Source organism: Pogona vitticeps, chromosome 2, assembly GCF_051106095.1.
Source record: "Pogona vitticeps strain Pit_001003342236 chromosome 2, PviZW2.1, whole genome shotgun sequence".
NCBI classification, from domain to species: Eukaryota; Metazoa; Chordata; class Lepidosauria; order Squamata; family Agamidae; genus Pogona; species Pogona vitticeps.
Genome location: NC_135784.1, coordinates 264,506,938 through 264,615,953, shown reverse-complemented (window position 1 = coordinate 264,615,953; position 109,016 = coordinate 264,506,938). Strand labels below are relative to the sequence as shown.

The window sequence follows — 109,016 nt, the reverse complement described above, 5'->3', positions numbered from 1 at the left end:
GTCGGAAGTGATCTGACGCCATCTGTAACAGAGGAGCGAACCAGGGTTGTCGTGGCCACCAAGGAGCGATGAAAATCACGTTGGCCCGATCCTGATGGATTTTGATTACTGTTTTCTGTATCAGGGGGATTGGAGGGAACGCGTATACGAGACCAGTCGTCCATGACACCATGAACGCATCTCCTTCCGAGTGGGATCCCATCCCCACACGGGAACAGTACCTGTCGCACTTGGCATTGACAGCAGACACAAACAGGTCCAGACATGGGATACCCCATCTCTGGCAGATGGAAGAGAAGACCGCTTGGTCTAACGCCCATTCCTGAGACGTTTCTGGAGAACTGCTGAGTCTATCTGCTAACACATTGTCGACCGATGCTACATGTACTGCTACCAGGAAAATGTGGTGCGCACAGCACCAGTCCCAAATTTGAACAGTGAGATGAAGCAGTTGACGAGAGTGGGTCCCACCCTGTTTGTTGAGGTAGTATACGACAGTGGTGTTGTCCGAAGTCACTTGTACCACCTTGTTCGAGAGTAGGCGCTCGGATGCTCGGAGTGCTTTGAAAACTGCTAGAAGTTCCAGGGCATTGATGTGCAATGCAGCTTCTGGCAGAGTCCAGTGGCCATTGGCTGTGAGGTTCAGGCAGTGCGCCCCCCAGCCCGAGAGACTCGCATCCATGGTGAGTTGGATGGAGGGCTGTAGGGGTCCGAAGGGACAACCTACTAGCAGATTGGAACGGAGTGACCACCAAGCTAGTTGCTCCACCAGCTCCTGCGTCACCAACAGCAGCTTTGAAGGTGGATCGACGAGTGGATCGAATGAGTCCTGGTACCAAGATTGGAGAGGTCTCATCCTCAGCCTGGCATGTTGAACGACCGCGGTGGTGGAGGCCATAAGTCCTAGAAGTCGCTGGACAAGCAAGGCTTGGACTTCTGCACCAGGGGTGAAGTACGGTAATAAGTGATGAATCTTTAGGATGCGGTTATCTGGAACAAAGGCGCGGCCTACGACTGCATCCAACACGCCTCCTATATAGGTGACTATTTGAGTAGGTACCAAGGTGGACTTCTCGTAATTTACCTGCAAACCAAGGTTGGAGAGAAGAGATAAAGTAAAGTCAACTTGTCGAGACAGAGTTTCAGCAGATGACGCTACCAGCAACCAGTCATCTATATAGGGAAAAACTATGATGCCTTGTAAACGTAAGTAAGCAGCCACTGGAGCCACACACTTTGTAAATACTCTAGGCGACGTAGGCAGCCCAAATGGGAGTGCCTTAAATTCAAAGGTCACTCTGTCTAGCGAAAAACGGAGGAACCGACGGAACTCAGGGCGGATACTAATATGAAAATAAGCATCTTTTAGATCAGTGGTTCTTAACCTTTGTTACTCGGATGTTTTTGAACTGCAACTCCCAGAAACCCCATCCAGCACAGTTGGTGGTGAAGGCTTCTGGGAGTTGCAGTCCAAAACTCCTGAGTAACCCAAGGTTAAGAACCAGTGTTTTAGATCAATGAGAGCAAACCAGTCACCTTGTGTGAGCATATGTATGGTGGAATCTAAGGAGACCATTTGGAATTTCTTGGCCGTAATGTAAAAGTTCAATGGCCTCAAATCAAGGATGGGACGAAGCCCACCATCTTTTTTAGGCACAGTAAAGTACCGAGAGAAAAAGCTAACAAGGATGTCCGGGTTTTCCACTAACAATGGCATCCTTGGAAAGTTGCTTCTGCACTTCCTCACACAAAACAGGAGAAGAGGCTGTGTCTCTCAAAAGTCCTGTGCAAGGCATAGAATGAAATTCAGTGGCATAACCAGTGGCAATGATAGTGAGAACTCAAGAATCGGAGGTGATAGCCCTTCAGGCATCAAAAAATTGTGCTAAACGAGCACTAGACAATGAGGGTGCTGGTAGCTTAAATAGACTAAACTTGCTGATTAGGCTTGGGATCCTGCCAACGGGCTTGCTGGCGTTGCCTCAGTCGGCTGGATTGTTGGCGTGGTCGGCTCCGATAAGAACTTTGCTGGAACCTAGGTCTGTCATAGGGTCAAGCAGAATAAGACCTACGTGATGAGCTCTTCAAAGTAAAGGTAGGAGCGATGACTTTGGCCGTTTTATGGTGGTCAATAAAATTTTTCAGGTTGTCATTGGTGGAAGGATCGAATAGCCCTTTACCATCAAAGGGCATGTCTTCGATTTTCGCTTTGACATCCTCCGCGAGGTTGGCGGATCTAAGCCAGGCATGCCTCCTCAGTGCTACAGCAGTGACCAACTGCTTAGCAGAAATATCAGCCAGGTGACACACAGCCTCTCTTTCTTGACAAGCAAGGGCAACCGCATCTTGGTAACTTGCCAAAGCTGATGTCTTCAGATCTTCCGGGGTGGCATTGATCGCTGGAAGAGCCAAGCTCCACAGGTGGCGATGATAAGCCCCCATGGCTGCCAAATAATTGGCAACACGAAGAGAAAGGTGGCAAAGGAGTATTGCCTCCGTCCTAGCGCATCTAGCTTTTTGCCTTCCTTGTCGGATGGAGCCTGGTTAGCTCTGGTTCGAGCGGCAGGTTGCGAGGTGTCAATTACCCAAGAGTTTGGGGGTGGGATGTAGCTGAAGAAAATCTGTATCATCCCCATGAACTTTGTAGAGGTTTTCTGCACATCTTGGGACCAGCAGGGAAGCTGAAGGTCTAGCCCAGTGGTTCTTAACGTGGGCGATAATGCCCCCCAGGGGGCGATTTCATTTTTCAGGGGGGCGGTAGAACGAAAAGGGGCGGCGTGGGGGTGCTGGAGCAGAAGGGGGGCGGTAGGGGGGCGCTGGAGCAAGCCAAACCTGTGAAGATGGCTGCAGCCTTTTTACAGTATGCATGAATATATATTTTCCTCCAATTTTAATTTAGTTTCAGACTTTTTGTCTTGAAATTTTTAGTTCCTGCATTTGTTTTTATGCCCTTTTTATATTTCTCTTTGCGTCTTAAAATTCACTTGCAACTAAATCATTAAATGTTACTTTTGGGGGGGCATTTCATTTTCTTGGAATTTAATTTTGTTTTCAGGGGTCATTGGATTTAAGTGTCTTAAATAAATAAATAAATAAATAAATAAATAAATAAATAAATAAATAAATAAATAAATAAATAAATAAATAAATAAATAAATAAATAAATAAATAAATAAGATATCATCACCGCGGGGAGGGGGGGCGATTATAACTTCCTCAATGGCTCAAGGGGGCGTTTGTTTCAAAAAGGTTAAGAACCATTGGTCTAGCCCATGTCTCTTTTGCCAAGGTGAGGAGGGAAGGTATGAACGCCAGCTTGATGGGTGCCAGCTGATCTTTAACCATATCCTCAAAGACCTTGTCCGATTTAGGCAAAGTAGGTTGCACTACAGACATGTCCAGTACCTCTGCCATACGCCTAACTAACTGAGTGTAGGCAGTATAGTTCTCTGATGGCGATGGAGGATGACTGCCAACTGTGGGTACTTTAGCAGGGGTATCCGGCGGGGGCAGTCCAGCCTGGTCATCCTCATCAGACTCTGAAGCCGAAGGTGGGAATGGGCTGTGGTTAGGAGACGAGCCAGGCGAACCTTCCTCATCCTCAGAGCCAAAATCCAGAAAGTCATCTCGGTCGACACAAGGATCTATCTGGGATGTAGCTGGGGGTTTTTGAACAGGAGGAACCGAAGGCATGGTGGAAGCAGTCACAGGTGGGGCCAAAAACTGAGGAACAGCAGTCGGACCTTGGCAGGTAGTTGCAGCATAAGGTGAAAGTTGCTGGAACTGTTTGCAAAAACCCTGCCACTGCTGGAAAGCCATGAACGAGGCTACATCAAACGGAGACAGAGTAGGTCCGCTGAGCCCGAATGGTATTGAGCTCGAGGGCTGTTGGGCTGGAGCTAGTGGAGGCGCAGGTGCCTCGGGCTCGAGGTGCTTAGTTTTCCTCTTCTTCTTACGGGCTGGTTCTGTGGGCTCAGGAACCTGAATCACTGAATGAGCTCGAGGAGAAGCCCTGGCTGGTCGAGCTGGAAGGCTTTCAGCTGGAGAAGCTGGAGCGATTGGGCTCGAGGGTGGTATGAGCTCAGCTGGAAGTGGCATGAGCTTGACTGCAGGAAGGACTGGAGAAACAGCCACTGAAGCTGGACGTTTCCTCTTAGCCTTAGTTGGGCTCGAGGGAGGTCTCGATGTGGCAGCGGCCAAGACTGTCAACCTCGAACCAGAGGAGATCCTCTTTCATCTCACGGGAGAGTGCGGTAATGATGCCTCAGACGGCGGCACTCTTAGGGGGTCCATGGCAGGCGGGCCTAAGGACTTTGACCAAAGGAAGGCTGTGAGCCTATCCTGCCTGCGTTTGAGAGCTGGCTCCGTAAAGGCTTTACAATAGGCACAAGAAGCCAGTTTGTGCCCCCCCCAAACAAAAGAGGCAGCTGGAATGGCCGTCTTTCGTTGAAAACTTCGTGTTGCAATCAACACAGCGTTTGAAAGGAGGCTCCTTTTCCATTAACAGTACCTTGTATCAGAGAGTAGTCAGTACAAGCCAAAATATCAAAACCGGGAGGTCAGTCCAAGGAAAACTTTTTTGCTTTCCTTTTCAGGAACAGAGGGAGAAGCTCCAACCGTGCTGCACACAGCGGCGGCAGGAAACGGAACTGGTGTGCTCTGTGCCCGGGTAGTGATGTAATCTCCGTGGGAGGTCGCTCGGCACAGAGCTCTTAAAGCTATAGAAGCCTCCGACTTTTCCTGCTCAGCCGCAGAATACCCATGAGTGTGATTCACAGAGGACATGAAGGAGAAACAGGTAATACAAATACACTGGGTTTAAGTTAGCATCCAATGACTAGCTGATTTTTCTCTGCCTCTTAAACAATGTAGCAATTAACAAATACAGCTATTGAAATATCACTGAAGTGGTTGACTCAAAATGGTAATAACCAATGTCACTGGATCGAGTACTGTTCTACTGTGGAGTAGAAAGGGGTACAATTCCCTTCCCCTGCAGAATCCCACATTCAGCAGCTGACACACACTTCCTTTGGCTGTTCAGCCAGTCTCCAGCAGGAGCATGGGCTTCCCCAGTCTCCTTGGCTGATCACTCACCCAGAAAAGAAGCAAGATAGGCAAACCCATGCTCCTGCCAGAGACTGGCTGAAGAGGCATGTGAGTGGACTGGTGAGTGGGTCATTGATCAGGCAGGCAGAGGTAAGGAATGAACCAGCATGAACCTGAGGTTCATGCTCATCTGTACTGCAGAGCAGTGGAACCTGAGGCCTTCCAAGTGTTACTGATTCCACTCCCATCATCCTCAGCTAGCCTGGGCAATGGTGAAGCTTTAGGATGGTAGCAGTTTATCAGCATCTAGAAGATCAGAGATAAATCTTGCTGTAGAAATTCATCATTATAGTGATTGCACACAATTTTTAATACTTAATTACAATAAAGGTATTGTGTGTGTCTGGATTTTGCATTTTGTTCTTGTACCAATATAGCCACCCATATTTTTGTATTTACTGTATCAGTAAAACAGATGCTACTGTTTGAGGAACAAGTCTCAGACATTATATTTGAATTTAGAAAATGTGATAATATACAGTATGTAAAGCCAAGGTCCTCTGTTACAAGATGTGATTTTCAAGGACTGGATATCATCTCTCTCTCTCCCAGGCAATAGCTGCTTACAGTACCTTTAAGTCACATATAGGTTCGAATTCATATATTTTATTATTGGTGAAAGGAAGTTGACACTACTACATGTATTCCCATCTTTAAATCTATACTCATAGACTATATAATCCTTTATTCCCTGGAAGTGTGTGCAACAACCCACAGTCTGGAGAGGCTCCCCACATCCAGAGGGAGTTTTGAGCTCATAAGCTTCCCTGCTTCAGGTCAATCCCTGTTGCTCTGAAATCAGGAGTGCTTGAGGTAGAGTAGTGGTAACTTGGAAGTGGCTGGTACTCAAGTCACCTATAAAAAAGGAGGACAAAACAAACATACCAGCCCTTTTGAGAACATGGGGATTTAGATCCACTGGCCAGGATCCTGTTCAAGGCATAATGTAATATTATACTGTCATAAATGTGCTGGACATTCCATCCTGGAAATAAGAACTACGCAAGGCAATTGCAGTGTGGATAACACTTCCACCTTGGTGCAATTGTAGCTACCATGTGTGTAATATTCAGTTATATCTGCAGTTACACAGAAAGATTTCAGCCACTCATTCCAAAATTACCACCATTCGGCCTTGGAAAAAGCCTCATTTGCTACTTCATGTCTCTCCTACCACCAGCAGTGGTGTAACAAATGAGTAACAAATGAGACTCATAGGGCTTTGGATTTGTTCCTCTGGCATAGATTCTCCTCCTTCATCTTCACTTAATTGCTCTTCTAGTATATCTTTATGCAATAAAAACAGTATATTTCAAAAAAACTCATCATGACTGAATCAGTGCAGGATTTCAAGCTATACAGTAATTTGTTCTTTAAAACCCCAACGAATCATTTAATCAAGCACATTTCATTATAAGAAACAATGGCCTAAGTGTTATTTTATCCCATGTTTATATTTTGAACAACGGTTCCATCAGGCATTTTATTTAAAAAATAATGCTTATTTTGCAATTGATCAACACAAGGCTAACTTAGAAAGGAAAAGTCTGAGAGGGGAAAGCTCATTTAATTAATTTACAATAATTTACAGCCATTTTGTAAAAAGGCATTGCAATTTATCAAACTGGAGAATGCCTGGCTACTATACAATTATAGTTACAGAATTTAAATATTCAAGCTTGTGATGAAAAAACGGCAAGGTGGTCGCAGTGTACAATGTAAACAAATAGTTTTGGAACGTGAACAACGTCCTTGACTCCTTGTTTTATTTTTTATTCTTTAAAAAAATCTTCTTGATTCTTTCCTGAAATATGATCACAGGTTAACATGTGAATGCTCATCTACAAACATAATTTAAATTGTGTTCAGGATAAAACCACTTTGATGAGGAGTTCAGATTAAGATCCAGTCTGAATGGGGCAGTGTTGAGGTCCCTGTAAAAAGTAAACATCTTTTTCTTAAAAAAAATGTGCTACAACATTTGCAGCACAGTGCAGCATTAAAACTTTAAATACAAAAATATCTCTTCTTCTGTTGGGATAATAGACATAGCATATTGGAAAAGTAGTAACAATACTGCTACTCATAGCGTATCCGGTCCATATTTTTCAAGTCATGTAAGGCAATTGCTGTGTTAGTTTATTGTGTATGGCTAAAAAAAAAGTTCAGGAAATGTTAGTTTTTGCTATGTCTTCCGACTACTCCACATATGTTCTGGTGTACTTTTGTGATCTGTTGAATGTTCAAATGGAGATCTGTGTCCTAATGGAGATCGTGAGTCATATGGTGATCTCTGATCTAATGGTGACCGAGGACCACTACTGGAAGCTCTGTGGTCCATTTGCCAGTCGGAGTGGTATCTATAATCCCTTGAAGATTTATGATGGCTGTAGTCTGAACTAGATCGATGATCCAAAGTTATTTGATGATCTGTGTGTGATCGACTGTCTTTTAAGCTTCCTTCGAGACTTGACCTGTGGTCTCTACTTCTGTGGTCATCTAGCTTTCTATGTTTATTGTCACCATAGTATCTGAAAAATAAATAAACAATATTAGTGAAAGCCAACTTAAAACAGTACACCTTTTAAGACCTTCATCACAAATTATTATTATTTTTAAATGCCTTCAGTTTCCTAAAAGCAAAACTATACTTTTGGAAGGATGGTGAAGACATCTGTCGTGGGGTGGGGGAAGTAGCCTAGATGTTCTGCAAATAATGAGGTAAGGTTGAAACAAGAAAAGATTCTTAAAAGAATAGATGCAGAAAGCATGATTCAATTGTACTGTTGTCCTATGTGAGCAGGATAGTACAGCTACTAATTACAGTACAGGTGTATATCCCTGTTTCCCTCAATTATAGGGAGTATGAGTAAATAGTTTTATTTTTTAATATGAATACAGTGGTGCCTCGCTTAACGAGCACCCCGTTTAACAACGAAACCACTTAGCGACGAAGAATTTGCGATCGAAAAAGCAATCGCATTGCGATGTTTTAAATAGGAAAAAATCACTTTGCGATGATTGGTAAGCTGTTTCGCTTACCAATTATCGCATAGCGATCTTTTTCCTGCAGCTGATCGGTGGTTCCAAAATGGCAGCCGGAAAAAAACATGGCCGCCCGCTGTGTTTTGGGATGGATTCCTCACATACCGGGCAGTGAAAATGGCCACCGTATGGAGAATTTTCGCTTAAAGGTGAGTTTTTTGCCCATAGGAACACATTGAAGGGGTTTCAATGCATTCCTATGGGCTTTTAAAAATTGCTTAGCGATGTTTTCGGTTAGCGGCGATTTTTGCTGCACCGATTAACATCGCTAAGCGAGGAATCACTGTACTGTATCAGCCTAGACCTATGTGGGATATACAAATGATCACAGAAGGGGTTTTTCTTAGGATGGTAGAAAGGAGGGAAAGAGTTAATTTCTCTCCTCCATACCCAATCCTGTCAACAATCTGTTTTCCCTACCACTCTATCCAGTGCAATGCCTATTTATCAAAACCAGCACGCGATGCACAACAATTATTTAATATTTGAGCCCGTGAATATAAAGAATCTTAGCAGGGTGATATGGGGCTTAGTGACAACTAAAATGAGACGTGCTGGCTAAAAGGCCGAAGAGCATAAAGTTCAAGTCCTACAGAAAGAAAAGCCTTTTCTCATGTTTCTAACAGGCATCTTCTGTCAAATTTTTGAACACCAATGGCAGTAAGTAATTTCAGCTCAACTTATTGTAATAAATGAAAGGAGAAGAATTTCTTTTCCATTCAAAACTGTTACCAGCATTACAGTTTGCTTGTGTGTAACAAAACAGCAGTGAGAATGGGGACAGAGGAGGAGTGGCAGTACCTCTCAGAAAGAGAGAAGCAAGTCAGTCCGAACAAGTTGGATGCTAAAGTATAAGTGACGTATTTCACAAGGTGATCTGTGTAGGCATACTCATGGGATTTTGTGCCTGCACAGACATCGAAGACAAACTTCTGCTAAGAAGAAATACCTTACCTACCCCCACTGGTACTAACCCTGGGAGAGACTATGAACTTGTCAATATCCCTCAGGTTTTACTTGAAGTGGGTCATTTAGTTGTTTGGCAGGACCACCCTGTGGAGTGAAAGGATTAATTCTCCTACCCACTATTTTGATGCAGCTTCTCCCCATTACACAGCTGCTATTATTTCAAGAAGAGAAACTGGACGTATTAAAAGATTTTAACATGACACCTGTTTTTGACACTTATAATGGTCAGCATTTTCAGAATTCAAAAGACCTGTTACTTTCATTGGTAAGAAATAACAGGGCAGAATAATAGAATAGCAGTGAAAGGCAGGGCTCAGTAACTGGCCATCATTTAACTCACCTGTTATCCTGTTTATAGTGATCCCAATCTCTATGGTCCTTTCCATTGCTAAAGGAAGAATACGGCCTTTTTCTGCAATCACTTTTTTTGTAGTTGTCTCCATGAAGTCTGTCTTTATGATGATCATGATACTGTGCTAAGTGCCTGTCTGATGAATAACTGTCTCTGCTACTATCATCATGATTTGTGTTCTCTTTTAGTCGTTCCACATCTGCTTAAACAAAGTACACAGATTTGTTGTTGTTAATGCATCAGTAATTGAAATTACTATCTGAACAATAAAAGGGCCAAGACTACAAGTTTAGTTTGTAAAGAAATACTGGCTATCTTTGGTGGGCACAGAATAATTAAAAAGCTTCACTACAAAAAAACCACACACACTTATGAGCAACAGTAGCTGAAATGTTTTTTTAAATTATTTTTCCTATTGCTAGTACTTACTGCCTACTATATGCCAATCGTAAAACTTGCAGCTCCAAAAACATTTAAAACGTTTTTTAAAAACAAAATAAATAAAAATAAAACGTTTATTGGAGTAACAGCACAGTGTCACATACTGGTATCATGCTGGCTTTGCTCACAAATACTTTAATACAGAGATTTGGAACTGGAATACTGCAATAAAATTTATATGAAATGATATAAATTGGTAATTTATAGTGATATAGTGATTAGCATTCAAAGTCAAGCTTCTTACCTGGATTTCTATTCAAATGGGTATTCATACTACTGCTAAGGTTCTGTTCATTATGCTGCTAAAAGAAATTTTAAAAAATACATAATTCAGGTTTAATCTGGTAATAATGGAGCTTGAACTATAGCTCAATTCATGAAGGCGCAATAATAAATAAAAGCTTATTTGCCAAGGACAATGCTGCAGTCTGTAAATACAGACTGTAAATCATTTTTTTTTAAAAAAGGTATACCTGAGTTTCTTGGCGTTTCTTTATTGCATGTTTGTACAATTTATGAAGTTTTCTGGCATCAAATTCCGTAAATTTGGAAACAAAAATCCACAAGTTCCTACAGTTGGGGAGAAAAAGAAAATAATTTAGATTTCCAGTCTTATGAAAATCCATTAACAAGTCATGATCCTGATTATATATTACAGTATTCCTTCTGTCTTACTAGAGAACAAATTTCTGTTTTAAATATTAAATTAAAATTAAAACTGCACAATTAAATTTGGAATAAGCAGACAAACGTAATTCACAATAGAAAAAATACGTCAAATTGAGTTACTTGCTTTCACTAGTGCTGAATCACACTAGTGACTTAGCAGAGTGGAGTCTCCACCCAGTGGCCGTAGAGTGTATTTCATATGTTACTTGGTTATCACTTTGTGACTTGCACCATGAAAAGCACAACAGATTTTCTGTGGTCTAGTTTTATGGCCTTTTTATCAAAAGGCCCTAAAAAGTTGGTTACCCCCCCCCCACAAAAAAGACTATTAAAAAAGTTGACCAGGCAGTTAGCCCTAATGCCCTTCTAACCACAGGTATTATAGACAGATACAGCAGCATAATGATGAACATGAATCTACCCAGAAGAAAGGTTTTGGGTACTTTGCTCTGATTACTGCCAAGACACAAATGTATCACTGACTATGCAATCTTTTCAGTAAGTTTTATTACTATGCCAACACAAACTTGGCCAAAGTGCTGCTACTCTTTTCCTCTGATTTTCTCCTTCAAAATTAAGTATTACCAAAGCTGTTCGTCTCACAGGTAAAAGAGAAGGGGACAGAGTGACCTGTGAGCAAATGAACAGGTATACTGGGCCACTCTTCAAACTGCCTTTTAGAAGACAAGCTACCCCATCCACATTTCTGGTGAAACAGACTGCTATTCTAACTCTGGCAATGCTGACAGTGCTGAGAGAGCTTTGGTCTCCCCTGCCCTTAGGAGCCCTACAACAGGACAACTGGGAGGGAGGGAGGGAGGGAGGGAGGGAGGGAGGGAGGGAGATTTGAGCCCTCCCTGCCTCTATGCTTACATAGGCATGAGTATGCAGCCAATACTAACTCACAACCTACCCTTTCATGTGGTTGCCAGTACCAAAAGGTTGCCCACGCCTGAGAGTTATGGGCTAGCCATGGAGTAGTCAGTCTGTCCCATAACTACTACCAAAAGTAGTTTGGGGACAGACTAATTTTTTTCTGAACAAAAGTATAACACTTTTTGTGGTTACTTACTTTCTCCACTGTTTGATTTGTTCTGGATTTGTATATTCTTTTAAACACTCTGTTATATGATCTCCAATTTTGATAAGACATTGTCTAGTATGTTCCAGTTGTTCCCTTTCTGAAAGACCTTTCTCTGGTCTATCCAGTTGTTTTAGTGCTGCTTTGACAGGCCTCATTCTTTCTTTGCACTGTAAAGATAACAAAATGTGCAGAAAAGGCTTATCATTCAATTAGGCAACCTTAGCAGTGATGTCTAGTCGCGCTGGCCACGTGACGATGGAAAATGTCTACGGACAAACGCTGGCTCTACGGCTTGGAGATGGGGATGAGCACCACACCCTAGAATTGGACACAACTGGACTAAATGCCAAGGGGAACTTTTATCTAGCAGTGATGTACCTGAACACCTGTAACATGAACATTTTTCCTACTGTTTTTCTTTTACTGTATATTTTCTATGACAAAGGATAAAGCATTTTTACATTTTCAAAATTAGCAATGAAAAAAAAATCTTACTATACTGAATGTCTTCTGATCCAGCTCCTCAGATTCTTCAGATATAGGAACTGGCTCACTGCTTGCTGTTATATGAACAGGTGTATCTGCTGAAGGGGCTTTTTTTGTTTTGTCCTTGTTGTCAGGTTTGAATTCATTTGTCTACAAATAGAGAATAACCAAGATTTCTAAAGTGATTATAAAGAATGAAAGCACAGCACCGTTTCCCATGTAATATTATGAAGAAAGCAATTTTACCAACAGAGTGAAATGTAGAACAAGGCACAAAAGACTCCTCCTCTCCTGGACACTTTACAGTCTCAAACAAAGTGAAGCATGCACATAGTAGAGGAACAAAATGCACAGACCACTTATAAAGAGGGAAAGAGGCAGAATGCCATTTTAACTTCATCACCTTGTCTTCTTTCACTTCCTTTTCTTTTTGTATGTATTCTTTTGCCTTGTTTTCTCTCCTATCTTTCATCTCTTTTTCCCTCATCTCTTTCTTGTCCTCTTTTTCCTTTTTGTCCCTTTTCGGATCCCTTTTGTTTTCCTTGGTCTCTCTTTTGTCATCCACCTCCTTTTTCATGGTAGTATCTGCATCAAGACTTTCTTCAATTTCTTTTTCTGTTTTCATCTTTTTATTTGGATGTTTCACAGAAGACATTTCATCCTGGCAAACAGATGAATGTATATTACAATGAAGTCTACAAGGTTCAGATATTATTTTTAAACTATCTACCTACAGGAAAGGATACAAGAAACTATATTATAATTTGCCATTCTTTTCTGAAGGGTTCTTCGACTTTGTCCTATTTTTAAACTATTGGCAAAAGTCACTTGTTCAACTATACATTTCAGTGGAACATGACATGGAGATGGAGCTAAAGGGGATTAAATCACTCCTTTTTAAATTCCATTTCACTTCATGTTGATTCTATGTACAATTAGCGATAAACATGCTCTATGTCAGAATGGGCCAAGTGTTCAAAGTTCACATTCAATCTTCACAGGCTCCCCAGAGTCCCCCCCCCCCAAGTTAAAAAAAAGATATATAGTCTGTTTTGCTCTCACACCAGGACTGAAAAGTAATGGTATCCTGCTTCTGGCCTTGTGGGGAAGTAGTGCCTCAAAACCACCCCACCCACCCAAAAGGAAACTGTATTTGCCCAGGAACATGCTTGTTTTTTGTTCAAAAATGGCAATTTTCAGCATTTCTATGCCCACTGCAGCCTGTGTGGTGTGGTGGTGGGATAGAACTGGCCCATCTGCCCTCAGACCTTGCCTACCCCTGCTCTACATGAAATTGTCCTTGAATAATGCTTGGAAACTGCAGCAGGTGCAAAATGCAGAAGCCAGGGTACATTCAGGTGTGCACTTTAAGACCAGAGGCACTGAACTTACACGAACCTGCCCTAGCTTCCAGTTTCGTTCTGGACCCAATTCAGGGTGCTACAGAGTCCTAAATGTAATGGGCTAGAGGAAAGTGTAATTTGCCTAATCCATTTATTTCTGTTGACTTTTCACGCTTGCTTCAGATTGGAGATCTAGTTTATCATAATGACTAACATCCCAAGCAGCACACAAGAAGCCAACTTTGAAACCTTGCCCGATTTGTCAGCTTCCTCTGGCCTTAGGTTAAGCCATTGTTTTCCCAACCTCAGCTCTATTTTAAGCTATATGGGATGAAATGCTACTGAGTTCAAAATGATTTGTATTCAATATATTCACCTTGCTATCCTCCTCTTCCTCTTCCTCAGACTTATCTGAAGGGGTTGGTGATGTGTCACTCTTTATCTCCTCCTTCATCTTTGCTGCTTTTATGGTCTTGCTCTTCTTAATTCTCATTTTTCTTCTCTTTGAGCCACCCTGAATATCAGATAGGCATATTAGCAACTCAAAGTTTTAAAGGAATGTGTTTTATTAGTACTACATACTCCTCAATTCCTTGGAGTCATACGTATTTAAATAACAGTGATTACAAAAAAGAACAGAACTAGTATAAGTAAAGAAAATTAGGTTTAAAGAAAGCTTATATTAGATATTCACAGGAGCACAATTTTATATTTCATTTCAAAATGGAGAAAGCCAAATACAGATATACTGGGATCTTGCTAAGTGTGCACTGCAATGTTATCTCCTGTGAGCAACAAAATAACTTACTGCTCCAGATAGTCTTTGGGCTTCCTTCCTTGCAAGGTCCTTATTGAGTAATTTTATGAGGTAGTCTGCACGAGTCTGCAACTGCTTGGCTTGGGGCTTCTTATCTGGATCATCTGGTAAAATCTGAAAAGGGCAATTTGGAATATTTCACACATGAATGTGGGAGGGGGGAGCGGAATGGTGTATTTAAAAAAACATATGCACATTTGTCAGCTGAATTCCAGGTGAGATGCAGATGTTTTAAGGACTTTTAAAAATAAGACTCCATTGTGTGTGTCCTTCAACAGAAGTGCTCACAACATAGTTTCAAATGACAAAAACTAAAAATTCCTATTTGCACAGGCCATCTTGGCATTCATTTGGGTCATGTTGAAGTGTGACACACATCCCTCTCATGTGTACATACATGCACATCACATTTTGCATAATCAAGAAATGTAGTTCTGGATAGATTATACTAATAAGTCAGACTTGGTTCTTACAGTGTGGGACAACTTTGCTATGGAAACAAAATCTACATTCAGTCTCATGGAGATATGCACTTCATCAGTTCCAGCTGTCCCTGTAGAATAGAGATCCTCCTTCCACATACCTCACCACAATGATACTAGTTCTTAAATTATTATACAGTGCAGCAAGTCTCTAGCTGTGGCTGATGAGAGTTTTCCATGTTATCTCCCTCACTGAAATGAATACTGGAATTTTAAAAAAGACTTTCAACCCTTGCATGTTTATTCAGAACATGAACATAATTAGGCACCTTTTTATACCATAATTTCTACCTCAGGTAGACACAAGATACTAGTTCCTTTTTAAATTCCTAAGGAGTGCCAAAATACATATTTAAAAAATTCAAAACAAAACTCTCTGTGTACCTAAGACTCAACCAATTAAGGACACTGAGGCCTCATTTCTTCAAATGGGACTGTGCTGTAAATATGCTGTTTATAGAAGTGACACAACTAAAGCCTGTAATTCATCTTTGCTCTTCTATATCATCAGATAGTGGAGTTATGCCTTAGTGTTTATTTGGGGTAAAGAAAAGATACAAAAAGTGGGGGCGTGTTTTGAAAGGACTTTATTGATGGTGTGAATTTCTTCATTTTGGGTGTTGTAGTTTTTTTAAAATTTATTTATTTATTTTTGCTTTAAACCAAATGAACTGCTCCTGGACAGCATAATACCTTACTCAACACCCATAACAAACAAACACATCCTTAAGGTGAATAAGATGGTCAGTCAAGAGGACAAAAGGTCCCTCGCAGAAAGAAGGTCCAACAGTTTTCGAGGGATATAAAGGGAACGTTGAAAATAAATGTGAGAGGGGAAAGAATATACAGTGTGGAGAATAAATCAATAAAGCATGTTTGATATGTACAACTCTCTCACTCCGATGTTTCCATATGTATAGCTACCCTACTTTTTACTCAAGCAGCAGTTTTTGATCTCTTGAACAAAAGCATGTTCCACAGATGGAAAACAGGACTTACCTTGTGTGTTAAATTGAGATCTGGGTCCATTTTTATCATTTCCCAACTACCATATCCGTATTCATAAATGCCTATTAGAAGATTAGAGTCATCCTCCTTGCCCCAATCCATATCAAAATGAGCTGCCTTAGTGTGACAAGGAATGGTATACCTATATGGAAAACAACAGATTCATTCAGAAGCTATTTCTAAGTTATCTTCCTTAATAAAAAAATACATATAATTTGAAATTTGACAAAAATGAAATATGAACTGATGAATTGTTTGTTGATTACCGTTTTGTTCCAAACTTACCTGAAAAACACATCGTTCCTCCCTCAATTTATTTTTGTAAAAATTTCTGTGAGGTAGACTGATATATGATAGGACAAACTGACCCAAGGTCATCCAGAGCACCTTGGATGAGTGCTGATCTGTACCCACGTTTCCTCAGTTCTTGTCATATTCCAACTGCTATACTACACTGGCTCTCTTCTTGAACAATCTCACTCTTCTTCACATTTGCACTAAGACTGGCTCTACCAAGAAGGTATCAGATGCATAATTAAGCTGTGGCAAAAGCTAAGTGGTGCTGTGAATGGGTGAGCAGAGATGGTTAGGCAGAGTCTACCTCTATAACTCACTGGCCCTTCCAGGGTCCCTGCCAGGGCTAAGTGAAGGACATGGACTGGATCCCTTCTTTTGTACATTAACCAGGAGTGAATGTTTCTGTAGAGTCAGGAGGCTGAGAAATCCAAGAGGGCAGCACGAGGATAGAGGCGGGAGACAGCCTATCAAGGAAGGGAATATAAGAAAGCTGGTGGAAGAGCGGGGGGGGGGAGTAAGCAGACAAGGAGAGGAGAGTCAGGTTCTGAGGCATATGTCAGGTCTGTGGCTTCCAGGTGCAACCCTCCTTTGGCAGATTATATTCCAGACTAGCTGAAGGAACTCAGACTGGAAGAGCCCATGGAGACCCCAAAGACTGAATTTAAGCAGCAGGATGCCCAATGGGAATTAAAGCCAGGACAAGTCAGCTGGGAGGACTTGATTCCAGATCAATGCCACTGTCTGTGCCGAGACAGACAGTTCCCGCAGTTGTTTCAATTGGCATGGGACAGAAGAGAAGGGTGCTAAGAGCAGACGGGCTTTAGCCCTGTTGAAGAAGTGTTGTAAATTGTTCCTAATAGATGTTGTGTTTATTCTTTGGATACCAACTAGTTTTCTGAAAAGGGATAGATGACACCAGGGACCTTTGTGATCCCCATTTCCACAGAAGCAGCATGCCCCTTCAGAGATGCTATGAGTAGAATCATGTATACTTTCTACACATGGTATGATAAGGACCCCCTAGTATAAATATATTAGAAAAGCAGTAACAAACAAACCTCTTCCTTTCCTCTGGATCTGAAGGAATGGATTTGTGCAAAGGCTCTAGTTCTTCCTCATGTGCAATTACTAGTTTAGCATTGACTTGTACTCCTGATATTCTGAATGTTGGGCCTTTAACTTTGCCAAGTCTGCCTCCTTAAAATAAGAATACAAAACAAATAAATGTTAGATCAATTTTATGTCGCAGTTCCATGGTGTAAACTTGCAAATAAATGGGACCTCTTCCCTTACAGATATACAGCAAACCATGAATGTAAATCTTACTACAACATTACTGAACTCAAAAACTGGCAATATCATCTAAGGCAGTGGTTCTTAACGTGGGCGATAATGCCCCCCAGGGGGCGATTTCATTTTTCAGGGGGGCAGTAGAACGAAAAGGGGCGGTGTGAGGGCGCTGGAGCAGAAGGGGGCGGTAGGGGGGCGCTGGAGCAAGCCAAACCTGTGAAGATGGCTACAGCCTTTTTACAGTGTGCATGAATATATATTTTCCTCCAATCCTAATTTAGTTTCAGAGTTTTTGTCTTGAAAGTTTTAATTCCTGCATTGCAGTTTGTTTTTATGCCCTTTTTAATATTTCTTTTTGCATCTTAAAATTCGCTTGCAACTAAATCATTAAATGTTACTTTTTGGGGGCATTTCATTTTCTTGGAATTGAATTTTGTTTTCAGGGGTCATTGGATTTAAGTGTCATCAATCAATCAATCAATCAATCAATCAATAAAAAGATATCATCACTGTGGGGAGGGGGGCGATGATAACTTCCTCAATGGCTCAAGGGGGCGTTTCTTTCAAAAAGGTTAAGAACCACTGATCTAAGGCAGTGGTCCCCAACCTTTTTCGGTCCGTGGACCGGCTGGGGAAGGTGGGACACCCCTTGCGCTTGTGTGCACGCACAAACAAGTGCTCACTCTCTCACACACGGGCGCCCCTGTACATGCGCAAATGGCAGCGCAGTGCTTATCTGGGCATGCGCGTGCTCGTGTGCATGCGCAAACAGTGGCATGGCGCTCACATGAGTGTGCTGGAGCGCGCGCGCAGCCGCAAACAGGCTGTGTGGGGGGGGAGGTCTGTCTTGGTGGTCTGTCCGGCTCAGGCTGGGTTGTGGACCTCTGATCTAAGGTACCATATGGAATCTGATGTGCGTGCAGGCTACTTTTATTTTTGAATTTGGCCCGTGCTGTATTGTTTACCTATATGCTGTTTTTCTGAAGCACCAGGTATTATTATTTGTAATGTGAAATTGGCCAGATAGCTTGGTGAGTTCGTTATCTGGCTAGTGAGTCAGAAATTGGGAGTTTGATTCCCACTGTGCCTCTTGCGTAGTTTTCGGCAAACTGCACAGTCCCAGGGCACACCAGGAAAATGGGGATGATAAAGCATTTCTGAGTATTCTATATACTTGGAAACCCTGGAAAGCGTGCAATAAATCAGAATTAACTTGATGGTGTGTAATTATTATAATGTGATATTATTACAACAAATAGAACATGCTTCAACTTCTGATATAGCAAAGCAGGAGCTACTAAGGAAGTTGGTTACTCTACCTGCTTTTCACAATTCACAATTTTATATTTGGCATAGGTTATACCCAGGAATTCATTAGTATAGAAATATAAATGGGGAAGTTACAGATGTCACTTGCAGCAATGGCTACAAAAAATATTGGAAACATAATAGGAACAACTGCCAGCCATATCAGTAATAATAGCCCCATTTACCGGCTACACTTCCTAACTCTAAGACATGATTAAAGATTAGGACTGTGTGTGTGAGTGGAAAGGCTGTTACATGAACCCTATCTGTCACTTTATACATGTTCTAATCTCTTGAGAGTCCCTGGACTGCAAAGAGAACAAACCTAGCCATTCTGAAGGAAATCAACCCTGAGTGCTCACTGGAAGGACAGATCCTGAAGCTGAGGCTCCAATACTTCGGCCATCTCATGAGAAGAGAAGACACCCTGGAAATGACTCTGAGGTTGGGAAAGTGCGAAGGCAAGGGGAGAAGGGGACGACAGAGGATGAGATGGTTGGACAGTGTCATCGAAGCTACTAACATGAATTTGACCCAACTCCGGGAGGCAGTGGAAGACAGGAGGGCCAGGCGTGCTCTGGTCCATGGGGTCATGAAGAGTTGGACACAACTTAATGACTAAACAACAACAACAACAATTCTTGTCACAGTAGTCAAGCAACCTATACCTGCTCTTTCCTGTCCAGATGAGTTATCCTTTAGAGCCTTGATACACCCATTATGTACTAGCTCTCCAAGTCGTCTGAGGTCTATCTCAGATTTATCCACCAGTTCAGCATCTCTAGCTATGGCATCTAACCTGTAAAATAGCACAAATTTTATTTACAATGATAATTCCAATACACTGCATTATTTTTCACAACAGAAAACATAAAAGGGAGCAGTGCTAGTTATTCATACTACATTTTAATGAGGAAATATACATAATTTACCCTCTGTATAACCTGATAGTAGCTCTGTACTTGTAGCCAGTACACCGTGGATGTTGAACAGTTTTAAAGATACTAGCTCACTCTTAGCCTTATCTGGAACTCTAGTAAGGAATTGTTGTAAGCTGGACCCTCATCTTATTGCGCCCGCTTGAATTCCTGCCCTGCTGTTTCTCTCCCTCAAAGCTTTTTCCTGAGCATTACAGATAGATTTCTCCCCCTCCCCCACAGTTTACTCATATCCACTGGGATGTTGCTCTTGCACCCCCAGAACCTTGCATTAGCAAAAAAGATCTCAAATCATGCAGCATCCCTTGCTAGGAGAGCAACGTGTGATGGGTCCTAAGGCTCAGTAAGATGAACAGGATACATTCTCTTACCTAACTGAGACATATGTGCTCTAACTTCTAAAAAAATATTACCAAAGAGGCTTGTGCCCAATGGACCATCTCTCTGGGGCTGAAGAAAATTTAGAGAAGGAGCCAAGTGATACAAAGCCTCTCCTGGGCTAAGGGAAAACAATCAGAGGCTTTATAGTTGAAGTGCAAAGGTCACATGGCTCATGACTTACTCGAGTGGTAAGGAAATTTGTGATTAGCTCTTTTGTGGCAAAGAATAATCCCCACAATCTTCATTTAATCAGTTTCCTATTATTACTAAGTTTGGAACAAGAAAAATCCTTAAATGAACAAGTTGATAGAAATTTTGCTGCTCATTTGAATGCAGTACACAGAGGGACAGTCTAAGCCAAGATACGTACAACTGAAGTAAGCCTTTCTGTTGAGACATCAAAAGAAAACACTGTTGGATTAAATAATACGCTCCATACATGTGGGGAGACGGATTCAAACCCTCTTAAGACTTATATTGGCTTTTAATACCTATGAATATTTTTGCATAGTAAAAGTCTACCTACAGCTACCGTGTTTCCCCGAAAATAAGACAGGGTCTTATATTAATTTTTGCTCCAAAAAAAGGCATTAGGGCTTATTTTCAGGGGATTTTTTTTCAAGTACAAGAATCTAAATTTATTCAAATACAGTCATATCAGCACAATGGTGGAGGTGGGGTTTCAGTTAACTAGGGCTTATTTTTGGGGTAGGGCTTATATTATGAGCATCCTGAAAACTCATATTAGGGCTTATTTTCAGGTTAGGTCTTATTTTTGGGGAAACAGGGTATTTCCATGGTTTATTACAAAATCTAAAATTAATTCTTGTCCTCCTGGAAAATATTCAATTGTCAAGTAGAGAGCTTACCTTTCAAGAGGGCCCCCAAATTTCTTGTAACTCTTGATAAACCTAATAAAAAAAGATTTGATAAATTAAGTACTAGGTTTTTCTATTACTTTTGTTTGTGATACACATAAACCAGGAAAATATGCTGATCTGTTGAGTTTTACCATGCATGTAAGGGGATTTTTTACTATTTGCATTTCTCTCCCACTATGTGCAAATTGTCCACCACACAACTGATTACATGATCAACTGAACAAAAAAGGAATCATGATGTGTATGACAGGTAGCCTGAGAAAGAAACACATTACTTGAACAAGTTGCCCTTCTGCACTCCATGATCTCAACAAGTTATTGGCTATATTTGCTATAAATAAAGCAGACTGTATAAATTTTACAAAGGAAAAATGTTAGGGAACTTCAACAAACAAACAACATGTCCACACATAAAATACTTATGGATGAATATTAATTTGCTTCTTAATGTAAAGCTATGTAAACAAAAGCATTACATTGATTTTTAAGACAACTTTTGAAGCCAAGGATGGGTGAAAGTGAGGGGGAGACATAAAATTATGGCTATTATAATAAAAATCCAGCATTCAATTAATTTTTAGCCTACGGAATAGATTTTAAGAAGAATGTGCCCTACCTTTTCTTTACACTTAACTTTATATAAACTTGTTTAAATCAATCTCCACCAAGCAGTTTTCATTTTAATTTAATGCATGAAAGGGAAATGCCATTTTAAGACATATGTAAATGAACAAAGAGACTTAAAATAATGAATCTTGAGACACCACATAGGTAATAGAAGAACACTTCTATATTTTAAATTTAGGTTCATGAAAGCAATTTCACTGAAACTTTTTCTGTGTGTCTTTCTAGTCTTGGCCTTATTGTCCATCCTTACCTCCGAATCTCTGCATCACTAAACCCCTTAATATTTTCCCGTGGAATAGTACGTGGTCTTCCACGTTTTTTGGGGCGTTTTCTTTCTGAGATTGAGTCACTATCTGATCCAGAATATCTCCTGTTCCTACAGCGTCTCCCTTCATTTCCATTAAAGCTGATCTATATTGAAAAAGAACAAGAAAGCACAAGGAGCTCAAACTTGATTTTAAACAACAGTGTCTCAAATCATAGAAAGCAATGAGAACAGGAAGACATTTCCAAGATAAGACACACCTGTTTTGCACAGTTTCTCATTCTTGGAAGTAAATATATTTCTTCCAGTTCCTTTTGTCTTTCCTCCTCTTCTAATCTTCGCCTGTGCACCTCTGGAATGATTTCTTCCCAATTCCTTGAATTTTGTTCAGGTTCCAAGTCAATATCATCTTCATCCATGTTGGAGAAATTAGCTACCTGTTAAAACATATGTTTTGTTTTATATAATTACAAATACTGAAATCCTGTTAACAGTTGTGCAAATGGCATAACTCTGGGAAGCAAATCACTTTAGTTGTGCAATCCAACATGCGACACATAATGCCTATGAGGGGATCGCAGCTTACGACTATTCACATCTAAATGTTACTCTGTTTGAGTAACTTCACAACAAGATTTCAGGAGTGTCTGTTTTCATATATTAATGCCAGAAGGAACAATATAGAGAGAAATATAATAAGCTCCTGCACTTAATATACTGCCTTAAACCCAACAAACTCTTAGGCATGCTTGAGATATCTGTGTTGGATTTAGCCCAATATATTTGCCCCCCACCAAAAGACTGTACTGAGAAGTGTTCAGATTCACTCTTCCTATCCTGTTTTCAGCTGTGAGTTCGGAAAGATGCTGCAGCTTACAATTCAAGACACACACATCAAAAGATGCAGTACAGCAAGGTGGTTGTGAGAGAGAATTGACAGCACACCAATACAATGTTAATACCAAAAAGCAACTCAGTCATATAGCATTCTATCAAATGGGCCACCTTGGGTCCTTTTAAGGTGAAAGGCATGGTAAAAATATTCTAAATAAATAAAATGAAGTGTCTATATTTGTTTGACCAACATGCTTCAGCCATCTTTTCTCCTTGTCTATCTTAGAGAAACGTTACTGAAAAACTTGGTAACTTATAGCACAAACCTATTCATATTTATGTGAAAATGAGAAATACTGAGTTTAAGGGAACATATTTTAAGTAGGTATGGATTATAGCCATGCTCTGAGACTGTTTGTTTAATAAATCCAACAGACCTAAATCCAACATCACCCTGAAAGAATGAAAATCCTCATTAGTACAGTGCAGCACCTATCTGCTTGCTTGTCTTCCTCTTTCAGACTTTTCAACAAATCTCTGCCAGGCCCTGAAGGGAGTAAGATGATACTCTAGGCCAGCCTCCTGACTGGAAACCAGCTTTTACAGTTGGCAATGCTGGAGGAGCATCAGTTGTTTTTCTCAGAGACAACAAAAGCTAGCAAGTAATCATCAACAGTGCTGGGGCTAGGCAGGAAAGAAACTGGAGTTGGGTTGCTTCTCCACTATGAGCTGTGTTTGGAGTCTAATTTGTACGTATTGGAGCAAGTGGGAGCGGTTAAGATATCACCTCATCCTGCAGGAAAACTGTCATGGATACTAGCCTTACACTGACTCTGAAAATGTGCAACCACTACTGCAATACCTCTTGCTTTAATACAAAATATTAAAGTGTTCAACTCTCTATTTTCAAAGCTCAATATTGCACCAACAAAATAAAACACTAACAAACCATGGTCTCAAAGAAGAGGCACAAAAATTCTTAGTTTTCTAAAATGCAGTAAATCCTGAAATTCAAATATGGAAGAATTTCCTGATCCCCATTACTGGAAACTTATAGAAAAATATAATATAGGTCTCCTAGTCAAAGATTTCTAAATAGGTTAAAGAAAAACAACAACTGCATGAAAGGAAATGTAACTAGGTAGTGGCTATATAAAACTGTGTCGTTTTATACCGTATTTCCCCGAAAATAAGCCCTACCCTGAAAATAAGCCCTTTTATGATTTTTCAAGATGATTTTAATATAAGCCCTACCCAGAAAATAAGCCCTAGTTAAGTGAAATCCAAGTCACCAAGAGAGACTTAAAACGTCTTCCCCCTCCTCTCCCACTTCCCTCGCTTGCAGAGGGGCTGGGCAGCCAGGGACTTGCTTCTTGGCTGCCAAGTTCCCAACAGCTCTTGGGGCTTGCACCTCTGCAGTGTGCGCACTCCCCCCCCCAGCGTGCCCCCAGGCAAGGCTAACAAAGCACAAGGTTGGAGGGGAGGAGCGATTTCGGAGCTCCGCCCCTCTGCCAGTCCCCCGCCCTGCCTTTATTTTCCCCCCTACCCTCTTTCTCCTACCATAACTCTTTTAACCCTCCTCTTGTTCGGCTCCCTCTTCGGTGCTTGGTGCTGCTGGCAGGGCCACATGTTGAAGCAGCCACCGCCCTTTCTTCCACTGGGCTTGGGGGCTTCAGACCCCGCCCCCTTCCACACCAACACCGCCCCCTTCACTGCTGCCATTGTTTCCCTCGAAAAAAATCCGGTGCTCGCCAACCCCAATGGGAGCCTCAGGCCAGGCACTGCCACTGGAGGAACCCGAGCCACCACCATGGCGCCTCCTGGCAGCGGCAGAGGCATCCCTGGGGTAAGTGGCACCGGGTACATTTAAAGAAGGGGAAGGAGAACAGGAATAAATTAATAATAACAAATAAAATAAATGATGGTAACTGAATAAATGTAGATGTTCTTTAAAAAAATCCCCTGAAAATAAGCCCTAATGCATTTTTAAGCAAAAATTAATATAAGACCCTGTCTTATTTTGGGGGAAACATGGTAGATATATTTAATATATGCTAAAGAATAAGAAATTGTGATACCTTGAACTGAGAAAGCAACTCATCTCCCACGCTTAATGGACCAGTTTCATTTTCCCGTGTTTCAGCTCTTTTCAAAATTTCATCTATGTCCATTTCCTGAAAAGGTAAATGCAAGTGATGTAATGGAAACGTTGGTTTGAGAAGACAAATAGATCAGCTATTGGGACATTCAGCAACACGTACCTGTGGCTCCTGTTCTTCACCTTCTGGTTCCTTAAAAAGTTCCTCAGCACCAAACTTTAAAATAGCTGACAGCTCCTCTTTGTTGAAAGGAGCAGAGCTGAAAATGAGACAAATAATTTTATTTCAATTATTATCAACAGAAAAAAAAATCCCACTGCCTAATTCAATTCAATGTTTCTAGAATTCTAGTATTCTGAAAGACTTCCTAGTGTACACACTTTTACCTAATATCAAGGCACAAAAATGTGTTTCTGATAGAGATGTTCTCTGGAGGGGAGTGCACAGTAGGAAAAGGAAAAGCATGTGAGCAGTGGCTCAGGAGCAAAACCACAGAAAAACTGTTCACAATTGTAGCAATGTGTGTAACATGCTGTGGCTAATTATGGCTAACTGATGAGATGCTAGGGCACATCTAAGTTATGCAATCAGGCATATGACAAGCCACATGACTGAGATATACCCCACCATCTCATCCATGAATCATAATTAGCTAAAGTAAGGTACAACAGATCTTACGTGAACACCAAAAGGATTCTGGCCATTTCTTTTTCTTTTGTACTGTAATTCTCAGAATCCCTCAGATTACATGGCTATGATTCTTTCAAATGTTGCACTGGAGCCAGGAGATTTAGTCCACTCAGTTGGAAGCTACACTGCAGGTGCGCATCTTGAGAAGCCTCGTAGCACAGCAGTTAAATTGCAGCACTGCAATCAAGACCCACATTTGATCCTGACAGGCTCAGATAGCTGGCTCAAGGTTGACTCAGCCTTCCATCCTTCCAAAGTTGGTACACAGTGTCCAGCTTTCAGGGAGGGGGCAATGTATAGCTTGCATAATTAAACTACAAACTACCAGGAAAGTGCTTCAAGTGCTGTGGGGTGGTATATAAACAGCACACTTTGCTTTACATCTTAGACATTAGTCTGAGGGGTTGAATAGCTCCCCTCCTGGTTTTTACACCACTTGAGTTGTTTCTGCCCTTGGTCAAGACCCTAAACTTGCCCACAGAACCCTTCCAAAAATGAAGAATTATTTTTAGGACCTTTCCTTTTAGATAAATAAAACTTCCTAAATAGTATACCTAGAAGGTGCAGAGCCTGTGTGCAATACTGTCTTCCCTGTAGTGTCCATCCTTTGAATGACCAAATGATCTAAAACCATCTTCTTTTTAGCTCTTTCCAGGATATCTTCTTCTACTGATCCCTTAGTGACCAGTCGATAAATATTAACCTAAAAACAAGCAAAGGTTTCAAAGAAATAGAAATTAGCATGTCATTATATTTAGAAGTGTATTAGATTGAAATGGTATTGTGTTTTTATTCCTCTAAATAACACAACTTGCACTGATTATGTGTTATGCAGTCCAAGGAACCTTATGCCAAATAAAACATGTGAGCCTTTACGGTGAAACAAGACTCTTTGTTATCTGTAACATAACATGGATCAATTGAGTAACAGGCCTTTAACGTTTTTAAATGAATAACATGACATGGCGCAAAGATTGCAAGTTTACAGTGAAAACAACACCAGAGCTCGCCTGTCCAAATACAAGGTAGCCATGACAACCCAGATTAATCAAGTAAAAATGACACAGGAGATAGTTATCTGTCAACTCCTGGAGTGCCCTTCCACTACATTCAGCCTACATTTTGAGATAGAAAACATTGGCTACAGAGAATGACGCAAGGGCCAACACAGTGCCTGGCAGAATTTAAACAGTAATATTTTTCTGCCACTTTGTTGGTGGTACTACAGAGGGTTTTTTCCCCCATGAGAGAATATTGCTTTTGCTGATATACACTGATATACATTTTTTGTTTAGGTTAGCCTGTTTCTCTTGGGAACTAGCCATATTACTTGTGAATAAGAATCTTCATACAAGTATCTCTGACTTTCTGGTATAAACCATTCAAGTACCTAAACCAAAAACCTCATACAGATAAAGACAACTGAGTACATGCATCTGTAAGAGACCACCTATACATTCCAACTATGTCACCAATGAAAAAAAATGAGAACATAATAGGAAACAATTAACTAACAATTATGCTGCTGAGAGTAGAAAGGCAGGCTATAAATATTTTAAATAAATACATACAGGAAAACAAACATTTAAATGGACACCAAGACAATCCTAAGAAGCTATTTAAAGTCAATGCCAACTTAGCAAATATAATGCCTTATACATAGTTAGAACTGCCTTGTTATACCACATGCATAAGTAAAAAAAAAGGTCCATACAGAATTGTAATAAAGCAGACTGATCCTGTTTTGGCCTAATTCAGCTACTAAATTAGGAGTACAGGTTTAAAATATATACCTGCTTCTTTTGTCCAATCCTATGTGCTCTAGCTTGTGCCTGAAGGTCATTTTGAGGGTTCCAGTCAGAATCAAATATAACTACAGTATCAGCAGATGCCAAATTTATACCCAGGCCTCCAGCTCTGGTAGAGAGCAAAAAGCAAAAGTCCTAAAATTAAGCGAGAGGAACAGATTAAATAAAAAACTGTAGGACACACCTAACCAAAAATTAGTAGTGAGTTCTGCCAAATAATGCATATATTAACTTGAATTTAAACTACTTAAACATGAAAACAAACATTATAAACTTGCTCTCTAAAATGTACACCATCGAAACACATTAGACTGGAACCAAAAATCAGCCTTGCTTAGAGTAAACCCACTATAGAGATTTAATTTATTATGACTAACTTAGGTTCCACTGTACTACACTCTAAGCCTAGCTTAAGTCTGAATCCAAACATCCCAATGCCACAAAAGTCTTACATTCAAGTTAATATTTTACTCTAAGTGACATGGTTCAGGAGAAGGTAACTGAAGAATCTAAGAGACAGAGCAAAACATACAAAGAAAGGTGCTGAATACAAGAGCTCTCTCGTACAAAAGGGCAGGGAAAAGACTAATGCAAGACCTAGTAGCACCAACTTCAGTGATGAAAAAACATATAACCAAGGCTTTCCTTGGCAGTAGGGGAAGTTACTCCATTACTGGATGCCTTCTCACACTAAGTATCTTTCCATTACTAGAAACACAGGAAGTTTCCTAAAAGGTGAACAAAGTCCTAACAAGCAAATGAACAGGCTACCTCAGAACCTTCTGCATTGAAATGATCCAGTGCTTGCTTCCGCAGTTCGCCTTTTATTGATCCATCTAGTCTCTGGGGGCAAAAAACAATTTGATGAAGAATATTCATGTGTCAATATCTAAAACAATGTACTGTATGTGCAGACACACAGTTTAAGAATAAAGTTCTTACTTGAAAGGGAAACTGACGATATTTCAAATATTCAGCCAAGATGTCCAGCATCCGCACCATCTGAGAGAATATAAGCACTCTGCTGCCACGCTCTCGTAAGCGAATCAGCAGCTTGTCTAAAAGAATTAGCTTCCCACTACTTCGGATTAAATTCTTTAAAGGAAAAACAAGAAATTTTTTAAACAACCAGTTAGAAGGAAGAAGAAACAGATTATAATCTTCATGGTCCAAAGTTTGGAACCACGAATAAAACACTGAATAAAGTAAAGAAAAAATATGTTTCTTTTCAGACAAAAGATGTAGACTACTGTATACCATCCAATTAACCAGCCAAACAACAGCAAATTTCCTTATCAGGATAGTATCCTGGAAAGAGGGCTACAAGACAAACCAAGTACCAAATGGTTATCCATTTGCACACAGTTTCCTCCACTGGCCCCAGTATTATCTGGTGCCCTAAAAAGCATTTCTAAAAGACTAGATGTCTCTTTGGTTTTTGTTCCTTCCTACTAGTGAGTGGGAAAGATATAGGGACCACTGTGTTTAACAACCTCGCCTTTGATAAAGGTGAGTTAAATAAAGTAAGTTTTAATTCATGTGGTTACAGAGCAAAAGTCTGAAAATTTTTTGACAGTATCTCTTGAAGATTCAGAAAGTGAATGAATGTTGTACAGCTTCAAGTGGTGAGAAGGAACAGCTGTATCATTTGAATCTAGATGTCCCCTCCCCATGTTACTTGTCTCTCCTTCTTCCTCCTACATTGACTTCCAGCATTTAGCCAGTATTTGTGTATTATGCAGACATAAATATTGACTCCAAAGTTAAAACCAGTTAAATAAAATCACTCAATTTCATCTGTTTTACTCCCAGTAAGGAGTTTGGTATGGCTGGCTCAAGTTTGCATCTTGTATAGATGGCTCAGTATTAAATGTTTTGTTTTTGAAGGAAACATGATCAGCCTTGGAAAAAAAGGAATCTAATGCTTTTCGCTTGGTTGCCATCCAGTGTCAGGAATATGATAACCATTGAAAAGGAGAAAGTGAAAAAATGAATTTGTTTTACTCAACACTTGAAATGCTGACACTCATTCCTGCGGTCAGAATGCTATGATTTAAAACTATGCAACAGAATCACATGATTGCTAATGAAGGGACAAAGAGTGCTGGAAATGTCACTGAAAGACAGTCTATAACACATCCAAATAAACACCTTTGCAGTTAAACTACCTTTAGTTGAAAGCACATCTTAAGTCACAGGTAGCACACAATACATCACAGTAAAATACAGCCTAAATCTATCATAACAATAGTAATTTAATAGATATATGAAATCTTACTTGTAAGGCCTCCTGTTTATTATAGAATTCATTATCATCTGGTGGTTTAATGAGGTAGCAATGATTACAACACTTTTTGAGCTCCATCATAATATTCAGAAAGCCTGAGGTACTGCCCTTTGAACCTTTACTGAGGGCTTTGTAATTCCTGGTTAAAATCCACCTATGATACAAAAACATCTACTGTCAACATTGTAACAATGAAAAAGTAATGAATGGAAAATAAGGACAAGAATCAGATAAGCGGATGAGTTTACTGCATGACAGAAATATGTGAATTTTTCAGCTGATACTGTTTAAGTTTTTCTCAAACTACTTACTTGTAATATTGCTTTTGCAATGCACTCATCTCCATTCTTAGAATCTGCTCAACCTTAGCAGGCAGAGATTTCTCTACATCTTTCTTAACTCTCCTCAAAAGAAATGGTTCAAGTTCTTTATGAAGACTTGCATAGCCAAATTCCCTTCCTTTCCCGTGTTCCTCTTCAAAATCTTCCCAAGAAGAAAACCTTCAGTGTAAAACATGAAATCCTGAGTCATAACAGATTTGTAAAAATAGATGCAGAAGTGACTGAAAATTTTACTTTAGTATTATACATTATTTTGGGATCTAAAAGCAAAGATAAAAGGGATAAGCCAGACTTCAGGAAAAACAAGCACATCATTATATGGGGGGGGGCAGTCTTGTGGAGGCACTCATTTCATTATCAATTCTTATCAGAAGGTCAGCTTTATAGCATAATCAACAAAGGCACAGCTTTGTCACCACAAAAGTACCTGAATTTGACAACTATTGGTTTGTTTTCAGCTGTTGCTGCCTTAGACTGGATTTTTAATTAAGACCAATTATTTGTTTCCTTTGTAATCTTGTCCACTTACTACCTATGTAAACCTGTTTCATGTATCAATGGACAGAAAAGCAGGTTAAAAATATGAAGTTGAATGAAGTTATGTTCAATATTTCTTTCTTAATTAAAAAAAAAACAAACAAAAAAAAAAACAGAACACTGAGTTGAAAGAAGTCAACAACAAATTAAATTCTGTATGGCAGCTTTCTAGCAGAAGCTATATGCAGCTCTCCCAAATTTTAATACAGCAAATATATATGGTACATCCTTACAACTTGCAGAATAAAATAATGAACTCATCCATAAGTTACAGTGAAGTTTACAGGTAATTTTCTAAGCAAAAAAAAAAGAATGTAAGTAAGAGGCAACATGGTAGAGGTGTATCAAACTGAATGGCATGGAGAGAAAGGACATGGATGGATTTTTCTCCTTCATACGACAAAAATCCAGTTTCATTCAATAAAGTTGAGTAGTAAGATGACAGACAGATATAAGTATCTCTTCACATAGCATGTAGTTAGTAACAATAATACTAATCTTAGAAATGCAGAACTGGAAAGTACCTTTGGGATCATTGAGTCTAGCCTATCAAGGAAGGACAGTGGGGAAATGAACTCCTAATTTCTGGCTCCACAGCCAGATGCCTAAACCACTTAGTTATCCAATACTTAAAACTATGGATTTTGCATAGAACTGCGGAATCTGAAGGCTTTCAACTTTTTTTTTTTAAGAAAGGGCTAGGCAGAATATATGGAGGCGGTGACAGATTCTACCTTCTTGGGCTCCGTGATCACTGCAACCACGACATTAAAAGAAGGCCACTTCTTGGGAGGAAAGCAATGACAAACCTAGACAGCATCTTAAAAAGCAGAGATATTGCCATGCTGACAAAGGTCTGCATAGTCAAAGCTATGGTTTTTCCAGTAGTGATGTATGGAAGTGAGAGCTGGACCATAAAGAAGGCTGACTGCCGAAGAACTGATGCTTTTGAATTGTGGTTCTGGAGGAGACTCTTGAGAATCCCCTGGACTGCAAGGATATCAAACCTATCCATTCTGAAGGAAATTCTGAGTGCTCACTGGAAGGACAAATCCTGAAGCTGAGGCTCCAATAGTTTGGCTATCTCATGAGAAGAGAAGACTCCCTGGAAAAGACCCTGATGTTGGGAAAAAGTGAAGGCAAGAGGAGAAGGGGATGACAGAGGACAAGATGGTTGGACAGTGTCATATAAGCTACTAACATGAATTCGACTAAACTCTGGGAGACCGTGGAAGACAGGAGGGCCTGGCATGCTCTGGTCCATGGGGTCACGAAGAGTCGGAACACAACTTAATGACTAAACAACAATATACAAATGGAAGACTAGGCCATCAATGGTTATTATAGCTATATATGACCTGCAGTATCAAAAGCAACATGCTTCTCAATATCAGGTGCTGGATAACATGACCAGAAAGGTGCTATTGTGTTTACCTCCTGTTAGTGGGTACTTGGTTGGCCACTGTATGAACAAAATGCTAAACCGGATTGGCCTTTGAGTCTGATCCAGCAGACTTCTATTCACATTCTTACCCTACAGAGTGTTGCATTAAATAGCTTTTTTTTAAAAAAAGTCTCCAAAAATAGCTTCTAAGGTCCCTTCTAACTTTTAAATTCTATGATAGTGGAAATTTTATTGAAAATATCAGCTCCATAGTGGGTTGACTTCCAAGCTGCACCCTTTAAAATAGCTTATTTTCTTTGACATCAACATTAGAAATATCAAGCACTGATGTCCTCTTCCTTTCCCCACATTACTATTAGAAACAAGTTTACTGAAAGTAATACAGGTGACATTTTCAATATATATGTAACAAAAACATGTATCATTGTCTAGAAAATTTTATATATTAGCCCATTCAAGCAACAGGAAGTCACCAGCTTTAGAATTCTGAAAGTTTAAAATCTATATCCATCAATGTTCAATGTCCCAGATTGTCTGTGGTAGCAGAGATACCATCTATAGACAAGGCCATTTATACTCTGACTATAGGAGATGAACTTACTTTTCTGGCATAATGAAGTGCAGCAGAGACCAGAGCTCTTTCAGAGAATTTTGAAGTGGTGTTCCAGTGATAAGAAGGCGATGATTGGATCTGAAGTCTATTAAGGTCTTGTACAGGAGGGAGTCATCATTTTTTAATCGATGGGCTTCATCCACTCCTATAAATGCCCAGTTCAGACCACCAAGGAATGACTTTTCAAAAGAACATAAAATTAATGCTATTCTACTAGAAAGACAAGGTATTTCATGTGCCAGTTAAAATAAATCACATTTCAGTAAAATTAACATGGGGAAAACAAGTGTACTGATGGGAAGGAGATTCAGAAAAAAACATTTTATCCAAAGCCCTGCAAGCTCATACTGGGTAGTTGGGAGGGAGGAAAGTAGTGGGGTCTTTTCTGGCATTTTCCAGTTTTCCTTCTATGTTTTTATAATTCCTCCCCCCTCCTCACCCTGAACACACACATGTGCAATAGGGAAGAAATTAATAGATATATCCACGGTTGGAATGTATTTCCTCTGATACTTGGAAGATGTAAGGGTAACTGGAAGACTATGGATTCACTATATCCAAGTATTTCTTTCCCTGCTGCCCCATTTTGTTTCTATCATTTTGCTTGCTCCAGCATCAGAGAACCAAGGGCTGAGGTGGTTTCCATGGTGACTGGGAAGTGATCTGAAAGGTTGGTTCTCCTATACAGTGGAACCTCGACTTATGAACGGCTCAGTTCGCAAAAATTTGCATCGACTTGTGAACGGAGCCTCGATCTATGAACAACAACAACATAAAAAAAGGCAGGGGAAAAGGGTGGGAAATTCAAAATTCCCCTGCCTTTTTTTCCATTCAAACTGCTGGTGGTGAAGAGGCTGGTCTTTTGCCCCAACGGTTATGAATAGGGATCCCCAGGAGGTCTCCAATGGCGGCAGAAAGGGCCAGGAAATTTAAAATTACTCCCCCGCCGCCGCGATGGGACCCCCAGGAGGCCTCCGGAGACCTCCGAAGGCGCCGATCATGGTGGACCCCCAGGAGGTCTCCGATGGCGGCGGGGAAGCCCTGGGAGATCTCCCGTGGGTCCCCCACTGCTGCCATCAGAGGAAGCGGTCACCCAGCGCCGGGATGCTTTAGCTAGCCGGCTTTGCCCTCCACCATTTGAATTTGCCACCATGGGCCCACGGAGGGTGTCAGGGAGCAAGTGGGAGGCAAGCCAGGAGGCAAGTGGCTGAAACCTGGCCAGCTCAAGACTCCCAGCACTGGGCGACTGCTGCCTCTGCTGCAGCTGGGGGCAAGCAGCCGAAGCACCCCGGCTCAAGCCTCACAGCAACAGCGATTGCAGCGGCAGGGGACCCCCCCAGGAGGCTTCAGACCAGTAAGTGCTGCTTTTTTTCTTTTAAAAAAGTTGGTCTGGGTGGATTTTGGAGGGTAGGTTTGGGCTGGGGGGGTATGTCTCTGTGTTGTTTTGTTTTTTGGTGATTGTTTTGCAGTCCCAGTGTGGGACTTGCAGTGTTTTATTTTTAAGTTTTTGTATTTTTTTTCTTCCCCCGGAATGCATTAATCAGTTTTCAATGCATTCCTATGGGAATGGTGCCTCGACCTACGAACCTTTTGACTTGCAAACACCGTTCCAATACGTATTAAGTTCGTAAGTCGAGGTACCACTGTACAAAGTTTAGATCTCTGCCTTACAGTGTGGGCATATCTGAAATATTCTACGGGCCCTGAGATGCCCTCCTAGGGAATATACAATCGCAGGCTTAATGTATCATTTTCTACCTCCTTCCACAAAACTGCAAGTACTTAAGATGTACTGAAATCTGAAGTTTTCCTCCTAAAATCTGAAATCCAGTATGGAAATGGGATCCACTAACCTTCTGCAGCTCCCCAATCACCTCAACAATCTCCTTGGACAACTGGAAAACTCTCTAGAACTGGAGTTTGGCCAGCTATGAAAACTGCAGGGGGGAATGGGTGAAAATCCTGACACTACCACTAGCATTACATTGGAGCTATGTACTGATATTTTCAGCAAAAACGTCCACATTTTCTTTGTTTTATCCAAGTAAGAAATTCTGACAGACACAAGTAGCTTCTTCAACCCTGTGCTCAGTTTTTATAGACAGATGATGGTCCAGTTACTTACCTTATCCTTTAACAAAATTTCATAAGTTGTCAGTAAGATGTTAAATTTTAATCGTTTGGTCTGCGGATGCATCCATTCGTGTGTTCTAATCTACAAGGATATCAAAAAAGATATTAGGTTATGGTGTTTAAAGTATTTCATAAAAGAATTTAAAATACCTGATCCTGTCAATGTTTACCATTTAACATTATCATGTGTAGGTGCATGAAAGACATTAAGGTTGCTACATGCTAGGTATCAATCAATGAGGGGGTGGGTTAGGACTGTAGGAAAAAACATGCTAAAAAGCATCATCCTTCATGTGCCCTTTGGAGGCTGTTAAAATTGAAGCTCTCATAATCATGACACAGGCCAAGCACTGAAATCTGAAATATTTGCTGCCACTAGGTTTTGCATGGCATGTAGCATGGTGGTACCACTTTGTATTTTAAAATCCATTTCATTAGTGAATTCAGCTATACCAGACAAAAACAAAACAAACAAAAAACAAACAAACAAACAAAAAACCAAAAAAACAAGTGACCAAAACATTGTGGGACTTTCAAGGCTAATGACTATATTTTAATGTGTACATTTGTGAATCAAGTCTACTTCTTAAAACTTCAACTACTATCTGTAAAAATCACTGTAACTACACTTAACTAAAGATTATGCTTAAGGCCACACTAAAATTCTTGAAAAGTTAACTATTTCAAAGTTGATCATATATATATCTCCCATGGGAAAGTACTATATTAATATAAAAACATGACGTATTATTTTCTACCTTTTCAGGCACACTCAAATCCATACTCCTGTCTCCTTAAATCAAGTAATAGTCTACATGTTATTAATTTATAAAGCAAATAAGAACTTAAAGTAAAAGTAGATATTAACAACAGACTTCATAAAATGGATTAAGAAATATCCTGAATTTCTGTACAGTGGTGCCTCGACTTACAAACGTCCCTACTTACAACCATTTTGAGTTATGACCAGCTCAGGCTGCAAAATTTTGCTTTGACTTGCAGCCGGAGCCTCTAGAAGCCGGAGCTTCTAGAAAAAAGGCAGGGAAAAAAGGCGGGAAATTCAAATTTGTAACTGTAGGTGGTAACGAGGCTGCTTCTTTGTAGCTCTTTACCCCAGCAGTTAGAGTGTGCAATCAGAGAAGGCTGCCTGGTAAGGTAAGGTGTTATTTTCTGCTTTAAAAAAACTGTTCTGGGTGTTTTTTCACTGTGGTTTTGGGCTGGAGGGGTTATGTTTCTGTGCTGTGATGGGTCTTGGGGGGGTTTGTTTGTTTTTCCCTCCATTTCCGATGGGTCTTGGGGGCGGGTTGTTGCTTTTGGAGTGTTTTTCCCCCCATTTCCGATGGGTCTTGGGGGATTGTTTATTGGTTGGTTTCCCCCACCCCCATTTCTGATGGGTCTTGAGGGGTTTGGTTGCTTTTTAGAGTGTTTTTTGCCCATTTCCGGTGGATCTTGGGGGGTTGTTTTTTGGTTTCCCCTCATTTCCGATGGGTCTGGGGGGGTTGGTTGCCTTTTGGGGTTTTCTCCCCATTTCCGATGGGTCTTACATGCTCCCCTTGCTTTTTCCTTTGTTCTCTTCGCATTTCTGAACTGCCCCTTTGTTCTCTGTGTATTTCCGATCTGCTCCGTTTGTTTTCTGTGCGTTTCCGACCTGGTCCTTTTGCTTTCTATGCATTCCTGAACTGCTCCCTTTGTTCTCTGTGCGTTTCCGACCTGGTCCCTTTGTTCTCTGTGAATTTCCAATCTGCTCCGTTTGTTTTCTGTACATTTCTGATGGGTCTTGCATGCTTGATTGCTTTTCTCTCTCCCCCCCTCTTCGGCTGGAAGGGATTAATTGCATTCCCATGCATTCCTATGGGAAATGGTGCTTCAACTTACGATCATTTTGACTTACACCCATCTTCCGGAACCAATTAAGTTCGTAAGTCGAGGCACCACTGTACTAGAATCTAGCAAGACATTATTCTCTAGTCCTTTGATGCACAAAAACGTACAGACATACTCACCACATTTCTGCTAGTAATGTCTCCCAAATAAACTACAGCATTCATTTGGGGAGCCCATGTCTGGATTTCTCTTTGCCAAGATGTCAAAGTTGAAAGTGGCACTACTAGCAAGAAAGGCCCATACAACTGATGCTCATGGAACAAGTAATTTAGAAAGGAGATTGTTTGTATTGTTTTACCCAATCCCATTTCATCTGCAAGAATACAACTGTTCCCCCTGTAAAGTGAAATTAATAAAACTCATGTTTATCCTAGACTGAAGTACCACATATACAAACATCAGGCAATATAACATTCAGTTGACTGCAAGACATACCATCAAATTTTGGCACACTTACAATTTAGGTAACAATGCTTATTCATACTATAGGCAGCACATACGTAAGAAAATATATTGGACAAAATCCTGTTGCTTAGTGTAGTAAATTGCAGAGCCCGCCCATTGAATCAATAAGGATTTAGTGAGTCAACTCCTTTGTATGTTCCATTGATTCAAATAGGTCTACTCTAACTATGACAGAGTAAGTTGCAGTTCAAGTTAGGTTCATTTGCATCAATGGAACTGATGGAAGAGATGACTCACCAAATCACCATTGATTCAATAGGCCTACTCTTGAGCAATTTATTATGCTAAGCAACAGGACTTGAACCAATAAATTCGATTTTAGCACAATGAATTATTCAACAAAAGCAAAGTGTTTTTGTTGCTTATATATTGCGTCATAGCGTTTAAAGCACTCTCTGGGTGGTTTACACGTTTATTATGAAGGCTACACATGCTCCCACTCCCCAAGCAAGCTCGGTGCTTATTTCCTTGACCTCAGAAGGACAAAAAGCTGAGTGAACCTTGAACCAGCTACCTGGGATTGAACCCCAGGTTGTGAGCACAGTTTTGGCTGCAGTACAGCAATTCAACCACTGTGCCACGAATAGTACCACATCTATAAAGATAACTGCTTAGGAATTACAAAATAGAAGAGTACAGTGGACCCTGGACTTATGAAGGTCTCTACTTATGGAAATTTCAAGGTATGAAAGGCTCCAGCTGCAGAATTTTAGTTTGACTTGCGGCCAGAGCTTCAATCTACAAAAGGCAGGGGGAAAGGGGGGGGGGGAATTCAAAGCAGCCCCTGCTGCCCTCTTTTCTCCTGACAGGAGGCAAGAGGGCAGTGGGGGCTGCTTTGAATTTCCCCCCTTTCCACACCCGCTGCCTACTTTGCAAGGCGAAAGCCGCTCCACGCCCACTGCCGGCTTTTGGGGCTTAGAAAGCTGCACCCACTGCCCTCTTGTCTCCTGTCCCCGGTGCCCTCTGCCTCCTGTCCCTGTGGGGATGGGAGGCAGAGGACAGTGGGGACAGAAGGCAGAGGGCAGCAGGTGCAGCTTTGGAAGCCCGGAATTTTTTTTCTTTTGGCTGGAATGGATTAAATGGTTTTCGATACATTCCTATGGGAAATGGACCCTCGACCTACGGAATTTTCAGCCTGCGGCCACAGTTCCAATACGGATTAATTCCGTAAGTTGAGGGTCCACTGTATTAGTGTTGTCCTTCAGATGAGACTATATGCAGAACTTGGAACCAAATCAGATGCTTTGGAAGGTGTCCAATCAAAGTCGAACTCCTTCAACTTTGCAAATTTTGCTCCTGAAAATGTATTTGGAATTTAGATTTGGAAACGCAGATAGTATTTTCAAAAAATGATATTGGGATAGAGGAGTGGATAGTTTTTACTCATAATTTTATTTCCAACCACAGTGAATAGTTTTACAAAGACTCTCCAATTCTATTGCAGGCAAGGGCAGAATACCCCGGAATGACTCAGCACTCAGGCTTTTGACTAGTTCCCTTTCTTGCAGTAGGAATGGTGACAGGATTTTTGGTAGAGTCTATGGGACCTAAAAGGGTGTAGTCCTGGGCAGCTTGGTTAGAACAACTCATCCTGCCTCTATCTCTTCCACATCCATCCTTCATATATGTATGTACTGCTCTACGATCTGCAGCTTTAGTGCCTGATGAAAAGAGGACAGTGATGTCTTAAGTTATATTTCATTCACCATAATTCCCCAGCCCAACCCCCCAAAACACCTCACTGTTTCTCAACGACGAACATCTCTGTACCATAACTAAGCAAGGTGAAATGGGGCAAATCAAATCTTCCATTTCAACACTAGTCTTCTAATCCAAACCTTTACTGTCTCTTCTAAAAATTTTCATGTTCATTAAACGAGCACCCTTCCAATCATCTTCATCACAATTACTCATAAAACACTTACAGTGAGGCTTCTTTTTCTTTGTGAGAAATGAAAGAACTACAAAAGCTATTCTTGCACAACGTTCCCAGTGTGTATTCTTTTGAACATTTTCTGGCTTTCTCTTTTCAAGAGGCAAGTATCCCTGAAAATTTCACCCATACACTTTGCCAATGACTGAAGAGTTACCAATTCCTCCTTTTGAGGACAACCCGCCACTTAGTTGTCTGAAATCCAGCAGGCATAATCCCTTCTTCAAGGAGGAAACAGAACAGCTGAACTTGTCATCAATATCTTAATGTGTATTACTATGGCTCTTGTATGTTTGTAAAATACACAATTATGTTTGTAAAATATTAACAAACAAAACAAACAAACATCCAAATGTAACAATTCATTACATACTTACTTGCACCAAGAATGAGCCAGCCAGTTTAGTCCATTTAGCTGATAATCTCTGAGTTCCAATCCTTCATGGCCTCCAATATAAGATGGCTGTTTCTTTAGGGCCACAAATCTTGGCCTTTGTTTTAAAACCTGACAAAAATGGGGGAGGGGGAAAATATTAGCTCCAGTGCTTATTGTGATTTCAATAAGATGTAGAAACTAGAAAGCTTTAAACTTCTTCAGGTCTATGGCTCAGCTTGCATTAGGGAGACAAATTGTTCTTTGAGATGCGTTCTTTAAAAAGACATTTTAATAAAACAAGGACCCACTCCACATGCTAGAAAAACATTATAGGTTTGATACAGAATATTGCTTTAATTGATTGTTTGAAGTAAGCATCTATCACAAAAATGTAAGTTTACCTACCTTACAGTCCTTAAAAGGAGTAGTCTTGGACTGGTTTCTACTAAAATATTCATCGATGCGTGACTGGAATTTTTTTGCTATGAGAGCACCATCTTCCCAGCTGCACTCTGAGTAAGGGAGACCCTGCCATTTACAATAATAATCTGGATAACCTGCTGCTGACTTCTGATTAGAATGGGCTATAGAAAACATTTTAAAATATGAAATCAGTATATCACTCTTTTTTGTCCAGATAAACAAACAGGTTCAGACAAACGATTTATGTTTAACAACATATACATAACTCTGTTAATTATAGCCATTCATTAATTTATTAGAAGTTTTAGAAGAATATGTTATTAATAAAAGTGCTAACAACCACAAATTGCTCCCACCTACATAATGTTGATGAACAAAGTAGCCTCAGTCCAATATGCTGGGGTTTCAGCATGTCACATGTGACAGAACTTCCTTCCCTCTCCTTCACACTGCAGTTTACACTGGGCAAAATCCAGTTAGGGAGGTTCACTCAGCTTTCCAGAAATACTTTTGGGGGATTCATGGGGCACTGCAGTCAGCAAAGAGTAACTGCCTCTCCTATTTTTGCTCTTATTCCACTGCTATGCCAGCAAAACTCTAGCAATGGACACCATGCAATACACATATTATGCAATAATAATAACATCAAATCCTATCACCTACCAATTATTCGTTCTACTATTTGATACTGTTTATGTAAATCATCTGTCAATTCTTGCTGGCAATTGTAATACTCCACATCTTCTGGAGAGGCATTTTTTAACCTGTAAAGAAGTTACATGCAACTTTAATGACACAGTTGTAGAACATATACCATTTGCCACCGTTGTAGCATTTTATAGAGATTATAAAACTGTTTAGAAAAATTCTGTGTGGGTGGAGTCAGAATCCCTCAAGAGTATATTCACTCAATTTGCAATTTTTACCTGCCAGAATTCAAAGGGCAGCATTTATACTAGAGATCTTTGGCAGTCACTCCATCAGCCAAAAAGGTGCTCTTTAAATTTAGAGAAGGACTCAATGCCAAATATTTATTTATTATATACTTAATTCATTCATACACTTCCTTCTGACACAGCAACTCAAGGCAATATGTAATATTAGATTTTGAAATAAGCAGACATCACTACAAAATGGAGCAAAGTTTTATCAGGCCAATTGAAAGTATATTGAGCTGATGGCATGAACTCCCTCTGCCTAGGTCTCATCTTCTGCATTCCCTCAGGGAAAAGTCTTATTCTGGCCTGTAGAGAGAGGGTGAAGAACTGCCCCAGTAAAAATTCAGGCCAACAGATGATACTTATACAAGCAAATGACACAAGCCACCTGTACTACAGTTCTTTACGTCTGTCTTTCTCCAAGACACAAGGATTTTAGGTAGCTGCAGGGAAGGAACAAGTGAAATTTGCCAATTATTTCCAGTGCTAGATCTGTATCCTATACTGATTCTGACTGCAAATACACTGGGTCAAATAATTCCCCACTCCAGTTCTAAGATTATTATGTCCACTAAGCATCCCCTGCTCAATTATGCATGCTGGAGATGACTTTATAATGTATTCGTTACACAGACATACGGTTTATAATCTCCTTCTCAATAACAAACTAATTGCCTTGATTTTAATGTTTAGCTAAACTGGGCTAACATAAAATTATCATATACTGTACTAAGCAGAAAGCAAGCCAAAAACATTTTAATTAATTAATTAAAAATATTTTTACGCCACCTTTCTCCTTAAAAAAGGACACAAGGCTCTTAAGACTCTGTTCTATTTTTCATAATACTATACATTAATACATAATACTATACAGATTTGATCTGTCCCTTTTTTGGGCCACACAAAATTACAAATAGCAAATAATAGATCCCTCATAATCTACCACACAGCTTTCACAACCACAACATTGTAGATCTTCAGTGGAACCCTATACATGCCTGTTTTGAAATAAGTCCAAATAAGTTCAGTAATGTTTACTTCCTGATGAACTGCACCGTAAACTAATCTATAAATCATTGATCTAATGCCTTATGATACATCATGCATTGAAACATGGCTACAAAGGGCATTGGTTTACATTTATTTATTTATTTATTTGATTTCTATCCCGCCTATCTGGTCTTATTCGACCACTCTAGGCGGCTTACAATTCCACAATAGTTTTTAAAAACATTACATTACAAGTTAACAAAGGCAAAGATCAAAGGAATATAAGAAGAAAAAAAACTACTAATCCAATCCAAGATGGCAGCTAGATTCTAATATCCCTATATAAAACTGCAACATTTTTGTCTTAAATGTGTACTTAGAGTCACTATCAGATACACTTTGAAGAAATGCATCAGAATCTGGCAGAAGTCTGGATCTACCCACATAACTATGCTGTAGAAGTAGCTTTATATACCAGAGCAGATTAACCCATACATGTCCATTTGAATAGTCCACATATTCAAATATATATGAAATTATCACATAAAAATAGTTGAAAGCAATAATTAGATAGCTTTCTATCATAATCATTTCAAAAGTAAAGAAACTATTTACAGATGATAGACCGCTACTCTGTGCAAGGAAAGAACAAATTGCTATTTCTTCCTAAATTCACTTTATACTTAGTTGGCATTTTAAATGTTACATCTTGAAATAATATCTTGTGTGATACTCACCAGCCAAAGAAACAATAAAACATCAAAAGTTGGACTTTGAACTGTATCTGCCCTATCTGAACATTTTGCAGTTACATTCTCAAATGAATTAAAACATATGCCAAATAGATACTTCAATAATGCATACAGCATAAACAGAGCTTGAATAATGCATTAGATTTCATGTTACCTGCAAAATAGTCAATTTTGCCTTTTTTTAAACTGATGCATCAGTCTGCTTTCTTATTTAACACAAAAATAATTGTTTTGATGTTAATGCATTAAATCTAACACATTGTCTGAAATCCTGTTGCTTTGATATACATGAAGAAGGAAATTGTGCAACATTCAAGACAACAATTAATGAGTTGCTGCCGGAATTCTTTGGGGTGCATGTGCCCAATGGCTCAATGTTTGAGAATCCCAGCAAGAAAACATTGCCAGCTGAAAAGCACTGAAACTTAAGCCATTTGCCTTTCATATGTTTAACAAAGCAATAGGATTTCAGCAGTGTTTCCAAGCTCTGCTTACAACAGAATGTTATACTGGATTGCAGAAAAAACTCACCATCGTTTAGTTTCTTGATCCTTCTTCTTATAATTGTCAAGTTTTTTCATTCCTCTAACATTCTGCTGTTTCAGAGTTTCTTCTGTTTCCCAAGTGTTATGGATATGGGACCAACCTTTCCATTTAATCAAATATTGCACATCACCAGGTTCTTTTGATTTATCATAACCTGCATTTGGATCGCCATCAGCTTCAACGGCATAGATGGTGGTTGTAGCACCAGTGGCTGAAGAGAGCATAACCGCAAGATTAAACATTAAACAATTACTAAATAATTTTGACAAAGTATTCAGAACCGACTTATAGCAACTCTAATAGGGCTTTCAAGGTAAGTGAGATATTGATGGAGTGGTTTTACCAGTTCCACTTCCCTGGTTAGTTTCTATGGCCAAGTGGGAATTTCTACCCAGGCACCAGAGTACATGTCCGTCATTCTATCTACTAGACCAGACCACACTGGGTACCACGAAGTAGCCTATAATATTGCTTTGAAATAAAAACATCTAGAAAAAGTACATGACGCACAACAGTGTCAGTACAGCTTTGTGCCATTCAAACCACACTACAAACTATATTATAATAAGAATTTAATTGAAACATATCTGATAGAACTATATCATCTAAATGGAGTAGGATAATAATATATGTACTAAACAATCACATTTAAATGCAGATTAAAATGCAGTTAAAAATAATAAAGTATCTGACTAATACAGTTCCTAAAGTGTGTCACTATGCAACATACAACATGCATTTTCCAAGGTATTTCATATAAATGCATTCATCACCCTGTTAGATTTTACAAATCTGAATGAGGAGTACCTCCTTTTCGTCCAATGCGGCTATCCATAAATTTTTCTATTGTTTCAAATTCATCTTCTTCAGGTTGCGGAACATCCTCTCCACAAACTTCCAGCAGATCATCTGAATCCGTCTTTGCCTCTTCTGCTTCCTTATAACTAACATTTACTGTTGCCTGGCGGCGAGATCCTCTTTTGTCATAGTCGTCGTCATCAGATGATGATGATGATGATTCAAGTTGCCTTTTTTTCTGCCCTGAAATTTTCTTCCTGCTTTTTTGCTTTATTCTTAAATAGTAAACAATTAAAAAAAATATGTTTTGAAAAATGCTAATTAAAAATGCCCTGCAATAAATGAGAAGTGAATATGCTCAGGAAGCTATGGCTTGTGCAGATATGTGGATTTTCTTAAATTTACAGATGCAAACCTTGGAAGCTGCAAGAAACTATTTGGTGGCTGCTTCTAAGTATTAGGCAACATGAAGTCTTGCACTCTGTTCCTCGGTGCTTTGATCACATAGGGCAGTTTGATCTCATAACTTTGCACCACAGCCCATTCACTATGTAACTACTCTCCAGCTGATATGCCTGCTATCAATACGGTAGCCAGCACATTCCTCTTTCACTTGCTCTACAACCAGAACCCTACAAGAGAATCATTCTTCCTGATCAAAAGAGAAATCCCACATACCACCAATGCAAAAGGCACTGGGCTAAATAAGATGCTTTTTCTACCTAGAGAATTTCATTTAATGGGACTTATTAGTCATACTTTCGGTAGTAGCAGCATTATATATTTATTTTCTATTTGCTGTCTTTCTCCTTATAGGGGAGAAAGAGGACTCTGAACAGCTCACAATCATAATAAACACAATTAAAAACACACCGGCTGGAATTTTACTGATGGTTATATAAGGTCGGCAAAACTTGCTACATCTTAGTTGCAGAACTGAATGTGTGATGAGGCACATGACAAAGACACACCTTGATGCCCCATTAATTGGCTGCAATTAGCTGCAGCAAGTTATGCAAACTTTATGCAAACAGTAATATGATTTAGACCAGTAATATAATATTATAAAAATTAAACAACAAAATGAAAACTGCTATTTAAAAACACTTAAAAACATTATCGCCTCAATTCAGCATATACATAATCCCATAATGGGTCTTAGAAGGCAAACCTGGCATATTGGTTGGAGTGTAATCCAATGCCTGGCAGCAGATACTACAAAGGCCCTTTCTCATGTATTCACCAAAAAAGCCTATGAGGTGGGAACAAAAGAAGTGCCTCCCCAGCTAGGGGTTCATATGGATGACACAGTCCTTCAGGCAGTCTAGACCCAGGCCATATAGGGTTTTGAACTGAGACTGGAGAGACAACAGCAGCCAGTAAAGCTATTGCAATATGGGAGTCATATGCTACCTGCCATCAATGCTAGTCAGCAGTCTGGATGCAACATTTTAAACCTGATGAAACTGTCAAATACTCTTCATGGGGCAGCCCCACGTAGAACATACCACAGTAATCAAAGTGTGATGCAACTAAGTTATGGGTGGAGCTGATGCATTAACTTTACCTTTGTAAAGCAGTGGCTACTGCTGAATTCTGTGCATCCAGGGCCTGGGTTAAATTCAGGAGAATATCAAAGCTGTTGCCCTGACTTTTCAGAAGAAGTGTACCCTCACCCAGTACAGGCTGAGTATCTATTTCCTGATCTGCCTTTTGATTGAGCAAGAACACCTCTATCTTGTGTGGATTAAGTTTTAGTTTCTTTGCCTTCATCCTGTCCATTACTGACATCAGATGCTGGTCTAGACCCAGAATAGCTTCCTTGAAATTAGACAAAGTGATAGTGTTGGGTGACAACAAACCCCAACAGTCCAGATAAACTTTCTCAGTGGTTTCATGTCAATGATAAATGGGATGTGGAATACAACTGGGGACCAGCAGCTAGGGAGTCAAACAGCATAATCCCAGAACTCCGTTTCTGAATTCAGCCTCCCAAAAGGACTGACACTAACAGTGTCTCTAAGGGCCATCCTAAAGATACTCCAGAAGGACACAGGGTCAATAGTATCATAAACTACCAAGAGGTTCAGAAGAACCATCAGGGCCACACTCCAGTTCCTTCTATAGGTTATCCACCATCTAGAAGGCAACAAATATGGGAAATATTTTTTATTTTCTTTTAGATAAAAGTAAAAAAAATCATTCTAAAAAACATTTTTCATACCTGGTTGGAGGCTTCCTGCTCTTGACTTTGTTTTTTGGCTCATAGTCAGATTCACTCTCATCACCACTACTTTTCTCTCTACTTTCTTCCAAATCAGAATCTGAAGCAGTTCCAGACACAGATCCTGAGCCAGACATTTGCCAGTCTTCACTAATAAATTCAAACCACATAGAATATTTATATAAGTAAACGTAACTAAATACAAATTGAAATTACATACTATTCAGATATATCGGTATTGTGTAAAAGAAGCAAAATAATTATCCTGATACATTTTAAAAATAGCAGCCATTATTGAAGATGGGGGAAAAAGGTAGAGGATGAAATTATCCAAATTCCGTTAGATAACTTAACTGAAATGAACCACTAGTTTTAAAACATATAGTATTCTAGCTGAGAGGCTAACTACACTGTATAGTCCACTTTAGAGATGGTTTGGTTCACTCCTAAAGATGGCAATCATATGATGGTCTTTGCTGGAGCTAACCAGTTCGCCTCCAGAGTGGTCCTACCTACACCTACCTTTCTGATCCATCAGGGGTTTTTGCCTTCATGGTGTGGGCAGAATTGCTCTGTTTTGGTCTGTTTCGAGCACATGCTGGAAAAAAACTAAAGTGAGCCTCCCTCTTTTAATGGGCCAATATCATGAAGAAACCCACTATACAAGTGGCCTCAGGGACCGGTTTAGTTGAAAACCATTCTCCCAAGGACCGGGATGGGGGGGGGGTAACTTGTTATGCAGTAGGTTGTTGGAGAATAGCTTTGAATAAAGCTCATGAAAGAAATGGCGAGTAGGAGGTGAGCTACAATTGAAGCTCTGCCTCCTGTTAGATTAGCAGTATGCTTAGTGGGGGATTTTTAGTGGGTGGGGAGTGTTTGGAGATTTTTTATGTGTGCACACATGGGTCTGGTCTCTGGGTGTCTGTGTGAATTTCATTGTATGGATATACTATGTATATACTTACAATTACAATAAATGCATTTATTTATTCATTCATTTATTTATTAGCAGCTGCTTAGAACCTAATAGAGTGCAGTCTTATTAGATTCTAATGCCACAGACACAGCAGCAGGAGGAGGCGAACAGGAAGCAAAGCTCCGTCTCCTGTCAGATCAGCAGCGGAATTGGAACCTAATAGGAGCATGCTGACAGGAGGCGGAGCTTTGCCTGAGCTCACCTCCTGCTCGTTGCTCATCTGTCCCGGCAGCCCAGTCCTTCCAAGACCCACAAGGGTTGGGGACCCCTGCTCTACAATATTGGCAAATTAACACTTCCCTGGAGGAGCCAAAGAAGTAAAATAATAATATATTTTTTACTGTGTCGGAGCAGCAAAGATGTGCTGCGTCACTTTACAAACAGCATTAGGTATGTGTGTTACAAGTTAGGTTTACCTAATACACATATTGTACCTAACTTATAATGCACATATCTAATGCTGTTTTAAAAGCATATTTGCTGTTCTAATACACACTTTAAAAAGAATGTTCCACTTCCTTGGCCCCTCCATGGAGCTGAAGAACTGTTTAATTTGCCATATAGTGAAGTGGCCCTGCTCTTAAGCTACTTCATGATACTAGCAAATTGACAGCATGCTGCTGCAGACCAAACAGAGTTGTTTGAATCCCTATCACCTGGATGTGAGGATTGCACAAATGGCATAGAATTTATTTAGCCCACTCCAACTGTTATGTGTAGGCAACCCCTGAGTTTCGTTCTATAACTTTTCACACACTGGAAGCTCTATCAGCAATAAATTCAAACTGATTAAAATGAAATGCTAACTGAATTACCAACATTTCTATTTTGTATATCAAATCAACTTCTTCCACTAGAGTAGATATAATCAAAATTGCACTATGTTCACATATCAAATAATGAAACTAGTAAATGAATTCCAGAAGAAGTGTTCAACTGGAACACTTAACAGAATTATAAACATTATAATTATACATTATAATTAACATTAACATTATTTTGTAACACCCATTCTTTTTAGTGAGTACTTCAGCATTCACAAATATATCTGTCACACTAGTCAATGACAAAGGTCTTCCTGACTCTTATAAGCATGATGAGTGTCAACTCTCCCTTCTAAGCTTGGAAAAAGGGAGATTCCTACGGTTCTGCTGTTCTTTAAGGGCCCTCTCTGCCACCTCAGAGGTAAAGCACGACTCAGGAAAAATCTAAACATTTGAATTAATCAAGGTGTATGAATTTCTGAAGAAAATTATAATACAAGAGAACTGTGGGAGAGCTCCCCACCTTCTGCCTTCACACCAGGACTTTTTCAAGTTGTACTACAATTCAGTGACATTTTCAAGCAGTTCAGAGTCCAGTGTGACTACTTCCTTTCAGTTTTAAACTCAGGAAGAGGAGGCATAGAATTAATCCTGTCAGTTTAATGCATTTCTGAGGCTTTCTGTATGCATATAACTCCACATGGCAGCAGTGACAAGACCTCACCACCCCTCAATGAAAGAGTAGCCTGATCCTGACAAATATGAATGTGCAGTCTCCTAGAGTGGTCGAAATGACTAGATAGGCGGAGTATAAATACAATAAATAAATAAATAAAAATAAAGACCTACACAAGAAAGAGTACATAGAATTGTGCCTAATTATGTATATCCTATCCAGTTACAGTGTTAACTGCAGTTTCCTGACCAGGTACTAAGCAGACCAATTAAGATCCATAAGAAAAATTAAAAACATTATTCTGTCACAATGAATGCTTAATTTCCTACTCTTTATGATTCTTCCTCTTGATTTCACTGGATGAGTCATCAGCAGAGTCTTCACTACTTGACGAGTCCTGCAAGTAAGGGCAAAATATAAGGTCCATTTAGATATGAAAAAATAGTGCCACAACATAGCAATTCAATTTCTGCATCAGACCTCATCTATGTCAAAAAATCAACTCAAAACCCCTTTATCACACAACATAATGAAATGTTTTACTGAAGATGAAAACTCAGTATTTTTCTTTTACAAAACGCAATTGCCCTAGAACTAACGTGGGGAAGCCTGTGGCTTTTCCAAAGTTGGACTTCAATGACCATCAGACCTAATTAACATGGTCAGTAGTCTATGGACCTGGGTGATAGAGTCCAGCAACACCAGGAGAAGCAGAAGTTCTCTATACTTAGCCTAGAAACATCTGGTGTATTGGCTTGCATTAATATACTGATATTAAACATACTGCACCTGTGTCTAAAATCTTGAAGACATTATTTGATAGAACTAAAATTCTTTTATTCCAGCATACCAAAGTTTTCTCATATAACAAAGCTATACATATCTGCTCAAAATTAAGTCCTATTCAGTTCAATGAGACTGGCATGTAAGTAGATATATGCAGCCTTAATAGATACTTTTTAAAAAATATATTTATTTTGAATTTGAATAGCATTCCAAATCAAAAACAGTCCCTGATGATTTTGAGACAGCCCTGATGAAGGTGAAGATTATTTTATGAGTAAGATAAGGAATACTGACAGATTAGATTCAGGATGTGAGAAGTATTCCACCACGACTAGATAGGCGGGATATAAATTAAATAAATAATAATAATAATAATAATAATAATAATAATAAAAGCTAACCATTGGTTCTATTGCTAGGTTCAGCTCTCATTAATATGTAGGTGTTTGGGGATTCTAAATTACAACTGCTAACTCTGTGTGCCTCTGAGATGCAGTGCCTGGTCCACCCACTTATCTGCATTTGACATGCAAAGAAATACAGAGAGTAGTTTATAGTAAGTCCAAGTAGACATGACATCTACTGAAGCACACAGTAGATTTCAGATTTGGTTTTAAACTGACTCCATGGTTTTTCCCCTTTTTGTGATACCAGCCAGTAAAATACCATGTTTACATTTTTAAATGTCCACTAATCATTATTTACCTCTTCTGAGCCACTGTTTGAGGATGCAGCTTTTGACTGCTGCTGCTGCTGCAATTGCTGCTGCTTTCGGAGCATTGCAGATCTCTGTACAGCCAAAATACTTGGGTTTGATTTCCAAAACTGAAGGAATTCAAATAAAAACAACATGTAACCACATAAAAGACACTGAATGTACAGATCAGAATTATTTAAATCCACAAGTTTCAAAAGCACCAATCTGCCCTAACTTCTTACAGATGTCATCCTAAGTACTACTTTCATTATTTATCAGGCTAAATTCTAATAACACACTCACTAAACACACCTCCCCTCCTTTCACTACCAACAAAGAATCCTTGGCTAAAATTGTGTGGCAATCATATAAACAGTGTGTGCAATATTCCCAGCTGTCATGCCAGGTTCATGTATATTACCACGGACTTTGTCACACACCTGAGAGTGCGACACAGAGCCACAACAATGTGAAAACTGCTTATGTGGTTTCCTGTACATACACACTATTATGCAATAACACTCTGGCCCTGCAGGTTTAATTCTGAACACTATTAACTGGCATTTTTCAAAGATGTCCTCTTAAGTTATTAGTAGTTATCAGACAAGCCTTACTAGGAGCTTACTACAAGGCTACATTCCAAAGATTTATTTATTTTTAAAAATCTAATCCTGCCCCTCAGTACATGTAAAAACTTGAAGTACATCAACACTATCAATAAGCAACAAATGTAATTAGAAAGGAAGAACATTAAACTATTTAGTTAAAATATCATTAACCATAAGCATGATGAAAAGGAAGACCTTTGGCAGTCATTAAAAATTATATTACATAGGAGACAACTGGAATCTGCAGGGAAGAACATTTCACATTGACGTTTGTGATGTTTGCCCTGGTGGCCCTTGCTTGTTTTTCCCTCACAAAGGCTCAAGTCACGTTTTTTTCTCGCTGCCATTAGTGGATTACTTCAATCCACAATATAAATGACGTTTGTCAGCACACTTGTCTTGTGAACAGAAACAGAACTTATTTATTGAAGTGAAGCAGAGGTTTCTCAGACACACATTATACATAAGCAAATCATCAACAGTTCTCTCAGTACATACTTCTTGTCTCTTGCAATTACCACCTTCTCTACCTATTTTCCTAACCAGCTCTATCTCTCTGACTAACCAGCCCTATCTGACTCCTCCTTCTCCCACCAAGCCTCATGTAGCTGCTGACTCCGCCTCTCCAGCCCTCTCATAGGTTCATGCAAATCAGCTCATGAATATGAATAGCATGAGTGACATGGGCGATCGCCACAAGGTTCTACTCTGTAGAAAGCCCTCTGACGAGTCATGGATTCTTTATGTTACCAATGCTGATACTTACAGATGAGCCATCCTAGCTCAGCTCAAAGTCAGGCAGGATTATATAGGTAAGGTGCTCCTATGGGTACCCAGGCTCCAATGCTGTTTAGCACATTTTACCTTAGTATTATCATTTCAAATTGGAGTCAGTGATTAATAGGGATTAGTTCAGATCTTTGGGGACCATAGACTATAGTAACATTCTAATTAATGTAGAGCAACTGCATCCTGCATCAAGAACAGTTTCCAGATAGTCTTTAAAAACACACACCCACAAAATGAAAGTTGCAGTAATTTAACCTGGAAGTAACATAGCACCTGGTAATTATGGCTAGGTTATCCCTGTTAAGGAAGCACTGTTAATGACTCATCTGATGATGGGAAAAGGTACTCATGAAACTGGGGCCAACAGTGTGGAATCTAGGAGCACAGCCAAGCCTGTCCCTTTCAGGCAAAGGCATGCCATTTACAGCAGGCATCAGATCTACTTCCTGCATCCAGGACCTACTAACTAGAGTACTACCATCTTACAAAGAGTCATACTAAAGTTTCCTGACACACTGAATTCATTACTAGCTCCAGGTAACTATTTGGATTGAACCAATTGAGATTATAGGAAAAAGAGAGCTGGGTGTTGTTTACATACTGACAATACCACTCACCAACTTCTGATAATCAGATGTATTTTTGGACTCATTTTCTAAGTTCTAGTGTGCAAAACAAAAGGCCCTTCCTGTGAGCTACACTAGTTCATTAATTGATAGATTTCCCTGACTTTATTGGATTTAAAATGAATCTAAGGATACATCCCTAAGAATGGACGAAATCCTATGAGAAGTCCTAAGAATTCAACAGGAGTCTGTGTGATTTTACCACAAGAGCTGTGACTACCCATTTAGAAACATTTATTTTTATACTTTATAGCAGGAAGAATGTTAAAACAGACTACAGCGATAAGACAATGAGGAGAGGTTTGCATCAAATAACATATTTGTCGCACAACAAATGTTAAGCACCTTACTTATTGCAGAATGTCTGTGTAATCAACACCAACAGTTTTGGTAACAGCGTAAATAATGCAACTTGCTTTCAGTACTTTCTGTAACATTCAACCTCTATGTGCACAACTTCCAACAGCCTCAGCCATTACAGCCAATGGTGAGGGACTATGGGAGTTTTAGACCAAAACCTGGAATGCCACACTTACATATCCATGCTCTAAAGTTACACTCCCTACATCTGAGGAAGGGAACAGTAATCCAAAAAACTTCATGCTGTAATAAATCTGCTAATCTTAGAGGTGCCTGGGCACAGAGACAGAAACAGGGAAAGCTACTTTGAAGTAGTAGGCTGCAGAAGAATTATTTAAGATATCATTACTATAGCAGACAAAAAGAAACTAAGGGAAGACTGCTGGGACACGTGAGGTCATCCACCAAAAGGTACTCAGTACCAGAAGATTCTGAGGAAGCATCTGAGCACATCTGAGTTGCAGTAACCATGAAGAAGAAAACATGGTGCCACAATTAAAAGAGCTAGAGATGTCAGTGAAATCACAACAATATTAAAAACACATGCTAAAAATTAAACAATCCTTTTTTGTGTTTCTTTGGTGGCACACTTGCCACCAAGGTATCCATGGTGTTTATGGCTTTTTAAGTTTTACCGAACTGAGAAGAGCAGCCTTTACTTCAAGTCTGCTAAATAGAACTAAAGAGAAATGGTCTGATTTTGTATACTATTCCTCTTCAAGAGGGGAATTTCTGGCATCTTATCAATTTTAGCAACCTTTTTGAAGAAATAAACTATTTTAGAATTTCTACTACAGTATTTGTGCAAATGTTTACTCTGTAATTTCTAAACAATGGAATTAGTTATATACACAAATGCATTTTACCTCAGCTCCATCAACCCTTGGAGGTTTTGCTTGGACTTTCTTTTCCTTAGATGTGTCAGACCCTGATTCTGACTGACTGCCAGACTCTGATCCAGAGTCTGAATCGCTGCTTCCCGATTGGCTGCTACTTCCATCACTACTGCTTCCAGAACTTGAACCAGATCCCGAACCAGAAGCTGAACCGGAATCATCATCTGACTGGCTGCAATTACAAGTTAAGAGTAAATGTTAACATAAGAGATTAAGAGGGCAAAACCAACACATTAATCCTATCTATAGAGTAGAGCCACTAAAATCAATGGGGCATATGTTTGTTGCAGCCAACAAGCCCTCCTAATTTATGTGGGTCTACTTTGTAAATTAATGATGGATTTAGGCCAGCTTAGTAGTTCAGTGTGTTAGATATCTGGCTGCAGAGCCAAAGGTTTGGAGTTTAATTCCCAAGTGAGCATCCCAGAAGCTCTCTATATAATCCCAGAATGCTCCCAGAAGAAGGGAATAATAAACCACTTCTGAATACTCTCTTGCCTAGTAAACTTTGGAAAGGGTCATCATAAGTTCGAATCAACATGATGGCACACAATTATTATTATTTAGTCCAGATGTCTGTCTACATCTGCAAACTGTGCTCTCAGTCATAAACCTTTCAAAGCACGTGTTAACAAATTTAGCAGCTTTGAATAAGCTTTTAGATGCATTTTTGGGAACACAGACAGAACTTAACCACTAAGAAGCTATGAAACTGTTCAGTTCGTGCTAGACATAGATAATGTTACCATAGCCCAATGTTCAATGATTCTGACTTCAGTCCATATGCCTTATAGCAGCGGACATGCAGATGCAAGTTTTGTTCACATATAATATGTACACAAGCAGCTCGTTCCAAAAACAAAAAAGGCACCATGTTTTATTTTAGCCTTATAGTTACCAATTCACTAGACAGGCAACCACATGAATGTACAGTGGGGTCTTGACTTGAGAACTTAATCCGTATTGGAAGGCGGTTCTCAAGTCAAAAAGTCTGTAAGTCAAGTCTCCATTGACCTACAGTGCATTGAAAACCGATTAATCCCGTAACAGGCCGTTTTTGTTCCATTTTGGTTTTTTTCTGGTCTGTAAGTCAAATCTCAGTCTGCAAGTCAAACCTAAATTTTGCGGCCAGAGAAGTCTGTAACTCAAAAAGTCTGTAAGTCAAGCCGTCTGTAAGTCAAGGGTCCACTGTAACTGTATGTGAGTGATTGGACAGTGATCAATCCATTCTTCACTAACCTATATGCTACAAGTTATTTTTTTAAAATGAGATACAGTAAAGAGCTTGTGGCCTACGTTACTATGAAAGGTGGCAAAAATTTTTTACTGGCTGCTAACAGTGATACAATTTTAGGCTCATGCATTTAAAATGTAGCTTAACATGATTACTTTAAGCATAAATATAAATAAAAGTATCTGGCTTCATTTGATCTCTGGATTCATTTGATCTCTGAATCTCAGACAATGTTTTTGCAAAAATATTCTGCAGAACTTTGTCTTAATATAATATATAAAACATTATGGGCATGTATTATATACTGCTTTTTGTGTTTGTAATTTAGTCACAGACAAATTAATAAACATGTATAGGTTGCCAACATCAGAAGAGAAAGAAAACATATCCCATTCTTTCAAACACTACTGTCTCTTCTCTGTCACGAGACAGAGAATTAAAAACTAGAAATGAAGGATTGGATCACTCTTTTTGGAACCATTATGTTTTAATGAGATTCTCATAATGACATATGCCCCTGTTACACACTTAAAAGAGAGAGAGAGAAAGAGAGAGAGAGAGAGAGTCAATTTGTAAGTTTCAATACAGCAGACATACTATGCTGTGCTCAACAATGTTTGGAGGTACACCTAGTTCTTTTTTTCAGTATGGATTTTGACAACTGGTTGACAGGACTACAGTTACCAGTGGCATGTACAGTGGTGCCTCAACTTACGAAATTAATCCATTCCAGAAGATGGTCGTAACTTGAAATGGTCGTTAAGTCGAAGCACCATTTCCCATAGGAATGCATTGAAACGTGATTAATCTGTTCCGGCCAGAAAAAAAAAAAACCTCACACATACACACACACACACACACACACACACACACAAAAGATCAAACACCACCTTGAAATTTCCCCTGCCTTTTTTCCGATCATAACTTGAAGCTCCGGTCGCAAGTTGAAGCAAAATGTTGCGGCCAGAGCTGGTCATAACTCGAATTGGTCATAAATTGGGACATTCGTAAGTCAAGGCACCACTGTACATGTAATCAAGAAAAGCAGATAGTTTTCATCACACAACCCTACATACTGTGATTATACAATGCACTGCAGTTACACAAAAGTCTTAATTATATTTTTTACCTCCAATACAACTAGAAGAGGATAGTAGAGATGAGCCCAGCGTGTTATGTTCTTCATGCCCACTTCTGCAGTCCTTTCCCCATGAAACTGAAAACTAGAAGTCCAAATCACACAGCAACCCCTAAACAAGTACAGGCAGCTGCCTGCTGTAAAAATTACTTTCCTAGCACACTAGATATTGATAGGTTTGGCTCTCTTACTTCTACCATCCACAGATAGCAGATGAAACAAGTTGTTTCCAGCACCAAAGGCAAAGAATACAACACGTTTCCCATAAGAAGTAGTATATATTACAAAGACAGAAGACAGAAAAAAATCCTATCTTTCATGAAGTGATTTTATTTCTTATAGCCGTGGAGCTTCTTTCTTCAATATCCACATGAGGTGAAACAGGACCCAACCACTCCCTCACATTTGCCAGCAGTAACATTAATAATGGCTAACCAATGTGCAAAACAAACATCAACAAGCATGACTTCATTGCAGTCCACTTCCCTCGCTCGGAAGATGCCAAAATTGTTCCATGAAGATATACTTCCCTATGTTAAAACTATTCTATATATTTCAGATAATCAAAGTTTTAGTAATCAAAAACTTCCAACTTCTGCCCAGTAGCCGTTGTGACTCCTGTGTAATCGCTTTTGTTGTGTAGAAGCCATTGGAGCCATAGGATGAGTCACAACAGGGTAGTGTGGCTAAATGGCTTAGGACCTTGATACCTGGCAGAACGCCTACTCCCAGCGAAGGCTGCCCGTCCTACCTGTTCTTCCTAGGCAGGACGGCTGAAGACACTGACCCCGAGAGAGGTTTGGAAAGAGAAAACAAGAAATCGAGCCTTCTTGGCAGTTGCTCCTCAGCTATGGAATCAGTTACCACCTGCCATTTGCCAAAACCCGGTTATTCCAACAGGCTGTTCCAACTACAGTGGTGCCTCGCTTAACGAGCGCACCGTTTAACGAAGAATCCGTATAGCGATCCCTTTTGGGGGATCGCTATACGGATCTGCCCCAATCGCCGCACTCGCTTTGCGACGATTGGGGCGTCCGGCGGCCATTTTGGAGGGTAAGCAAGGGGAGGGCGCGAAAACACTGATAGGGGGCCATTTCGGGTCATCCGGCGGCCATTTTGGAGCCGCCGATCAGCTGATCGGCGGCTCCAAAATGGCTGCGGGACGCGAAAACATCGCTGGAGGGGTAAGTTTGGACGCTTATTGGAACGCATTAAACTAAGTTTAATGCGTTCCATTAGGCTTTCCTTGCCCGCACAGCGATGTTTTCGTATAGCGAAGGTTAATCCGGAACGGATTAACCTCGCTATACGGGGCACCACTGTACATGATCTATGAAGCCTACTTAAACTGCATAAATACCGGAACAGGTGATACCTTTAAAACTGCAGTTAACAGCCTATAATGATGCTTGACTACCGGCAGTTTAAATGTACTCGTTATTTCAGAATCCACTCTAAATTGTATAATTATTGTTATAATGGTTTTTGTACAGTTTATTGTTATGATTTTATCCTCTGGTGGTTTATTATTGTTTTATACTGTGAACTCCCCAGAGGGCCTTCAGCCAGATCAGGGGTGTGTGTGTGTGTGTGTGTGTGTGTGTGTGTGTGTGTGTGTGTGTGTGTGTGTGTGTGTGTGTGTGTGTGTGTGTGTGTGTGTGTGTGTGTGTGTGTGTGTGTGTGTGTGTGTGCGCCAGATCAGGGGTGTGTGTGTGTGTGTGTGTGAGAGAGAGAGAGAGAGAAAAATAAAATAAAAATAATGGTTAGAGCGGGACTCCCTGAACCCCATGGTTTGTCACATAAGTCACAAGTCAACAACAGGAAATTTTTAATAATCATCATTATAATCAATATGACATCCTATTGCTAATACTCGTAAGTTCTCAAGGAGTCTGTAAAGAACCTGATAAAGTCATTTCACTTCTGAACCGATTAATAAATGGCAGATAGATAACAATGATCTACAGAAGCAGTTTGCATATATATTCCCAGAACAAAAAAAGAGACATTTAAACTCCTTGGAAGAAGGAGAACCACTTGGTCCTTAGGATCAATGAAACAGTCAATAAGAAAGTCTTTTCACTGCTAACTACAGTCATCTTTTCTTATTATTTTGATAACTCCTGCAATTGGGATAGGCTTAATTTCAATAATGAATCTTGCTATTAGCAATATACAACAGGAATTAATACCAACCTGCTTACAAGCTAGAAATGTAATGATTTAAACAATTTTGTCAGATATCCTCATTATGCAAGTCACCCAACCAACTTATTTCTCCCTCTCTCACTGCAATTTTATTATCAGTTTCCCATTCAACCAATGGTCAGTAACAAACAGTTCCAGTTACTGCAAATGCAACAATGAATCTTGTGGTAACCTGTTTCACATAAAATACTTGGACAACACATTATTACTTTAAACACTATATTTCAAGTATAGGTAAGGATTCTGTTTCTTGCAAGGAATTTAAAGCTTTGAGTTTTGTTCTGGGAATGTACATAGCACACTGCAGATTACATCTGACACATTTCTACAGATTTCTGCATGACAAATTTGCTGCCTTCACTCTTCATACACTTCCATTTTAGTGCCCCAAAGCATGGTTTGTGGCTGACTTCACGGATTTAGATTGCAAGGTAGGCATTTTATGACACAGACATCTGAAGAATTGTAAACATTATCCCCAAGTTTCAGCAACCTGCCATCTAGAGTTTTAAACAGTCAAAAATTTTGTTGTTGTTTAGTCATTAAGAAACAGTCAAAAATAACTGGGAGAAACTCTCCCAAAAAACCTACTACATTTTGCTGCTTTTCTTTTGCTTCAATGTCACTAGTAATTCTACATTTTAAATATATTTGCATATAGATTTGTCCTGGTATGCATGATAAACAATTAAGTTTTTAACTGACAAGTAATGGTGGATATGCACCAAGCAAGACAGTTTAAACAACTGAGAAAAAAGAATGTTTTGTGAACTGAACTGCTGGTAGTTGAGGATTCAACATATTCTATTTATTCATGTTTCAAATTGTTGTAAACTAGGGATATTTTAATATGTATGTTTAAAAGTACACACAGCATCAACTGAATTTTAATATTAATATTCCAATTTATTGTGATTTAAAATATATGTATACTTTTTAGCAGTTGTATGCCATTTTGAGTCCCTTCATCAGGAGAAAGGAAACATATAAATGAAGCAAATAAATAAATAAGAGTGGCACTCCAATCCAACAGTGTGTGTGTGTATGTGTATGTGTGACAAAGGCAGGTATGTTGTAATTTTATCATATTTTAATTTTGCATTCTTTTTAACAGCTGCCTCGGGTCCCAGTGCTGAGAAAGAAGCATGTGTATGGCTGTACCTACATACATACATAATGGACTAGTTTGCCAAAATTCTTAGCCTGAAATAAGCAGACCTTATCTCTCTGATAAATTGGTTTCCTGTAAACCTGATTGCGCCGTTCAGCCTTTGCATACTAGAGATGCAGCTTGAAATTATGGCCTCTTAATTTTGTTGAGATGTGAGGGTTCGCTCCTGACTTGCCCCGAATAAATCACCAGTCTTACATGGTTTTGAAATCAGAGTAATGTTTATTGCATTATTTAACAGAAGTCGTGTCAACAAAAGCGTTCCAACCTTTCTCCCTGTCAAACAACGGGTCTGACAGGGGTTTCCATTCATCAGCTTTGAAAGGGTTTCCCTCTTGAGTATTCCAGGGTCCTGGCCATTCCAGAGAAACACTTGGGTTTAATAATGGTCCATTCTCCCCCTCCAATAAGGGGATTGTGTCCTTGTCTCACTGGTCCACCCAGGCAAGGTCTGTGGAGGGATCAGTCATTGGCCATGGTCCTCCTGTCGCTCCATCTGCTGCATCCCCCAGATTCTCCATTCTAATCTTTTCCATCGTTCACCTTTTCCTTCCTCAGCCTCCTTCTCCATTCCTTAGTCTCTCTTTCCCCCCCAGTAAGATGGTTTGGGGATACAGTATTCTCCTAGCATCAGCTTCTTCTTTGGGGACTCTCAGCTTTTCCACCTTTCCAGTCCACGGGTCTTCTACCCACATCCACTCCCAGCCTGCAGGAAGTCCTCCTTCACCCCCTCTTATATCTGCTAGCCCCGCCTTCACCACTACCCACACTTTTTGCTCTGTTTCTCTTACACTCCTGTGCCTTTTTGAACCCCCGTAAAACTCCAGTTCTCACTCTTTTCTCAATTCTGCACTTCACCAGTACACCCCTCTATCTACTGCCTAGTTATTCTCCATCCTTCTCATATTGTATCCTCAAACATACTCAATAAACATTTCCAATAGAATGCAACAACTGTCAGCAGAAGAACAGGATAGAAGCTGTAGACAGTGATGTCACAAAGGTCTGTTGGCAGCTCCTTTAAAGCAACATGTCTAAAGAGAAATGGGAGGTTTTTGAGCTGAGTCTTCCAAGAGTGAAAAGTCACAGAAGCCATAAATGCAGCTTATTAAATTCTAAACTGTTTTGATGACATAATGATGACATAATAAATATATATTATGTCATCATTATGTCATCAAAACAGTTTAGAAGAAAGTAAATAGCTGGACTTGAGAATGCACAGATGCAGAGAATTGCATTAAAAAACAAAGATAACTTCATTAAAAATTCTATACTTCACCCTTTGTATTAATCTACTAATGAGCATTGTAATTTTGTCTTTACAACTGGAGATCTGTTCTGAATTCAGTTTCTATGCCAAACACATTAATACTCATGAACTGCCACACCAAGAACGAAGAATACTAATAAACTTGTTTTATCAGAACTCAGGCAGAACATTTAAACTGATAATTTGCCTTTAACCACATTCTACATTGGTTCTGTCTCACCACTACTTTACTGCCTCTCTTGCAGTTCCAAGACATCCCAGAAATCCCGCTTTGAACAGCTAAGTGCTAAATAATGATTTTTAGATATACCTGTACTGGCCAAAATCCAATTGAAATATTACGTAAGCATAAATCTATCAGCATTTCCACAACTTCAGAAATCAGTGTAGTCATTTTCTGTCATGTACCAAATCACATGCCTGGTAGGCAAGAGCAAAAGCCTATGCTGGCTTCTTAATTCACAACAATTTGTTGTTGAGATCTATGTCAATGGACTCACTGTGACAGACTTTAAGTAGCACGATTCTGGCCATCCTTGTACAGTATGTGACAGACAGGAAACAAACTGTCATATCTCAAGTTCTCAATCTCCTTGAGGCCAGCAGAATAAGGTCATCTTGCAGGAAAGGAGATATCTTGCTAACATCTATCCTGTGCCTCATAAGGCTGCAAAAGTAGCACCAACCTCAATCTGGCCTTCAGTTTGCATCTCGGAACCTATTCACGAGTCAATCTATCATAATTGTGACATTATGCTTGAATAGCCAAGGATCACATACTCTATCACCGGTCCTTAACCTTGGGTTACTCAGGAGTTTTGGACTGCAACTCCCAGAAGCCTTCACCACCAACTGTGCTGTCTGGGGTTTCTGAGAGTTGCAGTTCAAAAACATCCGAGTAACAAAGGTTAAGAACCACTGCTCTAGGTCAGCTGAAGAAGACTGGGAAACCTTCTGAAGCAAACTTTAGGGGCATGTATTGGGGCCATGTAAGAAGGTACAAACTCCAACTGCATGGTCAATTCATATAATCAACTCACACTGCAACAGATTTAAGACTAACAAAATACAGTTCTTCTCAATAGTTGCTACTTTAAATGGTTTTCAAAAAAGAATTAGAAAAATGTACAGAAGATACATTTACCACTGAAACCGGCTGTAAAGCTAAATGCAATGTTCAAGTTCAGAAACAGCTCATGACCACTACTAAAATACAACACTGTGAAAGACCTACTGCCATTGCACCACATTGTTCCCAGACACATCTAGGAGATCCATGTCAAAACCAGCATTCTGGACTGTAGCACTGCTCTTTGTATTCCTAAAAACACCTGTGCACACATGTGTAATATCTGTATTGATAAATTACTTTAAATGTAGAAAAACAACATATAAAATAGTCATATAAGAAAGCTGTTCCTAGTCAGATATTAAACCAATCTTGCAATCAATCACTTGCCAAGGAGTTTTCATATCTACATTGTAAGAGCCACTGTTCAAGATATCCTATAGCATAGGTAATAGCAGACTAGTAAAACTGTACGAGAAACACAATATAATCCTAAATATGTGTATTCAGACCGAGTTCAGTGGGGGTTACCCTCAGAGAAGATGATACAGAACTGCTGCCCAAGGTTTTATTCTTGCCTTCAAATATGAGTTTCCTGCTGCTATACTCAATTTCACACTCAAGTGTGCACACAGGTGCATATTCTAGGTGTATTTGCTAATAAGTGAAGTAGATAAAATAACAGTACTGAGGCTATTGTACATGAGAAGACATGACTCACTAAAAAGTGTTAGGAAGAGGGGAAGGCATCAGGCAAAGATATGGTTTCACTCAATAAATGAAGTTCTTTCCTTTAATCATTGTTGCTGTTTACATGATCAGGCTTCAAAAACCTGAATAGCTCACTGGTTTAGGTTTCTGGTTGAAGAGCTAGAGGTTGGGAGTTTGATTCCCCACCGTGCCTACTTGACAGGGGCTGGACTTGATGATCCACAGAGTTTTTTCCAGTCCTGCAGTTCTAGGATGATGGCGATAAACACCAAACAGAGGCCTTGGTGTGAAATGCAACCAAATACCATTCTTTCTTTATCTTAGAGCCTTGCATGAATACTTTACCATGTAGTCTCTGTATTCTAACTATTGATATTTGACAAAGTCAAAATGTTCCATGAAAGCTTATATTCTAATGTAGCATTTAGTCTTCAAGGTGCCCCTTGAGTTTGTAAGATCTGCAGGGCTATTAATAACAGGCCCTTCTGGAAGTCATCAATTCATAAGGTCAGCATAGGTCAAAGGTAACATGACAGCACAAATTAAAAACAAAGGTCCTTAAAGATGAATACTGAATTTTCTTATTTTCCATATTACTTTTCACTATCTATAGTCTTAAAATGTTTGTAGCAAAATTGTCAGTACTTTGTCAAAATTTATATGAAACATATATTGAGCACAGCTCCCTGAAAAACTTTGCTAAACCCCTATTTCTGTTTTATCTACCACTTGCATTTTCAGCAACACGCTACTGAGCTGGGGATGGATGCAAGGGATGGATAGAGGGAAGTTCTTTTCACTCTCACGCAATACCAGAACCAGGGGACATCCACTAAAATTGAGTGTGGAGAGAGTGAGAACAGACCAAAGAAAATATTTCTTTACCCAGCATGTTGTTATTCTGAGGAACTCCTTGCCACAGGGTGTGGTGATTACATCTGTCCTAGATGCCTTTAAAAGGGGAATCGACAGATTTCTGGAGGAAAAGTCTGTCGCAGGTTACAAGCCAGGATGGGGATGTACAATCTCCAGGCTTAAAAGGAAGGTACTTCAAAATGTCAGATGCAAGGGAGGGGGATCAGGAGACAGGCATCTAGTGCTCCCAGAGGCATCTGGTAGGACCACTGTGAGATACAGGGAGTTAGACTAGATGGGCCCTTGGCCTGATCCAGCACCGTACTTCTTGTGTTCTTATGAGCTGTTTTCTTATCATTTTATCTCTATTGTTTAAAACAGGTATGAAAAATAATGTAGTCTCATACAGATTTCCTTATACATGTAACTATTTCCTTACATATATAATAATCAGGACTTGATACAAGCAATATCTCTGCAGAGAGGTTTAGAGAGCCAGAGAATCAATTATTCCGCATGCAACTATACTTGTTTCATACAAATCTGGGGATAGTACTCCCTTGTCAACGAGGATATGAAATATCTGAGACAGAAAATGAGGATCAGAAGAAAAGAACACTGCAATAAGGTACAGTTCTGTTTAGGGCAGACCACAAAGTATATATTATGTATTACCTCATGTGGTATAACCAGATACATATTCAATGGGTATATTCCATCCATCTATCTGAATTATAACTATAAAGCTATTGCAAAAACACTCATATTTGGGAATACTATATGAGGCACATATAAATGGATTTAGTAGGATCTGGGCCTAGGCTCTTTCCTGCTCATTTATTTGTATGTAAATTCAATTATTTTCAATGATACAACCTTCAAATAAGGGCAAAAGTGAACAGTTTTTCTCTGACGCCTGACATTCATGTAAATATAAGAAAATATCACACACTAATGGCAAATCTTTAAATATAAATTTATACCTTGATTCTCCACTGCTGTTCCGTGCACTTTCTTCATCGCTGTGTCCATTCATTGTAAATATTCACCAGGATAAAAATATAAATAAAAATTCTTCCAGTTTCCAAGCTGGATATAAAATGTCCACTTAAGATAATCCTCTTCTTGATCTTCAGCTATCTCACATGTATACTGTTCTATTTTGTTCAGCAGTTCATAGTGTTGCCCAGATTACCCTAAAAAACAACATTTACTTGAGAAGTTGGCACATCTGTACAATTTTATAAACATTACATATTTCATTAATACTTAGCTCATTGGTTTCTGACTGAATTTATATGCTAAAATTAAACTCTGACTTGCCTTCTGTTCCCTCCACTTTAAGCACACAACAAGCATGAGATAGGTTAGATTACGAAATCGTGACTAGCCAGAGTCAAAGTGAGCTTTTTGAGCAATTACGTAGAGATTTGAACCCAGAACTAACTGACACTAAAGGTTGAAAGGATTCTCTCAGCAATCTTTGAAACAATTCTGTAAGGTGACTTCAGTATACAGAGGCAAAACAACTTCACACATTGGAGAAAATGAAGCACTTTGACACTGACTGCCATGATTAGTAGCAAAGGTAGCAGTATCAAGAAAAAATAAAATACAGACTAAGACTTTTTCTTCTACAGCAGTTCCAGCATACAGTAAGAATACGGGTACAATTCTAGGCCTACTTTCTAGAGGCCCACAAGATTGTTGCTCTAGTAAACAAGGTGGGATTATTTCTGAGTGTATGTGTAGGGACAGATAAAATCCATCAGCTGTTTTACAAACTGGGCCTGGTAGTAATACAGCTTGTGCTTCCCTGGATTCTGATCCAAATCCAAGTATGCATGTGCAAAATGGAGATCAGTTTTAAAAAATCTCCTAATCAGTTTCTGTATCACAAGGTTACCAAGGAGAGATCCTGATAGATAGTTGCACAGTGTTTTCTTTTAAAAAAATTTTTCAGTAAGAGCAGATCTGCGAATAAAGAGTTCTGAACACAAAAGCAACTCCAGCGGCTTAATATCGTTCTAAGCCTGCACGATACAAACGAAACGGCATTAAAGACCGTTGCCCGCGTGCGTCAGGCGGCTGAGTTACCGGCAAGCTTCTGCTCGGCTGTCCTTTTGAAAAAAAATAAAAAGAAAAGAGAAAAAAAGCGAGGGGGGGAAAGAGAGGGGGAACCCGAGCAAAAGGCGGGGCCACCGTTGCAAGCAGCAGGAAGCCACCGCACCGAGTCCCTGATAGCCAGCCTGACAACCAATAAGGAGCGGGCCTCGTGGATTTAGTGGGTGCCAAAACAAATGGGCTCCCCTCCCTCCGGTCCCCCCCTTGGCGTGGCGGGTGGCTCTCCCTGCTCCTCCTTGCCAGGAGCTTCCTTCCATGCTGCTTTTTAAAAGCCAGGATCACGGCCCTCGCCACTCCTGAGGCTGCTGGTTGGCGGCCGTCTTCCGCCCGCTCGCTCGCGACACCCTCCCCGTGTTCTCTCTCTCTCTCTCTCTCTCTCTCTCGCCTGTAACCGCCTCTCTTCAGCCGCCTGGTAAACAAAGGGAGATGGCGGGGGGACGCTGGAGGGGTCGGGGAAAGAAGCGGACTCAAGGCGAAGGGAGCAACATGGGCTCCGCGAGAGCGAGAGAGGGAGCCAGGCAGGCAGGGTGGCTGGGTGTGCGGGGAAGCCAAGAGGCACCCGAGCTGCCGGTGGCGACTAAACAAAAGCGGCATCTCTCCCTCCAGCGAGGATCCCTTCCCTGAGCCGCCCCCCCCCCCCACCTTCGGCAAGCCCCTTCCCACGCCACCCACCTGAAGCCCGGCTTTCCACGAGAGAGAGCCGCCCGAGGAGGAGCCGGGCCTGCTTCTCCGTTAGTCACCCACTCCAGGCCGGAGCGTCCGCCTGCGCTTCCCAGCGCCTTCGGGCCGGAGACTCCGTCCGTCCCTCGCTCCCTCCCTTCCTTCCCCTCTCCCCGCCTCTGCCTCACGCCGCCGAGGCCTGCTCGCTCAGGGCGTCCGGGCAAGCTCCGGCAGCCGACGAGGACCCTCCTTCGCCCTGCCTTGTCCCCGTCCTTCCCTCTCCCGGCCACCCCCCCCCTTCTTCCCTCACGCCGCCTTGCCTTCACTCTCCGACGGGCCGCCGCTATTCTTACCTCCGCGTCGCCAGGCCCGCCTGGCGGCCTGGGCCTCTCCTGAGGAGCCCAACGGAAAAGGCGAGCCGCCGAGAGGGGCTGCAGCCAGGCCTCGAGTCGGCGGACGAGCGGGAGGAGGAAGCGCACTCCGGGGCCGGCCTGGATGTCTTCGCTCGCTCGCTCTGCGCCGCTCCTGGCCCTCCCTCTCGGCCTAGCCAGGAAAAAGGAGGAGGAAAAGAAAGCGCGAATCCCTCGGGGGGGGGGGAAGGAAGAAGAAAAAAAGACGGCGGAGCAAAGGCCTGGGGAAAGAACGGGTTAAATTTGAAAAAAATTAAAGGAAAGAGAAAAAAAAGGCGCCCGAGGTCAGCCGTTGCTTTAAGTCCTCCCGGCCGCCACCGCCGTCACGCTGCTGCCGCGGCCGCTGAGCGCTGCCTCCTCCTCCTCCTCTTCCCTCCCTCACCCTCGCTCCCCCCCTCCCCGCGGCCGATGGAAACCCCGGGCGTGATGTCAGCCTTGGGACCGAGCGGGAAGGCGAGGGGAGGAGTCAGTCAGTGTGGGAAGCGGGCCGGGCGGAGGGCCTCGCCGAGCGGCGTGAGGGGAGAGGGAAGGTGGGCGGGCGGGCTGAAGGACGGGAGAGGAGGCCCCCGCTGGGAGCGGGGACTGGGACTGCTGGAAGACGGGCGTGTGTGGGTCCGTCCTCGGTGTGGGAAACCGCCCGCCAGTCACGAGAGACCAGCTGGGAAAAGTCATTTCGGGACTCGGTGTGCGAAATTGGGGAGAGGGGTCGTGACGGTCCCTCCCCCGTTCGAGTAGGCGGATAAATTGAATTCGGTCCAGGAAACTGTGCGTGTAGGTGGGAGAGAGACCGTCTTCCTTTCCCTCTCGTCTTTGCACATGGGCGGGCAGCCGGGCCCCTGTTCTCTTCCAAATTGTTTCTCTCCGGTGACCCTGCTGGGAGGCGTATGAACGGCCGCGGAACGTCTCGGCTTGCGTGTGTAGTAATAGAAGCAGGAGTTTGAGGTCGTAATCCTGTACGCTTGCTTGAAAGGAAAACTCCCTGAAACGTTCGCCTAGTAATGCCTGGCTTGTTTTATTTCCTGTTGAACCCGTTAAAACCAGCCCATTTTATGTTTCATTTAAGTATATATCTCCAAAGGTTGTGTGCTCTCTGTTAATAATACCTGTCAGGACACTCTAGGATAACTACAGTAGTCGATTTCCAGGCGGTGAGTAAAAGTTGTCATACTGTATCTTTATTTTCTCTTTTCTCTAGCTGAAAGAGTATTTTAGTGCCACTCAGGCAGCTTACTTGCTAAGTGGTTGTATGTTGATCCAATTAAGAAATGTGTATTCAGTCAACTTAAAATTTTAATGGTTTCGCCTTCTTGCAGTAAAATTCATACTACTAGATGTGGAATTTTAAACCTACATCTCTTGAGATTATAAACCTCATTCTGAAATATCTGGAATTTGAGTCATAGCAACTGGACCTCTTTTGTTGTTAGGGTGAAAGATTTCACTATTCATCTAAGTAGTTTCATCAGAGAATTGGTAGGAGACCCCTGATATATCCTCTAGCTGGGTTTCTCTTGGTCTGGCTTGTTAGATGGACAAGATGAGTGAGGTTGAGTGAAAATCCCAGCTCTTCAGTCCTTCTACACTCATCGTTGTCGTTTTGTCGTGTCCTACTCTTTGTGAACCCATGGACCACAGAACGTCAGGCCCTCCCATCTTCCATTGCCTCCCGGAGCTGGGTCATATTCATGTTGGTCGCTTCAATGACACTGTCCAACCATCTCGTCCTCTGTCGTCCCCTTCTCCTCTTGCCTTCACACTTTCCTAACATCAAGGTCTTTTCCAAGGGTCTCCTCTTCTCATGAGATGGCCAAAGTATTGGAGCCTCAGCTTCAGGATCTGTCCTTCCAGTGAGCACTCGGGCTTGATTTCCTTTAGAATGGATCGGTTTGTTCTCCTTGCAGTCCAGGGGACTCTCAAGAGCCTCCTCCAGCACCACAATTCAAAAGCATCAATCCTTTGGCGGTCAGCTTTCTTTATGGTCCAGCTCTCACTTCCATACATCACTACAGGAAAAACCATAGCTTTGACTATTTGGACTTTTGTTGGCAAGGTGATATCTCTGCTTTTTAAGATGCACCCCACACACTCCTGTGCCCAGCCTGATGAAAATCTATATGGATCAAAGCTTGTTTTTGTCCGTGAATTTTTATCATCCGCTGTCACATTCATTTTGTGTACAAGGGCCACGTGTCTTTTTTCCTTTTCACTAAGAACTGTAGTTCCTCATGTGGTTGATATGGGATATTACATATAAGACTGTTATATTCCTTTCCCTTATATTTCAAAAATTAGAATTCCCTTGGAAGGATCAGTGGTCACTTAGTCAGTTTCATAGTATAGGCCTTAAAGATACTGACTTTTGAAATTATAATAGCAGGACTAAACTTCCAAGGAGTCACTGGGTAAATTGCATTGTCAAAGCAAATTACTTTGTTTTGGATGCTCAAAACCTGAAATCCTTCAAGATGACATTTGCTGTGGAGAAAATGGGTAGGTTCTATGGATGATAATAATAATCATCGTTGTCATCGCCTTCCCCCAGTGTCCCCTATTTATTTTCCCTCAAACACAGGTCCACCTTTGGACACGATATACTATTTTCTCCCTTTACACACTGCCACCAGTGGATCTTTATCCACACTGTAACAAATATGTTTCTTAGACCCGGGCTGCCAAATATAACAGGTTTATTTATTGTTTGATTGGTAAATCACAGAAGTGAAGTCATAGATGTTCTTTTATTGTTCAGTCATTAAACTTGGATAGGATTACACATTTGCTTATTTGTATTCATTCACATTAACCACTGTACCAATATCTTATGACTATCTATTATCTATTACTTTTATCTCTTATCTATTCTCTAACACAGTGGTCCCCAACCTTGGGCCTCCAGATGTTCTTGGACTACAACTCCCAGAAGCCTTCACCACCACCTCTGCTGGCCAGGATTTCTGGGAGTTGAAGTCCAATAATATCTGGAGGCCCAAGGTTGGGGACCACTGCTCTAACACACACCATCTTTCCAATCTCTGTCTTAACACTTCTAACTCCCCTCTGTCTCCAACTGTTCTCCTGACTCCGCTTCTCCTGTCCTGCCATAGGCTCCTGCCCTAAAGCTCCATATGACGGACAGGCATGACTAGGGCATTCCACCACAATCATCATCATCATCTTAGAACTGCAGAGCTGGAAGGGATGATTGAATCCAACCCCTGTCAAGGAGGCCCAGTATGGAATCTAACTTCCTATACCACTGAGTTATCTGGCAGTTCTGTTGGTGCATTCATCATGACAATAATAGCACCAAAATCATAGATTCATAGGATAATGGTGTTGGAAGGGGCCTATAAAGATATCTAGTCCGAACTCCTGCTCAGTGCAGGAATCCAAATCAAAGCATATCTGACAGATAGTTGTCTAATTTTTTTTCTTGAATGCCTCCAGTGTTGGAGCACTCACCACCTCCCGATGGTACATAAAATAGCAAGCTTACAGCTAAAAGACAGTTTCTTATCCATGCACCCTTAATAATATCCTAAATTTAAGAAAGAGCAAAAGCTGAAGCTAGAAAGCTAGCAAGTATAAGGGGCCATCCTGTATATTGTTCAGAGTGTCATAGGAACAACTAATAGCTTGCAGGGTACAAGTGGTAAATGTGTGTCTAGCACATGCATCTGACTGTTCCCTTGAGGCTAGGGTATTTAATCTGGAGCAGCAAAGTATAAGGTCCTTTATGTCATCATGCTATGAGCCTTATCTGCTATAAAAGAGAACGACGTCTCAGGGCTGGGAGGCATAATTCTAAGGGAGAGAGAAATTATCATTTGAAAATAAATGTATTTGGTGACAAGATGGATTTTTTATAACCTGAGGATATGCCTCTTAGAAGGGAAGTGTGTACCTGGGAAAACAAGTCATTAGTAGCATAAAGAAATTGGTTTGTCAGGTATGTTTTCAGCATGGTAACCTTCCTGCTTGGTGTAAAGGCTGTGAATGCCATTCACTGTGTAGAGATCATATAGAATTTCATAGTTGTGCACTTTTGAAACCAAAGGTGACTCTGCAGTCATGGAAGAAAAACTACCTTGGAATGTGACAAAGAAACTAAGATTGTATGTGCAGTAATATCTGTTGTGCTGATTTAATTCTGAATGATGCTTAGACTGGATGTGAAATGGAGGTTTACTGATGTCACAGGGAATAGGGATGACTGTTATTAAGTACAGTGGTGCCCCACATAGCGATGATAATCCGTTCCGGATAAATCGTCGCTATCCGGAAACGTCACTATACGGAAATAAAAACCCCATAGGAACACATTAAACTCCGTTTAATGTGTTCCTGTGGGGGATAAAGTCACCGCTAAGCGGGAATCCTCCAAAGGGCCGCCATTTTCGCCACCTCGGTAAGCGAGGAATCGGCACGAAAACGCTGCGGGTGGCCATTTTGTTCTTGCGGCCATTTTGGAACCGCCGATCAGCTGTTTCTAAAACATTGCAATGCGAAGATCGGTAAGCGAAATGCTTACCGATCATCGCAATGCGATGTTTTGCCTATTTAAACATCACAATGCGATCGCTTTTGCGATCGCAAAACCTGCATCGCTATGCGGATTCGTCGTTAAATGGGCTGCTCGTTATGCGAGGAACCACTGTATATGCATGTGTAGAAAGCTGCCTGAAAAGCTCAAAAAGGTTACAGTAAAAAAATGCCACAAAAACATCACAGTGCTAAATCCATTTGTTATTCCCAAATATACTAGACCTGGGAATGAATGGGACATATGAAGTCAACATGCATGGAAGTCCAATTTATTCAATGTGTCTATTCTAGTGAAGATGAGTAGCTGAATTTAGCCTAAACGGCAGACTCTTGTCTACTAATTTCATTAAAGAAACCAAGAATGTTCAGAATAAGTCCAAATAAGTAATTGTGTAGGTAAGATGAAAATGAAATTGACTCAGATGCCATAAACATTATAGTTGGCACATTGCCCATAATTCTTTTACTTATGCCTGTTAGCATCAGTACAGTGTCATAAAAATCATTGGCAGTTTGTCACTAATGAAGAAGTTATTGGTTGTACTGTATTTTCTTTTCTGCACCAGTCACTTGACGGTATGTGGTGCAAAATACAAATGCTGACTACTTAAATAATGCCAATTCACTGCTGAGTTTAATGCTATTGCACTTACACCAAGGGACGTGGTGGCGCAAGGGACGTGGTGGTGCTGTGAGCTAAACCGCAGAAGCCTGTGCTGCAGGGTCAGAAGACCAAGCAGTTGTAAGATCGAATCCACGCGACGGAGTGAGCGCCCATCGCTTGTCCCAGCTCCCGCCAACCTAGCGGCTCAAAAGCATGCAAATGCGAGTAGATAAATAGGGACCACCTCGGTGGGAAGGTAACAGCGTTCCGTGTCTAAGTCGCACTGGCCATGTGACCACGGAAGATCGTCTTTGGACAAAACACTGGGTCTATGGCTTGGAAATGGGGATGAGCACCGCCCTCTAGAGTCGAACACGACTGGACAAAAATTGTCAAGGGGAACCTTTACCTTACTTACACCAACCTATATATGCAGTTGGATTCTGACCATTTTTTAAACAAATATGTGAATATACTGTAAGTTCTTCAGAAATAAAGCCATCCTTTCATTCCACAGCCTCTAACAGATTTTCTGTGATGAAAGACAATCAACAGGAGCCTTGGAACCTTTGAAGGATTGGGATGGACATTATTTCCAGGAAATTGCTGTGGACGACGATGTTATCTGCCGTATATAGCTGCTCAAATAGGTTCTCAATAAGTGTACCTACAGAATGTGCATATTTTTCAGATTCTGGAAGTGGCGATAATATGAGGATTGTTGGAAGTGAAGTCATGTAGTGATCATGAAACTAAAGAAGGGATAACGGCTAGGTGATCATCAAACACAGAAAGCAATTAACTTTAGAGAGAAGTTAATAAGGAGTCGACACACGAAGGTGTCCTCCAGCAGAGCCTTTCGGTCCTGCCCCAAGAGCTCCCTTTATTAACCTTACAGATTATTGATAGTATTCAGATAAGATACTGGTTACATAATGCCAATTAGGATTGGCCAAAAGAAAGGCTTTGAAATTATGCTGTCTGTCTCTTTTATTAATACAAAATAAACTTACTACTACACAAAATAAACCTATATAAAATACAAAACAATACAATACAACAAAATACAATTACCCATCTGCTCCCATCACCTTCAGGACTAGTGTTACACTTCGTTTCATCCATTTTCACTCCAAAATTTTATTGTTCCCTCGGTGTAAACCCCCTCCCTCTCCAAAATACATGTTCTAAAAATACATTCCATATTTTCTTAAAATCATTATTTTTCATTTGGCCTCTACTTATTTTCACACCACACGTCAGTTTATCATTAATTGCCATGTCCCATAATTCTCTATACCATTCCTCCAAGTTAAATTATCATTTCTCCAGTTTCTTGCAAAAATTATCCTTGCTGCCGTAATCATTATGTGAAGGAGAGAAAGGGAGTGAGCCATCCTCCGCAGTTAAAGGAGCAGAAGGAGGAGGAGAATGTATAGAAGGGATACTGGTAGAGGTGGAGCCTGACGACCGAGAAGTACAGGAATATAGAAAAGTGTGTCTGGCTGACGAAAAGGGGGAGGAGCTTGATCTGATTGTGTGGGAAGATATAAAAGAGGACGAAAGGGCGGGAAGTTTCAGGGTGAAGAAGAGCGAACTGGTGGATAAGAAAGACAGATCAGTGCAAACAGAATGGAGCATGGGCCAGGAGGATTTCCGAAAGTTGTTAAAGGAATTCCCTAACCTACAAGTAAGTGGAGGCTTACTACCAGAACCACCAGATTTCCTAACGCGCGGGCAGGAGTTGGATCCACTAGAATGGACTGTGGTGGTTTATCGACGCAATCAACGTGGGGGGAGGAGGGTGATCTGTCCCAGTCCCTCTTTGATGCAGAGCCAATGGGAGGGGGACTGGGCGAGACACCCCTGTTGCAGACCGTTTGCACGGTCAGAACTACTCTGATACAGCCTATGACCGACCGAGAACGCTTTGGGCCAGCCCCCCAGTGAGATGTAAAGAAACAGAGAAAGTTGAAACGGTTAGAAGTCATAAGCTGTTACCCGAATTGAGTCTGATGGACCCTTTCGAGCCTGTTGAGTTGAGTTTGTATTTGAATAAAATGGATTCTGTTAAATTGCCTCCTGTCCTCTTTTCCGCGACTTCCACGGAACCGCCCTCGGCCGAACCGGCCAGGACTTACACATTACAGTATTATTATTAAATCCTTATTTTCTTTCACCAGTTGATCTTCCTTAATCAGATTCAATAAGGCTATTAACGGAGACATTTGAATATTCAATCCAATTATTTCAGATATTTCTTTAAATATTAAATTCCATTCTTTCTTTTTTCGCATAGCCACCACATATGTAAATACGTCCCCTTCTCTTTTTTACAGCTCCAACATAATGTTGACACACTTTTATCCATTATATTCATTTTGACCGGCGTTAAATACCACCTCCATATTACTTTATAGCAATTTTCTTTTATCCTTACTGACATGTTCTTCATAATTCTCTGATCCCATATTTTATCCCATTCTTCTCCTATTGCTTCTCTATCCAAATCATTTTGCCATTGCATTTTTAATCCTAGAATACCCTGTTCAACTTGAATTAATAATTTATATATTTGGCTTACAGTTCCTTTTCTTTCTGTCTTTTCCTCTGATTTCAATCTTTTTTCTATAATCTCTGCTCTCTGTCTCTATGGGAAAGAGGAAGAATGGGCAGCCACTGCCCCCTCAGGACTCTCCGCGTCCCGCTAGGAGAGTGTGCTCATCACTACAACAGGAATACAGCTAGCAACCTTGGAGATAAGCGTTCCCACCTTTCCACTTTTCATTTTCTATTAAAGCAAAGACATAAATTCTTGCATATATTTTGTTAAGTACTTATAAATCTTTTCTACGAAAGACAGAAGGCGGAGCTTTGCAACAGGTAATTACGAAAAATAAGGTTGGTATACATTGAATAAACAGTAGCAAATTACAAAAGTATGAAGAGCACAATTGCATACATGAAAACAACAGCATCAAGGAGCTGGCATTCAGCTGAGAGACAACAACTACTAGAAAAGTTTCAAAATGCTCTTGGATGTTGACTATCTGGGAGCAAGGTTATCAAAACACTTGGTCCTTGTGGTTGGGTAGAATTCGTTGACCTTTTGCATGCTGTATTTTTGAGAGCTGGGAGCCAAGTTTTGTTGAGTTTCAAATTTTCCTCTTTTTTGTTGAACTCTACCCAGCCACAAGGACCAGGGATCACTACACACAAAAGACCAGCTAACGACACCCATCAACCACAGTGACAGATAATCTTTCCTTCTTATCTCAACAATACACCCACAACAAGACACATTAATCACCCATCTACAGAAAAAGACAAAAGCCCATCTTACAGCCATAAATACTCCACTCCCAAGCCAACTACACCAGAGCACAGAGTGCTGTCCTCTGAAGATGCCGGCCACAGAGACTGGCAAAACGTTAGGAAGAACAACCTTCAGAACACGGCCAAAGAGCCCAAAAAACCCACAACAACCATAAGTAAGAAAGAATGGAATAATTTTTTGAAGAAATGAGGGAAATGAATGGATTAAATATTTAAATGTCTCCATCAATGGCTTTTTTGAACATGGTTAAGAAAGATCAATTGTTGAAAGAAAATAAGGATTTAATTGTGATAATGGTTACAGCACCAAGGTTAATATTTGCAAGAAATTGGAAAAATGATAACCAAGTTAATTTAGAGGAATGGTATAGAGAATTACAGGATATGACAAGTAATGATAAATTGGCATGTGGTGTGAAAATAAGAAGAGGCCTATCAAAAATAATTATTTAAAGACAATATGGAGTGTATTCCTGGAATATGTATTTCGTAGAGGGAAGGGGTATACGCCGAAGGAAGAAACAATTTTTGGAGAGAAAATAGATTGGATGAATTTTAAAAATATTATTAATGCTAGCCCTGAGGGTGAAGGTGGCACTGGTATATTATGTAATTGTATTGTATTGTGGTGTTAGATTTATGTTGTTTAGGTTGGACGTTTGTTTAATTAAAATTAAATAAATAAAATTGTAAATGTGTTGACATGTTGCAAGTTCCTAGTTTTGTTTGTAGTCTTTTTTCAGAAGATTTATATTCTGAAACAGAATATAAATATTTTCCTAATTAGCTTTGATTAATACCTCCATAGCAAAAAGTTGGTTCACACTTATTTCCAGAATAATAAAATTGACTGAGTCCTGGAAATATGGTAGCATTATTTTGGGATTTTTGTCATACCAAGTTTCCAGTCATTTAACTGATCAGACTGAAACAATAATACATGGAGGGTGTGTTGCAGAACAGGTGCAGAATATGCCTATGAATGGCTCCACATCATTAACTGTATGAATTTTATTCAGCTTGTGTGCAATTACCACTGGAACTTTATTCTGAAAAGTTTTGATGTAGACCCTCCTTGCAACATCAAGTTTTTGCTCCAGTTCAATTAGATTTTGGTGTCCTGACTCCTCAGTCCTACGGAGATTTGTGCCTATGTTTCTAAGCCCTTGGTGTATCAGAGCTTTAAAATGTGAAATGTAACACAATTCTTGTTGCTTTGCAGTTTTGAGTAGTTGTGGAGGCTGACTCCCTCCCTCTAATGGAGAAATACCTCCATTAAGAACTCTTTTTTCCCTAAAGTAGAGCTCAGGACAGCTGGAGATGGGAGAGGAAAATCACCCCAATTTCCTTTGGATCTCCTCCTATATTGCTGTATAAAATGGCTGTATGTGAGAAATAAAATATAAATTCACAACTATATATGCAAGCAATTTCTGACCTTGTACAGGGCAAAAAAAATCTGCTTAAAGTCAGTTGCTAGAAAGGTATTTTTATCTTTTTGATTGTAGCACGGCTTGCAGGACTCAGATACACTGAATGTGGGTCACAATCCCTATTCCACAAAGGTTACACAGAATACCCTTAACATTGTAAGTCCTTTTCAACTCTTTGCTATTCTGCACAAATTAGTTTCCTTTCATTTTGTTGGATTTGTATGATTAATGTTGTGCAGATGGTTTTTGACAGAAGTGAGTCTGAGTAGTGAGGATTAAAACAACAACAATAACAGGGCAAGCCAGTAGTGCAGAAGAGGGGTGTTTTTTTTGGAAATTATAACATTCTTGCAGTTCATCTATGAAACTGTTCTGTGGCACCATGTGAAACAAGATGTAGCAAGCAATGTTGCCATTCCGCTCAGAAATCAGTACAGTAATATCCTCTTGTCTAAAGGTGGCTTATTGCAAAAATATTAATTTTTCATGTTTTGGGACCAGCAACAGTTGTTCATATTCCTCCTATTTAGCAGACATGAACTTAAAGCAATAATAGCACATCACATGGCTCTGCCTTCCCTGTGCAATGCTTGCCCTATTTATACCTCCTTTGGAATTCTTTTAAATCTTACAGCTCCCTTGGTTAGTGAATTGCAGCCCTAGTTTTGATGGAGGGTTTGAAAATAAAAAATATACAGTACTTGTGTTTTCCTTCACAAATCTCTTTAAATCCTCTGCCCACTTGACTCACATAGATAAAAAAGCCAAGTGTGTCTCCTTCAGAGGCTGAACAACAATAACAGTCACACTAATTTCCTCAAAGGCTAGTGCATTCTGAAGAGAATTGCTGACCTGAGGTGCATGCTACTCATTTGCCTTTAATTCACAGGAAGTTTCTTATGTCTTAGTCATTAAGGTTTAATTGCCAGGTTAAGTTTAACTATATCAATATAATTGTGTGTCACTTGTGCTTTTTAAGTGAGAGGTTAATGGTCTTGCTCCACTAATTTAAGGCACATGGGATTTTGTTTTGCACATAAGATGTAAATTAGCCGGCTATAGCACTACCATAGGAACAGTATTATAGTAATGAGACTACCCATGGCCTCCTGCTGACATTACAACTCTCCCCCTGGTGGCTTTGGGCAACATTCTCAAACTAGGGGTCATCTCAGAAAAAGAGCAAATGGAATAATTTGCTCATTGTGCTCCCTTCTTTTGGGAAGCTTAATTATATTTCTGGAGACCTTTCCCCTTCCCAGCATTTTCTGTCTTTCTCTATTTTTAATTAACAGCAACCACTGATTAATGTTAGTGGTTAACATCTTATATGGTAGATGCTATTAGGCATCTCATCCAACCTCCAACTTTGCATTCAACTGCCAAAGTGAAGTGTGCCTTGCCTTAAGCAGAATGCTGATGTGTTCAGCTTGTACAGCTGTGTCTTCTCCCCTTTACAGTAAACAAATGTGCTGAATCACATTCTGGCTTGTTGGCAGGGCTTATACCATGGGGGGAGTGAAGGGTAGGAAATGATTTCCCCAATATTTCTCATTGCCACTTTGTCCTCTGCCTCTGGCTTTTGACTTTTTTGAGCAATGTTACGCTTCACAAAACGATTTTTCCTATGGGTGATTTTCACTGGACAATGTTTGGGTCCTTGCCTTGCAAGGTTTTTTTTTTTTTTTTTTTTGACCCTGTTTTGCAAGATTTCCCCTGTTGGAACACACATTAATTACATAAGACCTACTTTTTTTATCCCAAAAAAGTGGGGGAGAAAGTGTGTGCTGCTGGCTTTCCAGGGTCTGCCTCCTGGAAAAATAGTGGCATATACTTAATCTCTCACTTTTTTGGGATAACAAAGTAGATCTTATGTAATTAATATGTTTCAATGGGAGAAAAAAAACATCTTGCAAAGCATTGCCAATGGGGCTATGACTGCAAATTTAAATGGTAGAGGATGGTAAAAACAGCCAGGAACCAAAGGATAATGAGATTATAAAAACCAGGGAAATCACAAAGGCAATCCCCCATTAACACAAATTACACAGTTGAGTTCCCCCCATTTGGGGAAATCATAGGGATCAGCAGCATACCTGAGGTACAATGGATAAGCCTCACCACTGGGAAAATTGCTTTTATGACATGGTATTTTCCCTGCAAGGTATGAGTTAGAATGGCCCTTTCACTTCCTACCCCCTTCTGTCCCCTGACCCCCCAAGGCATGGTGACCCCCTGGCTGCACCTCCCTCTCAGTACAGGGCTGCACAGCCCCAGTCCTGCCAGAGGCCAAGAGAGCTCCTCAGTGTTTTGGAGTGCCCTGCAGGACCCCCATCAGGGGCTAAGAGTTTCTCCCACAATCCTCTAGTGCACATATATTAGCATATGCTAATACCTTATGCTAATACATATGCACTAGAGGATTGTGGGAGGAACACCTAGCCCCTGAAGGGGGTCCGGCAGGGCACACCAAAACACTGAGGAGCTCTCTTGGCCTCTGGCAGGACTGGGGCTGTGCAGTCCTGTACTGAGTGGGAGGTGCAGCCAGGGGGTCACCATGCCTTGGGAGGTCAGGAAACAGAAGGGGGTAGGAAGTGAAAGGGCCATTCTAACTCATACCTTGCAGGGAAAATACCATGTCATAAAAGCAATTTTCCCAGGGGTGAGGCTTATCCATTGCACTTTAGGTATGTTGCTGATCCCTATGGTTTCCTCAAACATGGGGAACAGAACTGCTTAATTTGTGTTAATGGGGGATTCCCCTTGTGATTTCCCTGGTTTTTCTATATTCATTTTCATCTGTTTTTCTTCTTCTCAGGACCTATTCCAAAGGCAGCAAGTCTTGGTGATGTCTTTTATTTCTCTCTTTTCCCCCTGTGGTAAAGGATCAGGGCAAAAGGAGTCATCATTATCAGGAACCAGGGGGCTGCTTTGACTCCTTTCATCCTCTTTGCTAGAGAGAAAGAGAGAGGGCTGGTTGTCTGAGACCCACTGCATTTCCAAAGGCAGTGCAGGTGAGGGGATTGCTTTTCCCCAATATGGTATGGGGAACTGTTTTGCAAGACGATGTCTTCTTTGGACAATTTTCACAAGATAGTGATTCCCCCCCCCCATTGAAACACATTAAATAGATTTCCATGCATTTTAATGGGGAACTGGGTTTCGCAACATGATGTTTTTGCAAGACAGCGATTTCTGTGGAACGAATTAAAATCATCTTGCGAGGCACCACTGTAATATGCTATTCTGGAGACCACTGCATTTTGTACAGTACTTCCCTTGCACTCCAGCCCTGTAGTTCACTGTCTGCACTGACAATTCCTCCTGCTTTGCATTAAATAAGGTTGCTTAGAAAAAGATGACAACACAAAGATAGCTAGTGGCAAGTACTCCTAAGCTTTTTTTCTCCTGAACTTCCTATTTTTCTGGACTTTTTCAGTGATTTCTTGGAAACAGTCCAATCTTTCTTTGACTTTTGTTTTTTAATGCCAAAAAAAGTTAATTGCATTGCAAATTAGAGGGAAGTACTTTGCCCATTGCTAATGCTGAGTGGACTTTGGGTATTGTTTTCCCAAGATGGCCAAGTGTCCAAAGAGGATAGAGCAGGTAGAAGTATATTTTGCTAATGTCAGCTGAGCTGCTCCTTAGAAAGAAGATTGAAATAAACTATAAATGGAAGCGAAGATAAGAGACACAAACATGAAGAACAGAAAATGTCACTTTATTTGAAATAAAGTGCATATAGATAGTTTAGCTGCATAAAGATAGTTCCACACATTATGAAGTTGAAATGTTGCATAAAATATTCTGTGCAGGGGAGAGTTATACTGTACTCATAGAGCTTGTTGGATAACTCATTGCCTAGTTGTGCAGCCAGAGCTCAGGAATTTAATTTATCGTGTCTCCCAGGAGGAGAACCAGCCTATGTAGTCTTGGGCAAGCTGTAGAGACCCACCAGAAGAAGTAATCATCTCTGAGTATTATATAACTTGGAAACCCTGGCAAAGGTTCACCATATTATGGAACCAAATTGATTACAATAATTCATTATGATTTCATGGAGAATAAGGAATAACTAATTAGAAAAGATTTTCAAGATTTAGCCTACGGTGACTTACACTTATAGGGTTTTTTTGTATCATTGTTAGGTATTATCTTTAGTGGATTACTAATGCATTTGAAATGTAATGCGATATTTTGGCCATGTAATACAGTAAATGTATTACTGAACACTGGTTTTGGATTTTGCCTATGAACTGCATTGCTATGTTTCTTTTTATATTTCTGCATGTGACTTATTTACTGCATCAGACAGAAGGTGCTGTTGTGTGTATGGTAGTGGGAATCGCATCTCAAGAACTTGTTAGATCATAGCTGTATTGTATCCTGAATCATACACCTATGGTTATACCAGAAGACATGTATCTGTAGCTGCTTATTTGGAATCTGCATCACTTCACATACATCTTTTGTTTGGTTAATGGATCATAATTAAATTGGCTCCAGAGGACCAGGAAACTGGTAGATCCACTCACAGCAAACGTTTCAGATGAGTATTTATTTGTGTAGAACCCAGATAAATTCATTTACACCTCAAAAGTCTTCTGGATATCTTTCATAAATATATTATAAAATCCACCTTTTTTCTGGGTAGAGAATGAATCGAGTAGCAGGTAAACTGATGCTTCTGTATTTTCTTCTTTATAGAGCGAGCTTCTGTCTTAAGTGCAGGATAAATATAATTCCAAAAGTATAAAATATTACCATTATTCCAAATGTGTGTGCAAGTGTGTATTATGTGCCGTCAAGTAAGAACTGACTTACAGTGACTGTAGCAGGGCTTTCAAGGTAAGTGAGCAGTTTAAGGAGTGGTTTTAATAGTTCCACCCTCCCTGTGAGTTTCCAGAATCAACTGCGGATTCGAACCCAGGTGTTCTGAAAACCAGTCCATTGTTCTATCCACTACAACACACTGGATACCGGATTGCAAAGATAGCCAAGTGCAAATATATCAACAACTGTATTCTTAGAGTATATTTGCCCTTTTTGAATCACAATTAAAAATGTAAAAAGAGTGTGTAAAAAAAATTACAAAGACACACCATAGAAAGTATTATTATAAATATAAAATATATTTTTCCTTCAGAAATTGTTGTAGGAAGAAGGAACAGGAAGATTTTAAGGAGGCAAACCCTTGGCCTCCTCTTTTCACAGAAAATCTAGGACTCTCAGGGAAGGAGTTCAGGGAGTGAGTAGATCACAGGTGCCATGCCTAATGTCTAGGCCTCATTGCCAGCAGTCTTTGAAAAACTGGAAAAGGTTGAGTCCAGGGCAAAAAATGGATTAATGTGGCCCCCAAAAAAGTATTCCCTTTGCTGGAGAGCCATGGACGATCAGAAGATTATTGTGTCTAAGGAAACAGATGCAGCTGGAGGGTTGTGGAAGTATGAGGATGGGGAATTCAAAAAGGCCCATGAGGTAGTAGTTTCAACCATTAGAACCTCCTCTATTTCTGTGATACATAAGGCACTCTAGACTAAAAATTTGCTGGATATTCAGGAACTATTTATGTCATATCTCAGTTATCTTCAGAAAGGGAAGCTGATCTCTTGCAGACAGTGAAGAGAAAGGACTTGGTCCTCTCAGGGAAACTCTGGGGGAAAAGGGCTGTGGCCAGGTCTTCCAGTGAGGTGTTGCATGCTGAGGGGAGATGGGCAAATGTAAAACTTATTTGCCCAAGAGGGTCAAGCAAAAGCAGCATCTCAAGGTCTCTTCATAACTAATTGGAAACAGCTGGATGTTCAGGAGAGGTATACTGAGCTATAAATTCTGTGGTTCAGTCAGCTTGTGGGAGGCAGCTTAACAGCCTCACACTCATGCCCAGGTCTGTGTTGCTTGGATGCCTCAGAATAATTTACAGCCTGGATCATCTGACAACCAGTGATCATTCTGCCTGTCCCTGTGATATAAATTGATGAATGGCTTGCACCAGTCTTTTAGGCCTGATCCACTGACACTGATCACTCTTTTGGAATTGAACTAGCCTTGAAGACACAGCTCAGTGCTTGCTGCCTACAAAGGTCATATATGAGTTGAAACAATTTTAAGTCATTTTCCTCCTATATAACAATTAAATCTCCTGTCTACTCTTTTGACTGCCATCACTCAACTGCTCTCAGTTTTTGAGGCCAAAATATATTCTGTATGCCCTTCCTTCAATTCTGTTGATCTCTGTGGTCTTCAGGAAAGTGGGGCTGCTACAGGTTTCATTGATAATTCTGGTTGTGCCATGGCTAAAGGGCCATGATTTACCAAGGTTCTTCAGGTGACATCCCATTCATATACATCTCATACCAGGAAAAGAATGAAGTACAGACAAGTTTGAATTATACTGCATTTTGTCTGTGCATTGGATGCACCTGTTCCATCCAGGCTGCAAATCCTTTTTAAAGAATTGCTTATGACTAGAGATGAGAGTATTTCTATTCGTATACCCAAGCAATGTAATGAGGTTCTGGCCCTCCCTCCCTCCCTCTCAGCTAGGCTATTGGATACAAACAAGACTACACCTTTGTTTGTAATGATCTATAGATAACCATATGTTGGGCAGTATTCTTTCATTTTTATTGACTTACATGTGAGGATTATAATAGCCATTTTTTGGAACCGTATGTATGCCCCATTTTGGTGCTTTTTCTAAAAAAGAAAAAGTCTGCCCACTTTCTAATTTGGCTGAGGCTTTTAAACAGCAACTAACCATATTATAAATGATTTACATAGTGAAGGCCTCAGTTCATCAAGAAAATGAGCCCTTATGTACAGCAAATAACCATATTACAGGTGTGAGATTTTAGGATCAAAATACAAGGATTATTGATTTTGTAATAGCTACAATTAAGCCGTAATTTGGTAAATCGCTATGTTGCAGTCATCTCCATCTCTACTGGGTAGCTTTGTATGAACAATCAGCTCATGCAAGAGCAAATATAAATTCAAATTGTACATCTCAACAGGTGCATGGACTTGTGCGTTTCCAGTTTTAACACTTCTGAACAGGTGGTCAATTGCCAATAGTTTCCATAGGATTTTTTTTAAAAAAAGATCTTGACAGCACAGTTGGGGTAGAAGTAGAGAGGCAGAACGTGTTGCATCAAAGCCATATATTGCAAGCCTGTTGAGAAAAAAATGTCTTTGAAAATCATTTATGTGGAAACTGAAGAAGGCATAGATGGGGTGAATTTTTCCCTGGCCTTCGTTTTAAAATGCTTAATCAGTTTATTTCACTTTTACTCTAAATAAATGAGAATTATAAATATAGCTCTATAAACTTGGCCAGTCAGCTCAGTTTGTCTTCTGCTGAACATTCTAATATTTGAGCAGGGTGCTTGCATCTTGTAGTTACGTGGTAGAACTGCAGGCTGCTTGTCTATTAAGACTGTTAAGTAGAATAAATCCATTACGAGTATTGGAAGCAGACATGGAGCTCTGAAGAGATTTCAGCATCCTTACATATGCAGTGCAGGATGGATCTTTGTCTTCATAAGGGCAAAAAACCCCCACAAAAAAAAAAAAAACTGCAGGAGGATTCCCTCACATGTGAGGTGCTAAATTTTTGTCCATTGTGCTTCTTCTTTGTGGCCTCTGTGAATGCGCACAATTGGGTGGTTCTGTGCCTGTGCAGGACCTCTCAGAAGTTTCTAGGGCTTAAAGACACGTGATTAGTAGGACGTTTCCCCCGTGGAGTGCATGCTCCACCTGCCGGAAGTCCCCTCGGTTCCTTTTTGCTGCCGCTCCAGTTGGACCTATTTCGGAACGCTAGAGCTATTGTTCGATTGTATTCGTGAGATCATTCCTTTACAGTGGACCCTTGACTTACAGACGGCTTGACTTACAGACTTTTTGAGTTACAGACTTCTCTGGCCGCAAAATTTAGGTTTGACTTGCAGACTGAGATTTGACTTACAGACCAGAAAAAAACCAAAATGGAACAAAAACGGCCTGTTACGGGATTAATTGGTTTTCAATGCACTGTAGGTCAATGGAGACTTACAGACTTTTTGACTTGAGAACCGCCTTCCAATACGGATTAAGTTCTCAAGTGAAGACTCCACTGTATTTTTCTTCCTTAATCAGCTCGTTCGTTGGACTTTCCCCTGTTAGTTTTTTTACTTCCCTTTTTGTTCATGTAAATTGTCTTTTTCCTCCTTTTCCCGCAGTTTCTCTCTCTCCTAGACCCCCCTCTCCTTTCCCCCTTTCCCTACCTTTTATGGCCCCTCCAGGGCCTTTCAAGCGGTGCATGCTCTGTATGAATAAAATCCTACTCACAGACAGTCATGATTTTTTCCTCTTTTGCCTTGGAGAGCAACATCAGACAAACACCTGTCCTGAGTGTAAGAAAATCACAAAGCCTGTGCTTAAATGGCAGCTGCAAAGACTCCGTTCTTACCTCTGCAAGAAATCTCTTAATCCCACTCCCATGGATCTGGTGATGTCCCTGTGTCCAGCGCGCCGTGAGGCTACTCAATTGGCATCAAGCCTGATGACCCCTCCACTCCGACCGAAGGACCAAACTAAGCTGGCTCCAAAATCGACTTCGACATCAAGGCCTACAACCCAACCAGATGATTCTTCTAAGAAAAAGAAGGACAAACCTAAATCTAAGAAGCCTACAAAATCGGCTCAGATAGACCAACCCCAGTCGGTACTTCCATCAACTGGGGTTGGTCTACCAGCACCCCCGAGTTTCACAGATAGCCCTTTTTCCAACAGCCTTTTCAGTCTTGCCAACAATCATACCGAACATACAAATTGCAATTATCTAGCCAGCCTTACCCCAGTCTGTCAGCATCCACAGCACCTGCCTTTCATCCCCAACAGCAACAGACACGTCGACAACCCTTTCAACACCCACAAAAAAAAGGGTAAGCAATATCTATAGACCCTTGTCTTCGTCATTTCAAACTAGATTACATCCTTTCCTCAGCTCTTGGCACCAAATTACTAATGACCATTGGGTTCTTTCCATGATACAAAACAGTTATTTCATTGAATTTAAACATACCCCACCTTCTGGCACTATTAGGACCACTCATATTCATTGGCTCTCTGAGAAGAAATTTCCCTTCTCCTCCAAAAACAAGCTATTTACATAGTCCCTTCCTCTACTCTTCACAAATGTTTTTATTCAAGATATTTTACAGTGCCAAAGAAAGATGAGGGACTCCATGCTATCCTCGATCTTAGAAATCTCAATACTGTAAATTCATTTGACCTAAATGTTTCAGAATGTTGACACTCGACACTATCATCCCCCTCCTTTCACAGGGAGATATTTTAATATCCCTGTAGATCCACATCACCACAAATTTTTTTTATTCCAATTCAACCACATCTCATACCAATTCTGTTTCCTCCTATTTGGTCTCTCTACAGCACCGAGGACCTTCACCAAATGCATGGCACTGGTCGCTGCCTACCTACGCCTTTAAGGTATCACGATTTTTCCTTATATCGACGACTGGTTGATAGTCGCCATTTCCTACCATGACACTGTCAGAACCACCCGACTTACTCTAGAGACTCTCCAGGACCTTGGGCTCAAGTTCAACCTTGCAAAATCTCACCTCAAGCCATTATAGCCATTTATATCAGAGCATACTTCGATTCCCTACAAGCCAGAGCTTTTCTCCCTTGAGAGAGAATAATCAAAATAACAATAGCAATACAACCATTCTGACCTCTATCCTCGGTATCTAGGCTCAACATCTACTTGACTCATGGCCTCCACAACCGCCATTATCCAACATACATGACTGAAAATGAGGTATCTCCAATCATAGTATCTGTCCCTGTTTGATGCCATAACCGACCCTCCATCCAAACATCTTACAGTAACTCCTGAGCTCACCCATCAGCTCACCTGGTGGACGTTTCTTCCACATCCGCTTGCCGGACGACCCTTTCTACCACTTCAGCTCACAATATAGGTCACCACTGATGCTAGCCCGTCGGGCTGGGGTGCACACTGTCGGAATCACAAAACCCATGGTCTCTAGACAAAAACGGTCGTCACACATAAACCACCTCAAACTTTTAGTGATCATCAAGTTTTTTCACTCTTTCTTACCAGTCATTGCAGGGCAAACCATACAATTAGCAACAGACAGTACAACAGCCCTATATTACGTGAACAAACAGGGCAGCACACACTCCCCTTCATTGCTTTACCTGGCTGTTGAGCTCTGGGAATGGTTGCCTGCAGCATATTTTCCCAGTAGCAGTACACGTTTCTACAAACAATCTACTTGCAGGCCATCTCAGTCGCCTCAACACCCGAACACACGAGTGGTCACTATACGACAGTGTCTTTGATCTCCTCTGTCATCAGTGGGGTGTCCCATCCATCAGTGTTTTCCTTCCGCAACCAACACCAAGTGTCAACAATACTGTTCCCATGCCAGTATGGGCAAGAAGTCACTTAGAAATGCCTTTATGATAGATTGGAACGACGAACTCCTCTATATCTTCCTTCTGATACCACTCGTACAACACACCATCCTTCGACTTCATCAATTTTGCACAAACGCCATACTTCTCACCCCGTGGTGGCCATGACAGCCATGGTTCACCCACCTCAGATCAATGTCAACAGACATGCTCTGTCTTCCCTTGATAACCAATCTTCTCACCCAGGACAGGGGAACAATATACCATCCAGACATAGACTCTGTCAATCTGACATAGAATACTCCCGCCATAAAAGACATCCTTGATCAAGCTTGAAAACCTTCGACCCAACTTCTATATCAAAATAAATGGAAAGCTTTTCTATTCTCATAACTTACCTGCAATACCTGTTTCTCATAACTTACCTGCAATACCTGTTTCTCTGAAGACTTTACTTACCTTTGTCCTTCATCTTTTTCATCTCAGACTATCCCATTCAACCTTGCAAGTTTATATCTCTGCTATTGTAGCACACCAGCTGCCTCATCCTGATTCTGCTAAGCTTTTCTCCCACCCAACTTTGAAAAAATTCCTCAGACTCCTAAACATCTGTCCACCATGTCAACATCCTCTTCCACAGTGGTGCTTACAACTTCAATGCACTTACTTGACCACCTTTTGAACCTATGGCCACTTCCAATTTTAAACTACTTTCTCTAAAGACGTAATTCCTTGTGGTGATAACACCTGCTAAGCCTGCCAGCGAACTTGCTGCCCTCAGATCAGACCCACCATTTCTCCAATTCCACCCAGATACTGTAAGGTCACTCTCTACCTTGATGTATTGTTTTTACCTAAAGTTGACTCTGGATTTCATCTTAATCAACCGCTGATATTCCCTACCTTATTCCCTTCTCCCTCTACACCACTCAAGTGCATGCTCCACATGCTTGATGTGAGACGCTCTCTTGCCTTCTACATTGAGAGAACCAAATCATTTTTTAAAACACCATGACTTTTTCTCTGTTTTCATGGCCCTCATGAAGGTGCCCCGGCTTCACATCAAACTATTTCTCAATGGATTACTCAAGCCATCTCTCTTGCATATGAACTAACAGGCAAAACACTGCCTGAACACTTGAAGACACATTCTACCAGAGCGATGTCGACCTCTACTGCACTTCATCGTGGAATTGAGTCTCCTCACATCTGCCATGCAGCTACGTGGTCCATTCCATCAACCTTCGTGAGACACTGCCGGCTTGATGTCTGAGCAAAGAGTGATGCTGCTTTTGGCAGAGCTGTTTTGACCTCCTTCCTACTGTGACATCCCATCATCCGGTAAGTGAGCTTGTCAGTCACCCAATTGTGTGCATTCACAAAGACCACAAAGAAGAAAGAGAGGTTACTTACCTGTAACCATGGTTCTTCTAGTGGTCTTCTGTGAATCCACATATCCAAACCATCCTCCCCTCTGTCCATCACATTGTCTTTTTTAAAAATATAGTTCTTTGACAGTGGCAGACTCTCACAAGAACTGAGGGGACTTCTGGTGGGCAAAACATGCGCTCCACAGGGGAACATGCTACTAATCACATGTCTTTAAGCTATAGAAACTTTCAAAAGGTCCTGCGCAGGCGCAGAACAACCCAATTGTGTGGATTCACAGAGGACCACTAGAAGAACCATGGTTATAGGTAGGTAACCTCTCTATTTCCATCCATTCTTTCTTAGCTCTATCGATTACATCTATATACTGAAAAATATTGGAATCTATTCTCGGTCTTCTAGCTTCTCTATAATCTTTCATAACTTTCATCTGCATCATCATCAACACATGAGTCATTATTTTTATCACATTAATATTTGTATTCACTACTTTAAAAATTAAATTTTGAGATATAAACATAAAATCTATTCTAGAAAATATAGAACCTATTCTGTCTATAAAATCTAATATCCCATCTCTAGAACACACGCATGAATACACCTTCCCAGGGTATATTCCAGTACTGGTGACTAGTTGGAACCAGAGACTATGCTGAACAAGTGGCTTAATGGCAACACCTTCATATGGTTAACTTCTTGGAAGGAAGCAGCTTCTGGAAAATGGAGAAGCTGCGTGTTTTGCCTGGGTGGGAGCAGGCAGGGAAGGCTCCCTTGTGAACAGGAGGGCGGGAAACCCAGTCCTAGGCCAGAGTTCCCTCTCTCCACCATGCACAGTTGCTGACAGAGAAACTGTCAGCAAGTGCTGTATACAGTGGGGGCTTGACTTGAGAACTTAATCCGTATAGGAACTTAATCTGCATTTCCCATAGGAATGCATTGAAAACCATTTGATCCGTATCTGTTCTTTTCCGTCCATATAAACTAATGGGAAGCTGCTATTCTGCCTTCGACCACTAGAGGGGGATATTTTGTTTCTTTTTTTCTTAGGTCAAGAAAGGTTCAGGGAAGGCAGGGAAAATACAGTCCAGGCAGTCCAGTACCAGGCAGTCTGAAGACTGTCTCCCAATCCACTCTCTAAACTCTGGGAGGAGTGAGGAAGCAGACAGGCACCCTTTTCACTGGCCAACAGTTAACTGAAAGTTCAAATTTTGCACTTTCCCTGCCTCCCACGTGGTTTTTTTTCAGTTCTTAACTCAAATCTAAGTATGTAAGTCAAGTCAATATTTTCTTATGAGAGTGGTTCTTAAGTCAAAATGTTCTTAACTCAAGCCGTTCTTAAGTCAAGACCCCACTGTAATACTTTGGGTGAGGAGGGGAGAAGGAAGGGAGAAGGATGAGAAGATTCCATGGTACCCCAGGTGGATTTCCCATAGCCCCATGGAGCCACAGTGCACAGTTTGGGTAACACTGGAATACAGTAACATTTTTTAAAAAAAAACTATATAGTGTTATTGTTGAAAAGTATGGTACAAAGAAAGAAGTCATACTGTATTCTACCGCCCCGACATCTCTAAGCCATTTCAAGAGGATGCTACAGTTAATAGTATAACAAGCCACTGAGAAGTCAAAGAGAATCAGTAAGGAAACACTCCTCTCATCTTTTTCCTGAAGAAAGAACAAGATACGACAATCACACTCAGCACCACCTACAAGACAACATGGACTCTCAACACTGGCCACCTGAGTTCTTCACATCAACCACATCTCCATATGTCCACCAGATGAAAACATTCATTTGACTTTAATTTGGCTATAACTGAGTGCTTCTACCAAGTAAATAAACCCAATTATAACTCCTAACTTGTGGTAGAGCTGTTGTATCTTTATGTTGCTTTTTTCCCAGCCCCACTGCTGAAAGGAAATTTGTGAAGCAGGCAATGTGAGTGTGTGTGTGTTTGTGGGCAATCTGAAAACTAGAAATGGTTGTGGTTGAATTTGTGCCCCCTGGCCACTGCATGCAAATCTTGGTCCCAGGATTCTAAACATATTGCAAGGAATGGCATTTGAGATTGCACCCTCCCAGAGGACTTTGGAAACCTCTCCAGGGAGACTTGGCATAGACATCTACCATCAATTTTTGGACTCTTGTCTGCAATTTTCCTGCACTCTCCATGAAGCAATGGTGCTTAGCCTGATGAAGTGGATTTCCGCCATGAAAGCTGGCAATTTGTTTGATTGCTTTAGTGGTCCAATAAAAGGTGGAGAATTAATAATTAGTAATCTGAATGCCTCTGACATTAGCAGAGCTCCTGAGTAACTGCATTCCCCATGCTCTTGAGACCAAGACTTTTCTTCCTAATCACTTATCTCTGTGCTTCGGTTTTGTGTTGGATGAATGTTTTCCAGTGGGAATGGATATATTATGTCTCATTAACCTTTTCAAAGTCACAGTAACAATCTGCAGTGTTTGAAGTGTGAAGGAACCACATGCATACTGTCGGTGTGGGTGGGAATAGGAAGAAGACCAGTGACAAAACTTAGAGCTTTCCTAGAGATGTAAATGCCCAGTTTGGAGGATTCTGTAACTGAATAGGCTGTACGATAATATGCTTTAGGACAGCCTTTTCAGAATTTCCAGATGTATCACACTACAAATCCCGCCATCAGTCAAATGAAAATATTTGAAATCACATCTGAAAGGTTTTGTGTTAATAAAATGTGTTAATAATGACATAGTCCACCAATCCCTGTTCTTCTTCGTGGCCTTTGTGAATGCACACAATTGGGTTTGTTCTGCGCCTGTGCAGGACTTCTCGGATGTTTCTAGAGCTTTAAGACATATGATTAGTAGGACGTTCCCCCGTGGAGCGCATGCTCCCCCCTCCCAATGTCCCCTCAGTTCTTTTTTCCCACCACTTTGTTTGGACGCATTTCAGAACAATAGAGCAAGTACTTAAATCTAATCATCTTTTAAAAATTTTTCAATCATCTTCTTTATTAGACGTTCCCCCATTTATTATCTGTTTCCCTTTGCAATTTCCCATTTGCTGTTTTCTTCTCTTCCCACATTTCCCCCCCAATCGCCACCTTTCTTTTCCTCTTTCCCCTACTTTTAAGGCTGCTGGTATGATTGAAACTGTTGTTGATAGAAAGGTTGTCTTCAGAATTGAGGGCGCTGATACTGGTAAGGTTTCTGGGTGGAATAGGAGTGTACCATTTTGCAGATTTTATGGAGATTGTCCATGACCTCATCCAGTTTGGCACTGAAAAGGCCAGCAGCATCAAAGGGAAGATCTTCTATCCTCGTTCTAGTGTTGTCTGAAATACCTGCAGATCTTAGCCAGGCATGGCACCTCAAGGCAATAGAAGTGGACATAGCTTTAGAGGCTGCATCTGCTGTATGGCGGACAGCAATTCTTTGCTATTTAGCCAAAGTGGAAGCCTCGGTATATATATTGAGGGCTTCTGTTTTGGTGGAGTATGGAGCCGATTGAATAATAGGTAGAATCCTATCCCTGAGCTGGCGGTGATACGTACCCATCGCAGCTTGATAATTAGCTACCCTCATAATAAATGAAGTAAGGGAGTACAGCCATCTTCTGAGAATGTCAAGTTTCCTTCCTTCTTGGTTGGTAGGGGCGACAGATGATTTGTTGCATGCTCTTGATTGATTGGATTCTATGATGATAGAGTTTGATATGGGATGTTTCGAGAGGAAAGCTGTGTCTGGACCATGCGTTTTATAATGATTTTCTACGTGCCATGAAATTTGAAGTGAAGAAGGGGGTTTGATCCATGATTGTTTAACTAAGTCAAGCATAGCTGAAATAAAACTCAGACTAAGAGGTGGTGTTTCATCTTGATTCAGGTCATTAACGATGAGGTCTTTTTTCTGAGGTGGTGGTTCCTCGATGTTGAACTGTAAGGATTTTGCCATTCACAGAACCAGCTGGGAATAAGATGTAAAATCCTCTGATGGGGATGGAAGATGGTTCTTGCCAACATCAGAAGGAGGGGTAGGAAGATTAGAGGGTGATTTGTGGGATATACTTCTAACCTTCCATTCTCATTAGCAAGCAGTATCCATAGACCCCTTCTATCTATATTTCAAACCAGACTCCATCCCTTCATCTCGGGTTGACACTGAATCACCAATGATCAGTGGGTTCTTTCCATTGTCCAAAGCAGCTATTTCATTGAGTTTTTACACACCCCACCCTCTGGTACCATTAGGACCACTCCATTCTCCTTAGCTCTATGTGAAGAAGTTTCCCTTCTTCTCAAAAAACAAGCCATACTCATAGTCTCTTCTCCTACATTGCATGAGGGATTTTACTCCAGGTATTTTACAGTCCCCAAAAAGGATGGAGGACTCCACCTTATTCTTGACCTCAGAAACCTTAATAAATTCATTCGACCCAGATGCTTTCAAATGCTAACCCTCGACACTATAATCCCTCTTCTTTCACAGGGAGACTGGTTTGTCATCAACGACCTTCAAGATGCCTACTTCCACATCTCTATTAATCCACTCCATCACAAATTCCTATGATTCCGATTCGACAATGTCTCATACCAATTCTGCTCTCTCCTGTTCGGGCTTTCCATGGCACCAAGGACTTTTACCAAATGCTTGGCACCAGTTGCAGCTTACCTTTGACTGCAAGGTATCACCATTTTCCCGTACATAGATGACTGATTAATAGTCGCTCCTTATCACAATGCAATCAGAGCTATCCAACTAACTCTAGATATTCTTCAAGATTTAGGTCTCAAAGTAAACCTTGCCAAATCTCACCTTGAGCCGACACAAACTGCCATCTACATCAGGGCATACTTTGACTCCCTTCGAGCCAGAACCTTTCTCCCCCAAGAGATAATCACCAAACTAAAACAAGACATTTGACCATTCCAAGCTTTAGCTTCCGAATCGGCACATCAAGCCCAGCAGCTTCTCGGGCTCATGGCTTCTATCACAGTCGTTGTCCAGCATGCAAGGCTCAAAAGTGAGGTCCCTACAACCATGGTACCTATCTCTATTCGATCCCATAACAGACCACCCTTCCAAACATCTCATAGTAACATCAGAACTCACCAGTCACCTGGTGGACGCTCTTGCCTCATTTGACGGTAGGCAGATCCTTCCAACCTCTACAGCTTTCCATACAGGTCACCACCTGCAACGCCAGTTTCTTTGAAGACCCTACTTACTTTTATCCTCCATCTCTTTCATCTCAGACTCTCCCATTCTGCTTTAAACGTTTATATTTCAGCTGTTGTAGATCACCAGCCTTCTCATTCTGATTCAGTGAGACTTTTTTTCCACCCAACTTTAAAGAAGTTCCTCAAAGGACTCCAAAATATTCACACCCCCCCACAGCAACACCCTCTCCCTCAGTGGTCCTTACAGCTTGTCCTCAGTGTGCTCACTCGACCACCCTTCGAACCAATGGCTACTTCCAATTCCAAGTTACTTTCTCTAAAGACATAATTCCTTATAGCAATAACATCTGCCAAATGTGCCACCGAACTTACGGCCCTCAGATCAGATCCACCTTAACTTCAATTTCATCCAGACAAAGTTACGCTCTATTTTATCGTTTTTACGCAAAATTGTTTCCAAATTTCATCTCAATCGACCATCGATTTTACCAACTTTATTTCAATCTCCTTCCCTCGAGCTCATGCTCAAAATGCTTGATGTACGACACTCTTTGGCCTTCTACATTGATACAGCAAAGTTATTCAGGAAGTTTCCAAGGCTTTTCTTATGTTTTCAAGGTCCTTATAAGGGTGCCCCAGCTTTGTCTCAAATGATCTCTTGCTGGATTATTCAAACTATATTGTTGGCCTATGAGCTCCCAGGCAAGACACCTCCTGAACATTTAAAAGCTCATTTTACCAGAGCACTGTCAACCTCTGCTGCACTCCACCAAGGAATAGGGCTTCCAAACATCTGCCATGCAGCTACATGGTCTAATCCATTGATCTTTGTGAGACACTATTGCCTTGGTGTCCAAGCAAAAAATGCTGCTGCTTTTGGCAGAACGGTCCTGACATCTCTTCTACCGTGATGCCCCACCATCCGGTAAGTGAGCTTGCTAGTCACCCAATTATGTGCATTCACAGAGGCCACGGAGAAGAAAGACAGGTTACCTACCTGTAACCATGGTTCTTCTAGTGGTCCTCTGTGAATCCACACACCCCACCCATCCTCCCCTCTGTCTGTCATGTTCTCTTTTTTAATACAGTTCTTTAACAGCGGCAGTCTCTTACAGGAACCGAGGGGACGTTGGGAGGGCAGAGCATGCGTTCCATGGGAGAACGTCCTACTAATCACATATCTTTAAGCTCTAGAAATGAGAGGTCTTGCTCAGGCATAGAACAAACCCAATTGTGTGGATTCACAGAGGACCACTAGAAGAACCATGGTTATAGGTAGGTAACCTCTCTTTTTTCTGGATGGGGCACAGGGACAGGGAGTATGTCCCCCAAAACTGATATATTTCACCTAAATTATCTGTATAAAGAAACAGCAGAGTGGGGAGAGGAATGGTGAAAAGGAAAGTGTGTATAAATATACACATTGGGACGAATGGCTCTAGTTTCAAATCACAGATTAGTATTACTAATGCTCCCTAATCCCAGTGTTTGGTGGGAAGGATGCTGACGTCATACATTCTGATTCAGCATGCAATATTCTTTGCTAGTTTTCTCTTTCCAGAACAGGAGTCTTAAAGCTGTTTTGATGGAATATGGGACCTGGAGTGATTTGCTACTAGGAACTTGCTTGAGAGTTGCTGAATGCTTAAGTGCTTCCTCTACCACCATGTGTTCTCCAACTAACATGAATGCCCACCCTTCCAAAGATAAAAATAAGTTCTGTTCATGGAGTCACCGCATGAGATCCATAATCAATTACGTTAAAATAGTAAACCAGCACGTGACTTTTCATTCCTGTGTGCATTGAGATGAACTGGCTTAAGTAGCATCCATGCATTCCATCCTTGTGTGCATAGGTAGGGCCAGTGCACCATGTGAGTAGGGCATTTCCTTTCAGCATGGGTCCCTATCAGGACACTCATAACCCCAAATTCAGTTCTTTGGAGTGCTGAAAATGAAGAAAAAAATTGTAAAAAAGTGAGCTCTTCAGTCCCCAAATGCTGAATGTTTCTATTAATTTTTTCAGAAATCCATCTAAAAACATGGTAATTTTATTGGGGGGGGGGAAGAAATATAAATAAATAAATGCACCAAGATAAAAGTTTAAAGAAACTCTTTTTTTAAATAGAAAAATTAATGAGCAGTCTCTCTCTCACTAGATCAGTTTATGAAAAAAACATTCTGCTCAGCTGTCAGCAGAGGTCCTCAGCTCCACACTGTATCGACAAGCTTGCCTACCAATACCGTCTTTGTCTCAAAATACATTTTGCCTCTTTGTGTGTGCCATTTCCAGTTTCTTCAACGGATTCATTGTAATTAGCCCAAGTACTTTCAAATTCTGACTTGTAGAGTTTACTTGGTGGTGCCATAATGGCAAATGGGCTTAACAGGGTGCCCCCCCCATTTATATATATTAGTTGATTGGCATGAATGAATGAATAAAAGGGCAAGATAATAAAATGGGAAAGCATATATGGGTTCAAGCAGCAGAGAAAAGGGCATGTCACTTGGTTCAAAATATTGTCGGTAACCTTATAATTACCCTTTCTTTGTTCTGGCACTTATGACAGCCAAATTAAAATACATATTCACAAAGAAATTAGCTTGGAATTCAATCTGAAATAATAATTGGATTTGTTCTGTTTTGGATCCTTTCTCCTGCCCCACCAAAAGGGCTGTTAAAATTAAGAATAGTCTTATTTAACCTCTGCTAAGATTACAGTTTTTCCTTTGTACTTATTCTTGCTCTCTAACCTCCACAGCTCTCGACCCTGACTTTTCCCCCCCAGATTATTGAAATGTTACTGGCCATGTCGCTTGAGGGATTCTGGGAGTTGTAGTCCAAAAATGTAGCTTTCCACACTCTGCATTTTCCAGTCACTCACAATGTAAGTGAGATAGGCCACCTCCTAGCATTCTCTGTGTATGCTGTGCATTTCCAGTTGCTATAGACTTATGCTGACTAATGGCATTCTCAAGGTATGTGAGATATTTGAGCAGTAATTTTCTCATTTTCACTCCCACCCCCAGTCGTCTTGATCAAGCAGGGAATTGAACTCAGGTCTCCTGCGTTCCTCACTCTATCCATCACACTGTCTCTGGTATTGTGGTTTATAGTAAAAAATAAAGGAAGTGTTCCTGAAAGAGGCAGATGCTTGCTGCATGCACTACTGTATTCTTTATCCATTACATTGACATTGCACTTTTCATTCCATGAGCTCAAGGCTCTCCTTCTCCCTTCTTTATCATCACAACAACCCTGTGAGGTAGGTTCTGTTGGGGGAGAGTGACTGGCCCAGCTTTGGCTCGCTGAGAACCATAACCAAAAGAGCAACCCAGCATTCTAACCAAGCAGGAAGCCCAGAGGTGCAAACTGTGTGATCTTCTCTAATGTGTTATGGACTGTTTGTAAAATTCTTATGTTTTCATATACACCTTATTGGAAGCCGCCCAGAGTGGTCGACCAGACCAGATGGGTGGGATATAAATCAAATAAATAAATAAATAAATAAATAAATAAATAAATAAATAAATAAATAAAATAATCACAGAGGCAAACTTCTATAAACTAGACTGATTTTAGCCATTCTGACCATACTATTCAAACTAGGGAAAACTGGAAATGGCTTTGGAAAACAAAGAATACACATTCTTAGTTTTGTTTTGGTTTTGAAAAAGTCTCTTAGGGAGGTGGCTGGATAGCTCAGTCTATGACTGTGGAGCCAGAGGTCAGGAGGTCAGTTCCTCACTGTGCCTCAAGGGACAAGAGCCAGCCTGTGTGGCTTTGGGCAAACTGCAACTTTCAGAATGTCCCCAAAAGAAACCACTTCCGAGTATTGTTTACCTACAAAATTCTGAAAAGGCTTGCCATAAGTCAGTATGGACTTGACGACACATGGTTATTATTAATTTAAGTGTCCTCTGTGATTTTAAAACAATTATGTTTAGGAAATGTGTAATGAACTGAATATATTTCTTGAAGTACTGTACAACTCCAATAATTGCACATGGAATAATTTTGCTGTCTCATTCATAAGATCTTGTGTCTGTTTAATAACAAGCAAGAGAAAATTCCTTGCTCTTCATCAGAAATATCTATAGGTGGCTCCAGTATCTGTTTTAAAGAACCATCAGTCTCCACAATGTGTATGTGCTATTTCTGCTTAGAGATCTGAGATCTCGCTCTCTCTCCCCCCTGCATTTAGGAAATGGTTTCCCCTTGGAAATGGAATTAGGGGTTTGTTGTCATGGCAACAAAGATTTCACTACATCTGTTTCTTACAACATATATCTCCCTGGGTTGCTGCAATTCTGGTGCTTATCAGTGTTTTATCCACTGGGTGAGCTTGGTGGTACTGACATGTACAATAAACTTCAAGGCAGTGACTTGGGATATTTCTCTAAGGACCAGGGCAGCTATGGCTGCATTCCAATTATGTTTTAACATCATGTCCCATCGTTGAACAAATTATCATTAACCTGTTAATATTTTACATTTTTTATGGTTTAAATCAAAGAATGAATATAATGTCTTCTATAGTATGTGTCACTGTGTGTACATACTGTATGTAGTTTGGAATGGTGACTGACAAGAAAAACCTGAAACTGCTCAAATACTGACATGTACACTATATCACAGAAGTGAGTACACCCCCTCACATTTCATAAGTATTTTAGTATATCTTTTTGTGTGACAACACTGAAGAAATGACACTTGGCTACAATGTAAAGCAGTGAGTATACAGCTTGTATAACTGTGAATGTCCTGTCCCCTCAAAATAACGCAACACACAGACATTAATGTCTAAACCACTGGCAACAAAAGTGAGTACATTCCTAAGTGACAATGTCCAAATTGGGCCCAAGTAGCTGTTTTCCCTGCCTGGTGTCAGGAGACCCGTTAGTGTCACAAGTCTCAGGTGTGAAGCGGGAGCAGGTGTTATCGCTCCCATTCTCTCAGACTGGTCACTGGAAGTTCCACATGACACCTCATGGTAATGAACTAGCAGAGGATCTGAAAAACCCAACTGTTGCTCTACATAAAGATGGCCTAGGGTAGGCTATAAGAAGATTGTCAAAACCCTGAAACTGAGCTGCAGCAAAGTGGTCAAGACCATACAGTGGTTTAACAGGACGGGTTCCACTCAGAAGAGGCCTTGCCATGGTCAAGCAAAGAAGTTGAGTGCTTGTGCTCAGCGTCATATCCAGAGGTTGGCTTTGGGAAATAGACATATGCAGAGGTTAAAGGGGTGGGGGTCAGCCTGTCAATGCTCAAGCCATACACCACATACTGCATCAAATTGGTCTCCAGGGCTGTCATCCCATAAGGAAGCCTCTTCTAAAGATGATGCACAAGAAAGCCCGCATCTGGTTTGCTGCAGACAAAGAAGTCCAGGCAGACCTGATTTTGGTTGAGTTTCCCTAGCTGCAGCTCCTCAACATGTTTTTGGTGGTCTAGTGTCCTCATTTTACATTTTTGTGTCTCTTGAAGGAAATGTCAAGATCATGTCAGTGATGGTAATCTTTAAAATACTGGTGGTTCGTACTTTATCAGAGAGGTCAGCAAAAAGGTCTGAGGTTCCCCTGCCACATATTGGCAGCTTACCAGGAGGGCCTGCCTCACAACCACTACACACTCCTCATGATAACTGCGACTATGTATCTGTAGTGGTAACTTACTACCTGGAGGGTTTCTAAATAGATCTATAACCAACTGCATTTTTTAAAAATTAACTTTCCTAGCTCTGTCTTTAACTGCCTGTAATATGCCCTTAGGCTGCCTAGAATGCAAGTGGTCATCATTGTTCTCTCACTTAGCAATTTAACTTATTTTCCCAACATAGCCTAAGGCAGCTTGGTTCTGGCTTTTCTAAACATGAAGAGAGAAAGAAAAAACATAACAAGAGTTGGACCACATAATCTAAATCTGGGGAGCTGCACAATTGTGAGGAAATGTCACTATCTGCCACCTGTACCTGTGCTAATTGCAAGGTCTGTGTCATCTGTTTATGAAAAAGTAAGCTGCAATCTCCAAGTTATTTTTAGAATTCAGCCTACTGTTATTCTGTGATACACCCCAAATCATTTCAATCTAAAACACCCAGGATGTCTGTTTAAGAGCATAGACTCGCCTGTTGCTGCTGAGAATTCTCGCCCATGAGCTGGCTGTCATATTCTAGGGCAGCAATGGCAAACCTATGGCACGCAGAGCCCTTTCTCCCAGCACACGAGCCATAAGTTGCCAGATCGCTACTCTCCCCTGCGCAGCCAAACCTGAGAAGGCGGCTGCAGCCGCGGTGCTGGCACTTTGGCAGGCGGATTTCGAGTAGTCAGCACTGGCAGCGGATCTGGAGTGGGGTCTCGAGGCCCCTCCATGCCAGGATTCCTCCTTCTGCTTCCACTTCCTGTTCCGCTGCCGCCGCAACACGCCGCCCACTGTTTTTTTTTTTCCAGTTTGGGCACACAAGCCGACCACTGTTCTAGGGGATACTCATGGACAGAGGCGGAGAGAGAGCTTACTCAAACATTTCAGGGAGGTACTCCCTGCCCCAGTGACAAGCTGTTCCATGTGACATATCCCCTGCTATCAGAGGTAAGAAGCCTCTGGCCTATGTGTTAGAGCTAGATACAACATTTGGGCGTTCCTCACTGAGCCTGTAGCTTCTACTTTTTCTATGATTTGTGGTTAATGATTAATTGGTGAAGTTCTGTGTGCAGCCTAGCCAGCTATGTTCGGATATGAGATGTGCTGTGCTGTGCTGTGCAGTCTAGGAAACTGTTGTCTTGGACTCACTTCTGAGTGGATGGTAAGGTTCTCAGATAAGCAGCAACCCCATTTCCTGAGCTTTCATGGCCAAACCAGAGATTCAGAGGTGATCTTTGTGATGTCACGAAGAAAGTGTAGGGAAGGTTTTGCTCTCTGTTGTCCTTCTGCAGGGAGGCAAAGACTTTTCTCCTCAGGCAGACTTTTTTCTCTGTGACTGCCTTCCTCAGAACTGGCCTGCTGGGTTGGTTTTGCTTTGGTTTTCCTCTCCCCTTCCATTTTTTAGATTGTTTGTATGTAATATTGTGAACTATCTTGCGTCCTTTTGAGGGGAAAGGCAGGATATAAATAAATAAATAAATAAATAAATAAATAAATAAATAAATAAATAAATAAATAAATAAATAAATAAATAAATAAATAAATAAATAAATAAATAAATAAATAAATAAATAAATAAATAAATAAATAAATAAATAAATAAATAAATAGAGTTGAGAGGAGAGCCAGAACTACTTCTAGGCAAGGTGATTATTAAAATGGAAAACGAGGACCCAACTGAGCCCAAAATCTGGTTAAAAGACAACTGCCTGGTGGCCAAGCAGTTGGCAGTATGTCTTGGTATCAGCTGGGAAATGATAGAGATGTGCTTTGACTTCAATAATGGCTCATACACAAAACCCAAATTTTCTCTTCTTACAGTGCTGCTTGCCCTGAGATTTGTCAACAGCAGAAGGACAGCAATTTGCTGAGATTTCAGCTGGAACCTGGAGACCTAGCAGCCTTAATAGATATGCATAGAATTGAGCTGTGCTTTGTATGCTTGGTGGCTATATAACATATATAATTCATTGTTCTTCTTATGTTTATGCAGACTGAGTTCTGCCAGAATGAACCCAAAGTCAGATTTATGTACCTTCAGCAGGCGCCAACAAAAAATGTCATGTTGAGGAGGAAACTCTATACAAACAGGAACTTCAAAAACCTAAACATAAATTTAGAAGTTAAGCTGCTGAGCTAAAATGTCAGTGAGAAAAGTAAATTACCTTTTCAGGCTACCAGAAAGTGTTTGTTAATACCTCTGATTTAAGCATTACAGTCCTAAGTGGCACACATTGGTTAAAGTCCTGTTGAATAAATTACATCTTGTTAGGCTGATAGCAATTTTTTAAAAAATAAAACATTTCTAGTTTCTTACTTGAAGATCTCGAGGTCCCCATGGAATCTTTTCATTATTGAGAGAACATTGGAGGGTGTAGAATGGTGTAGAATCTTTGATTACAAAACACTGCTGCTGCAGGTAGAGTCATCCTGGTGGCAATGATTGTAGGTAATTAAAGACCTCCCTTTGTTCATGCTGCCCCCCCACAGCTTCCCAAGGATGAAAGGATTCCATGGGAGCCTCAGGACCTTCATGGAAGAAATTTTTAATTTCTGAAAAATTGCAGCATCTAATGACACCATCAGCCTTCCGTGGTGTAACTTATGGTCGCAGGATTTCAGCCAGTGTATGCCACTTAGAGCTACGATGATTAAACAGAAATACTAAGAAACACTTTCTAGTAGTCTAAAAAGGTACTGCAGATGAACCAGGCAATCACCAGTATCCTGTTGATATTCCCATAAAGTTTGTGCAACTTACCATAGTGAATTGCAGCTAAGTCACAAAGTGCTGCAGTACATCATGCAGTTGGCCACAAGCCCAGCTTCACAAGCAAGATGTGCCCTGGCACTTCGTTAATTAGCTGCCATTAGCCATGGCAAGTTTTGTAGATCTTATGCAAACAATAACATTCTGGTCAATATACAAAAAAGAAGTTGATTATACTCCCATATGAGTACTTAGAACAACAGAAGGGTAAATGTCAAGTGAGGCCTTGTCCCACTCATAACTGGGAATGCCTCCTCAAGAATGCATAAAGTAGGACTAGAACAGAGTTGGAGAACTATAGCTCCTGGGCATCTCCTTGAGGCCAGCAAAATCATCATGAATAGGGGTTGCATTCTCCGTTATTAATAGGAACTGTGCAGTCAGCCGTGGGGCCAGCAAACATGTCATTGCCAAGAACATGGCCAGTATGACCAACCTTGCTGCACCCTCATAGTTCATTGAACGTTGGAGGGATGGTCTTCTAATGCATGTTTCCGCAATATAATCCCTGCTGTTATTTGTGCATCTATTATTTGAAAGCAAAGAATTTTTTCCTTTCAAAATAGTTTTTATTGACATGTAAATCAATGCAGATCCAGCTCAGGTTTCTTTAACCGCTTGATAGTCTTGGTCTGGCATGTTTTTGAACAATTTCTTTGTTTATGTCTAACAGCTATGCTTATAATTAGTTGCCTATTCTAAATTTAGAATAGCTTTACCTCATTAATTCTTCTCTGAGTACCTTTTGCTCTTCTAATGGAGCATGAAGGATGTTTTTCTCGATGGCTATGGACAGAGCATCTTGGTCTTATTAGACGTTTAAGTTAGTTTTACCTGGTGATGATCCTTCAGCTACAAATTGTTTTCAGAACAAGTTGCCCTTTTAGCGTTTGCTTCCTGCAAATAAGGCAGGGGAAAATAGCAAAAAATAGTTTTAAAAATTATTTAAATATGAATGTTATGGAGGAAAACAAGTTGAAAGAGGCAAAAGTCATGTTTTCTATATGGCTTTTCTGCATCTAATCTTTGGGATTTGAAAGTTAGGTAGGTACTCCCGCCATTGGAAATAACATTGAAGTAACAGTAAAACTAATGCAATATTAGTTAATATGTTTCTGTTTTTATTGTGTTATTGTAAGGTAACTCATTTCTTTTGTAATACAATGAGAATGAGAATTTGCCTTGAACATTATAGGGGAAAAAGAGGTCAGGGAGAGGACTGGAATATCCCATCACTGAGATGGCTTGTACCCCTTGCTATACTGTCAAACTGTGCTTCTGGCTGGCTTGCCAAAAATATCAAGGTGAAATGTATGACACTTGAACAAAATCCTCAGAGCACTATAAAATTTATAACATACATTGGTTGTTTGAGTTTTTGGTGGTCCATCACAATTAACATTTATCCATTAAATGGTTATATACCAGTGTGAGCCACAACAATAACATCAAAGTATTCACGAAGGCTTTCACGGCTGGGATCTAATGGTTGTTGTGGGTTTTTCGGGCTCTTTGGCCGTGTTTTGAAGGTTGTTCTTCCTAACTTTTCGCCAGTCTCTGTGGCCAGCATCTTCAGAGGACAGCACTCTGTGCTCTGGTGTAGTTGGCTTTGGGAGTGTAGTATTTCTGGCTGTGAGATAGGCTTTTGTCTTTTCCTGTAGATGGGTGATTAGTGTGTCTTTTTTTGGGTGCATTGTTGTGCTAAGGAGAAGAGATTATCTGTCACTGTGGTTGATGGGTGTCATTAGCTGGTCTTTTGTGTGGAGCTGGACTCCACAGACAAAGAACTAGTAGGCCTACACATCACTATCAGCCAAAAAAATGAGAAGTCAAGATTGGGACAAGATTGATACCCTCTCTTACAAAAAGATGGAAAAAGAAATGATGAACCACACAGCCAGACAAAAACAGAAATTCAACAAATGCCAAACAAGCCAACAGAAACCTGCACTAGACACCACGCGTGTCATCATCAACTTATTGGGTTGCTAACTCTCTCCAGAAGAAACCTCAGTCTTAAGCAAAGGAGGAATTTTTGCAGTAACACCCAGCAAAATTCCTGTGGAAGACGTAATTGCCAACGTGGAATCAGCATTATATAATCTTCCAGAAGAAAAAGCAGAGGAAATAAGAGGGAAAGCAACATAACAAGAAAGGAGAGAAATGCCATCAAGTCCCTGAACTCAGACCCAGACATCATCATCCTGCCAGCAACAAAGGCAACGGCACAGTAATCATGGAAACAGAAGAATACAAGGACAAAATCAGAGAACCTCTAGACCCCATCACCTACCGAAAACTGAAATGGGACCCAACCAACAAAATCACAAAACAAACAGCCTAGAGTAATCTTAATTGATTAGATAGGCGGGATATAAATAAAATAAATAAATAAAATAAATAAATAAAACAAACACGCTGATCGGGAGTTCCTCCCTGCACCCCAACGTCCTTCAACGAATCTGCAAGACAGAAGTTCTCCCACCAAGACTATACGGACTCCCCAAAATCCACAAGGACTCAATTCCACTCAGGCCCATTGTAAGTGCCATCAGCTCCCCAGCATATGAATTAGCCAAACACCTAGCGACCCTCCTACAGACCCACATTGGACAAACCTCATCCTACATCAAAGACTCAAGACATTTCATAAGCAAGATCAGCACCCTAAAATTCAACCCTGGGAACAGACTGATCAGCTTTGACGTAGTATCCTTGTTCACTAAGGTACCAATAAAGGACACCCTGACACTCATCCAGCAGATATTTCCAGAAGACATCAAGGCCCTCTTCCAACACTGCCTAACGACCAGCAATTTGCAGTGGGATAATGAATTCTATGAACAGACAGATGAAGTGGCCATGGAGAGTCCCTTCAGCCCGGTTATAGCAAACTTATACATGGAGCATTTTGAAAAACTTGTCCTGGCTTCAGCACCCCTCGCACCCACAGTCTAGTTCCGATATGTGGATGACACCTTTGCAATTTGGAGTCACGGTGAAGAAAAATTGGAAGAATTTCTCAACCATCTCAACAGCATCCACCCAAATATACAATTCACCATGGAAAAAGAAATAGAGGGCCAACTCCCATTCTTAGATGTCATGGTCCTAGGCAAAACTGACCTCCGACTGGGACACAAGGTCTACAGAAAACCCACCCACACAGACTGGTACTTACACAAAAACTCCAACCACCACCCACAGCAAAAAAGAGGCATAATCAAAACACTGGTAGACCATGCAAATCGGAACTGTAAAGCTCAGTTTCTCAGCACTGAACTCAACCATCTGAATTGGGCCCTACAGGCAAATGGCTACTCCAAAAATGAAATCACAAGAGCCATCAAACCAAGAAAACAACACCGAACTGAAGAAGAAAAACAGCCACCCACAAATAAAGTATTTCTGCCATACATCAAAGGGGTCACAGACCGCATGGAGAAACTATTGAAAAAACAGAACCTACAAACAGTATTCAAGCCCACCACAAAAATACAACAAATGTTACGGTCAGCAAGGGACAGAAGGGACCCCCTCACCACTGCAGGAGTATACCAAATACCTTGCAGTTGTGGCCAGGTATATATTGGAACCACAAAACGAAGCATCCACACCAGAATCAAAGAACATGAGAGATGCTGCAGACTGAAACAACCAGAAAAATCTGCAGTAGCTGAACATGCCCTAAAACAAACTGGACATGAAATTCTATTTCAAAATACTGAAATACTGGACAACACCAGAAATCATTATGTTAGACTGCACAGGGAAGCCATTGAAATCCACAAGCACCAGCAGAACTTCAACAAAAAAGAGGAAGGTGTGAAGCTCAGCAAAACTTGGCTCCCAGCTCTCAAAAATACAGCGTGCAAAAGGTCACGAACTCTATCCAGCCACAAGGACAGGGGATCACTACACACAAAAGACCAGCTAATGACACCCATCAACCACAGATAATCTCTTCTCCTTATCACAACAATACACCCACAACAAGACACACTAATCACCCATCTACAGAAAAAGACAAAGCCTATCTCACAGCCATAAATACTGCACTCCCAAGCCAACTACACCAGAGCACAGAGTTCTGTCCTCTGAAGATGCTGGCCACAGAGACTGGCGAAAAGTTAGGAAGAACAACCTCCAGAACACGACCAAAGAGCCCAAAAAACCCACAACCAATGTAAATCTTTCCTTCAAAGGATAGAGATGAGCCTGCTCCACTCTCTAGTCTCCCATATAACCTCAAAAAGTGCTCCATAAAGCTGAGAAAACTTTATTGCATAGGAAAAGAAAAAGTTCTGCTGAGCTGGTGGTTGGATGCCTGCAGCGACGGGAATGCAATCTCTGACTTAATATTTTGATATCAACCTGTATCACAGAAGGTAGTAAAGAAAGAAACAACATTAGAATATAACTTTGTAAACAAAAAAATTTTATTAAGTGTTACCAGGCTCAAAAATTAATTCATCAGCATTAGTGTTATGAGCAACCAATACATTATATTATTCACTGAATTACTGGTTAGTTTCTAAAGAAACCATAGAATAACAGGGAACAGCAGATGTTTGATGGCACTGTCTGCTACTGGCAGACCTTGTTGTTGACTTCCTCAAAATGTCCTTTCCATAGCTTAATCTTAGAACTGCAGAGCTGGAAGGAACCCAGTAGATCAGTGGTCCCCAACCTTGGGCCTCCAGATGTTCTTGGACTACAACTCCCAGAAGCCTTCACCACCATCCCTGCTGGCCAGGATTTCTGGGAGTTGAAGTCCAAGAACATCTGGAGGCCCAAGGTTGGGGACCACTGCAGTAGATCATCTAGTCCAGATTTAGTGGCCACAATACTGGCAATTTGCATGTATTGCGACAGATGAAAATGAACAAAAACAAACCCTAGAAATGTTCTGGGGCCAGTTAGATGATGGGAGCACAAACCTATCTAAATGCTATAATATAATCCTAAATAACTGGATATTGGTCCACCAGTCATGCATCAAGGCTTGTTGAGTGTGTGACATTTATTGCATTTTTGCACTTCAAAGCAGAGAGTAAACGTGAAATGTATGAAGACATGGGTGGCCAATCATACATGGGTTAATTATGTGGGGCACAAGTTGGTGACTTATAGTTCATTTGCTGGGTCATTTGATTAAAAAAAATCAATCACAGTGTCCAAAATGCCACCTCAGATATTTTGTAAATAGTGGATAATATCATTACCTTTCACATGCTCTTTGCAGGCTTTGCCCTACCAATGCCAGGAGCCATAGGAGCACCTCAGCACACAGAAAGACCTGTTGTTCAAAGAAATATTCTTTCTCTGGCTCACAAATGGAAGGGCATGGAAACTCATCCATTATTCCGTAACTGTGCCTTCCTTCTCCATAAAACAAAAATACTGGTTTCCCCTCTGGGTGGTTACAAAAGCCATGGATTTCTGGTCAACATTCAGAATTATCCATCACTTCTGGTTCAACCACCTTATTTCCTTTACAACTTCAGGACTGGCCTATAGAGATTATGACCGTATTATATTTTCCAGTCTGCCATACAGGTTTTCTGGCTTATGTGGAGCTTTACATAAATTGGAAGAGTGGCGTTTTCCGCAAGACTCATATCGATGCATATTTTAATGTCTCAGAAATGTCCCTTCTCTTGGCCAGCTGAACAAAACAAAAGCTCTTCCCTGGACCAGTCAGATGAGAGTGAGGGGTGGTGGCAACATCAGCAGTGGAGGGGAGGAATACCATACCATCTCAGTGTACACAGACAGGAGTTTAACCCCTCCCCTATCCCCTATACTAAGATAGAAGGGCAACTGCATGTACATGCATGTGTGCACACTTTTAGACTTTGATTGTCTATTTCTGTATGTGGCCCTTGGGGGCACAAACATTAGCTACCTCTGCAATGCAGCAACTTTGGGGAATGCAAGGGGTATAAGACGCATATGGATTTTTGTGTCAGGAATGCCTCTGGATTTAATAAAGTGGACGAAAACAATAAACTCAATAACAATGCAAATGCAACACTTTACACAAATAGTGTTTAGCTTGTGCATTGGGACCTTATGGAGCTTTGGGTTAAGGAGGGGGGTATATCTTCTTCCTACAAATGCATTCAGATGCAGGCGTTGCCACAAAACAAATTAACAATAGGAACCAGGCCTACCCTGCCTTGCACAAGAGATTCCCTTCAAGATTTCAGCTGTGTGCTGTTTTATTCAACAGCTTCTATAACAACAGCATGCTTGGTTTTTATGGGAATATAAAAGCAACTGAATAAACAGTGTTACAACCCCTGCCAATATAGCCACCAAATCGATATAAGCAATTTGTAGCAGCGGATATTGTTGTTTATTTGAAATATTGGCCCTAGTTCGCAAGCGAGCAGTTCTCAAGGTAGCGATGTGATGTATTTGATCACAGTGCTAGTTAGCCTGCGGGAATGCCTGATGACTCAAAAAGGTAATACATTGTATGCTTTCATACATTTAAGAGACTAGACCAGGAAATACTTGACTAAACAGGTCTCCTAAGTTTCTTTTGCTAGCTGGTTTTACAAGTATCGCTGTAGTAAATTATGTGATAATATAGTCACTCCTTTTCACATGATGGCTGGATTGTATGGGAATTGTAGTCCAAAGAAGTTCTGGCTGTATTAACTCAGGTAATCTCTGCTAATTGAGTAAATAAAGTGATATTTGGCTTTATTAAAGTTTAAAGGTTTGTTTCAGGAAAAAAAAAACAAAATTAGGATAAGATTGTCTTTACATATGATGAAGTGCCCTTCTGCCACAAACTGTACAGTGAAATGAATGTTTGTGTGTTATGTGCTTTCAAGGCAAGTGAAATATTGGAGGAGTGGTTTTTACCACTATCACTGCTCCCTCCAGTGAGTTTCCATGGCTGAATGAGGAATTGAACCCAGATCTCCTGCCTCCTAGACTGTCTATCCAGTACAAAACACGTGGGTTGATCAAGCTTGGATAGAGTGAAGTAGTTAGAGTGATACTCAAAGTGTAAATAGAAGATACTCAAAGCATGCATCAATTTGTTTCAGTTTCTGTTCCTTTAGGACAAATTAACAGATCAATGGTAACAGAAAGGAGCTTCTTAGCAGGATTCATTGAGCTGGCAAAAGAAGGTGAGCCCATTAAAAAAAGGCATTTTAAACAGTTTCGAGGGTTGTCGCTGTGTGTGCAAAGCAGGTAGTTTAACATAATCCAGGTGACATGGAAAACAAGTACCTCTACAGAGGAGGTGGTTGCCATCAAGAGGGCATTTCAGATTGCTCTCTTGGCAACTCTTTCAGCACAGGAAGATCTTGGTGTGCAAGACTTGCCATGTGAGAAGTTCTTCCCCAAGCTACTAAAATGTATTGGTCTAAAAATTATCTTCATATGCATGTGTTGCTAACATTTAGTAAATGGAGTGATGCATGGCATTCTGTAATATTTAGTATGTGGCAGCGTTCAATAGGAACCTGATACGGAACCTAGCAAATAGCTTGTCAACTATTGTCTTAGGTCTCTTTCAATATCACAGCAGTGACACAGTGTGAAGAGTTCTCAAATACTTGAATTGGTGAAGAAGGATTTCACCATTAAAATTGAGATTTGAAACCTGAACGGCAAAGTTTGAAATGCTGTGGAATTTAAATTTTGTTAGAAATAAAATCAGCCACACTACCATGGCATAGATATGAGTGACACTGCTTTTGATAAGGAAAGTTATAAATGAAAACTTCCCCCTTCATAAATCGTTTTTGCTGTTCAGGATA

At 40.7% G+C, this 109,016-nt stretch overlaps 1 protein-coding gene, 1 long non-coding RNA gene and 2 other non-coding genes across 5 annotated transcripts; 2 read left to right on the top strand and 2 right to left on the bottom strand.

The window, feature by feature from the left end:
* Positions 1 to 6,657: 6,657 nt before the first annotated feature.
* CHD1 (chromodomain helicase DNA binding protein 1) lies at positions 6,658 to 65,981 on the bottom strand. Of its 2 annotated transcripts, none has more exons than XM_020793223.3 (37): positions 65,843 to 65,981; positions 63,689 to 63,901; positions 53,017 to 53,218; positions 49,776 to 49,895; positions 48,614 to 48,681; positions 45,869 to 46,018; positions 43,654 to 43,919; positions 42,832 to 43,057; positions 40,284 to 40,384; positions 39,603 to 39,781; positions 39,199 to 39,326; positions 36,543 to 36,759; positions 34,532 to 34,621; positions 32,395 to 32,585; positions 29,822 to 30,010; positions 29,502 to 29,664; positions 28,166 to 28,318; positions 27,995 to 28,066; positions 27,209 to 27,358; positions 25,970 to 26,118; positions 24,888 to 24,984; positions 24,705 to 24,800; positions 22,053 to 22,229; positions 21,778 to 21,938; positions 20,889 to 20,930; positions 19,369 to 19,499; positions 17,161 to 17,299; positions 15,797 to 15,947; positions 14,307 to 14,429; positions 13,875 to 14,012; positions 12,559 to 12,816; positions 12,165 to 12,305; positions 11,658 to 11,836; positions 10,390 to 10,486; positions 10,161 to 10,218; positions 9,464 to 9,674; positions 6,658 to 7,640 (listed from the first exon to the last, which is right to left on the bottom strand). In XM_020793223.3, the coding sequence occupies exons 2-37, from the start codon at positions 63,739 to 63,741 to the stop codon at positions 7,295 to 7,297; spliced, it is 5,412 nt and encodes a 1,803-aa protein (XP_020648882.3). In that variant the 5' UTR covers positions 63,742 to 63,901; positions 65,843 to 65,981; the 3' UTR covers positions 6,658 to 7,294. The 2 variants fall into 2 exon arrangements, with proteins under 2 accessions (XP_020648882.3, XP_020648884.3); XM_020793225.3 differs by having other exon boundaries at positions 10,161 to 10,215.
* Positions 65,982 to 66,451: 470 nt separating this feature from the next.
* LOC140704923 (uncharacterized) lies at positions 66,452 to 72,077 on the top strand. Its single transcript, XR_013542177.1, has 2 exons — positions 66,452 to 67,047; positions 71,566 to 72,077. It is a non-coding gene; the product is annotated as an uncharacterized LOC140704923 (long non-coding RNA).
* Positions 72,078 to 77,822: 5,745 nt separating this feature from the next.
* LOC140705218 (U1 spliceosomal RNA) lies at positions 77,823 to 77,989 on the bottom strand. The gene has a single exon (XR_012084677.2). It is a non-coding gene; the product is annotated as a U1 spliceosomal RNA (small nuclear RNA).
* Positions 77,990 to 78,428: 439 nt separating this feature from the next.
* LOC140705237 (U1 spliceosomal RNA) lies at positions 78,429 to 78,595 on the top strand. The gene has a single exon (XR_012084684.2). It is a non-coding gene; the product is annotated as a U1 spliceosomal RNA (small nuclear RNA).
* The last annotated feature ends 30,421 nt before the right edge of the window (positions 78,596 to 109,016 follow it).

Bases quoted from the DNA above. Each gene is read 5' to 3' on its own strand.
- CHD1 (XM_020793223.3), bottom strand. From the start codon at position 63,741: ATGAATGGACACAGCGATGAAGAAAGTGCACGGAACAGCAGTGGAGAA. The intron at 10,219-10,389 runs GTATACCTTTTT...AATTTCTTTTAG, and splicing joins AGAAACGCCAAGAAACTCAG to CAGCATAATGAACAGAACCT. The intron at 7,641-9,463 runs GTGAGTTAAATG...TTTATTTTTCAG, and splicing joins CACTATAAACAGGATAACAG to ATACTATGGTGACAATAAAC.